The 133,001-nt window shown below is 39.8% G+C and overlaps 1 protein-coding gene, 1 non-coding gene and 2 pseudogenes across 3 annotated transcripts; 1 reads left to right on the top strand and 3 right to left on the bottom strand.

The window, feature by feature from the left end:
- Positions 1-69,813: 69,813 nt before the first annotated feature.
- LOC115836809 lies at positions 69,814-69,949 on the bottom strand. The gene has a single exon (XR_004031819.1). It is a non-coding gene; the product is annotated as a U8 small nucleolar RNA (small nucleolar RNA).
- Positions 69,950-70,763: 814 nt separating this feature from the next.
- On the top strand, positions 70,764-84,060 carry LOC100604844 (aldo-keto reductase family 1 member C3 homolog). Of its 2 annotated transcripts, XM_003257592.4 has the most exons (9): positions 70,764-70,916; positions 72,947-73,114; positions 73,969-74,085; positions 75,325-75,402; positions 75,851-75,973; positions 78,575-78,684; positions 78,958-79,123; positions 81,968-82,050; positions 83,835-84,060. In XM_003257592.4, the coding sequence occupies exons 1-9, from the start codon at positions 70,833-70,835 to the stop codon at positions 83,875-83,877; spliced, it is 972 nt and encodes a 323-aa protein (XP_003257640.1). In that variant the 5' UTR covers positions 70,764-70,832; the 3' UTR covers positions 83,878-84,060. The 2 variants fall into 2 exon arrangements, with proteins under 2 accessions (XP_003257640.1, XP_030675220.1); XM_030819360.1 differs by lacking the exon at positions 73,969-74,085.
- A 7,425-nt stretch (positions 84,061-91,485) lies between these two features.
- On the bottom strand, positions 91,486-126,509 carry LOC100592989 (annotated as a pseudogene).
- LOC105738198 lies at positions 104,070-104,617 on the bottom strand (annotated as a pseudogene).
- Positions 126,510-133,001: the final 6,492 nt, after the last annotated feature.

Below are 133,001 nucleotides of genomic sequence, written 5' to 3'. Positions count from 1 at the left end.
AGTTTTGTAGATAGGCAAGAGATATCATTTCTAACATTATTCTCCAGTATAAAGGAAAACATACTTGACAGTTATGTCCCAAATTAGGTAAAAGAAGATTGACATTGGATGTCCCCAGGGGCTCATAATTTCTACCTGTAGTAGCATAAATGCCCTCTGTGTTCTGTAGATGCAGAACTACCCTCCCTTACACAGACTCCTCATTGGTACAGCCCAATTACATCCACTTTCCTAAGCATATGGACCCCCTATCTCTGTCAATCCCACCCCCAGTGATTCACTGAGGGAGCAGTTCCAGCCCTGGGTCCCCAGACGATGTAAGGTGTTGAAAACCCCACCTTCCCATAGACGGCCAAGAGCAGGGCATGGACATATTTGATTAGTACCGAGGAAATGTGAGAATAGTGAAACTTTGCTGTGACTGTATTCTTGTGTATTAGTCCATTCTCACACTGCTATAAAGAACTAAAGAACTACCAGAGACTGGGTAATTTACAAAGAAAAGAGGTTTAATTGACTCACAGTTCCACAGGCTGTACAGAAAGCATGGCTATGGAGGCCTCAGGAAACTTACAATTACGGAGGAAGCAAAGGGGAAGCAAGCACATATTCACATTGCTGGCAGGAGAGAGAGAGAGAGAGAAAGAAGTTGGAGGTGCTACACACTTTCAAACAACTAGATCTCATGAGAACCGTATGATGAGAACAGCAAGAGAGAAGTCAGCCTCCCTGATTCAATCACCTCCCACCAGGCCCCTTCCCCAACAGTGGGAACTGCAATTTCACATGTAATTTGGGTGGGGACACAGAGCCAAACCATATCACTCTGCCCCAGCCCCTTCCAAATCTCACATTCTTTTCACATTTCCAAAGACAATTATGCCTCCCTAACAGTCCCCCAAAGTCTTAACTTATTACAACATTAGCTCAAAAGTCCAATTCTAAAGTCTCATCTGAGACAAGGCAAGTCCCTTCCAACTATGAGTCATAAAATAAAAAATAAGTTAGTTACTTTCTAGATACAATGGGGGTAGGAGTATTGGGTAAATGCTTCTGTTCCAAAATGGAGAAATTGGCCCAAACAACGGGGCTACAGGTCCCATAGAAGTCCAAAACCCAGAAAGGCAGTCAATAAATTTCAAAGCTCCGAAATAATCTTTATTGACTCCATGTCTCATATCAAGGCCACATTATGCAAGAGGTGGGCTCCCAAGACCTTGAGCAGCTCTACCCCTGTGGCTCTGCCCAGTAAAGCCTCCATAGGTGATTTCACTGGCTGACATTGAGTGTCTGCAGCTTTTCCAGGCACACAGTACAAACTTTCAGTGGATATACCATTCTGGGGTCTGGAGGATGGTGGCCCTCTTCTCATAGCTCCACAAGGCAGTGCCCCAGTGGAAATTCTGTGTGGGAGCTCAAACCCCACATTCCCCCTCCACACTGTCCTAGAAGAAGTTCTCCATGAGTGTTCCACCCTCGCAGCAGGCTTCTGCCTGGACATCCATGCATTTTTATACATTCTCTGAAATCTAGGCAGAGGATCCCAAGCCTCAAGTCTTGGTCTCTGAGCAGCCACAGGCTTAAAACTACATGGAAGCCACCACACATTGGGGCTAGCATCCTCTAAAACAATATCTCAAGATGTATCTGAGGCCCTTTTAGCCATGGCTGGGGCTGAAGTGGCTGGTATGCAGGGTGCCATGTCCCAAGGCTTCACAGAGCAGTAGGGCCCTGGGCTTGGCCCATGAAATTATTTTTCTCTCCTAAACCTCCAGGTCTTTGATAGAAGGGGCTACCTTGAAGGTCTCTGAAATACCTTGGAGGCATTTTTCCCATTGTCTTGGCTATTAACATTTGACTCTTCTTTACTTATGCAAATTTCTGCAAGCAGCTTGAATTCTTCCTCAGAAAATAAGATTTTCTTTTCTCCTACATGGCCAAGCTCAAGTTATTCAAACATTTATCTTCTGCTTCCCTTTTAAATATGAGTTCCAGTTTCAGATAATCTCTCTGGACATGCACATGAAAATATGCTGTTAGAGGCAGCCAGGCCACATCTTGCTTGCTTTGATGCTTAGAAATTTCTTCCATTAGATACCCTAAATCATCTTGCTCAAGGTCAAAGTGCCACAGATCTGTAGGGTAGGAACACAATGATGCCAATCTTTTTGCTAAAGCACAGGAAGAGTGACCTTTACTCCAGTTCCCAAAAAGGTTCTCATCTCCATCTGAGAACTCCTCAGCCTGGACTTCATTGTGCATATCCCTATCAGCATTTTCTTCACAACCATTCAAGTCTCTAGAAAGTCAAAACCCTCCTTCGTCTTTCCATCTTCTTCTGATCCCTCTAAACTCTTCCAATCTCACCTACTACCCAGTTCCAAAGTTGCTTTGACATTTTCAGGTATCTTTATATCAATGTCTCACTATTTGGTACCAATTTTCTGTATTATTTTATTCTCCCACTGCTATAAAGAACTACCTGAGACTGGGTAATTTACAAAGAAAAGAGGTTTAATTGACTCACAGTTCTGCAGGATGTACAGGAGGCATGGCAGGGGAGGCCTCAGGAAACTTACCATCATGAAGTAAGGTGAAGGGGAAGCAAGCATGTCTCCACTTGGCTGGCAGGAAAGGGAGAGGGAGAGAGAGAGAAAGAGAGAGACAGAGAGAGAGAGAGAAGGTGGAGGTGCTACACACTTTCAAACAACCAGATCTTATGAGAATTCTATTATGACAACAGTAAGAGGAAAGTCAGTCCCCATGATTCAATCACCTCCCACTAGGCCCCTCCTTCAACACTGAGAATTACAATTTGCCATGATATTTCGGTGGAGACACAGAGCCAAACCATATCATTTGGTATTCCAGAATTTCTGCCTTGCTGTTGCCACCCTCACCTCTGGTGCTTCCTCTTAGTAATTTTTTCTCCTCTGACCCCACCCTGCTCTATGGTTATAAATCCCCTCTTGTCTTAGTTGGAGTCAGAGTTGAGCTTCAAGGGAACCAAAACATTTTGCACTAAAATACATTTATTTGACACATTTCAAGACAGATATTCAGAAGGGCAGGAAATATGAGAAGAGCCGAAAAGCTGTTTTTAGTGGGAAAGACTTGCATCTGTAGAGAAAATTTGCATTGCTACAGCTGTGCTTTCTCTGAGAATCTCCCTTGGATAGAAGAAAGATTAACTGAGAATCTGATACCTTTAAAGGTCTAAAGAAAAACATTTCCCAGCTGTTCTCTCTGAGGGCTGCTTCCTGGGAGATTTCATCTAAATAACGAGACCTCCTTTGCTAGCCAGGCTTGTTCTTCTCTCCATCCCATAACCTGTGTTCCACTATATGCAATTTTGCAAAGATTTAAGTGCAATGGTGCGATCACAGTGCCCTGCAACCTTGACCTCCCGGGTTCAAACAATCCTTCTACTTCAGCTTCCCAAGTAGCTGAGACTACAGACAGGTGCCACTACACTCAGCTAATTTTTAAAATTTTTCCTTTTAGCAGAGACAAGTTCTTGTGGTGTGTTCCAGGTTGGTCTGAGCTGAAGAGATCCTCCTGGCTCAGCCTTCCAAAGTGCTGGAATTACTGGTATGAGCCACCACCCCTGGCCATCTGGCTGTTTTTCCTGCATTCTGCCTATAATTATTTTTTAGGGTCTTTTTCCACATGTCTCATGTTCAGAGTCTCTAAGGCACATGGTGTAGCTGAGCTGATTCACCCCTGTCCTGTATAGAGCACCATGTGGGGGAAAGTTCCTGGTCTGCTATGCCATCACCCAGCCAAAGGAGGGCTGCCTTTGCTCTGGTTTCACATTCCTGTTTTAAACAGGCATGCCTAGAATTACTCGGCTACGTTGTGACCTTAATGAAATATCTAGTTTGTGAAGTCACATAATTTGCTTTTCATAAAACTAGAATCTCTTTGAGTTTGGGAGTGTCACATCCCATTAGGGTCCCTCTTTTAGCACCTCACTAAGATTATTAAAATTAATTAAAATTTTTGGATGAACTAGAAAGTTTGCAGAAACCTCTAGCCATTTTGCTGGTTCAACAGGATAACCTTTTTTCCACTAAAGAATATTAGTGTTAGTTTAGTGATGAGGTTAATATTCCCCATTTTTTCCACCTCCCCTCTCCCAACCCAAAATGTGTTGGGCTGAGTGTTAAAGACCAAAGACGGATCACTTGGACAAAGGGTTCCTTGTATCCCCACAAGTCCTAGGTGTTTTTCTCTCATTGAGAGAAAAGGGCCTGTATTGATGCCTGGATATGGGATTTTATACCTTCTTGGCATCCAGGGTTATACAATCAATAAACAGAGATGGTATAGAAAAATCCCTTAAAAATGATGGGTAATGCCAAGACTACAGGTTTTTCTTTCCTCCTGTCACTTGTTACAATGATTTTCAAGTGGAAACTTGAGTTCTGCATTTCTCAATTTTTCTTGACTCTCAAACTAGCTGAACACTTCATTCTTCCTTCTTAAGAGATTGGCACCAAATCACTTTGTCCCGTTTGGGAAATGCAATGTTTCTCCTCTGGGCGCATTTTTGAAGACCAAGGCAAAAACATTAAAGTCCATTTTTATTGTCTGTGTGGGTAAAACATTTGATTTTACTGAACATGCTCCATAGTTACATGGCAGGATGTTTTGATTGGCATAAAAACTAACCAGACTTCTAAATGCAAAGTAGGTCACCGGAAGAGTACAGGACTCTTTGTGAGTTGTTTTTCTCTCCAGTCCAGTATTTTCCTCAACATGTTTTCTAAATAACATAGGAATTTCATTTTGGAATAAGCAAGTCATTTAAATTTATTCATAGGTATAGAAGGGATCCATAAATGTTAAGAACATACATGGTTTCAACCGTATACCTTTGCTTTATGGGATAATGTAGTCAGTGGAAAACGTTTTCTGTTGAAGCAAGTGACTGTTTGCCTCATTATTAAATAAGAGAAGAGCAGCTTGAGATGGCCAGTTTGCAATGAAGTGTGGAGCAGACCCATTTGCTTTCATGTGTCAGATATGCCTGCTCTACCCCACCCCTCATTAAGGCACTCACATTCACCAGGTATGATCATCTAAAAGGGATTTGATAGTGTTATCTCCAATCTCCTTCTCTGGAAAATATTGCTGACTCACAGTGACTAGAGGACTTGGGTGGCATTTTAAACCTGCCAATCACCAGCCTGGATCATTGCACCTGGTCTTAGTTGCACTGGTCTTTTACTTTAGTGCCAGGTGGTTGGAAAGAGGCCCATGAAATAGAGCTGCTCATTTTTAAATTATCCCTTTTGTTGAAGCTTTTGTTTAGGAAGCAGGAGTGGGGCCACCGGCTGAGGAACTCATGGTACACTCTTTGTTTTAAAGATGTGTTACACAGGGTGAAGGAAAGCAAAATATGCCATGCAAAATGTACTTTTTTGGCATATTTTTATATGGCTATTCAGAGGGGTCACAATTCAGAGAGGCTGCCGACACACAGAAAGAGCTGAAAAGCTTTCTTCTCTCGCAGAGATGTGTAAGTGCTGAGGAAATGTACATTAGTGAAGTGAACAGAGGGTAAAAGCCTTTCTCTGAGGACCCCTTTATATGACTTATTGGATCAAGGAAAGATTAACTTCCAGGAAAAACAGACTAAGATGCTGACACTTCAAAGGTCTGATGGAGAAGCTTCTCCACAGGCCGCCACCTACCCTCCTGAGGGCAGCTTGGGGAGCCCCTGAGAAGATCACATCTATGTGGGGACAGCCTTGGCTCACCATGTGCGCCTCTTCCACTCCCCCATTACCTGAGACTCCACCTTCCCCAGAGACCCCAAGCCCCTGTTCTCTCCATAGCCTCAGGATGTGATGAAACCCTCCATCAACAGGAACGCCCTGGAGTCTCTTATTTGCAGGAATCTGCTGTCCATGTTCATGTATACACATTTGCATGTCTTTTTATATTAACCTTTCTCCTGTCAGTTTGTTTTATACACTCAAATTATCAAAACTTCAGAAGGGAGAGGGAAAAAAATGCCCTTTGTCCCTACATGGGTATCTGTGTTTCCCCTACAAAGCAGAAAAGGTGAAGGAAAGTAATAAAACCCAGTCCTAGAAGTAGCGAACATGGCCCTGACAATGGCAATGAAGGAATAGTGCATGGCCTAAGATTGGTCTCCCCATGACTGAGGACCATCAGGGCCAAGTCTCTTGTCTTTCCTTCCTCCCTTCCCTTCACCCCCAACTGCACACAGCCAGACACAGGACACAGTTTGGTAAGAGCATCTGATTAGGGAGGGTAACTGGGAAACTGTACATGAGAATGTGCATGAGTGAGTGTGAATATGTTAAGAATTGAGGGGAGGAAAACCTATCCTTCTGCCAGTCTATTTACTTATCTACTACGTTTTTAAATGTTAAGACTCCTGAGAGCCTGCTGTTGGGTGTGTAGTGTGATCCTCTGGAAGGAAGTTGAGGAAGACGCTCTCTGTGCCTCACTTTCTCCTTGGGGTTACAGGAGCTTTCTCATAGACACCTGACAGGGGGATCTTCTGTCTAGGACCCCGCATATTTGTGCCCATTGTGCGGTAACTGATCAACACACAGAAATAGTGGCTGTTGCAGCAGAAAAGGGGGTTAATAATTGAATGGCAGACAAACAAGGAAGTAGGAGGAAACTTCTAATTCACTGCCCCGAGGAGTTTTAGACTGGGATTTTCAAGGGAATTTTGGCAGGCATGGAGCTGAGGAGCAGGGTGGGGTGCTGACTGGCCGGGGTGTGGGCTATGAAAGCCTAAGGATGTGGTAACTGCATTGTGGGGCTGAGTCAGTTCCTCAGAGGGGCCTGTAGATTGGATGGCATCTGTGGAACTGTTATAATGCATGATGCAGAAAATATCTCGAGTGGAAAACGAGAGATTTCCTACTGTCGGAGATGTTACCTATGAGGTTAGGACCTTGTGATATGGGCTATATGACTCCAAAGAGTAAGCAGTTATATGGAAGTGGGCTACAGGGCAAGTTGGTTAATGCATGCTATGCTTTCTTTCAGAGCTTATGCTTTTGCTAAAAACCTAGACATTTACTTTCATTAATTTGATGAAGGTGCTGTCACCTCCTCCAGTGAACACACTCATTCTGAGGGACAGCTGGGTTGCAATGGCCATCAATCAACGTTGTCACAATGCTTGCATTGATGGAAAGCTTTCCTTCATCTGAATGAAAACATTCCTCCATAGTAAGCACTAGCTCATGAGAGTCTCCAGGAAACACTCAGTGTACACAAGAAACACGTTTTGTGGTTAACAACAAAATCCTTTACCTTACTCAGTGGAAGGCTGTTGATCTCAGCACATCTTTCAGCCTGGGCACCACCCAGCAGTTTCTTAGAACTTACTTAAAAGCATCCAACTAAGCATAATTCTGAATATCGCTCACTAATCCTGACTCTGCTTCCTTCGCAGCTATGAAATCAATAACAGAAATACTCCTGTTTCACTAATTTTTGTATTTTGTTTTTAGTACAGATGGGGTTTCACCATATTGGATAGGCTAGTCTTGAACTCCTGACCTCAGATGATCCACCCACCTCGGCCTCTCAAAGTGTTGGGATTACAGGTGTGAGCCAACATGCCCAGCATGAAATACGCTTTCTTATAATTCTTGAATACTCCACTTAGAGGCCATTGCAAAACATTTCCTGACACTCTTTCTTCCCCATCTTCCAGGATTGCATGTGTCCTGTTTTCTTGGGTGCCATGCTGTATTATAATTGCCATTTGCAGTCTCACCTTTTGTTGGCTTCAAGCTGCAAAAGTTGTAGTGATTTTTGTGTAGACAGGCAGAACTTAGCTAGTGCCTCAGCTTGGATCCTCAGCGGGCTGCAGTGAAGGCATAATACAAAAGCAGGGTCTCCCAGAAGTCTCAGTGGGGAATTACCTGCTTCCAAGGTCATGGGTGACTGGCAGAATCCAGTGCCTTCTGGGCTACTGGAGTGAAGGCCTCAGTTTCTAGCTGGCTGATGGCCATAAGCCACACTCAGTTCCTCTCAAAGTGGGCGAGTCCACAAGGCAATTCATCTTATCAATGTTTGGCCAAATACAGGTTGGGCAGAACACAATAACAATAACGAAACACCACTTAGAGATCTTAATAAGCAGAAGTTCCTTATTACTTGAGACTGAACTTTTACTAATGTTGTTCTTTGACCTGCATAGTAGAAGCAATATAAATGAAGGGCACACGGGAAAGGGTGGCCAACATTATCCAGGGGGTCATAAAAGGACTCCTGAAACATGTGTGGCTGGATCGGGTGTATTTACGATAAGTAAGATATCAGAAACCTGCTGGAAACAAGGTGCAAGCTGAGCAGGCTGTCCTAGAAAGAGGAAATAGCTGGAAAAAAGCAAGAACACAGAGATTGTATTCATGATTTCGGACCAGGTTTTTTGTGCCAAGAAGATTCAAGGAAACAAGGCAAAGACAGTCACAAAATGAAATGAGGCCTTGATAGAGGAGAATTTCATTATAATGAAGGTAGAAATGGGTGCTTCCAAGGAATCTCATTACATGTGTCCCTGGGACCAGGCATCTAGCTTTTTCAAGGAATTTTCAATAAGCCATTTGTGATGGGATTTGTGATAAAATGGATGGTGTGAGACTTAACTGAGGTCTTCTTGTAGAATCAGTGTCTAGAAGTTACCAATCTAATGATCATTTTGTATCCTGTAAAGTAAGTCCTATATCCTTATCAAAGACAGATTGGAATGTTTAATACTTCAACTTAAGTGTCAAGAGTGAACAATGCCTAGAAGATAATTCAAACTCCTCTCTCAGCATACCATTTCTGTATGTTCCTGTAAGATACACCTGCACAGATAGGAAGGAATTGAAAAAAAGGCAATAGATTAATTCCAGCTTCATTTGGAATCACTGGCAGTTGTAATATGAGCTCTTCCTACATTGAAGTTGGTGGAAATAAAGAACGTGAGAGCCTTGTTTTCTACTGGGATCTCACAGAGGAAAAGGAGGAAAGACAGATTAGCTGGGGCTGATGACAGATCTGAAGCAAAGCCATCCTGTGAGGCTGAATGGTGAACACTTCATGCGGGTGCTGGGATTTGGCACTTATGCTCCTGAAAATGCAAGTGGACCCCAGAGTCTGAAGGGTCCTAGATCAGCTGTCCTTGCAGGGTGGTCAGCACAGCTGGTCACATGCATGAGAGTGGCTCTTGGGCTTCTGCTTCTGCACCCAGCTGCTCTCACTGTGATATGTCCTGGATCTGGCTGCAGTGTTCCTCCCTCTCAGAGCTTCCACAGAGATTCTGCTGCTGCTGAGCAGGGCACAGGCTTGCATAACCCCCAGCATGAGACACGAGCGCATTGACTTTCGTTGCTTCTAGGCTGAGAAGTCAGGCACACAGGGGGCACTCAATAAATGCCTGTGGCATCAATGTGAAAAAACGTACTTGAGAATGAAGGATAAAAAGAATCATAAATGATCTGTAGGTCTCAGCTGGTTGGAAACTAGGAAGGTTGGGTGTATGGACTCATTTATTACTGTTAGCCAAAAATAGATGCTGTAATGTGTATGTGTGTGTGCCTGTGTGTATATGTGTGTGTGTGTACTAGTGTGTATGCATATGCAAGTGTGTGACTGTGTGTGTATGGGTGTGTACCCGTGTGCATGCATCCATGTACATTGTGTACCTGTGTGTATGTGTGTGTGTGCCCTAGGATTGTTGGAATGGTAAATGAGCATCATACCTAGGAATACAGATAACCACGGAGGGGAAATATCTCTACCATGAGAATTACAAAACACTGCTCAAAGGAAATCAGAGATGACACAAACAAACGGAAAACCATTCCATGCTCATGGATAAGAAGAATTAATATTGTTAAAATGGCCATACTGCCCAAAGCAATTTACAGACTTAATGCTATTCCCATCTAACTATCAATGACATTCTTCACAGAACTAGAAAAAAACACTATGTTAAAATTTACAAGGAACCAAAAAAGACTCTAACAGCCAAGGCAGAACAAATGTGGAGGCATTAAATTACCCAACTTCAAACTATATTGAAAAGCTACAGTAACGAAAACAGCATGACACTTGTACAAAAACAGACACAAGGATCAATGGAACAGAATAGAGAGCCCAGAAGGAATGCTGCACAACTACAATCATCTGATTTCTGACAATTAATAAAATCAAGCACTGGGGAGGTGACTCTCTATTCAAGTGATTGGTACCTGGGTGACAAAATAATCTCTACACCAAACCCCCATGACATGCAATTTACAAACCTGCACATGAATCCTAAACCTAAGACAAAAGATAAAAAAAGACTGCAATTCAGTATTGATGGACAGTAAGGCAATGTAACTACTGTCTTTACCGATTTCAGGTGTTTCTATCTATTGGGAGACTGCCTTTCTCTGGCACCCATTGCAACCAATTATTATTTTAGAGAGACAGGTTAACGACTGCTTGACCATCACCTGATGGTCACCTGATATTCCTGGGGAGGGCCACTCTCATGCCCTGCTCATGTCTGACTCACTACCTACTCTAACATTCCCCCTCAATAGTCCAAGACCCAGTTCTTGGGGAAAATGGACAAAGGTCAGGCATCTATAACTGCTTCCTACTGACAGAGGAGTGGTGAAAGTTGTCCTGTGGGTTTTGGCCTCTTGATAACTGTCAGGGCAGAGTGGCTCTGTGGGTTGGTGAAATTGCTATCCAGGTAGGTCCAAGAGAAACACAAACAGGATTTTTCCTTTGTTGTGTTCTACTGATGGGCAGCCTAGTGGTCTTCTATAGAAGGGTGACTCCTGAGTATTTAGAAGATGGTATCCTCACCGAGGATAATTTGGAGCTTGAAGGTCCATCTCTCTAGTATCTTCTGAGCTGCAGCCAGAGATCACTGGTTGGTTCAAGGAATAGGCAGGGTTAGTCTAAATTGCAGATAAAAATACAAAGACTACTGTTGAGACTAGAATCTAATAACAGGTGTACCACAGTTCTTGAAACATCATTTTTCTCTCTACAGTCCTCATTTTTATTACAAATAAATCATGATAGGACTCATTTGTTTGCAAAATAAGCTTTAGCCTTATTATACTTGGCACATAGCAAGAATAACTATTTGCCATTTAGGCTCCTTTTTAAATTGGCTTTTATGAAACTTTGTTCCATAAGGAATCTCAGATAAGACTTTTTAAAGCCTTAAACCCAGCCATGGGTGTGTGCTATCAAATACCTGCATGATTTGGCTAAATTCTTCTCCTCTTGAGGTCCCAAGACAATTTGAAGCTCCAGGGCCCTTGAGAAAGTGACATTCTTCATTTTCTGTGGGTCACAAACTGTGTAAGTGGACTGTCTAGACATGGCATGAGGCCAGTTTTCCAAAGAAGCTATTTTTGGCTCTATAAGTCAAGTTTGCTTCCTTAAAGGAAAACACATCATTCCAGTCAAAACCTTGGTAAAATAAGCAGTTTCTCCAATTGTGTCCTGTTGAAAAAAAAATGAATTCTTATCACATTTATGCAAATAACTATATTGCCTTATGTTAGGAACACTCAAAAATAGTCTCCAAATTCTGAATAAATCAGGTAGAGAAACAAATATGCTCTAAATTTCTTTACAGGAGTGTACATTACTCTATTGTTAAAAGCTGTAAATAAGCTTGAAAGAAAAGTTTTCTTGATTCTGAAAAAGAAAACACAGGATCAGCAACATTTTAAGCAAAAATTAAAAAACATATTTTTTGGTCCTTTATTAGTTCAATTTATGCAATTAATTCCTGTTTTGCTCAATATTTATTATCACATTAGCTTTCCAGGAGGGTCTTGGAAGTTTTTTCCTCTCCATCTTAACATCAAAATCTTAAAAGCTATCACAAAACTGCATTCAAGAGCACAGAATCCTAGAGCTGATGATAAAACCACATTTAATGAGGACCAAAACAAGAAAACAATTGTTTGTGGATGACAAAAAGTCTTAGGGCAGCCACAGTCAAGGACACAATTGGCAAGGAAATTGACTTACCTCTCTGGCACACAATAAGTTTACATAACAATTATAATTATAACTGGTAATATAAACTAACTAATAACAGAATTATAGGAATTTCACATAATTTTTGAACACACACAAATAGGACATTTATACAAATATTTCCAAAGCAAGCAAAAAATTTCCTTTGCATTAGTATACTTTTAATGTTAAACCCAATCCTTAATAACATCTTACAGACAAATCTACTTAATCTTATTCATTTTGACCATAGGGTAAGATTCTCTAGCCTCTAGCTCCATCCATGTTCCTGACGAGGTTATGATATCATTCTTTCTCACAGCTACATAGTATTCCGTGATATATATGTACGATATTTTCTTTATCCAGTCTGCCATTTATGGGCACTTAGATTGATTCCATGTCTTTGCTATTGTGAATGGTGCTGCAATGAACACAGGTGTGCATGTGTCCTTATGATAGAATGATTTATATTCCTTTGGGTACATACCCAGTAATGGACTTGCCAGGTTAAATGGTAGTTCTGCAAAACTTTCTCTAAAAATAAAATTTAGGGGACTAATTTAAGGGATCCATTTTTTGCCACCAATTATTCGCTTTTTGAGTTCTGCTTCTGAAGTTCATCCATGTTGCTGCAGAAAAACATGATTTCATTCTTTTTTGGCTGAATTATATTCCAGTTTTTCATACACCACATTTTCTTTATCCAATCATCCATTGATAGACAGTTTGATTCAGTTGATTTGATTGTTTACCCAAAAGTTATTGAGGGGCCTGTCGTTTCATCTCTATGTACTTGTGTAATTTTTCCAGTTCCTCTTGGTATTTATTTTATTCCACTATGGTCTGAGAAGATAGTTGACATAATTTTGATTTTTTAAAATTTATTGGCCAAGCACGGTGGCTCACACCTGTAATCCCAGCATTTTGGGAGGCTGAGGGGGGTGGATCACAAAGTCAGGAGATTGAGACTATCCTGGCTAACATGGTGAAACCCTGTCTCTACTAAAAATACAAAAAATTAGCTGGGCATGATGGCGGGTGCCTGTGGTACTGGCTACTTGGGAGGCTGAGGCAGGAGATTGGCATGAACCCAGGAGGCAGAGCTCACAGTGAGCTGAGATCGCACCACTGCACTCCAGCCTGGGCAGCAGAGCAAGACTCCTTCTCAAAAACTAAAAATAAAAAAAAATTTATTGAGACTTGCGTTGTGGTGAAGTATACAGTTAATTTTGGAAAATATTCCATGTGCAGATAACAAGAGTGTATACTCTGTGGTTTCTGGATAGAATGTTCTGCAAATATTAGGTCCATTTGGTCTGTGGTCTAGTTTGTGTCCAGAGTTTCTTAGCTGATTCTCTGCCTTGATGTTCTCTCAGGTAATATCAGTGGGTGCTGAAGTGCTATACTATGATTGTACTGCTATGAATCTGCTTTCTTTGGTCTAGTAGTGTTTGTTTTATGTATCTGGGTGCTCCAGTGTTAGCTACATACAACTTTAAATAATTAGGTCTTTTTTTGTGTTGAACCTTTTATCATTGTAAAATGCATTTTATTTGTCCGTTTTTACTGTTGTTCTTTTATGGTCTGTTTTATCTAATACAAGAATGGCTACTCCTGCTCGTTTTTGTTTTTTGGTATTTTTTTTCTATTTGTGTGATATATCCATTTCCACCCCTCTTCTTTGAGTCTGTAGATGCCTTTAGTCAGTTGGTGGGTTTCTCCTAGGCTGTGTATGGTTGAATCTTGCTTTTTTAAGCAGTGTGGCACTCTGCATCTTTCAGTGGAGCATTTTGGCCATTTACATTTAAGGGTAATATTGGTATGTGAAGTTCTGTTTCTGTCCTAGTGTTGTCTCCTAGTTGTCTTTGAGTTTCAACTGTGTAATTACTTTGTAGGATCTGTGAGATTTGTACTAATGTGCCCTTTTATGATTATGTATATTGTCCCCTAATTTCCATGTTTAGAATTTCTTTCAGCATTTCTTCTAGGACTGGTCTAGTGGTAATAAATTCCCTTAGTAATTGTTTGTCTGGAAAAGACTATTCCTGGATCATTTTGGAAGTTTAGCTTAGCAGCATATAAAATACTTGGCTGCCTTTTGTTCCTTAAGGGGATGAATATAGGCCTATAGTGAATTCTGGCCTGTAGGGTTTCTGCTGAGAATTCAATTTTAGTCTGATGGGATTTCCTTTATAGGTGATTAGGTGTTTCTCTCTTGCAACTCTTAGAATTTTTTTCTTTACGTTGACTTCAAATAGTCTGATGACTGTATGCTGTGGTGAAGTTCACCTTGAAATGTATTTTCCATGAATTCTCTAATCTTCTTGCATCTGAATGTCTAAATGCTTCCCAATACCAGGGAAGGTTTTCTGAAGTATATCCTCCAAAACGTTTTCCATACTTCTTACTTCTTTTTCTTCTCACTCTGGAATACTTATATTTCTTAGGGGTGGTCACTTTACAAAATCCCCTAATTCTCAAAGACTTTGTTGATTTTTTAAAATTAATTTTTGTATATTTATGTCTGACTGAGTTAATTTGAAAGACTTGTCTTCCAGCTCTAAAATTCTTCCTTCCTCTTGGTCTAGCCTATTGTTAAAGCTTTCAACTGTATTTCACAATTCCTTCAATGAATTTTTTATTTCCAGAAGTTCTGATTTTTTTTTTTAATGTCAATATATTCTTTCATATTCTGAATTTTTTTTCTGATTTCTGTGTGTTAGTTTTAAGCTTTCTGTTTGGTCTCATTGAGTTTCTATAACTCAATATTTTGAATTCTTTGTCTGATAGTTCAAAATTTCAATTAAATTAGGATCTATTGTTGGAGAGTTAATGTGATCCTTTGAGGGTGTTAAACAGTCTGTTTTTTCATACTTTCAGAGTTATTTCCTGTTTTTTTTCCTCAACTGGATAAACTATTTTACCCTGTTATGCTTTGAATTTGCTTTTGTTTGGATGACAAGCTTATCAAGGAGCTTATCTTATTCCCTAGTGCAGCGGGCTTGCATCAGCAGATGTCTTTTTGTGTTAAGTGATTCAACTTCCAGGCCAGTAGGTGGTTCTATGGGTAAGAACTGGCTATGGCTGATACAGATGTGTATATATTTGATCCTTGTTAACTGAGAGAAGCTATCTGTGTAATAAGACAATGATCTGACCTGTGGAAGGCCCAGACATCTAATCTTCCTGCTTAGCCAAGGAGAATGCCCACCTACAGGTTACACAATGGCAGACACAAGCACAAGCAGGAGGGAGAAGGTTCAGTGGGCAGATATCAAGTTCCTAGAGGTATGCCTAAGCATGAAGTTGGGAAAACTCTGCTCTTTGCTCATTTTAAAAGAGGCTATTTGGGTTGTCATTGTTGTTGTTTAGTTGAGTTGAGTTGAGTTTCGTATAATTTTTTTTTTCTTTTGAGATGGAGTCTTGCTCTGTCACCCAGGCTGGAGTGCAGTGGCATAATCTCGGCTCACTGCAGCCTCCACTTCCTGGGTACAAGCAATTCTCATGCCTCAGCCCCCCAAGTACCTGGGATTGTAGGCATGAGCTACCTCTCCTGGCTAATTTTTGTATTTTTAGTAGAGATGGGGTCTCACTATGTTGGCCAGCTTGATCTTGAACTCCTGACATCAGATGATCCACAAACTTCAGCCTCCCAAAGTGCTGGGATTACAGGTGTGAGCCACCATGCCCAGACATAAATATTTGATATTAGTTTTCTTCTGGATTTACAGTTTGTAAATATTTTCTTCCATTTTGTAGGTTGTCTGTTCACCCTTTTGATTATTTCTTTTGATTTACAGAAGCTTATTTGTTTAATGAAGCATCACATGTCTGTTTTTATTCTCTTGTTTGTATTCTTGAGGTCATACTCTTGAATTATTTCCCTAAATTTAGTTATAATTTTTCCCCAAAGAATTTTCCTTACATTTTCTTATAGCACTTTATAGTTTCAGTTCTTACATTTAAAACTTTATTTTGAGTTGTTTTAAAACCTTGCAAAGCAATTTGGAAATATAGGCAACATTGGAAAGGTCTAACTTTTTTGAAAAACATCAATTTCTTATTATGATTTTAGGGGTCAGGATTGTAATCTCATCAACATGTGTTTTACTGTAAAAGGTTTGTTATGTCACTTATGTTAATTTCCTTGCCCTTGACACGTGGTTACAGTGGGAAGAGAGCTGCTCTGACCCAGTCCTAGCCAATGCCACATAAAAGGGACCATGCTAGGGGCTTCTAGGAATGATTCCTCACTTCTAGAAAGACATTTTTAAAATGAGGTGGGCTTTCTTCTGCAAGTAGCTATTGTCCTGCTGCAGTGTGAGTTCTAAATTTGCTTCAGCAGCCTGCAGCCAGCCCGAAGATAATATCAATACACAGAAGAAGAAGAGTCAGGAGAAGATGACAGAAGTTCTGGACTCCAAGGGACAACACTCAGAGCTTGCCTTCCCTCAGACTTCTTGTGGTGATGGTAACAGATTTCTATTAAATTTATACTAATTATAAATTGTTTTCTTGACCTGGTTTTATGCTAACCAAAACAACCATAAAAGTTAGTAATTTTCTCTTTAAAGTATCCCCTCATTTTATCCCAATCCAGGATTAGTCAGAATACATGAAAACTGCTGAGTCATCCTGACAGCATGAACCCCAGTGGATTGTAGGGGTTGACTACAGTATTGAGAAATATTAAAATAACAAAAACTGCAGAAGAGGCAGGGATCTCAAAAAGTGCTCAGTGGAACCACCACTTATTGTGAGTCAACATTCAGGACACAGTTGTCTCTTCAGACAGAGTTCACGCTATGAAAACACTATGAGCAAGGTGGGTTTTACTTAAAATTTCATTGGTTGTAAATTTTATCCAGTGTTATAATTAAAATTTCTTACATATTCCCTTAGGCATCTCTGGCTTTTTCCCAAAATTTCCTCCCGGGGTATCAATAGTGCCTCCTTCTCCTCCAAAGTGTACCTGTTCTTCCAATTCCCTCCTGCACAGCTTCTGCTGCTCAGCTGTTTCCACAACAATGCAAACTGACTGTTAGCCTCCATAGCTCCTCTGCTCAACAGCCATGCCCTCACCCACAAACCTCTGTGAAGTTCAAGTATACCCCTTATTGTTCACATAGAAACCCCTCAACCCAGAGAATTGAGTCAACAAAACAGGAAACCTCCTCAGGACAAACACTGCTGCCAATATAAATTTTTATTTATTTATTTTAAAATTTATTTTATTTTCAATGTGAGTGTTGGCTCCCATCTCCCTGTCCTCATGTTCCTTTCATAAGACAGAATTTCTGTGGTCTCCTGAGGTCAGATTTTTTCACCAGATTGTATACTAGCTGTGGAAAGTTTGAATTCTTATCAAATCCACAAACCTATGCCAGTCAGACAGAAGCCCCCATGTGCTAACTGCCTTGTCCTTTGAGCCTTGGGAAGTGACAGGAGACACACCTGGTCACTGGAGGAAATTGTGAGTAGAGAGAGACAAACAGATGAGGAGAGTTTTAAGCCTGAGCCCTTTGTGATACATGAGTGGTTGAGGCTTGGCACTTTTCACCTAGAATTCAGGGGACGTATCAGAAATCCTGAATGTCTAGACAGGAACCTGCTGAAAGGCTGGAGCCCCCACACAGAGCTTCTATTTAGGCAATGTTGAGTAGAAATATGTGGTTGGAGCCCTGCAGAGTGTCCCCATGGGTGCACTGCATAGTGAAGTGGTGGGAGCAAGGCTTCACCTCTCAACATTCCAGAATTATAAATCTACTGGCAGCTTGCAACTTCAGCCAGGAAAAGCCACAGACCTTAAACTCCAAACTGTGAGAGCAGCCACCTCAAGAATTTTAAGTGTTCTGTCACTACATATGTTGATTATATGTTCATAATGATAAAAATCTGCTGTTGAAGCCTTCTAGTGAGTTTTTCAATTCAGTTACATTTTTCAGATCCAAAATTTTTTTAAAAAATAATTTCTGTATCAGTGATCATATTGTCATTTTTATATGTTTTTTTGGATTTCTGACAGTTTTTCTCCACATTTTTCATTAGCAATTTTAGTATACTTATTATAATTGTGTAAGTCTTCTACTAATTTCAATGTCTGTAGCTCTTCAGGAATGATTTCAGCCAATTGATATTCTTTCTTATAATATACTATATTTTTCTATTTCTTTGTATGCCTTGTTATTTTATTTAATTGGGTATTTGTTGGGAGAAAAGCTGAGTGTTGGGAGAGACGCTGAGGCAGGGCTTGCATTTCTGCTAGACTTGCTGGCTCCTTGCTTCTAGCACTCCCGTGATTTCAAGCAGCCATTTGTTTCTTATTCACTTGATACACTGTTTCCTTTCAACCCCCACATCCTCACCACCTGTTTGTTTGAGCGCCAATAAGTAGCATGGGCTCCCAGAGCTCTGGGCCTTTGCAGCCTCCACACTGGCGATGGCTCCCTGGTCCTGCTTTCTCTCTCAAACTGGCTTTTTCTCATTCCTTTGACTCCGCCAGACTTCATCACCCCCATGACCTGGTGTTTTGTCTGATCACCCCAACATTCCTGGCTGCCCAATGTGGGGCAACGAAGACCCCTGTGAAGGAATGCTAGAGCATGTGAATGCAGAGGACACATCGTCAAAGGACACCCAAGGACGTCTCAAAGAAGCTCGGCAGGAAAGCTGAGCACTGGGAAGAACCAAGGTAACAATGAGACAAAGTGAAAGCAGACATTCTGCTTATTTAAATTTCTTAAGGCATTTATTACAAAGAGGGGGAGTGAAAGTTAGTACTCAGAATTTGTTATCACTCTTTAGTACAGTAATGCAGTTTTGCCCATGGTTTCCTGAACAAGGGACTATGGAGTTAGATGAATGGGAGAGAATTGGAAGAGATTTTTAAAAGTCGTATAAAGAGGGAGCAGAAATTCCAGTTTCTGTTTGGTTAATGTGGGCACCAATAAAGGCAGCTCTTGAGCCATTTCAAACAGATAATGGGGCAGATTCAGATGAGGAAGAGGAAAATGAGTGTAAAAAACTGACTTCAGATTCTGAGTGTGAGGAACAGCTACCAGAGGAGATTAAAGAAAAGAAAGGAAAATGAAAAAAAGTATGTTTTACTAGCCCGTCAGCTCCACCTGCTGAATTAAGTGAATGGTCACCTCCTCTCTCTCCCCTTAATGGGGGAGAAAATAAATTAGCTGAAAAACTTACTGCTCCTGTATTTGCAACATTAAAAGCTGGAGCAATTGGTCATGCTATACAAAATTCTATTCAAAAAGCTAGAGCCAAGGGAGTCCATGAAGCATGGCAATTTCCTGTTACTATGATCCAGCAGGGAGGACAGACTATAGCTAATTGGGCCACTTTTCCTTCTAAGTTACTAAAGGAATTTAAGCAAGCCCTTAGTCAATACGGGCCAAACTCTCCTTTTGTGCAAACTTTATTTTTAAAATATGGCTCTTGATAATAGATTAAGATCATATGATTAGGATACTTTGACAAAATCTGTTCTCACTCTGTCTCAGTATTTACAGTATAAAACCTGGTGGGCTAATGAAGTTCAAACTCAGGCAAGGGAAAACACATAAGCACAGCCACCTGTGCCTGTTTCCTTTGAACAGTTAATGGGAGTTGGCCCTAATTGGGGTCAATTAGAGAATCAAGCAGTAATGGAGGATGTTGCCATTGTTCAGCTGCACTTTGTGTGCTTACAGGCATGGGAAAGGATAAATGTTACAGGGGAAAAATATCCTTCTTTCAGTTCTGTCTGACAAGGACCTAAAGAACCATATATTGATTTTACTGCTCAGCTCCAAGAGACTGTGTAAAAGGCCATAACTGATAAAATGGCCCAGGATGTTGTAATACAGCTTCTTCCATATGATAATACTAATGCAGAGTGTCAACTGCTATTATAGACCCCTGAGAGGGAAGGCTCATTTAGCTGAATATATTAAGGCTTGTGATGGCATTGGAGGTAACTTACATAAGGCTAATCTTTTAGCTCAGGTTATGGCTGGATTAAGAGTAGGAAAGAATATGCCCCACTTCTCAGGCTCTTGCTTTAATTGTGGGCAATTTGGACACACAAGAAAGGAATGTAGAAAAGGAAATCAAAAGGCAAAAACTACTACCATCAATCAACAGAAAAGTCCCAGTATACATCCCCAGTGTAATGCAATCACTGGGCGAGTCAGTGTCATTCTAAATTTAGCAAAGATGGACGATCTCTTTCAGGAAACAGGAAGAGGGGGGCCCCTTCTTGAGCCCATCAACAAACTGAGGCATACCCAGCACAGCCAGTGCCCTTACAAATGTACAACAATTATCCCCCGCCTCAGCAGGCAGTGCAGCCACAGACCTCTACAGCACAATTCCCATCTCCTTACTTCCTAGGGAGCCACCAAAGAAGGTCCCCATGGGGGTTAGGAGACCCTTACCCTCAGGAACAGTTAGTCTATTACTTGGAAAGTCTAAATTTAAAAGGTGTCACTGTGCATGTGGGAATAATTGCCTCTGATTATACCAGAGAAATTCAATTAGTTATTAGTTCTTCGGTGGTCTGCCTCCCAGGAGAAAGAATTGCTCAGTTGTTGCTGTTACCTTACATAAAACCAGGAAGCAGCACAGTGAAAAGAACGGGAGGCTTTGGTAATACTAATCCAGCAGGAAAGGCTGTGTATTGGGTTAATCAAGTGTCTGAAAAAAGACCTATTTGCACAGTAACTATTCAGGGAAAATATTTTGAAGGACTAGTAGATATTGGAGCTGATGTCTCTATTATTGCTATAAATCAATGGCCCAGGCACTGGCCTAAGCAAAATGCATCCATTGGTATTGTTGGAGTAGGAGCTGCCTCAGAAGCTTTTCAAAGTTCCTTGATTTTATCATGTCAAGGGCTGGATGGTCAGGAAGGGAAAATTCAGCCTATCATTACACCTATTCCTCTCAATTTATGGGGTAGAGACTGCAACAATGGAATGCTGAAATATCTATTCCTACAGATCAATATAGTAATAATAGTAGACAAATGATGAAAAATACAGGATATCACCTGGGAAAAGGACTAGGAAAAAATAAAATAAAAAAAAAGGCCCATCAGAACCTTTATAATTACAAGGGCAAACAGATCGGATCGGATTGGGATGTCATTTTTAGGAGCAGCCATTGTTGAGCCTCCAACTCCCATTCCTGTTGTTTGGCTAACTGCCAAACGGTTTGGGTGGCGCAATGGCCACTGAAATAGGAAAACCTGGAGGCTTTAAAACAACTGGTGCAGGAACAATTGCAAAAGGGACATACAGAGCCTATTTTCTCCCCTTGGAATTCTCCTGTATTTGTCATTAAGAAAAAATCAGGGAAATGGAGAATGTTAACAGATTAAGGGCTGTTAATGCTGTGATTCAACCCATGACTATACTTCTCACAATGTCCCTTAAGCACCTGACCCTATACCCACTGGTTATTCCTTGGTTATATTAGTAATACAACAAAGAGTAACATTAAAAGCTAATGATTAATAATGTTTATACTGATTGATAATATCCATGATCATCTCTGTATCTATATTATAACTATTGTTATTCTAACTATTATACTGAAACAGTTTGTGCCTTCATTCTCTTGCCTCGGCACCTGGGTAATCCTTCGCCCACATCTCCCCCCTTTTTATTGATTAGGATTGTCATTGCCATCATTGCTTGTCGCTGTCAAGTTTTTCATTGGACTCCGTGGAGATGCCTGCAGACTAAAAGCAAACAACATAAACACACCAATATTAGTAATGCCGATAACAAAAGTGAACCTCCAATGGGTTTGATCCACTTGAAAGGATTTAGATCAGATAGTCCTTCTGTAATTCTTTCAAATATGTCAGAACCAGGAATGGTAGTTAAGTGAGCCTGGGAAGCCTCAAAAATGTGCTCCTTCAGTGTTGAAATGTCTGGGGTTAAATTATCATCCCAGGCTTTTAGATGCCTTTGGACTTTTCCCAACTATGTTGATCTTCCTTGTAAGCATAAGCTGTTATTCAATAATCAGAAGTATTCCAAACACATTGTCGTTGCAGTCAGTGGTCTAAATTCATCATTCTGTCTCCCAACCAGATGACACTCTGGCGGAGATCATTAATTTGGCCAGTTTTTGATCAGTCTGAGCCTGAGAATTCCAAAGTCTGGTGGAATTTTTTTGGCATGTTTCCGCATAATGAGTGGTGTGGACCAAGTTAGGAATGGCTACTCCAGCAGTAGCCGCAGTTGTAGTAACAGCAATTAAACCTGCAATCACGGCAATGAGAATAAAAATGAATCTCCTAGTTCTTTCAAGGGTCCCTTTAAGGACTTCATTGATTATATGAACAGAAGGAGAAGATTCCCAGAGGCGGTGTAAAGAAACTGGTATCCATACCCCTTCCCTGGCCGTGACCAGGAGAACACTTGTTTTTGGATCAAAGGTAGCATCAATGCACATAAACAATTTGCAATTATTGCATTCAATAGTTTGACTATCAGGGGTGAGAATTATGTTTCCAACCAATAACATATATGGTGGTTTAACACAGCTCCTAATGGGTACCACCCTCTCAGACATTAAAGAGTCTTATACATGTTTGTTTTGGTATTTGTAAGAATTTTTTGATAAGCTACATTCCATAATCTGATTCCAGACATGGCTGCAGCCAACCTCCACAATTCAGGATGTTCCGGGGTAACTATAAGATGAATCACTTTTGGTTTTGGAGGAATGATGCCCTGGTCCAACCATTTGAAAGGGTAAGGAGACACCCATTCCCTTTTTTTGTAGGACTGCCAGCCTTTCTCTTCATAATCTATTACATAGTTAAACTCAGAACATTGGGTATTTTGGCCAGAGCAATCTCGCCAATAATACCCTTTTGGGGCCCAGTCAATGACAACACCTGTGATCGGACTCCGTAGCACTACTGCTTTTGAGGCATTGCAATCACTCCATAGAATGTTTTGAATTATTAAAGGTCCCTTTATAGGGTATTTTAAACAGTCTGGCAATCCTTGTGTTTTATTATGCTTTACTGTCACAGGAATTCTCTGTTCCTCAAATGAATTTATGTTAACGTTCAGAACCTGAATAGAATTACTACAGAAAACATTATGCACCTGATAAGAATCATTACTGGATGCCGGTACAGTCCACATCCAATTTTGATTAAAGAATGCCAAACAACCAGGTGCAAATCCTGTGCACAGTGGTGGAAATTTATATCCAATGGACACATTAAAAGGCATTCCTTCTTCCTCTGGTTGAGCCGGAAGTCTGTCATCATTAGGGACTGGCATGAATGCACTGTCATTAGTATAAACTTCCACTGAGGAATCCATCCATGAAACAGATCGAATAAGAAGGGAAATGGGACATATGACCAATAGGTGTAATTTTGAGTTGCTGCAGCCCTGGGTATACTTACCACTGCCCTGGGTATACTTACCACCATAAAGGCAGCCAAGATAATATTACCCATATTTTTTGGAATCCCTTTGTCCTGTAGGTGTCTCTCAACCTCTTCGGACATTACTTTTATCTGACCCCACATCAGCAGGGTGGAATTTTAGCATTGGGAGTTATAGGGCGAGGCTGTGAGACGAAGTTGAGATTATAAATTGTATTAGTCAGGTGACGAGCCTTGTACTTTGATTTCTGGCGGCTCTTCACCTTTTGTTTCTGATGGTTCTTCAGGGCTGGAGTCATGGTACAATTTCAGCTGACGGGAGAGAACCCAAACAAGTTGTTGGTCCTTTCCTGGGGAGACACAAGCAAAACCCCTACCCCATGTTATTACAGTGCCTAATTCCCATTTGTTAGTTTTTCTGTCCTTCCACCATACTCACTTGCCTTTTTGTGGGTCAAATTTATTACCAGTAAAGTGTTGTTCTGCTGCCATGAAAGGTTGGTTCGTAGCCAAATTTAAAAATTTTCATGTGAACAGAGCTAAATGTATCTGCTCATGGGGAGTACTGACATCCCCTTTCTTTTTGTTATCTTGTTTGCGAAGCTGGTCCTTGAGAGATTTATTAGCTCATTCCACCAGAGCCTGTCCTTGAGAATTATAGGGAATTCCAGTAGTGTGAGTAATGCCCCATGCTTGAGTGAACTTTCTAAAGGCAATGCTGGTATAGCTGGAACCATTATCAGTTTTAAGATTAGCGGGGCAGCCCTTAACTGAGAAACAAGAAAGCGTATATCATTTAACATGAGCAGTACTTTCTCCTGTTTGGCATGTAGCCCAGATGAAATGGGAAAAGGTGTCAACTGTTACATGTATGAAAGAAAGTCTCCCAAAAGCTGGAAAGCGGGTCATGTCCATTTCCAGAGTGTGTTGGGGGAAAAGCCTCTAGGATTAACTCTGGAAGGAAGTGGTTGTAGGATTAACTCTGGAAGGAAGTGGTTGTAAAATTAACACTTGGCAAGAGGGACAGTGCTGTACTATGGTTTTTGCCCGTTTCCATGTGGGAGGGAACTTGCTTCTGAGTCCTACAGCATTGGCATGAGTTAGGGCATGAAAATTTTGCACGTCCATAAAAACGGATGCGTCTAAAGCGTCTGCTCTGGCATTTGCAGCCGAAAGAGGTCCTGGAAGAGACGTATGGGCTTGAATATGAGTAATGTAAAAGGGGGCAGAGCATGCTCAGAGAATTGTCTGAAACTTTGGAAAAGTGAAAGCAAACTTTCATCGGGCAAAAATTTAACCGTTTCTATGTTGCGGGCAACATGCACGAGGTATGCAGAATCGGAAACAATGTTGACAGGCTCAGGAAAATCCTCAAGGACAGCCATAACAGTGATAAGTTCAGCTCGCTGTACAGAAACAGGTCCTGTGTTAAGAACGCGTTCCCATGGTCCTGTGTATGCAGCACGGCCATTAGAGGAAGCATCAGTAAAAACAGTAATGGCTCCAGTTAATGGAGTACTTCTAGTAATATTAGGTAAAATCCAGGAAGTGAGTTTCAGGAACTGGAACAATTTTACATTAGGGTAATGATTGTCAATTACATCAGGGAAACCGGCCAAATTTACTTGCCAAGTAACACAATTTGTAAACGCTTGTCAGACTAGTTGATGGTTTAAGGGAACAATAATTTTTTGAGATTCCTGTCCTGAAAGTCGTAAAAGATGGGAATGGGCTTGTCCAATAAGGGTAGAAATTTAGTCAAGGTGAATAGTAAGTGTCCTTAGAGAGCTATGGGGAAGAAAACACCATTCAATTATATCGTGTTCCTGAGTGATGATCCCTGTTGGAGAGTGTTCAGTGGGAAAAATTAAAATAATAAAAGGTAATTTGGGATTGAATCTAGTGACCTGAGACCGTTGAACGGTTTGTTCAATCAATCATAACTCAGACTCAGCCTCAGGTGTAGGAAACCTTTTACTGTGTAAATCTGGATCCCCACATAATGTGGCAAAAAGGTTAGACATAGCATATGTAGGGATGCCCAAAGAAGGGCAAATCCAATTAATATCCCCAAGTAGCTTTTGAAAGTCATTTAAAGTTTTTAAGACATCTCTCCTAAGCTGAACTTTTTGTGGTTTAATCACCTTGTCTTCCAACTGCATGCCTAAATGTTGAAAATGAGAGGAAGTTTGAATTTTTTCTGATGCAATAGTCAAACCTGCTTCTGAAATGGCCTGTTGAATCACAGAAAAGCAGGAAATCAAAATGGCATGTGTGGGTGCTGTGCAGAGGATATCGTCCATGTAGTGAAAATGTAACATTGGGGAAACTGATCCCTGACAGGTTGAAGCACGCACCCCACAAAATACTGACAAATAGTGGGACTATTAAGGATGCCTTGTGGTAGGACTTTCCAATAGTAGTGTGTAGCCGGAGCAACATTGTTAAGGGAAGGGACCATAAAAGCAAACTTTTCAAAGTCCTGAGAGGCCAGTGGAGTGTTAAAAAAGTAATCTTTAAGATCTATGATGATTAGAGGCCAATACTCAGTGAGCATAGAGGGGGAGGGTAAGCCAGATTGTAACATCTCCAGAGGTTGAAATACAGCATTAACTGCCCTGAGATCAGTGAGCATTCTCTGTTTTCCAGATTTCTTTTGGATAACAAAGACAAGTGAATTCCATGGAGAGAAAGATTCCTCAATGTGTCCCAATTCTAACTGTTCCAGGACTAAATTATGGAGAGCCTCCAGCTTATTTTTTGGGAGTGGCCACTGATCCACCCAAACTGGCTTCTGAGTTTTCCAAGTTAAAGGGGTGGGATCTGGAGGCTTGACAGTGACTGCTTCTAAAAAGAAGAACCAAGCCCTTTGGAGTCAAATTTATAGGAAGGTTGAATAGGCTCAGTAATACCTTGAGCCGACTTTCCCAGACCGGTGTCTCGAACATATCCCATTTTTGTCATAATGGGTTTACTTTGCTCACTGTAGGCAGCATACAGAAATGAAATTTGTGCACCTCATTGTTATAAAAGATCTCTTCCCCAGATATTAACTGGAATAGGTGTAATTAGAGGGTGAATAGTACCAGTCTGTCCCTCTGGGCCAGTACAATGTAAAATAGTGGAACTTTCATAAACCTCAGTGGCCTGGCCAACTCCCACCAACCCGGTGGATGTGAGTTCTTTGGGCCAGTAATGAGGCCATTGGTGTAAAGCAATAAAGGAAACATCAGCACCCATATCAGTCATTCCCATGAATTTCTTTCTCTGTATATGCACAGAACAAACAGGTCAGGTGTCAGAAATTTTATTAGCCCAGTAAGCCACTTTACCCTGATTATCTGTACTCCTAAAACCTCCAGTTCTTTTATGAGAACTGGATGAGTGGAATGTACAGCAGAAGAAGTTGAGCAATTCTATCTCCTGCTGAAGCTTGGCAAGGAACTGCAGAACTAACAATAATGTGTATTTCCCCAGAGTAATCAATTACACCAGTATGTACCTGAACACCTTTTAAATTTAAGCTTGAGCAACCAAGCAATAAACCAACAGCCAGGTGGCAAGGGCCCAAAAACACCCGTGGGAACAGCTATTGGTGGCTCTCCAGGCAAAAGGGAAATGTCTAATACAGCAGAGATCTACTGCTGCAGATCCTGTGGTGACGGAGAACAAGCATTGAACTGAGATCCTTGTTGGGGTTTTGACATCTATGCTTGTGGCATGAATGGTTGAAGTGGAAACTGAGTGGTTGGATCAATTGGTTGGGCTGGGGATGCCGTCATCTGGCTGGAAGGCCAAGGCTGGGAGTTGGGGAATGCCTCATTGTTTGGAGGAGCCTGGGGCTGGCCCCTCTTACCGTTTCCCTGGTTTTGAGGTGGCTGTAAAGGGTTGCCATTAATGTCGAATTTCGAGTGGCAGTGAGCTGTCCAGTGATTGCCCTTATGGCATCTTGGGCGTGGTGTGGATGGTGGGGTTCACAGTTGTGTGGCCTTTTGGGGTTGGTGTTGTACAGAGTGGTGGTCTGAACGTGAGGACATTTTTTCCTGGTAAGTCCAGATTGGCCACAGTGATAATAATTACCAGGAAATTGTCCAAGCATTCTAATGCTGGCCATAGCCTGAGCCGTGACCATAGGAGTATGTAAAATTCCACCAACACTCTCACATGCTTTAATATAGGATGTGATTAAATCACCTCCTGGTGGGATTTTACCTTTTACAGAGTGAGTAGCAGCCTGACAATCTGGATTTGCTTGTTCATAAGCCATGAGTTCCACAACCAAATGTTGGCCATTTAGATCAGGAATAGATTTTTCTGCCACGTCCTGAAGATGGGCAATGAAGTCAGGGTATGCTTCGTTTTGCATTTGTCTAATGGCTGTAAAGGAGGGACATCTAGTGCCATCATCCTGAATCTTACCCCAAGCATCCAGGCAGCATTTTCGGAGTTGCTCAATGACTTCATCATTCAATATCGTTTGGTTTCTAATTGCAGCCTACTGCCCCATTCCCAGTAACTGGTCGGCTGCAACATTAACAGGAGGATTAGAGCCCTGATTAAGGTGGACTAGATCCTGGGCAGCATCAACCCACCATGTCCTAAATTGTAAATATTGTGATGTAGATAAGACAGATTTTGCTAGAATTTCCCAGTCATAAGGCACCAAGCATTTATCTTCTGCTAAGTATTTTCAGGCGGAACGGATGGAAGGAGAATTGGTACCATATTGTTTAAACGACTCTTTGAAATCTTTAAGGAATTTGAAAGAAAAACTTTCCCAAGTAGCAGGTCATGAGTGGACCTGACCAGGGTGCAAAGGATCAGGTTGCACCACAGCCTGAATGGAAGGTATGCCAGGAACTGGCTCTGCTGGGACCTCAGGCCCTTGGTGCACTGGCTGAGGACATTGATCATTGAGCTGTGGGTCTGGAGAGGCAGTGGGATCAGCCACCTGCTGATCTGCTGAACTTGGTCAGCAGGCGGTGGCTGATCCAGCACAGCCAGAGCAGGGGCAGCTGGAAGGGGTGGGGAGGGGGGCAGCAGGTATAGGAGATTGTAGAATAACAGGAAACTGCCATACCTCGGGATCCCCATATTCCCTTGCCTGAGAAATGGCCCTCATAAGAGGGGTGTCATTATCAGGAATGTATGTAACCTATTGCTTATGGGTAGCAACAGCAGTCGTGACTGGACCAGCAGCAGAAAAGAAATTGGGGTTTTGAATAGAGGAGAAGTTGAGAGCCTTCAAGCCAGGCTGACACACAGTTGCCTGCTTTGCAGGCCTTTCAGGGGCCTGAGCTCCAGGCTGGCGCATGGACTGCAGGGCCTGAGCTCCAGGCTGGCGCATGGACTGCAGGGCCTGAGCTCCAGGCTGGCGCATGGACTGCAGGGCCTGAGCTCCAGGCTGGCGCATGGACTGCAGGGCCTGAGCTCCAGGCTGGCACATGGACTGCAGGGCCTGAGCTCCAGGCTGGCGCATGGACTGCAGGGCCTGAGCTCCAGGCTGGCGCATGGACTGCAGGGCCTGAGCTCCAGGCTGGTGCATGGAATGCAGGTTAGGCTTCTGTGGAGCCTGATGCATAAAAGGAAAGGCAGAATTGAGTGAAGAGATAGCGTCAAGGGCCTCATTACTGGGCCACACAGGGATAGAGTTGACAGCCTCATAACCAGGCTGAACAGATGGACAGATGGATGGTTGAGAGCCCTACAGCAGGGCTGAGACAGTACAGGAGGTTCCGGCCGCAACGGCTGCTGATAGTACATTTCAGAGGGATTTTTTGGATCTGGGGGAAGGAGATCCTTCATAAGGTCCTCCATAAAGCAATACTGAGGGTGTGATAGGCGCGGTAGGCTGTGGTGTATTTGGTGGTGCCAAAGGATTATCAGAGTGGAGATCCGTTTCTAAAATGACGGCCTCAAGTTGTGCGGTGTCCTCTGGAGAGAGGACTGAGGATTTCCTCAGCCTCTTCGGAGGAGAGGAAAGGTAGAGTACCCTCCATTCCCTCCTCCTGTGGCTGCAAGGATTCTAAGATGGAGCAAACAGAGGACCAAACTGTCCAAATGGCCGCGGGATAACATGTCCCTCTCTATGAACGATTTTAAACTGTCGGCTCACCTCATCCCAATCTTTAAGTTCTAGAGTTCCCTCAGTTGGAAACCAAGGGCAAATGATAGGTGACGACCTCAAAGATTTCAATTAACTTGTCAGAGGAAACTGAAATTCCTCCTTCTTTAAGAAAGGTTTTTATGAAGTTAAATAGGCCAAGTACTTTGTACTGGCTTGTCCCATGGTGTCCCTGAGATACTCTGAGTGCCCAAGCTTACCACCAAGCTTAACGACAACAATCCTCAGGAATCTGTCTTAGAAAGTCCTCTTCTGAGTCCCGCACTCAAAGCGTAACTTCATACAGCGAGGGAGAAACCCACGCAGGAGAACCAGATATAAGGTTCAGCCCTACGGGCTTTGCCAGTGTTCTCCCCATGTGCAGAGATGAGAGATTGTAAGAAATAAAGACACAAGACAAAAGAGATAAAGAGAAAACAGCTGGGCCCAGGGGACCACTACCACCAAGACGTGGAGACCAGTAGTGGCCCTGAATGGCTAGGAGCGCAGATATTTACTGCATACAAGAAAAAGAGTAAGGGTAAGTGTAAGGAGGGTGAGTCGTACAAGTGATTGATAAGGTCAAGCAAGTCATGTGATCATGGGACAGGGGGCCCTTCCCTTTTAGGTAGCCAAAGCAGAGAGGCAAGGCAGCATACATCAGTGTTTTCTTCTATGCACTTATAAGAAAGATCAAAGACTTTAAGACTTTCACTATTTCTTCTACCACTATCTTCTACAAACTTCAAAGAGGAACCAGGAGTACAGGAGGAACATGAAAGTTGACAAGGAGCATGACCATTGAAGCACAGCACCACAGGGAGGGGTTTATGCCTCTGGACGACTGTGGGCAGGGCTGGATACACAAGAAGCTGATGGAGCAGAGTGTTCCCTGATTCCTCCAAGGAAAGGAGACTCCCTTTCACGGTCTGCTAAGTAACGGGTGCCTTCCCAGGCACTGACGTTACAGCTTGACCAAGGAGCCCTCAAGCTGCCTTTATGCAGGTGTGACAGAAGGCTCACCTCTTGCCTTCTAGGTCACTTCTCACAATGTCCCTTCAGCACCTGACCCTATGCCCACTGGTTATTCCTTGGTTATATTAGTAATACAATAAAGAGTAATATTAAAAGCTAATGATTAATAATGCTTATAGTAATGATTGATAATGTCTGTGATCATCTCTACATTTAATTTTTATTATAACTATTCTTATTCTAGCTATTTTCTGTATTATACTGAAACAGTTTGGGCCTTCAATCTCTTGCCTTGGCACCTGGGTAATCCTTCGCCCACATATAGTCACCCTGAATCTCTCTACTAAGACACTGCATACATAAATACATATACTTTAGTGAATTTTAGACAGATTCTTAAGGTTTCCATGTGTCAACTCTTAGCTTCTTAATCCACTATCTTGCTGAAATCATTCTCTGAAAATTTTTATGAGTTTATAATATTACATTATGTCAATATATAATTATTTCTCTTTTTTTATTTTTTTTATTATTATACTTTAAGTTTTAGGGTACATGTGCACAATGTGCAGGTTTGTTACATATGTATCCATGTGCCATATTGGTTTGCTGCCCCCATTAACTTGTCCTTTAGCATTAGGTATATCTCCTAATGCTGTCCCTCCCCCCTCCCCCCACCCCAAAACAGTCCCCGGAGTGTGATGGTCCCCCTCCTGTGTCCATGTGTTCTCATTGTTCAATTCCCACCTATGAGTGAGAACATGCAGTGTTTGGTTTTTTGTCCTTGCAATAGTTTACTGAGAATGATGGTTTCCAGTTTCATCCATGTCCCTACAAAGGACATGAACTCATCATTTTTTATGGCTACATAGTATTCCATGGTGTATATGTGCCACATTTTCATAATCCAGTCTATCGTTGTGGGACATTTGGGTTGGTTCCAAGTCTTTGCTATTGTGAATAGTGCCGCAATAAACATACGTATGCATGTGTCTTTATAGCAGCATGATTTATAGTCCTTAGGGTATATACCCAGTAATGGGATGGCTGGGTCAAATGGTATTTCTAGTTCTAGATCCCTGAGGAATCGCCACACTGACTTCCACAATGGTTGAACTAGTTTACAGTCCCAACAACAGTGTAAAAGTGTTCCTATTTCTCCACATCCTCTCCAGAACCTGTTGTTTCCTGAATTTTTAATGATGGCCATTCTAACTGGTGTGAGATGGTTTCTCATTGTGGTTTTGATTTGCATTTCTCTGATAGCCAGTGATGATGAGCATTTTTTCATGTGCTTTTTGGCTGCATAAATGTCTTCTTTTGAGAAGTGTCTGTTCGTGTCCTTTGCCCACTTTTTGATGGGGTTGTTTGTTTTTTTCTTGTAAATTTGTTTGAGGTCATTGTAGATACTGGATATTAGCCCTTTGTCAGATGAGTAGGTTGGGAAAATTTTCTCCCATTCTGTAGGTTGCCTGTTCACTCTGATGGTAGTTTGTTTTGCTGTGCAGAAGCTCTTTAGTTTTATTAGATCCCATTTGTCAGTTTTGGCTTTTGTTGCCATTGCTTTTGGTGTTTTAGACATGAAGCCCTTGCCCATGCCTATGTCCTGAATGGTATTGCCTAGGTTTTCTTCTAGGGTTTTTATGGTTTTAGGTCTCACATGTAAGTCTTTAATCCATCTTGAATTAATTTTTGTATAAGGTGTAAGGAAGGGATCCAGTTTCAGCTTTCTACATATGGCTAGCCAGTTTTCCCAGCACCATTTATTAAATAGGGAATCCTTTTCCCATTTCTTGCTTTTGTCAGGTTTGTCAAGGATCAGATAGTTGTAGATATGTGGCATTATTTCTGAGGGCTCTGTTCTGTTCCATTGATCTATGTCTCTGTTGTGGTACCAGTACCATGCTGTTTTGGTTACTGTAGCCTTGTAGTATACTTCGAAGTCAGGTAGCATGATGCCTCCAGCTTTGTTCTTTTGGCTTAGGATTGACTTTGTGATGCGGCCTCTTTTTTGGTTCCATATGAACTTTAAAGTAGTTTTTTCCAATTCTGTGAAGAAAGTCATTGGTAGCTTGATGGGGATGCCATTGAATCTGTAAATTACCTTGGACAGTATGGCCATTTTCATGATATTGATTCTTCCAACCCATGAGCATGGAATGTTCTTCCATTTGTTTGTATCCTCTTTGATTTCATTGAGCAGTGGTTTGTAGTTCTCCTTGAAGAGGTCCTTCACATCCCTTGTAAGTTGGATTCCTAGGTATTTTATTCTCTTTGAAGCAATTGTGAATGGGAATTCACTCATGATTTGGCTGTCTGTCTGTGATTGGTGTACAAGATTGCTTGTGATTTTTGTACATTAATTTTGTATCCTGAGACTTTGCTGAAGTTGCTTATCAGCTTAAGGAGATTTTGGGCTGAGACAATGGGGTTTTCTAGATATACAATCATATCATCTGCAAACAGGGACAATTTGACTTCCTCTTTTCCTAATTGAATACCCTTTATTTCCTTCTCCTGCCTGATTGCCCTGGCCAGAACTTCCAGCACTATGTTGAATAGGAGTGGTGAAAGAGGGCATCCCTGTCTTGTGCCAGTTTTCAAAGGGAATACTTCCAGTTTTTTCCCATTCAGTATGGTATTGGCTGTGGGTTTGTCATAGATAGCTCTTATTATTTTGAGATACGTCCTATCAATACCTAATTTATTGAGAGTTTTTAGCATGAAGCCATTGTTGAGTTTTGTCAAAGGCCTTTTCTGCATCTATTGAGATAATCATGTGGTTTTTGTTTGGTTCTGTTTATATGCTGGATTACATTTATTGATTTGCATATGTTGAACCAGGCTTGCATCCCAGGGATGAAGCCCACTTGATTATGGTGGATAAGCTTTTTGATGTGCTGCTGGATTTGGTTTGCCAGTATTTTATTGAGGATTTTTGCATCAGTGTTCTTCAAGGATATTGGTCTGAAATTCTATTTTTTGGTTGTGTCTCTGCCAGGCTTTGGTATCAGGATGATGCTGGCCTCATAAAATGTGTTAGGAAGGATTCCCTCTTTTTGTATTGATTGGAATAGTTTCAGAAGGAATGGTACCAGTTCTTCCTTGTACCTCTGGTAGAATTCGGCTGTGAATCCATCAGGTCCTGGACTCTTTTTGGTTGGTAAGCTATTGATTATTGCCACAATTTCAGAGCCTCTTATTGGTCTATTCAGAGATTCAACTTCTTCCTGGTTCAGTCTTGGGAGGGTGTATTTGTCGAGGAATTTATCCATTACTTCTAGATTTTCTAGTTTATTTGCATAGAGGTGTTTTTAGTATTCTCTGATGGTAGATTGTATTTCTGTGGGATTGGTGGTGATATCCCCTTTATCATTTTTTATTGCATCTATTTGATTCTTCTCTCTTTTCTTCATTATTAGTCTTGCTAGAAGTCTATCAATTTTGTTGATCTTTTCAAAAAACCAGCTCCTGGATTCATTATTTTTTGAAGGGTTTTTTGTGTCTTTATTTCCTTCAGTTCTGCTCTGATTTTAGTTATTTCTTGCCTTCTGCTAGCTTTTGAATGTGTTTGCTTTTGCTTTTCTAGTTCTTTTAATTGTGATGTTAGGGTGTCAATTTTGGATCTTTCCTGTTTTCTCTTGTGGGCATTTAGTGCTATAAATTTCCCTCTACACACTGCCTTGAATGTGTCCCAGAGATTCTGGTATGTTGTGTCTTTGTTCTCGTTGGTTTCAAAGAACATCTTTATTTCTGCCTTCATTTCTTTATGTACCCAGTAGTCATTCAGGAGCAGGTTGTTCAGTTTCCATGTAGTTGAGCGGTTTTGAGTGAGTTTCTTGATCCTGAGTTCTAGTTTGATTGCACTGTGGTCTGAGAGACAAGTTTGTTATAATTTCTGTTCTTTTGCATTTGCTGAGGAGAGCTTTACTTCCAACTATGTGGTCAATTTTGGAACAGGTACGGTGTGGTGCTGAAAAAAATGTATATTCTGTTAATTTGGGGTGGAGAGTTCTGTAGATGTCTATTAGGTTCACTTGGTGCAGAGCTGAGTTCAATTCCTGGGTATCCTTGTTAACTTTCTGTCTTGTTGATCTGTCTAATGTTGACAGTGGGGTGTTAAAGTCTCCCATTATTATTGTGTGGGAGTCTAAGTCTCTTTGTAGGTCACTCAGGACTTGCTTTATGAATCTGGGTGCTCCTGTATTGGGTGCATATATATTTAGGATAGTTAGCTCTTCTTGTTGAATTGATCCCTTTACCATTATGTAATGGCCTTCTTTGTCTCTTTTGATCTTTGTTGGTTTGAAGTCTATTTTATCAGAGACTAGGATTGCAACCCCTGCCTTTTTTTGTTTTCCATTTGCTTGGTAGATCTTCCTCCATCCTTTTATTTTGAGTCTGTGTGTGTCTGCACATGAGATGGGTTTCCTGAATACAGCACACTGATGGGTCTTGACTCCTAATCCAGTTTGCCAGTCTGTGTCTTTTAATTGGAGCATTTAGTCCATTTACATTTAAAGTTAATATTGTTATGTGTGAATTTGATCCTGTCATTATGATCATAGCTGGTTATTTTGCTCATTAGTTGATGCATTTTCTTCTTAGCCTCGATGGTCTTTACAATTTGGCCTGTTTTTGCAGTGGCTGGTACCGTTTGTTCCTTTCCATGTTTAGTGCTTCCTTCAGGAGCTCTTTTAGGGCAGGCCTGGTGGTGACAAAATCACTCAGCGTTTGCTTGTCTGTAAAGTATTTTATTTCTCCTTCACTTATGAAGCTTAGTTTGGCTGGATATGAAATTCTGGGTTGAAAATTCTTTTCTTTAAGAATGTTGAATATCGGCCCCCACTCTCTTCTGGCTTGTAGAGTTTCTGCAGAGAGATCAGCTGTTAGTCTGATGGGCTTCCCTTTGTGGGTAACCCGACCTTTCTCTCTGGCTGCCCTTAACATTTTTTCCTTCATTTCAACTTTGGTGAAACTGACAATTATGTGTCTTGGAGTTGCCCTTCTCGAGGAGTATCTTTGTGGCATTCTCTGTATTTCCTGAATCTGAATGTTGGCCTGCCTTGCTAGATTGGGGAAGTTCTCCTGGATAATATCTTGCAGAGTGTTTTCCAACTTGGTTCCATTCTCCCCATCACTTTCAGTTACACCAATCAAAAGTAGGTTTGGTCTTTTCACATAGTCCCATATTTCTTGGAGGCTTTGTTCATTTCTTTTTATTCTTTTTTCTCTAAACTTCTCTTCTCACTTCATTTCATTCATTTCGTCTTCCATCGCTGATACCCTTTCTTCCAGTTGATCGCATCGGCTACCGAGGCTTCTGCAATCTTCACATATTTCTTGAAACTTGGCTTTCAGCTCCATCAGCTCCTTTAAGCCCTTCTCTGCATTGGTTATCTTAGTTATACATTCATCTATTTTTTTTTCAAAGTTTTTAACTTCTTTGCCATTGGTTTGAATTTCCTCCCATAGCTTGGAGTAGCTTGATCATCTGAAGCCTTCTTCTCTCAACTCATCAAGGTCATTCTCCGTCCAGCTTTGTTCCATTGCTGGTGAGGAACTGCGCTCTTTGGAGGAGGAGAAATGCCCTGCTTTTTAGAATTTCCAGTTTTTCTGCTATGTTTTATCCCCATCTTTGTGGTTTTATCTACTTTTGGTCTTTGATGATGGTGATGTACAGATGGGTTTTTGGTGTGGGTGTCCTTTCTGTTCGTTAGTTTTCCTTCTACCAGACAGGACCCTCAGCTGCAGGTCTGTTGGAGTTTGCTAGAGGTCCACTCCAGACCCTGTTTTGCTGGGTGTCCACAGCGGTGGCTGCAGAACAGCGGATGTTTGTGAACCGCAAATGCTGCTGCCTGATCGTTCCTCTGGAAGTTTTGTCTCAGAGGAGTACCTGGCCGAGTGAGGTGTCAGTCCACCCCTACTGGGGGATGCCTCCCAGTTAGGCTGCTCGGGGGTCAGGGACCCACTTTAGGAGGCAGTCTGCCAGTTCTCAGATCTCCAGTTGCATGCTGGGAGAACCACTACTCTCTTCAATGCTGTCAGACAGGGACATTTAGGTCTGCAGAGGTTCCTGCTGTCTTTTTGTTTGTCTGTGCCCTGCCCCCAGAGGTGGAGCCTACAGAGGCAGGCAGTCGTCCTTGAGCTGTAGTGGGCTTCACCCAGTTTGAGCTTCCCGGCTGCTTTGTTTACCTAAGCAAGCCTGGGCAATGGTGGGCGCCCTTCCCCCAGCCTCACTGCTGCCTTGCAGTTTGATCTCAGACTGCTGTGCTAACAATCATCGAGACTCTGTGGGTGTAGGACCCTCGGAGCCAGGTGCAGGACACTATCTCCTGGTGTGCCATTTTCCAAGCCCATTGGAAAAGCACAGTATTAGGGAGGGAGTGACCCGATATTCCAGGTGCCCTCTGTTACCCCTTTCTCTGACTAGGAAAGGGAACTCCCTGACCCCTTGCACTTCCCAAGTGAGGCAGTGCCTCGCCCTGCTTCGGGTCATGAACGGCGCGCTGCACCAACTGTCCTGCACCCACTGTTTTGCACTCCCTAGTGAGATGAACCCGGTACCTCAGATGGATATGCAGAAATCACCCATCTTCTGCATCACTCACGCTGGGAGCTGTAGACCGGAGCTGTTCCTATTCGGCCATCTTGGCTCCACCCCCCATTTCTCTTTTTTTGTTTCATCAAAAAGCAAATGGAAGCAATCAGGGCATTGCAAAATAACTCAAAGATATTGGTCATGCATGACGCAGACAACAATCATGTTTTAATCTGCCTTCTAAAGGCAGAAACAAGTAATTTCTAGTTTTTCTTTATGAATAATGTTTAGCCAGAGCATAAATTATATAAAATAGTTATCAGTTTTTTGGTTTGTTACTTTACAATAGCCTCTATTAAAACTGGCTGGAAGAAAAAAAGGCACTGTTTGCATATTGCAAATGATGTCCAAAGTCCAAAGGCTGTTAATAATCAATACTCCTATAATCAGATTTTTTTATTTGCACCCTATTCAGAATTATATCTTTATCAGTACTGTACCTTCATCAGCAATGAATATTTTTCTTACAATGTGAAAAAGAAAGAATCAATTTGCTGAGGAAAAAAGCAAAAACACCATTTTTGGGGGGTTTTAACTTTCATTTTTATTGAGGGTAATCTTTTTGAAGAACTTAGTCATTTTTAAAAATTATGTGTGTGTGCTCTACATCTCCATGTTAGTGTCTAATGGACATTCACCCTTAGCATGGCTCAAACAAACCGTGTCAACAACTGCCTCCTGTTCCACCTCAACTTTCTTATTTTAACTAATAACTATTTCACATCTCATAAGGTTGATTGATGTAATTACCAAGAAAAGAGTGACATTTCTTCAAAACTTATAGGTCAAGTGTGTAACTCCTAAGAAAAATTGCAAATGTCAAATTTCTTTAGCATGCGTAACATGTTTTTCCAGATGTGAAATAATCATTAGGGCAGTCATTTGTAAATACTAAATCTGCTACAGGCTTATTCCAGCCAGTTCTTTACTTAGTCCTCTATTTCCACCAAACTCTTAGTAAAAAAAAAAAAAAAAAAAAACAGAAAACAAAAACCTTGTAATTTCTCAAAGTTCAACACTTGGTTTTCAGGAACACTTGGGAATGTAACAAAATTGTATAGGGACCTCCAATCCCTGATTCATCATTTTTTTCTCTACAAGAAATGCTGAAGCGAATAATTCAGGATGAAGGAAAGGAAATAGATAGTAACTAACAGCCATTTAGACCTATAAAGATGTCCTGGTCAATGTGAATACATGGTAAGACATGAAAACATGTATTTTTGAAATTTTGGAATTGTACTCTATTTTTCTTCAAGATTTAAAATACGAATGTATACAAATAAGTATAATTCTAAGTTAATATGTACACAATGTAGAAAGCTGTAATTAGTAACAAAACCATGTGAAGTGGAGTAAAAACCTGGGGAAAGGGAGAGGTTTTATATAAAATTTAACCTACATTGGCATTGATTCAAAGTAAATTGCTATGATTTTATTAAATCGTATGTCATCCCCACAGCAATCACAGAGAATAACTGTAGAATATACTCCACAGGAAATGAGAAAGGAATACCAATGTCATTTTAAAAAATCACATAACCTTACAAAATTGTAGTAAAGGTGAATATGAAGGACAAAAAGCTATAGAGAGTGGGAAACATTGAAAATGGCACAAGTAGCCGGGAGCAGTGGTTCATGCCTGTTATCCCAGCATTTTGGGAGGCTGAGGCAGGCAGATCACTTGAGGCCAGGGATTTGAGGCCAACATGGTGGAACCCCATCTCTACTAAAAACACAAAATTAAGCCAGGTGTAGTGGTGCAAGCCTGTAACCCCAGCTACTCAGAAGCCCCGGAGGCAGAGGTTGCAGTGAGCCAAGACTGCACCACTGCAATCCACCCTGGAGGACAGAGGTAGTCTCTGTCTCAGCAAAAAAAAAAAAGCACAAGTAACTCTTTCCCTGTCAAAAATGACAGCCATGTGTCGTGTAATGCCTGGGCTATCTTCTGAGAAAGGCTCTGTGAGGCAGCTCCATCACTGTGGGGACATGAAAGCATGAAGAGAAAATTCTCTCAATGTCATTGCCTCGCCAACTATGTTTATGTCACATTCTAAATGCTTTGCTGTCATTTCAGGAATGTTTACAGCATCTTCATCAGAAGTGGAATCTATTTCACCAAACCAGTTTCTTTGCTCATCCATAAAAGTAGCTTCTCATTTGGTAAAATTATATCATGAGATTGCAACCATTCAGTAATATTCAAGCTCCAATTTTAACTATAGTTCTCTTACTGTTTCCACCACATCTGCAGTTATTTTTCTCCACTGAAGTCTTGAATTCCTCAAAGTCATCCATGAGGGTACTAGTACATAAACAGGCCCATGGACTAAGGGAACCATAGAGAAGTCCCAGAAATAATGCTGCACACCTGCAGTCATTCAATGAGTGATGCTGTGATAACTAGCTAGCCATGTGCAGAAGATTGAAACTGGAAAGCCTTCCTTACACTATATTAAAAAATCAACTCAAAATATATTAAAACCTTAAGTTTTAAACCTAAAACTATGAAAAAAACTTGAAGATAACCCAGGAAATACCATTCTGAAATAGGCCCTGGCAAAGATTTCATAATGAAGGCACCGAAAGCAATTGCAAGAAAAACAGAAAAGACAAGTGAGACCTGATAAACTAAACAGCTTCTACACAGCAAAAGACACTATCAACAGAATAAACAGACAACCTAAAGAATGGAAGAAAATTCCCACACACTATGCATCTGATGAAGGTCCAATATCCAGAATCTACAAGAAACTTAAACAAAATAACAAGCAAAAAGAAAAACAAACAACTCCATTAAAAAGTGGAGAAAATACGTGAAGAGATGCTTTTTAAAAGAAGACATACTTGTGGCAAACAAGCATATAAAAAAATGCTCAACATCACTGATCATTAGAGAAATGTAAATCAAAACCACAATGAGAAACCATCTCATACCAGTCAGAATGGCTATTACTAAAAAGTCAAAAAATAACAGATGCTGCTAAGGTTCTAACGAAAAGAGAACACTTATACACTGCTCGTGTATTAGTTCAACCATTGTAGAAAGCAGTGTGATGATTTCTCAAAGAACTTAAAACAAAATTACTATTCAACCCAGCAATCCCATTATTGGGCATATAGCTAAACGAATATAAATCATTCTGTCATAAAGACACGTGCATGCATATGTTCATTGTAACACTGTTCACAATAGCATAGTCATGGAATCAAATTAAATGCCTGTCAACACCAGACTGGATAAATCTTTACATTCTCACAAAATTTATATACCACATTTTAACCTCCAAGATGACGATATTAGGAGGTTGGTACTTAGGAGTTGATTGTGTTACTGGAAGAGGGTGTCCAGGTTCTTGGCTTCTTGAACAAAGAATTGGACAAAATGCACAAAAAAAGCAAGGAAAGAATGAAGCAGCAAAAGGAAATATTCAAAATGAAAGTACGCTTCACAGTGTGGGAGTGGGCATGAGCATAGGGCCCCATTACAGAATTTGTGAGGGCTTAAATACACTCTAGGTTTCCATTGGTTACTTGCTGTATGCCCTATGTAAATGAAGAAGACAAAGTAAAGTTACAAAGTCACTTAGCGTACACCCTATGGAAAGGATATTTCCTGTCATAGCTGAAGTGTTCATTGGCCTTATGTTCCCTGCCTCCAGGCATTATTTTCTTGACTCATATCCCCACTGAGAGACGTGATCCTCATAAATCTTTATGGGAGGCAGAGGGACAGCTGGTCTTTCTTCTGTAGCTGCTTCATGCTGGCTTGGGGTGTAGTCCCTACCTATTGAGGATCACAGAACTCTCACTCTGTCTAGTGGAGACAGGGTATCTCCTTGATAGCCAGGGGGTGGTGTCTTTACCTGGAATTGGCTGGAGCCTTTGTTGCATGATCATCTGAAGCTAGATGGCCTCTAGGTGAGAGGAAATGAATTTTGTTAAAACATTTAATGGGAACTTCAGGGATGGATACCTATGCTGTCGATAATGTTTGTTATAGAGATTTGCAGGAGACAAACAAAATTTTGTCTGTGGTGTGTTCTAGGATCTGTGTGTTTCCTTAAAGTCTTAGAACCATCTACTCCATTTTGGTTTGATTTGGTCTTTTGAGGCTTAGTGCATGAGCCCAGTCCAAAACAATGGCCTCCTATAATTTTGTTTAAAAAATTTCCCCTTTTTGATCAGGTTCTCACTTAGGTGAGAATGTGACCAAAACTTAGGGTCTTAGTGCCACTCTCAGTTACCATCATTTTGGGTTTCCCATCTCAGCATGTCATTGAGAGGTTACAGTGTCCTCATGGTTGCACATTTCTTTCAGCTCTTGTCATTCCAGTCGAAGAGAGACCATATGACATCCTAGTGATGGTTGCATATAAGCATTTAAAACCCTTGAGAGAATATAGCGCACCAAGGAGACTATTATTATGACTATTGGGAGGATAATACCTAGAGTTTGGAGTATGGTCCTCATCCAAGGTCCCCATAAGCCAAACCTCCTAAAACAGAATAGATTAAAGAATGAACTAAAGAGTCTACTCACTTAACTTAGCAGTCTCATCTCCACTGAATTTCCATAATCTTCATTTAATGTATTTTTCCGTAGGTCATAAGTGCCAGTTGCAGCATAGATACTTTTCTGTTCATCCAATTCTATTATAACTTTCACAAAAGAATTTAAAGTCTGTTACAAATGATGCCCTTCTAGGAGAGTGAAGGCCTCCTGGAAATGTTCTCTTTAACCCATGATGTGGATTAAGAGGAGTGAATCAATGTTTGTTTGTTTGTTTTTGAATGATTATTAGGCAACATATGTACCATTAAACTTTCTTACGTACATTGGGCCTTTGCCCTTTATCTACCAAAGTATAAGTTTATACGTTTATAAGGCTGGCTGCAAATTCCTTAACAAAGTATACCCCATAAGTGCACATAACGGATCCCTTTTCCATTTCTATTGTTCAGAGAGGCATAAGCAAGAAAAAATAAAAATAATAATTTCATGACAGTAGAAGTGTTAATCTGTTAACTTGGGAAAAGATATTCACATCAAGGATGCCATCTTCATTTTGGGAGAAATTTCCCTGGTTAGTTTTACCTTAAGGGCTCCAATGAGTGTACAATTCCAGGAATGTGGAGGGACCTTTCTCAGTTGTGAGATTATGTACCCAAAGTTCAAGGTCCCAAAGTTTTGTTGTAGCGCGGATGGCAAGATCTGCTGTTCTCAGAAGATCCAAACAATTGAAAGCTTTTTTTACCTGGTGAGAATATACTGTAGCATAATAATCTACCCTTATAACATCAGCCCTCTTTCATGGGAAAGCTTTTATACAACCAGAAAACATGCATTGAAAATAACAATTGAATGACATCCTTTTATAAAATGTCTAAATGGCACGCCAGGTGACCGAATGTACCTGAAGCTTTGTTTTCCCAGGAATATGGGGCCAAACAATAGTTATAAACTATCTTAGTAATGTGTAAGTTACCACACCAATGTATTCAAATTGGATTATTTTATCTTTTCCATGGTGAGTCATGGAATGCAGAACTTTTAATAATAAATGCTTTAAGGACTCAGGAAGGACAATGTGGCCATCCTGGTTCTCCATGAGTCTAAACTTGATTAACATTAGACTTATATCCTCTTGAATACCAGTTGATTCTCCAAATTAGGTGCATTGTACTGATAGCTGATGAGTTACCATGGGTGATTTGACTCAGACCATGGAGTTTATTTGAATTGTATATTTAAACAATTTTAGTATTAGCTTGTTTAACATGAAAATCTGACAAAGTATTTTCTTGGTATTTAATTTTTTTGTTCTACTTGGATTAGTAGCTTTATACAAGAAAATTTGGTTATTTCTATGGTTTATAGTAACATAATAATCATAATTACAGTTGATGGCATATAATTAGATATTTGAATTTTAGAAATTCCATATAATCTTGGAACATACATTAGCATTATTCACAAAATATAATCTAAAGAAGATTGAACATCATTTTGGTGATCCCATATACCTAAACATGTTAAATAATCCTGTTTATCTCTTTTCTGGATGTTTTCAGGGGCCATCTGATCCATCAAAAAGCTAGGCATTAGAAAAGACAATTTTGAAACTGAAGTTTGATTTTGGAATTCCAGATTGCCCTAAATTACTTATTTTGCCAAAATGATGACTCAGAAATTTTAAAGCAGAAAAAATCCTTTATAACCTTTTACCAAAAAAAAAAACAAAACAAATTTTACTATTCTTACACATCTTGCATATAAAACTGTTTCTAGTAATCTTAATTACATGTTAATGGTGACTCCCAGCAATTTTAATTGTAATGTAAAACTTGCTAAGTTGTGTTCTGATAAGATTAGGCTGTTTCCAGCATGGTTAGGGGCACAGCCAACTCCCCATGGAGAGCGGGTGGCAGGGACTTGGGGATGTTCAGGCAGGCAGAGGGGAGAAGAGGCAAGACCACAGGGAATTCTGGGAGCCTCCCAAGAAGGCCTCTTTCATCCCAGAAGCCCCCAGGGCCATCCCAAGTGGGCTGTCCTCAGGCCTTACCTAGCTGGAAAGCAGACAAGTTAAACAAATTTCAAACACCAAAGAAGCAGTTTATGACCTTAAAGCATTTAGCAAACCTAATATTTGAACATAACTTAGACCACATGTTTACATTTTCAAGACAACTGTATTTTACCAATAATCTTTAAAACTGTTTATTTCCTAAAGATTACTCAAGTCACATGAACTAAATAAAAAGCATTACATTTTTCACTTTTCTGACAAAATATTTGATTTAAGCTCTTATATTATTAAACCAATTAATTTAAAACTTTACAGAAGGGACAAATGATGACTTTAACCTTTCATGTAACCAGTTTGCACAGAGCGAAAGAGACCAGAGACTAACTGGTAAGAAATATTCTTTTGCAAGCATGTCTGGTTTCTGGGTTCTTTCTCCCTGAGTGGCCCTAGGGACCCTACTTAACTGTATGCAGACAAACATATTGCCATGAATTAAGAATATTCACAAATAGTTTACACATTTTGAAGAAATTAGGCAGAGAGAGAAATAGAATTCAAATTCTATTTATGAAAGTATACTCAACATGCTTAAAGTGTCTAGAAGCCTAAAATCCAAAAAGTTAGAATTTGATAACTCCTGAATTACACAGAATTATTCTTTTTCTCACTAATAACAATCTTTTCTGGCACATTTTGTCTACAGAATTATGTGTTAACTAGAACTCTTATCCTTATAACCTAAAACTTAAGTGAAACCCTAAAAAGCAAGAATTCCTGGCCAGGCATGGTGGCTCATGCCTGTAATTCCAGCACTTTGAGAGGCCAAGACAGGTGGATTACTTGAGGTCAGATGTTCAAGATGAACCTGGCCAACATGGTGAAACCCCCGTCTACTAAAAATACAAAAATTAGCCCAGCATGGTGGCAGGCACCTGTAGTCCCAACTGCTTGGGAGGCTGAGGCATGAGAATCACTTAAACCCAGGAGGCAGAGGTTGTGGTGAGCTGAGATCACACCATTGCACTCCAGCCTGGGCAATAAGAGTGAAACTCTGTCTCAAAAAAAAAAAAAAAAAGCCCTTCCCCCTTCTGGGCAGGGCAAATAGTCCTATTCATTTGTAGGCCTTCAGGCAATACCAGGGAGTGACTCTAGCCAATTGCCCTCAATTTTCAAGGAGCTACTAGAAAGCAGTTGTTGAAAGGCTGAAAATGAAAGAAAGGAAAAAAGAGAAGACCTGAGTCCCTTAAGCAAACTGGGTGGTGGCAGTTAGGTGCCTTCACGTGGACACCCTTAGTTTTCACTGGCCATAGCCAGAATCCTGCAGTTTTCTCTGTGTTTAGGCACTGCCCACCAAGGATCCCAAGTTGGAAAGGAGAAAAGAGAGAGAGAGATTCCCCTGTATGAAACAGAAAGGAAAGGAGAAAAATAAATCCTAAACTTTGGGCCTACCTTCTCCTGGAATCTCTCCTGGCTGGCTCAGCAAAATGTTACCAGTGGAGGGTGTCCATGTTCTCACCATCTTGAACAAAGAATTCGACAAAACGCACAAACAAAGCAAAGAAATAATGAAGCAACAAAAGTAGATATTTATTGAAAATAAAAGTCCACTCCACATTGTGGAAGTGGGCCTGAGCATAGTGGCTCAAGGGCCTTGTTACAGAATTTGTGGGGGTTTAAATACTCTCTAGGGATTTTCACTGGTTACCTGGTATACACATTATGTAAATGAAGAGGGTGAAGTGAGGTTATAAAGTCATTTACCTGGAATATGCCCTGTGGAAAGGATATTTCCTGTCATAGCTGAAGTGTGAATTGGCCTTACGTTCCCTGTCTCCAGACCCTATTTTTCTGCCTCAATTGGATCTTGAGTGTGGAACCATAATAAATGGGATTAGTGTCCTTGTTAAAGAGATTCAAGAGAGAGTGCTTGTCCCTTTTGTGACATAAGGATAGAAAGAGGACAGCTATCTATGAGTCAGGAAGCAGGCCTTACTAGACACTAAATTTGTCTGCACTTGATCTTGAGCTTCTAGCCTCCAGATCTGTGAGAAATCCAGGCTTGATATTTATAACTAACCAGTCTGCAGTCTTTTGTTATAGCAGCTGTCATGAACTAAGACAGCCTGTTAGAAGGAGGCATAGACTTAACCAGTGTTTTGGGGGTATTTTAGGAGCCCTGACAGGTGATCTTCATGTCTGCTTTGCCTCTATTGGGTGGTATTGATGGGGTGAAGTGGATTGTCCCAGCTACTCTGGAAACATTTCTTTTTGCTGCCTCACAATGGATTTCCACTTATTTACAGAGAATTATATGGCTATATCTTACTGTGCTTTATGTTGCTATAACAAAGTAACTATAACTGGCTGGTTTTTACACAATAGAGGTATATTTGGCTAATGGCTCCAGAGGCTGGAAATTCCAAGGCCATAGTGATCTCATTGGATGAGAGCCTTCCTGCTGTGGTGCTCCATGGTGCAAAGCAGGAGAGTAAGAGATCAGGAGCAAGAGAATAAAAAAGCAAGGGAGATTAGTGGCAGAGACTCTCCCTGCTCTCATGGGCTCTGTCTATTCCCTCTCTACATAATGAGAGTAAAATCCAAAGAGCATGAGGACCGAATCAAATATGAGAAAGACTCCCTAAAGGCGTGTCGGTGCTGGTAACATCTGTTTTTCACAACTCAGTGACTAAGGCACAGACAACCCCACACAGTGGCACGATTCTCTTCTTGAACAGACTTTCCCCAGGCTCCTCTGAGTCTCTTTTTAAATAGGCCTTACCTTGGTCTGTAAGGATCTGAACACATCCGAACATAATTTCTAACAGTTCAAGGCTACATCGATAGATAACCAAGCCCTGTTAAAGAGCCAGCCTGAGAAAACTCATGGCTTCCAAAAGAATTCAGTATTTGTTCCAGCAATGTCTGAAGAAATGCCTGTCTCCCAGCCTCATAGATGGCAGGAGTTCAACTTCCCTTAGTTCCAGTTAGCAAACCCAGAGGGACTAATCACATGGCCCAAGCAGCCCCTTCCTACTTTTTGTAATTTTCCACTTGGCTGATTCCACTCAGTCTCTGCTCAGCCTTTCCCTTCTCCCTCATTTTCCCTTTAAAATGCTGAGTCACCTTGCATAGATCATAGTTCAGTTCAGTTCACGCTGGACCTCTACTGCAGTGTTATGTCACCAATAAAACCTGTCCTCACCATGTTAATCAGTACCCAAATTTCTTTGTCTTTGACTTTAACTTTAGCAGAATTTGTTTTTTCTGGCCTTATGATTTAATAGCTACAGACAGGTGGGAATGAAGACCAGCCTATGTGGCACTTATCTCTGGGTGCTAGTACTATTGAGCAGCAATTTAAGTATTAGGGATTTACAAATGTGTTTAATTTATTGCCAAACCCTGGCATAAGTCAAAATAAATGCTTATGTTTAATCACTAAAATACGAGGTAATGATCTACCTCAGGAAGCAGAGTATGTGACTGCAATTATAATCTTTAAAGCCTTCTGTTTAGAAAGCATGCTTGCTTGAACTTCAAGTTTCTAGGCAAATGTAAGGGTCATTTGTAAAAGCTGAGTTTTTCCTGTTGCCAATAAGGATAGAGACATTTTCTTCTATGCTCATTTCTTAGACTATTTTTTTTACAATTATAATAAAAATTATCAAGTGGTATTGAAGGCTCAGTAAGTACTTTGTAAGGTAGAGGAAAAGAAGGATTAATTTAGGGGCAATGAAAAGCAGTGATATGGTGGCAATTTAGGCAGTTGAACAAGTGCATAGCACGTATGGAATTCCAGTGTTTTTTTTTAATTTTTTTTAATTATTACTATTATTATACTTTAAGTTTTAGGGTACATGTGCACAATGTGCAGGTTTGTTACATATGTATACATGTGCCATGTTGGTGTGCTGCACCCATTAACTCGTCATTGAGCATTAGGTATATCTCCTAATGCTGTCCCTCCCCCCTCCTCTGACCCCACAACAGTCCCCAGAGCGTGATGTTCCCCTTCCTGTGTCCATATGTTCTCCTTGTTCAATTCCCACCTATGAGTGAGAACATGCGGTGTTTGGTTTTTTGTCCTTGCGATAGATTACTGAGAATGATGGTTTCCAGTTTCATCCATGTCCCTACAAAGGACATGAACTCATCATTTTTTATGGCTGCATAGTATTCCATGGTGTATATGTGCCACATTTTCTTAATCCAGTCTATCATTGTTGGACATTTGGGTTGGTTCCAAGTCTTTGCTATTGTGAATAGTGCCACAAAGAACATACGTGTGCATGTGTCTTTATAGCAGCATGATTTATAGTCCTTTGGGTATATACCCAGTAATGGGATGGCTGGGTCAAATGGTATTTCTAGTTCTAGATCCCTGAAGAATCACCACACAGACTTCCACAATGGTTGAACTAGTTTACAGTCCCAACAACAGTGTAAAAGTGTTTCTATTTCTCCACATCCTCTCCAGCACCTGTTGTTTCCTGACTTTTTAATGATGGCCATTCTAACTGGTGTGAGATGGTATCTCATTGCGGTTTTGATTTGCATTTTTCTGATGGCCAGTGATGAGCATTTTTTCATGTTTTTTTTGGCTGCATAAATGTCTTCTTTTGAGAAGTGTCTGTTCATGTCCTTAGCCCACTTTTTGATGGGGTTTTTTTATTGTAAATTTGTTTGAGTTCATTGTAGATTCTGCATATTAGCCCTTTGTCAGATGAGTAGGTTGCAAAAATTTTCTCCCATTCTGTAGGTTGCCTGTTCACTCTGATGGTAGTTTCTTTTGCTGTGCAGAAGCTCTTTAGTTTAATTAGATCCCATTTGTCAATTTTGGCTTTTGTTGCCATTGCTTTTGGTGTTTTAGACATGAAGTCCTTGCCCATGCCTATGTCCTGAATGGTATTGCCTAGGTTTTCTTCTAGGGTTTTTATGGTTTTAGATCTAACATGTAAGTCTTTAATCCATCTTGAATTAATTTTTGTATAAAGTGTAAGGAAGGGATCCAGTTTCAGCTTTCTACATATGGCTAGCCAGTTTTCCCAGCACCATTTATTAAATAGGGAATCCTTTTCCCATTGCTTGTTTTTGTCAGGTTTGTCAAAGATCAGATAGCTGTAGATATGCGGCATTATTTGTGAGGGCTCTGTTCTGTTCCATTGATCTATATCTCTCTTGTGGTACCAGTACCATGCTGTTTTGGTTACTGTAGCCTTGTAGTATAGTTTGAAGTCAGGTAGCGTGATGCCTACAGCTTTGTTCTTTTGGCTTAGGATTGACTTGGTGATGCGGGCTCTTTTTTGGTTCCATATGAACTTTAAAGTAGTTTTTTCCATATCTGTGAAGAAAGTCATTGGTAGATTGATGGGGATGGCATTGAATCTATAAATTACCTTGGGCAGTATGGCCATTTTCACAATACTGATTCTTCCAACCCATGAGCATGGAATGTTCTTCCATTTGTTTGTATCCTCTTTGATTTCATTGAGCAGTGGTTTCTAGTTCTCCTTGAAGAGGTCCTTCACATCCCTTGTAAGTTGGATTCCTAGGTATTTTATTCTCTTTGAAGCAATTGTGAATGGGAATTCACTCATGATTTGGCTCTCTGTTTGTCTGTGATTGGTGTACAAAAATGCTTGTGATTTTTGTACATTGATTTTGTATCCTGAGACTTTGCTGAAGTTGCTTATCAGCTTAAGGAGATTTGGGGCTGAGACAATGGGGTTTTCTAGATATACAATCATATCATCTGCAAACAGGGACAATTTGACTTCCTCTTTTCCTAATTGAATGCCCTTTATTTCCTTCTCCTGCCTGATTGCCCTGGCCAGAACTTCCAGCACTATGTTGAATAGGAGTGGTGAGAGAGGGCATCCCTGTCTTGTGCCAGTTTTCAAAGGGAATACTTCCAGTTTTTGCCCATTCAGTGTGATATTGGCTGTGGGTTTGTCATAGATAGCTCTTATTATTTTGAGATACGTCACATCAATACCTAATTTATTGAGAGTTTTTAGCATGAAGCGATGTTGAATTTTGTCAAAGGCCTTTTCTGCATCTATTGAGATAATCATGTGGTTTTTGTCTTTGGTTCTGCTTATATGCTGGATTACATTTATTGATTTGCGTATGTTGAAGCAGCCTTGCATCCCAGGGATGAAGCCCACTTGATCATGGTGGATAAGCTTTTTGATGTGCTGCTGGATTTGGTTTGCCAGTATTTTATTGAGGATTTTTGCATCATTGTTCATCAAGGTTATTGGTCTGAAATTCTGTTTTTTGGTTGTGTCTCTGCCAGGCTTTGGTATCAGGATGATGCTGGCCTCATAAAATGTGTTAGGGAGGATTCCCTCTTTTTCTATCGATGGAATAGTTTCAGAAGTGATGGTACCAGTTCCTTCTTGTACCTCTGGTAGAATTCGGCTGTGAATCCATCAGGTCCTGGACTCTTTTTGGCTGGTAAGCTATTGATTATTGCCACAATTTCAGAGCCTGTTATTGGTCTATTCAGAGATTCAACTTCTTCCTGATTTAGTCTTGGGAGGGTGTATTTGTCAAGGAATGTATCTGTTTCTTCTAGATTTTCTAGTTTATTTGCATAGAGGTGTTTGTAATATTCTCTGATGGTAGATTGTATTTCTGTGGAATCGGTGGTCATATCCCCTTTATCATTTTTTATTGCATCTATTTGATTCTTCTCTCTTTTCTTCTTTATTAGTCTTGCTAGCGGTCTGTCAATTTTGTTGATCTCTTCAAAAAACCAGCTCCTGGATTCATTAATTTTTTGAAGGGTTTTTTGTGTCTTTATTTCCTTCAGTTCTGCTCTGATTTTAGTTATTTCTTGCCTTCTGCTAGCTTTTGAATGTGTTTGCTCTTGCTTTTATAGTGCTTTTAATTGTGATGTTAGGGTGTCAATTTTGGATCTTTCCTGCTTTCTCTTGTGGGCATTTAGTGCTATAAATTTCCCTCTACACACTGCTTTGAATGTGTCCCAGAGATTCTGGTATGTTGTGTCTTTGTTCTCATTGGTTTCAAAGAACATCTTTATTTCTGCCTTCATTTCGTTACGTACCCAGTAGTCATTCAGGAGCAGGTTGTTCAGTTTCCATGTAGTTGAGTAGTTTTGAGTGAGTTTCTTAATCCTGAGTTCTAGTTTGATTGCACTGTGGTCTGAGAGACAGTTTATTATAATTTCTATTCTTTTACATTTGCTGAGGAGTGCTTTACTTCCAACTATGTGGTCAATTTTGGAGTAGGTGTGGTGTGGTGCTGAAAAAAATGTATATTCTGTTGATTTGGGGTGGAGAGTTCTGTAGATGTCTATTAGGTCTGCTTGGTGCAGCGCTGAGTTCAATTCCTGGGTATCCTTGTTAACTTTCTGTCTCATTGATCTGTCTAATGTTGACAGTGGGGTGTTAAAATCTCCCATTATTATTGTGTTGGAGTCTAAGTCTCTTTGTAGGTCACTCAGGACTTGCTTTATGAATCTGGGTGCTCCTGTGTTGGGTTCATATATATTTAGGATAGTTAGCTCTTCTTGTTGAATTGATCCCTTTACCATTATGTAATGGCCTTCTTTGTCTCTTTTGATCTTTGTTGGTTTAAAGTCTATTTTATCAGAGACTACGATTCCAACCCCTGCCTTTTTTTGTTTTCCATTTGCTTGGTAGATCTTCCTCCATCCCTTTATTTTGAGTCTATGTGTGTCTCTGCACATGAGCTGGGTTTCCTGAATACAGCACACTGATGGGTCTTGACTCCTTATCCAATTTGCCAGTTTGTGTCTTTTAATTGGAGCATTTAGTCCATTTACATTTAAAGTTAATATTGTTATGTGTGAATTTGATCCTGTCATTATGATGTTAGCTGGTTATTTTGCTCGTTAGTTGATGCAGTTTCTTCCTAGCCTTGATGGTCTTTACAATTTGGCATGTTTTTGCAGTGGCTGGTACAAGTTGTTCTTTTCCATGTTTAGTGCTTCCTTCAGGAGCTCTTTTAGGGCAGGCCTGGTGGTGACAAAATCACTCAGCATTTGCTTGTCTGTAAAGTATTTTATTTCTCCTCCACTTATGAAGCTTAGTTTGGCTGGATATGAAATTCCGGGTTGAAAATTCTTTAAGAATGTTGTATATTGGCCCCCACTCTCTTCTGGCTTGTAGAGTTTCTGCTGAGAGATCCACTGTTAGTCTTATGGGCTTCCCTTTGTGAGTAACCCAACCTTTCTCTCTGGCTGCCCTTAACATTTTTCCTTCATTTCAACTTTGGTGAATCTGACAATTATGTGTCTTGGAGTTGTTCTTCTCGAGGAGTATTTTTGTGGCGTTCTATGTATTTCCTGAATCTGAATGTTGGCCTGCCTTGCTAGATTGGGGAAGTTTTCCTGGATAATATCTTGCAGAGTGTTTTCCAACTTGGTTCCATTCTCCCCATCAGTTTCAGGTACACTAATCAGACGTAGGCTTGGTCTTTTCACATAGTCCCATATTTCTTGGAGGCTGTGTTTCTTTTTATTCTTTTTTGTCAAAACTTCCCTTCTCACTTCATTTCATTCATTTCATCTTCCATCGCTGATACCCTTTCTTCCAGTTGATCACATCGGCTACCGAGGCTTCTGCAGTCTTCACGTATTTCTTGAAACTTGGCTTTCAGCTCCATCAGCTCCTTTAAGCCCTTCTCTGCATTGGTTATCTTAGTTATACATTCATCTATTTTCTTTTCAAAGTTTTTAACTTCTTTGCCATTGGTTTGAATTTCCTCCCGTAGCTTGGAGTAGTTTGATCGTCTGAAGCCTTCTTCTCTCAACTCATCAAAGTCATTCTCCGTCCAGCTTTGTTCTGTTGCTGGTGAGGAACTGCGTTCCTTTGGAGAAGGAGAGGTGATCTGCTTTTTAGAGTTTCCAATTTTTCTGCTCTGTTTTCTCCCCATCTTTGTAGGTTTTTCTACTTTTGTCTTTGATGATGGTGATGTACAGATGGGTTTTTGGTGTGGGTGTCCTTTCTGTTTGTTAGTTTTCCTTCTAACAGACAGGGCCCTCAGCTGCAGGTCTGTTGCAGTTTGCTAGAGGTCCACTCCAGACCCTGTTTTGCTGGGTGTCAGCAGCAGTGGCTGCAGAACAGTGGATTTTCATGAGACCACAAATTCAGCTGTCTCATCGTTCCTCTGGAAGTTTTGTCTCAGAGGAGTACCTGGCAGAGTGAGGTGTCAGTCTGTCCCTACTGGGGGGTGCCTCCCAGTTAGGCTGCTCAGGGGTCAGGGACCCACTTGAGGCAGTCTGCCCATTCTCAGATCTCCAGCTGCATGCTGGGAGAACCACTACTCTCTTCAAAGCTGTCAGACAGGACAGCAGAGGTTCCTGCTGTCTTTTTGTTTGTCTGTGCCCTGCCCCAGAGGTGGAGCCTACAGAGGCAGGCAGGCCTCCTTGAGCTGTGGTGGGCTCCACCCAGTTCGAGCTTCCTGGCTGCTTTGTTTACCTAAGCAAGCCTGGGCAATGGCGGGTGCCCCTCCTCCAGCCTCGCTGCCACCTTGCAGCTTGATCTCAGACTGCTGTGCTAGCAATCAGTGAGACTCCATGGGCGTAGGAACCTTTGAGCCAGGTGCAGGACACAATCTCCTGGTGTGCCGTTTTCCAAGCCCATTGGAAAAGTGCAGTATTAGGGTGGGAGTGACCCGATTTTCCAGGTGCTGTCTGTTACCCCTTTCTTTGACTAGGAAAGGGAACTCCCTGACCCCTTGTGCTTCCCGAGTGAGGCAATGCCTCGCCCTGCTTCGGCTCACACACAGTGTGCGCACCGACTGTCATACACCCACTGTTTGGCATTCCCTAGTGAGATGAACCCGGTACCTCAGATGGAAATGCAGAAATCACCTGTCTTCTGCGTCGCTCATGCTGGGAGCTGTAGATCAGAGCTATTCCTATTCCTACTTAGACTATTTTCTTAATAAAAAAATTGTATTTGTAAACTCTTCCTTAGTCCCTTTATTATGCATGTCAATTTTTTGAAAAGCTGACTAAGCCCCTTGCCAGAATTGCAACCTGCCAGTGTTGTGTTAAGGGTAAGAGAGACAACTCTTTGGAAACGAAAATATCAAGAAAGATAACTTCCTATCTCCGTGGGCCCCTTGCTCCAAGCTACAACTGCCTGCTTGTCACAAAGAATGTTAATTTTCCTTGGGATAAAGGTAACTGTCTAGCACAGAAGGATACCCCAATTGCCAGGTGAATTTAGGATGGAGAATGTTATAAAATGTTACGAAAAGAATGTTTGAAAGAATGTTATAAAAAATGGTGGTGTTGGCCGGGCGCGGTGGCTCACGCTTGTAATCCCAGCACTTTGGGAGGCCGAGGCGGGCGAATCATGAGGTCAGGAGATCGAGACCACAGTGAAACCCCGTCTCTACTAAAAATACAAAAAAAATTAGCTGGGCGTGGTGGCGGGCGCCTGTAGTCCCAGCTACTCAGAGAGGCTGAGGCAGGAGAATGGCGTGAACCCGGGAGGCGGAGCTTGCAGTGAGCCGAGATTGCGCCACTGCACTCCAGCCTGGGCGACAGAGCGAGACTCTGTCTCAAAAAAAAAAAAAAAAAAAAAAAAAATGGTGGTGTTAGGCCTTATTACATGAAGACCAGTTATCATTTATCTCAAGAAGATGCATGTAAGGATTGTATTTCTTGGCTATATAAAGGGGTGAGATTTCTTTCTGTCTTTGTAATCTCTTTAGCATATTACCCATGATGCACATTGCAGCCTGGTTTAATGCTTTTTAATATTTATTTATTTATTTATTTTTGAGACAGAGTCTTGCTCTTTCACCCAGGCTAGAGTATAGTGGCACAATCTTGGCTCACTGCAACCTCCGCTTCCCGAATTCAAGTGATTCACCTGCCTTAGCCTCTCAAGATGCTGGGATTACAGGCATGCACCACCACACCCAGCTAATTTTTGTATTCTCAGTAGAGACGGGGTTTCACATGTTGGCCAGGCTGGTCTCGAACTCTTGACCTCATGATCCACCTGCCTCAGCCTCCCAAATTGCTGGGATTACAGGCCTGAGCCACCGCACCCAGTCCTAATGCTTTTTTAATAAGAAAATTATTTTCTTTATTTTCTACTTTATAGAGAGGAGTTTTGTAGAATGGCAGGAGATTTCATTTTTAACATTATTCTCCAATATAAAGGAGAACAGACTTGACAGTTGTTGTCCCAAATTAGGTAAAAGATTGAGATTGGAGATCCCCATAGGCCCATAATTTCTACCTTTGGTAACATAATGGAAGACATAGAACAACCCTCTCCTACACAGACTCCTCAATGGGACAGCCCAATTACATCCACTGTCCTGAGCACATGGACCCCCTTTCTCTCTCAGTCTTACCCACGTGACTCAGTGAGCAGCTCCAGCCCACATCACAGAACCATATGAAGAATTGAAAACCCCACTTTCTCAAGAGGACCAAGGGCAGAGCATGGACATATTTGATTAATACCAAGGAGACATGAGAAAAATGAACACATTGCCAGGATTGTATTTTGGTATTCCAGAGTTCCTGCCTTGCTGCTATCAAGAACATCACCCTCACCTCAGGTGCTTCTTGTTGGTAATTCTTCCTCCTTGACCTCACCCTGTTCTGTGGTTGTAAATCCCCACATGTCTTGGTTGAAGGCAGAGTTGAGCTTGAAGGAAACCAAAATATTTCACTCTTGGGAAAGGAAGATAAATCTTAGGGCCCCAAAATCACTAAGCTAAAGAAAAAAGTCAAGCTGGGAACTGCTCAGCACAAACTTGCCTCCCATTCTATTCAAAGTCACCCCTCTGCTCACCGAGATAATTATATATTTGATTGCCTCCTTTACAGAGGCTAACCAGAAACTCAAAAGAATGCAACCATTTATCTCTTATCTATCTATGACCTGGAAGCCCCCTCCCCACTTCAAGTTGCCCCACCTTTCCGGACTGAACCAATGTTCATCATACATATGTTGATTGATGTATCATGTCTCCCTAAAATGGATGATACCAAGCTGTGCCCTGACCAAGTTGGACACGTTCTCAGGACCTCCTGAGGGTGTGTCATGGCCATTTGTCCTCAACCTTGGCAAAATAAACTCTCTATATTAACTGAGACCTCTCAGATTTTGGGGGGTACATACTCTAAAAGAAAGAATTTTGACAAATTTCAAGATGGCCATTCAAAAGGGCAGGAAATACAAGAACAGCTGAAAACTGTCTCTTATGAGAGAGGCTTGCACCGGTAGAGAAACTCTGCTTGGATGCAGCCAGGCTTTCTCTGAGGCTTTCCCTTGGATTTAGGAAAGATTAACTGATGGTCTGACATCTTTAAAGGTCTGAAGAAAACATTTTCCATCTCTTCTCTTAAGTGCTGTTATCTATGAGGTTTCATTGACATAATGTGCAAGAAAATTAAATTTTGGGACCCCAAACTCTTTTAGCCAAAGAGAAAATTCTAACCAGGAACTGGGTCACAAAAACCTGCCTCCCTCTTCTGGTTCCTAAATAAGATGGCTACAGGATGAAAGGCTACCCACCTCCCCCGTATTTTGTCCACAAGGAAATTCCTGGTGAGCTGTTGAAACTTCACCATGGTGATGCAAATCCATAGCTTATCTTTACAGTTGCGGTCACCCCACAGACACAAATGCATTTCTGATTGTTCCCCTCCCCCATTTTGTCTGTGTTATCTTATGTAAAATGCAGATTCCCCATATTTTTCCTCTGCCCCCTGTTGTTGATGTGAGAACTGTGTGCTTCTCAATATCCTGCCCTTTCCCCTTTAAATTTGGAGCCCTCAAAATCATCTTCAGAGAAAGGCATAGACCTGTCTCCTGGGTGCATCCTCAACTTTGGCAAATAAATCTCCTAAAATTACTGAGACCTGTCTCATCATTCTTTGGTTGACAATAACAAGACCTCTGCTAGCCAGACCTCCTCTTTTCTCCCTCCCATAACCTGTGTTGTCACTACAATCTGTTTTGCCAAGATTTAAGCCCCTCTCTCATTTTTTCCATAAACTTAGATGGTTTACACGTTGCTCTGTGGTTCTCCCCTACACATGGTCATAAGTTTGTGTGCCTTTTCTCTTTCTAATCTGCCTTTTGTTAGGTGAATTTTTAGTGAACTTCAGAAGGTAGAGAAAATTTTTTCCCTCGGCCTCCACCAGCATGATCACTCTCCCACAGAAAGACCCAAATGAAGTGGCCTCTACATCTAACGCCATGGCCCCCCTTGAGTGAAGTATTTCTCATTATGTTTTAGGAAATGTCATAAATAAGTTTTTTTTTTTTTTCTTAACACCCTGTTGGACCATAAAGGATTGATCTACTGGTAGACACTTACTCTCAATCAGAGCTTTTCCCAAGGGAATTTGTCATGTGGAAAAAAGCTCAAGGAATGGCCAGGCATTGTGGCTCATGCCTGTAATCCCAGCACTTTGGGAGACCGAGGCGGGCGAATCACCTGAGGTTGGGAGTTCGAGACCAGCCTGACCAACATGGAGAAACCCTGTCTCTACTAAAAATACAAAATTAGCCGGGCGTGGTGGCACGTGCCTGTAATCCCACCTACTCGGGAGACTGAGGCAGGAGAATCGCTTGAACCCAGGAGGTAGAGGTTGCGGTGAGCCAAGATCATGCCATTGCACTCTAGCCTGGGCAATAAGAGTGAAACTCCATCTCAAAAAAAAAAAAAAAAAAAGTAAAGGAATATGGGAGTCATGGAGGCTTGGATGTATTACTGGGGGGCTCTAGAGAGATGGAGGAGCCACGGGTTGCTGGGGCTAAGATAGCCTGAGCTGCACTGGTTTCTGAGCTATTCAAATCACAGTTGTTTCACCCTTTTCTTTATTTTTGGAGTCACCCAGGATCCTTTTAGCAACCACCTTTCACTTGCATTTGAGCCTGTTTTTACTGTTGCAAACACACAAAACACACTTAAATAAGATGCTGTAACAGTAGTTCTCAAATCACAGCAACAACTCTAGTAGTTGTATCCTAGGAAATTAAAATTCTGTGTTACCTACTTGCTATGGTTTGATGTGTTCTCCAAAGTCCATGTGTTGGAAACTTAATCCTCAATGCAATAGTGTTGAGAAGTGGGACCTTTAAGTGATAATTAGGTCATGAGGGATTTGCCCCATGCATGAATTATTGCTATTATCTCAGAGGCGAGTTAGTTATCAGGGGTTGAAATCCTGATAAGGAGATGAGTTTGTTCTGTCTGTCTGTCTCTCTCTCTCTCTCGACTCCAGAATTGTAAAAAGCCAATCTCTGTTCTGTATAAATTACCCAGTCTCAGGTATTCCATTATATTAGCAGGAAATGGACTAAGACACTACTTTATAAAATTTTGCAATTTCCAATATTCAGCTTTTCCTTGATCCGGCATCATCTACATTTTTCTTTGCTTGTTACTGATGGTGAAATTTTCCTGTTGTCTCTCACTTATGGCTTACACTATCACATGCTCTCTACTAATTCATGCCTTCTATTTCCTTCTGTTGCTCTTTGGTAAGCATCTCTTTTCATGTGTCTCATTTTTAGGCTAATACATATCGTAAAACTCAGTTGATTCCTCACTATCATGCATAGAGCTCTGTTCGGGGGAAGTTCTCCCTCCTGACCTGCTACGCCAATACCCAGCCAAAGGAGCGCCGCCTTTGCTTTATTTGCACACTCCTGTTTTACACAGTCATGCCCAGAATTGTGTGGCTACTTGGCGCATGTAATGAAAAATCTGGTTTTTGAAGTCATGCATAAAATTAAAATCTCTTTGTATTTGGTTGTCTCACATCCACTGTGGTCCCTGTTTCAGCACCTCATTGGGATTATTAAATTCATTAAATTCTTTACATGAACTTGAATTGTTCATAGAAATCTCTAGCCATTTCCCTGGTTAAACAGGATATTCTTTTTTTTTTCACTAAAGAACATTCGTGGTGGTTTAGTGATGAGGTTAATATTCCCCTCTTTTCCACCTCCACATTGGAAAAACCACGTTGGACTGAGTTTTGAGGAGCAAAGAACTAATCACGTGACAAAAGGGGCCTTGTATCCCCACAAGCCCTGGGTATTTTTCTGTCATAGAGAGAAGAGGGTCTGTATGGATACCTGAAAATGTGATTTTATATATTCCTGGCATCCAGGGGAGAAAAGTCAATAAGCAAAGAAGCTACAGTTATCTCCCCAGAAATTAATGGGTTATGTCAAGACTATAGGTTTTCATTTCCTTCTGTTGCTTGTTAGAATGATGTTCTTGTGGGAAACTGGAGTTCCACAATTCCCATTTCTTCTTGACTCCCTACCCTAGCTAAGTACTTTATTCTTAAGAGACTGGCACCAAGTCACTTTGTCCTATTATGGAAATGCAAGATTTGTCTTTTGGATGGATTTCTGAAGACAATGGGTAAAACATTAAAGTTGATTTAATTGCTTGCCTGTCTGGGCAAGGAGTTTGGTTTTTGCTGAACATTCCCCTTACTAAAATGGCAGGATGGTTTTGATTGCCATTGAAACTAACCAAACATTTAATCTTTTTCCCTTTAGAGAAAAAAGAAAAAAAAAAGGTGCAGCTCACCGCCAGTGCTCATTTAGTTTTACATTAACATGTTCTTTGAGGCTGAAGCAAATCTGACCGATTTTCAATGTAAAAATAACATATAAAAACTGTTCTCGGAGTTATTTCTAAACAGAACTAAGATCAGAATTGTTTGAATCATCAGAAACGTCTCTTTTGAAAAATCGATTCATCAAATGAATCTTCAGCCAACTACTGTTGAAGAAGGATGTGAATATCACAGGTAAGAATTCTACATTTTCTAAGATGTAACATTGTCAGTGATCTAAAAATATAATTACTATATTTTGTGAATGGAAATACCATTACAAAAACAGAAAGCTACAAAAGGAATGATGTCTTTTGTTTCCAAAGTCAACATACTAGAGTGATTCAAAAATAATAATAAGTCAGGTGCGGTGGCTCATGCCTTCAATCCCAACACTTTGGGCGGCTGAGGCGGGTGGATCACTTGAGGTTGGGAGTTCAAGACCAGCCTGGCCAACCTCGTCTGGCCAGTGAATGGTGGTGAAACCTCGTCTCTACCGAAAATACAAAAATTAGCCAGGTATGGTGGCATGTGCCTGTAGTCCCCGCTACTTGGGAGGCTGAGGCAGGTAGAATCACTTGAACCTGGGAGGCGGACGTTGCAGTGAACTGATGTTGCGCCACTGCACTCCAGCCTGGGCAACAGAGCAAGAATCTGTCTCAAATAATAATAACCATAATCATAATCATAAAAGCGAGATATTTCGTGGCAAAGTTTTCTCAGGGTAAACTGCCGCCATAAGTGCCACTGGTGAGTATTCTCGGGTCAAATGGAAAAAGGGTTAAATGCAAGGCAGGTCATCAGCAAAGTACAGTACCTGTTTGTGAGTTGATTTTCTCTCCAGTCCAACATATCCCGCAATATGATTTTTAAATAGAATAGGGATCTCACTGGGGGATATGCAAGTAATTTAAATTTGTTCACACATATAGGCAAGGCCCAGAGAGATTAAGAGCACATGTGGTTTAAATGCTGTTATCTCTGCTTTGTGAATAGCGTGGTAAGTTGAAAATATTTGCCATTGAAGCAAAGGACTATTTGCCTCAAGGTTAAATAAGACAAGAAGAGCTTCAGATGTCTGGTCTGCAGTGATGAGTAGAACAGGCCCTTCTGCTGTCGGGTGCAGACATTTCTCCTCTACCTTCTTTAAGGCATTAAAATTCACTAGACGTGTTCATCTAAAGGTGTCTCAATAGTGTTAACTCCAGTCTCCTTGTGAGTCTTGCTGACTCACCATGACTAGAGGACTTCGATGGCATGCTAGACCTTCCAGTCACTAGCCTGGATCATTGTACTTGTTCTGAGCTGCACAGGTGTTTTACTTTTGTGCCAGGTGGTTGGAAATGGGCACATAAAATGGAGCCATTTGTTTTAAAATCATTTCGTTTATTGATGCTCTTGGCCAGTGTATCTGAGGGTGGCATCTGCCTTCCCAGGAGGCAAGAGTGGGGCCCCCAGCTGAGGAGCTCATGGTGCTCTCTTAGCTTTCAAGACTTGTCATACAGGGTGCAGTAAAACAAAATGTGCCACTCAAAATGTACTTTTTTGGTATATTTTGATCTTGCTGTTAAGAGGGGCTACAGTTCAGAGAGGCTGCAGACACGGAAATAGCCCTGAAAAGCTTTCTTCTCTGGCAGAGATTTGCAAGTGCTGAGGAAATATACGTTAGTGAAGTGAACAGAGGATAAAAGCCTTTCTCTGAGGCCCTCACCTATCTGCCTAATTGGATCAAGGAAAGATTAACCCCCAGGAAAACCAGACTAAGATCCTGACGCTTTAAAGGTCTGACTGAGAAACTTCTCCATAGGCCACCGTCTATCTTCCTGAGGGCAGCTTGGGGAGCCCCTGAGAGACTCACATCTGTGTGGGGATAGCCTTTGCTCGCAATGCGTACCTCTCCCTCTCCCCCATTACCTGAGACCCCACCTCCCCGAGAGACCCCAAGCCCCTATTCTCTCTGTAGCCTCAGGATGTGATGAAATCTTCAATCATCTGGTCCTGCTTAGAGTCTCATATTTGCTGCTCCATGTACATGTATATAAATTTATATGCATTTTATGTTAATTATTCCATTGTCAGTGTGTCTTATGTAATCAAGTCACCAAAACTTCAGAAGAGCAAGGAGAGAAAATTCTCTTTGCACCTGCAGGGGTATCTGCATGGTATGCAAACCAGAAAAATTAAAGGGAAATAATGAATCAGAGTCAGGGAATTAGCAAACATGACCTGGACAGTGGCAATGAAGGAGTTGTGCATGGCCTCTGTACTGGTATTTACGTAACTGAGGTCCATCAGTGCCAAGATCTTTGTCTTTTTTCTTCCCTTTCCTCTCACTGCACGTGTCTGGACATAGGCCAAGGTTTAGTAAGAGCATCTGGTTAAGATGCGGAGATGGGAAACACTGTGTGGGAATGTGAATGAGTGTGTGTGAAAATGTTAACAATTGTGTTGAGAAAAAAATCTTTCCTTGTGCAAGTATACTTACTTGCACAATGATCACCTTTAGTTTTGTAATTATAAGATTTCTCAGAACCTGGCTGGGTGCGGTGGCTAATGTCTGTAATCCCAGCACACTGGAAGGCTAAGGCAAGTGGATTGCTTGAGGCCAGGAGTTCATGACCAGCCTGGCCAACATGGTGAAACACCATCTTTAATAAAAATACAAAAATTAGCTGGGCATGGTGGCATGCACCTGTAGTCCCAGCTACTCATGGGGCTAAGGCAGAAGAATCGTTTGAACCCAGGAGGTGCAGGTTGCAGTAAGCTGAGATTGTACCACTGCACCGCTCCAGCCTGGGTGACAGAGTGAGACCGTCTCAAACAAACAAACAAACAAAAAAGGGATTTCACAGAGCCTGCCATTGAATGTATAGTGTTTAGGAAGGATGGAAGGATCTTAAGGAAGCCACCATCTGTGTCTCACTTTCTTCTTAGTGTTAGATGAACTTTCTCATTGACACCTGACAGGAAGAGCCTCTCTATTGGAACACCATGTTTGTGCTCACTGTGTAGTAACAAACCAACACACCAAAATAACGGGAGTTGCCACTGACAAAGAGTTGAATAATCAAATGACGGCCAAAGGAGGAGGTAGGATGCAACCTCAAATTCACTGCCCCAAGGAGTTTTAGAATGGGGTTTTCAAGGGACTTCTGGCAGAGAGGGCTGAGGAGTGGGGGGTTGCTGATTAGTTAGGGTGTGGGGGGGATGAAAACATAAAGATATAGTAAGTGCATTCTAGGATCGAATCAGTTCCTTAAAGTGGGTATTTACACAGGATGGCATCAGTGGATCTGTTGGAATGCAGGATCTGGAAAATGTGGAAAACTTGAAACTTCTTCACATTACAGAAGTTATCTATAGAAGTTAGGGCCTTGTAATACAGGCTATAAGCTGTAAGCAGCTATAAGAAAGCGGCCTGTGGGCCAAGCTGGTTAATGTTTAACTACCCTTCTACGATTTTGCTAAAAATCTAGACATTCCTTCAGTTTTATTGATTCTATAAGGATGGTGTCACTGTCATTAAACACATTTGTTCCGAGGGACAGTTGGGCTGCAGTGGCCATTGACTTATGTGGCCAAAATGCTTGCATTGACCAAAAACTTTCTTTCACATGAATAAAAATATTCCTCCAAAATAAGAACTTGATTTTGAGAGTCTCTGAAAAACAATCATTGTATGTAAGAAACATATTTTGTGGTTAATGACAACATAATTTTACTTTACTCAGGGAAGGCTGTTTCTCTCAGTACATCGTTCAACTTTGGCACCAGCCAACATTCTCAGGACTCACATAAAGCCAACCAACTAAGCAAAATCCTGAATATTGTTCACTAATCCTGATTCTGCCTCCTTTCTAGGTGTGAATTCAAAGGCAGAATTACTCCCCATTTTCTTCCCTCTCCTGTGTCTCTCCCCTGAGGCTTCTCTGCAAAGCATCACTGCCCAGCTTAGCGTCTGTCCTGGGCACTGGTAATAATGTGGTACCATTCATCCTCTCCTAGCATTCGATCATTCATCAGGAGCCCTCAGTTCCATGGGGAAGAGGACAGAAGAAGAAACCAGTGAGATCCCGATTTCTTGATTCTTTCTGTCAGTATTTTTTCTAATATCTCCAAGTTGCAAGAGAGAAGTAGAAGCTACATGGCATTCACCCTAAACCTACTTGCATGATGCATTCTGTTTGTCTTAGAAGGATCATTATACTTTATCATAAAAGGAAAAAACATTCTCCATTCTATCAATTCTCTGGATGGTTCTGACTTAAATAGAGGGAGTTTTACTGTCTAGGTTGAGCTTCTGCTCCTTGGTCCACTCCTCTTGAAACTTCACTGAGGTTGTTTATTAAATCTGGGAGTCTTTTTGAGGAACCTTTAGGGTTTTCTAGGTATACAATCCTGTCATCAGCAAACAAAAATAATCTGACTTCTTATTTTTACTACTTAAATGCCTTTTATTTATTTTCTTTACCTGATTGCCATGAATAGTACTTCCAAGTTTGTGTTGAATATGAGTGGTGGAGTGGACATCCTTGTCTTGTTCCAGTTCTTAAGGGAAAGGTTTTCAGGTTTTCTCCATGCAATATGACATTGGCTGTTAATTTGTCCTAGATGTCCCTTATTATTTTGAGTCATGTTCCCTTGATGTCTAGTTTACTGTTTTTATAATAAAGTTTTTATGTTGCATTTTGTCAAAACTCGGCATCTGTTGGGATGATCATTTTTTTTTGCTTTTAATCATGTTTATATGGTGAATTGTGGTGTAATCATGTTCAGTGATTTGTGTATGTTTAATCATCCTTGCATCCCTGGAACAAAATCTAGTTGGTCATGATGAATTATCTTTCTGATGTGCTATTGGATTTAGTTTGCTAGTATTTTGTTAAGAATATTTGTGACCATGTTTTTTAAGGGTATGTTCCTGTAGTTTTATTTTTCTGTTCTGTCCTTGCCTGATTTTGGTATCAGGATGATACTAGTTCAGTAGAACAATTAGGGAGGAATGCCTCCTCAATTTTTTTAAAATCGATTCCATAAAATTGGTACCAGCTCTTCTTTGCATGTTTGGCAGAATTGGGCTGTGAATCCCTCTGGTCTCATGCTATTTTTCACTAGAAAATTTTTAATTACTGATTTGATTTAATTACTGAGTATTTTTCATTACTCATTATGGGTCTGCTCTGGCTTTCTGTTTCTTCCTGATTCAATGTTGGGAGGTTGTATGTTTCCAGGAATTTATCTATTTTCTCTATATTTTCCAGTTTGTGCACATAGAAATGTTTACAGGAGTCACTGATACTCTCTTGTATTTCTCTGATATCAGTTTTAATGTTACCTTTATCATTTCTTTTTTTTTTTTTTTGAGACTCACTGTGTTGCCCAGGCTGGAGTGCAGTGGGGCAATCTCAGTTCACTGAAACCTTCACCTCCCAGGTTCAAGCGATTCTTGTGCCTCAGCCTTCCAAGTAGCTGGGGTTACAGGCACACACCACCATGCCTGGCTACTGTTTTTTGTATTTTTAGTAGAGATGGGGTTTCACCATGTTGGCCAGGCTAGTCTCGAACTCTTCACCTCAAGTGACCCTGCCTCAGCCTCCCAAAGTGCTGAGATTGCAGGCATAAGCCACTGTGCCCAGCTCACTCTTATCATTTCTGTATTGTATGTTTTTGAATAGCCTCTCTTTTTTTTTCTTTGTTAGCTAGCTGACTATCAATTTTGTTTATCCTTTCAAAGAACCAAATTTTTGTCTCATTGATCCTTTATACCTATTTTTTTCTTGTTTCAATTTCATTTAGTTATGTTATGACCATTCTTATTTCTTTTCTTCTACTAGCTTTGGGTTTGGTTTGCTCTTATTTTTCTAGTTCCTTAGAAGTGACTTTAGGTGGTGAGTTCGAGGTCTTTCTATCTTTTATCTCTTAGCACTGCTTTCCTATATCCCAGAGATTTTGGTATGTTGTGTGTCTATTTTCATTCATTTCAAAAAATCTTTTGAATTCTGAATTTCATTCTTTACCCAAAAGTTGTTCAGGGACACGTTGTTTAATTTTTCATGCACTTGTATAGCTCTGAGAGTTCCTCTTGATACTGATGTCTAATTTTATTCAACTGCGGTCTGAAAAAATACTTGAAATGATTTTGATTTTTTTAAGTTTATTGAGACTTACTTTATAACCAAGCATGTGGTCTATTTTGGAGAATGGTTCATGTGCAGATGAGAAAAATATGTATTCTGACTTTTAGGTTTTCTGCTGTTAAATCTGTTTAGTGTAACAGGATTTTCTTTAGAGGTGATTTGTAGCTTCTCTGTAGCCGCTTTTAAAATTTATTCTTTCTTGTTGACCTTGGGTGGTCTGGTGACTATATGCCTTGTTGATGTACATTTGGCATAGTATCTTTCAGGTATTCTCTGAATTTTTTGAATCTCAATTTCTAAATGTCTATCAGGATAAAGAAAATATTTCTGCATTGTTTCTTCTACTATGTTTTTCAAACTTCTTATTTCTCTTCATCTTCCTTAGAAATGCTTATTAGTTGTAGATTTGATGGCTTTATATAATCCCATATTTCTCAAAGGCTTTGTTCATTTATAACAATTATTTACTTTTTTAAATTTCTGACTGGATTAATTTGAAAGACTAGTCTTCAAGGTATGAAATACTGTCTTCTGCTGGTCTAGTCTACTCTCAAGGTTTTAAACTGTATTTTAAAATTCCTTCAGTGAATTTTTTGTTTTCAAATTTTTGGTTTTTTCCCAAAATATGTATCTCTTTTTTTCTTTCCTTGATTGCTTTTGTAGTTTCTTTGTTTGTTTTTGACCTTATCATGGATCTTATTGAGCTTTCTTATAATCCATACTTTGAATTCTATAACTGACATTTCTCAATTTTATTTTGATTAGAGTCTATTGCTGGAGACTTAGTGTAATTTTTTGATGGTACCACAACATTCAGATTTTTTATGGTGCAAGAATTCTTGTAATGGATTTTTTTCTCATTTGGAGAAGCTGAGAGTTCTTGGCTTTGAATTTACATTCATTCCAATGGAATTCTTTTCTCTATCTTTTGCTTTATACCTCTGCCCTTGAGGGTGTGATTGTAGAGTATCATGAGTAGTGTATTTTGGCTTTGCTTCGATAGCCCTATGGCACTTTTGTTGGTAGGTTTTACATTGAGTTGTGCAGTTCAATTCACAGGCCAGTAGAGGGTACTTATGGGTAAGAGCCAGCTGTGCCAAAGCAGATGGGTATATACTTGATCTTTGTTTACTGTGTGGGGCTTTCCGTTGTTTCAAGTGATGGGATGGACCGTAGAATGATCAGTGCCCTGAGCTTCCTGTTCAGTGTGTGACAGAGATATAGCTGGGTAGAGCTGAAGTAGCTTAATTACCTGCAAATACCCCAGTGAGGAGCACAGGCACCAGCCCAAAGAGAGGTTACCAGAGAAACTTCTGTTGTAAAGCATGAAGGTCTCTGTGGGGGTTAGGAAACTGCACTGATCCACAACCTGGGTAGTCAGTAACACAATCTGTTTCCCTAATACATCCCTGTCTTTGGCCTTGTGACTCTCAGTTCAGATGCACACTGCTGTCTATCTTCAGGCCACAGTGTAGCTGAGAGCCATAAAAAAAAAAAAACAAAACAAAAAAAAAAACTACTGTCCCATAGCTATCTAAGGAAATGATATTGGGGCAGAACCTCTTCACCCAGTTCAATATAGACAGCTTTGTGGCTCTCCTGTAGTGTGATGTGGTAATGCTGCTTCTTCATGGAGATAGAAGGAGGGGCTCCACCTTTCAGCACTTCTGTGTTGGTATCAGCTGGTTGGGTCAGCCCAGTCTCAGGACCCCAGGGAAGTGATCACATGCCAGCATTGTTATACTGGGTTGGGCAATTTTCCAATTTCCAATTTCACATTTCCCAGGCCCCTACATGGTGATGGAATGGCATGTATGAGGAAAGAAGACTGATGAGTGGCGATGAAATTACAAGAGAAAGTCAGAGACTGTTCTGTCCTAGAAGCTAGATGAAAAAATTGTTTTAAGAAGAAAAGAGTCAAATCCTATTAATAGGACAAGTAAGATGGAGTCTCGGCATTGACCATTGGGATTGACTATTGACCTTTACAAAGTCAAGAATGTTTGGATAGCATGATGGAGGCAAGAGTCAGAATAGTGTGCATTCAATAAAGTGTAGGATGAGAGTAATTAGATACAGAGTGTAGAACATGTTCAAATAATGGGCTGTAAATGGGACCAGACAATTGAGCAACCACCAAAGAAGAAAATGGAGTAAAATGACGGTTATTTTTGTGATGACAGCAAAAACAGCATGCATGTGTGCTCTTAGGAGGAACTTAGCAGAGAGAAAAAAACTGGTGATACAGGAGAGAGAGAGAGAAAGAGAATTGCTGAAATTACATTCAAATTAGTTTTCTCTTCCTGCTGTAACGAATTACCACAAATGTTATGGCTTGAAACTCCACAAATTAATTTTTTCAAAGTTCTGGAGACTAGAATTCCAAAATCTGGTTCAATGGGCTAATGTCAACGTGGCCACAGGCCTAAACATGTATTTTTCAGAACATATCTCTAATGTTAGGTAATATATGACTGCAATTACTTTGTCATTTTTTAATTTATGTCTTTAGCTTTTTGTCCTTCATATCCTCATATCCTCAATTAACAATGTTGTTGTGTATGATTTTTAATAATATTTGTATTCCTTTCTCAATTGCCCTTTTGTTCTGTAGTTATTTTCTTTGTAGTTACTCTTGGGATGATACACAGCACCCTATAGTTATAACGATCTACTTTGAAAGCAATGCCAATTTAACGGCAATCCTATACAAAACTTCTTCCACAGCTTCATTTCCACTTCACATTATTGATTTCATGAATTACAAATTTATACATTGTGTACATGTTAACATAGATTTATGCTTACTTGTACACATTTGTATTTTAAATCTTGAAATGTAGAATAAAACCAAACTTTCAACAATACATATTTTCACATTTTGCCATATGTATACCTTTACTAAGGGGCTTCATACTTCTATATGGTTTTAGGTTACTGTCTAAAATGCTTTTATTTTAAGCTGAATTAGTCCCTTTACCATTTCTTGCAAAGCAGAACTAATGGCAATGGACTCTTGCAGCTTTTATCTCACATTGTCTTAATAACTTTCTAATTAAAAAAATAATTTTTGCCAAACATAGATTTCTTGGTTGGCAGTTTTATTTTTACCACATTAAGTGTATTACCTATTATGTCCTTCAAATTGTCTAATAAAAAAATCTGTTGATCATCTTGAGTAGAATTTATTGTTCTGTACATAATACAGAGTTATGTTTCTCCTCCTGCTTTTAAGATAGTCTATTTGTCGTTGGCTTTTAGAGTTTGATTTTAATGTATGTGGGCCTTGGTCTCTTTATCTGAACTCCAATTCTTTAAGTTGCTCACATATTTAGATTCATGTCTGTTGCCAGTTTGAGAACTTTTTGATAATTGTTTCCACCACATAATCTCTCCACCCCCATGGGCTCGTGTTTCTCCTTCTCAGAATCCAGTGCTGTGTATACTACTTGGCTTGATGGTGTCCTACAAGCCCTTTAGGGTCTGTTCACATCTCTTTACTCTTTTTTTTTTTTTTTTTTTTTTTTTTACCTTAGATCAATGATGTAAAATATCTTATCCCTAAACACGTAGACTATATCTTCATTCTGCTCAAATTGCTGTTGAAATCTTGTGAGATTTTCAATTCAGTTGTATCGTTCAGCATCAAAATTTGTTTGGCTTATTTTGTATAATTTCTACATCACTGTTGGTATACTCATTTTTCCATATATGCTTTTCCCGATTTCCTGTAGTTCTATTTCCATATTTTTAATTGGAAATTTTAGCATATTTAAGATAGTTGATTTAAAACCTTTCTCTACTAATTTCAGTGCTCATGATTCTTCAAAAATAATTTCTGTCAATTCGTTTTCTTTGTTATAAGGGACTGTGTTTTCCTGCTGCTTTTTATACGTTGTTATTTGAGCATTTCAAAAAATAGACATTTTTCTCACTCTATATAGATTTGTTCTGTGTCATGACGATTATCAACTAATATGCTTGGTATGTTCTTAGTTTTAGCATAAGCCCAACGTAAAACCCTAAGGCCTTATCAGCTCTTTTCTGAACATGCATCTACCTGGAGTGTGTGTGCCCATTATTAGTTCCTCAAATACCTACTGGCTTTTGAATAGCTTACTATTCCAGCTTCCCTTCAATGGGTTAGATGAACTATTGCACGTCTCTTCCTTAATCTCTTGCCCTTGGCATCATGCTACATTTCTATTCAGCACCCCCATAAATAAATAAGTTTATTTTAGTCAATTTCAGATCACTTCTGGATGTGTCTATGAGACAAGTAGGGGCCTTTTGATCCACCATGTTGCTGAAATCACTCTGTAAAAGCTTTCAATGATTGTATATTATATTGTATCGATGTATAATAAACTTATTTCTCAATTTACTTTTTGGTTATTGTTTGAGGAAAAGTAAATAGAAGCAATCAGGGCATTGCAAGTTCTGACAACTCCAAGATGCTGATAATGTATTGTGCAAACTACATTCATCGTGTTCGAATCTGCCCTCCAAAGGAAGGAACAAGTGAAAACTATCCCACATTAGAATTATTCATCCATTTATATGTAATTAGTTTCCAGTTTTTCCTTATAAATAATGTTTAACAAGATGACAAATTATATAAAATGGTTATCAGATTTTTGGCTAGTTACTTCTTGATAGTCTCTAATAAGCCTGGTTGAAGAACAAATACTATTAAGGCACTGCTTGCATATATTAAATGATGTCCAAACTCCAAAAACTGTTAATAATTAACACTCCAATAAAAACATCAGAATTTCTTTTTTATTTGCACCCTCATCAGGATTACAGCTTCAGGACTGCACCTTCATCAGAAATGAATCTTTCTCTTACAATGCAAAGAAAGAAAAATCAAAATAAATTTTCTGATAGAAAATGTAAAAAGTCAAATATTTTGACAGTTTTAACTTTAATTTTTTATTGAGGGCCAACTATTTGAAAAATTCTCGTTAGTCATTCCTTTAAATTATGTGTATGTGAGAGAAAGATGTAAGATGGTTATTTCAAATGATGCAGTATAAAGAAGGGGCATTATCATGGCAGAAACAAAAAAATATATTTGTAGCTGGAGGTTTTTATAGTCTAACATACGGTTGCTATTTGTTCTACAAATCTTTTTGAATAATATACAGAGAGATTTTGAATCGAAAATAATACTTCAGATACAAATTAATGAGTTTATTATAACCATATATTATAATAATTTACTTAGGAATTCTCTTTGATAAGAAACAAATTAACTGGATGCAATTTGCTCCACAGACCATGTAAGACTGCCTATGTACCTCCTCCTACATGCCATTGGTTAACCATTAGTCCATTTGCAAGGGGGCGTTTCCTGCCCATTGTTTTTATAATCTCTAAGGGGAAGAAGAAGCAAACATTTGCCAGTCAGACAAGTGACAGGGAATGGATTCTAAACACCAGTGTGTGAAGCTAAATGATGGCCACTTCATGCCTGTATTGGGATTTGGCACCTATGCACCTCCAGAGGTAAGAATAATTTCTTTTAGTTTTGAGATTTCTTCTTTTTTTTATTTAAGTTTTAGGGTACATGTGCACAACGTGCAGGTTCGTTACATATGTATACATGAGATTCCAAAAGAATAAACCTAGTAGAAGTGAAACCCATCTTGGGTTGCAAGGTTCGTGTTCCTACCTTACTCTGGAAGACTCACTGGTCTCGGTTTCCTAGGCTAGAAGAAAAAAAGTAGTCAATCCTTGTTCTGCACTGAGGTCCGTTCCTATGGTCACGTACTGCTTATTTTTAGTTTGTGCACTGTTTCTTTCTTCTGTTCATGTCTAGTTCCCAGCTTGGTAGAATATGTAAAACTCGGCAGAATATGTAAAACTCAGCATTGAAGAACTGTCGGTCAGCTCCCTCTGGTGGAGATTAATTGCAATAGGAGTGACTTCTCTGTTTCTACAACTGAAGAAATCTTTCCAAGAACATACGATCCAGAGAAATATTTATAGCAAAAATTACTGGATATGGTGCAGAAAACTGTTGGCAGAGTATCACTGTTCTGATGGGCGGCAGTGAGCGCCACCCAGTATTACTGGACCTGGACTAGACTTTCCACTGTACTACTTTCACTTTTATAAAGAACTTCCTGAAAGTTCTTTCCACTGTGCTACTTTCACTTTTAAAAAGAACTTCCTGAAAGAAAAAAATATAACCTCATTTTAAGTAAAATCTAGAACCTAACAAATGAAAGTCTAAATTCTTAGTCCTTTTTTGTATGCATCATATTTGTATCAAAGTGGTAGGAGTGGTCTTCTGACACAAAAATGAACAAAATGGGGACCTCATTTTCTAGATGGAACTACTTCTACACTGGAAGAAAACTTGTATTCCACGACTGTCCTCAGACTACTAACTGTGTGAATAGGGACTAATTATTGAAATTTGAGTCTCACTTTATCCATAAGTTGTGATGATCTACAAGGATACATTTTCTAGACCACTGACAAAAGTGGTTTAATTTTTAATATAAATTGGCATGGGAAGGAAGTGAAAATAACGACACCACTGAAGCGCCAGCCTTGGTAAACCTTTGAGTGTTGGCACACTAAAGACTGCTCTCAAAAAAAAAATTTAAAAAAAAAAAAGACTGTTCTCAAGAGATGGCGGTGAGACTGGTATCTAGTTCCTTGTAATTTCAATGAAAAAAGAAAGCTTCTTAAATACATATAAAAATGAAAAACAGTTTATTTATATTTTTGTCATTAAAAAATACCTTTCAAATCTTTATCCAAATTTGGTCAATAAGTCAGTAATTTTAAATTTCACTGGAATTCTCTTCCCTGAAAGAGATAGCCTTATTTTTTATGGCAGAAATGTACCTTACTAAATCCTTACAGATTTCGTGAATTTTTAATGTATAAATCGATATCCTCAGAGTGTATGTCTTTACTCCTAGTGTTCAGTTCTGTTGTGTAGCCAGAATGGCTGTGCAGAAAAGACTTAACATAATAGACTACTATTCACAGATGCATTATTTCCCACATGAACCCTAGTTGGGTCGATATAACTAGCACCCAGTCAAAATCTCAAGAACTGAGACACCAAAGAACATCTCTTGTAGACAGCATTTCCCAAATATGATGTTGGAGGAAGTCTGGGTGAGCATTCTGTGTGATATCACTGGGAGAGAACTCATATGAGCTTGCACCATTTCCCTTCTATACGCCATGTGATTTTTACCATGTATAATATCACTGTATTAAAAATAATTAGGACTATTTCAGTCCTGTTAACTTTTACAACAAATCGCTGAATCTGAGGGTGTTGTTTGGTACCTCCATAACAGTGATCAACCAGAGATTGCCTGGGACTGAAGGTGTTTCTGGGATGCTCAACCTTTATTACTAACCAGGAAAGACCCAGGTAAACTGAGATGGGATTTTCACCCCACATACAGACAGGAGCAAAAGCTGATTCTTGTAAAAGTCAATGCTTGTGCCTGAACTACCTCTCAGCCACACTGATCACCAGATACTACCTTTGGTTGCTCCTCCAGGTTCCGAGAAGTAAAGCTTTGGAGGTCACAAAATTAGCAATAGAAGCCGGGTTCCGCCATATTGATTCTGCTCATTTATACAATAATGAGGAGCAGGTTGGACTGGCCATCCGAAGCAAGATTGCAGATGGCAGTGTGAAGAGAGAAGACATATTCTACACTTCAAAGGTACTATCCCTATGATGAGCTTGTGTGCACATATACTTAATGGGATTGTGTGAAGATGACAATTCTATGACTGGATCAGTAGTTGTGGGTGAATTTTGCTTCTGGGTTCAAATTTATTCACACATATTCACATTAAAACTGAAATCAAAATCAAGGAAAGATGATCACTTTTCATTTTGGCTGTGTTCCAATTTATGATCTGAACATCCCTTTACTTTTTTGAGCTTCAGCTGAGATCAGTGTGATTTGACATGTGCTACAGAATCACAGAGAACAATAATCATGTTATGGTTTTTCTTATCTCCTGGGTGATTTTCTAAGATTTCTTATTATTCTCTCAATTGCTATCTTTATCAGTGAGATAGAAGACAATATAAGAAAGCTCTGGGAGTATTAAATAATAGATACTTAAATTGTCCTAAATTGTGTCCAGCATAGTGAGCATGTTCAAAACTTGTTTTACCCCCCTTTTATGTTGCTTTAGTTTCTAAGCAACATAAATAGCTATTCTTAAGCATTGGGTTGAATGGATAGAAGAATTAGACTGTTAAAATGAGTTGTAAACTCTACTGAAGATAATTCAGGTAACATCATAGTTATTACTTAATACAAATTTTTACATTTTAAGAATTTACTCCTATCATTCAGTAGATGTACAAACTACACATCCAACATATAATAAAGTTCATAAGGATAGGTCAGAGCCAAAGGAATCATGAGAAGGAAGAGAATATGTTTGCCAGTGGTCATAAATTTTGAAGCAGTAGGAAAATATCTAAATATTAGATGGCACAAACTAATAAGATTTGCTCAAGCATTCATTCAAAATCACCTCCATTCTTTAACCTCTGCAGCTTTGGTCCACTTTTCATCGACCAGAGTTGGTCCGACCAGCCTTGGAAAACTCGCTGAAAAAAGCTCAATTGGACTATGTTGACCTCTATCTTATTCATTCTCCAATGTCTCTAAAGGTATACAGTTTGTATGAGCATAAAATTGTGCTTCTGCTGTCATTATAAACATTGTTTATATGGATAGTTGAACAGAGCTTTTTCTTAGGAGGATGTAGGGATTATCACACAGAAGAAGAACTGTAAGTGTAACACCTAATTTCCTTTCTTTCGAGTAAATTTTGAATCCTACTTCTCTAATGCACACCTACAAGAGAAGAGAGTACAGCAACCTCAAAGCCTCTTCCTCAAAAACTTGAGGAAACTACAATAGTCTCTTTCAAGGCACTGTCTTAGTTGTGGCTTTTGAGTCCATCTCTTGGGATGTTCCCAGACACAGAGTTTCACGCAGTTGTGGTGCCCAATAAAATTGCTGCACATGTGATGCACAATGAGTTTCCACCATCTCTCCCCATTTCAAGCTGAAGCAGATTTGGTGGAAGCCACTATGCATGGTTCTTAAATCAGAAACCCTTAATGTGGACTTGCAAAGCTTTATTATTCTGCTGCCTCCTCTTTCACAATAGAGTTTGAAGCTGTATTTAGCCAGGAATTACGGTGTGATTTAAAGTTACAGGAAACTACTCAGGCTAGTTAATGCAAAAGAGTTTACTGAGTTATATAAAATGGGAAGTCAAAGACATGGCTACATTTAAGGATATGAAATAGTCTACAAAAATGTATCATTTGTCTATTCTTATCTCTAAACTCCAACACTTTTTTTATTATTGTTGACCCAAACTTTTTCATTGGTGGCGATTATGGCTTTGGAGCAGTTCAAGGCTCATGGTCATCACCATAAGACAGCTCCTCTGGGTCTCCCAACTTCTGCTGACCCTGTGTGATTCACAGTCCTGCCCATAGACTATCAATTCTTCAGGCGGTCTGATAATCCCACCGTGTACAAGAGTACAATCCATTATTTTTGGATATCAAGGTATTTCCAAATCAAAGAGAGGTACTTCAATAGAGGAAATTATAAAGGCAGAATAAAGTGACATAAGTCAACTATGAAACTTGATTAAGGCCTAGAAAATGGTCCTTTTCCATACATATAATATTTGTAAGAGATAAGAGGAAGCCTGTCTCCTGAATACATTCCTTACATCTTCATATGTAAAACACTTAGCACACATCACTTTCTGGAGCATTGTACCACCTGTCTCATGGAGGATTAGTGTCCTTAAAGGTATCTGGGATCACAGCTATGGGTGGAGAAATTGATTTGTGACATCATTAAAATGACTGCTTCTATTTCAGCCAGGTGAGGAACTTTCACCAAGAGATGAAAATGGAAAAGTAATATTTGACATAGTGGATCTCTGTACCACCTGGGAGGTGAGTGCTTGGCGGAGAGGACACAGAGAAGGATGACAAAAAGAGAAAAATCTGTTTCCCAGGTTCAATAGGAAAGAATGGAATATGCACCATTAGATCTAGAAATTCAGAAACTTTACAAGAGTAGTTTTGGTGAGATGAAGGGAAAAACACGAGAGGAATGTTTAGAGAGTGGGGCACAAGACTTGGGGGCAAGGAGGACAGGAATCCCTTTCCTTGCCTGTGCATTAATCTATCCAGTTTCCTAAGGAAGAGATAGAAATTCTTACTCTTGCTGCCTCTATCTTCTTCCCCTGTTTGCTGTTTGAATTTTTCTCTTCTTGACAATCACTGCTAGCTATGTTCATTGTCATATTTTGAAAGTTGTTGCTCTCACAGTTCTGTCTTGCATTTGTCATGATTTGCAGCCAACTGCACAAATAATTCCTCACAACCCCTTTCTCCCCAGGCCATGGAGAAGTGTAAGGATGCAGGATTGGCCAAGTCCATCGGGGTGTCCAACTTCAACCGCAGGCAGCTGGAGATGATCCTCAACAAGCCAGGACTCAAGTACAAGCCCGTCTGCAACCAGGTGAGCTCCCTTGGCCTCCTCTCCTTTCGGTTCTTCATGCCCCTCTTCCTGTCCTATTGCCAAATATGTGTTTTGTCCCACTTATCTTTGTGAAGCAGAAGATTCTAGAGAGCAAAGCTTCTGTCGAGAAAGGCATGAAGATTTATTTGTACCCTGCTTGGAAAAGTATTAGGGAAAAATTGGGATGAGGTTAATGTTGAATCGTGTGTAATATTTAGGGGAGGTCCATTTGATCAGGGAGGCCTGGAATCATCAATTAGAACTCAAGGAAAGGTGGACTTACCTCTAAGCTATGAAAGATGACCAGAGAATGCATGAGTGAAGGTGATTTGGAGGGAATGGTGTATAGATATGAAGCCATGAAAAGATGAAATGAGCTGTACATAAACAGAGTTAGAATAAGAGAAGAGAGGTACTAGGGGTTTACATGGAATTTGGATGTCTGAATGCCTCTTGATATTTCAACAATTCTTGACCAGGGACATAGATATACTAAAAATTAGCTGCAGACTATGAAAGTCATCCATGTCAGAAAGAGAAAAATTAGGCCGGGTGCAGTGCCTTATGCCTGTAATCCCAGCACTTTGGGAGGCCGAGGCAGGTGGATCACCTGAGGTTGGGAGTTCGAGACCAGCCTGACCAACATGGAGAAACCCCATCTCCACTAAAAATACAAAAAATTAGCTGGGTGTGGTGGCACACGCCTGTAATCCCAGCTACTTGGGAGGCTGAGGCAGGAGAATCGCTTGAACCCAGGAGGCAGAGACTGTGATGACCCGAGGTTGCGCCATTGCACTCCAGCCTGGGCAACAAGAGTGAAACTCCATCTCAAAAAAAAAAAAAAAGAAAAATTACCTGTTTATGGAGATAACTGTTCACAGTGGATGAAATCAACACTGAGGAACTTTAGCAGAACATAGACCTGACCTATCACTGCCCATGTCTTAGTCTGCTACTTCTCTTTGGGGTCTGTCATCCAATCAGTTGTTTAAACACATCTATTCTATGCATGGTTTTTTCATAGCTTAGGGATAAGTCCTTTTTTTTCCCCTGAGTTATTGTTAATGATTCCAGGCCTCCTTGATCAAATTGACTTCCCCTAAATGTCACAAAAAAATTCAAAATTAAAGTCACTCTACCTTTTTACTAATTTACACTTTTTTATTCTTACTTTTATGCAACTTAGAGCCAATGAGTAAAGATCTACAATTGAAATATGAAGTGTATAAAATCTGTGAATTTGGCGTAATGATACAGTTCCATCATATTCAAATAGAAACATTAAGAAAATTAATGCAGTTTTAATATTCTTTCAATTTTTATTATGATTTTCAAACTTTCAGAAAATTTGATAAAAATAATACATGATTCAACATTACCATTTATATTCAAAATTGTTAACACTTTGCCACACTGCCAAATATTTATGGCAAATATTTATGTGGGTATATCTGCATAAATACATATAATATTTTCAAAACCTCTTCAAAATAAATTGGAAAGATGACAATTCACCTCTACAGACCTAAATAAAGTATGTCACAGAAATGAAGATATTCTTCCAGTTACAGTATAATTATTGTATCTAAGAAAACTAACTGCAATGCCCTCATGTCGTTTAACATCCAATCTGTATTTGAATTTCCCATTGTTTAATGGAAATGTCATTTATAGCACTCCCTTTTAAAACAGAATGGAAACAAGTTGTGAGCTGATCTGTTTTTTATAATCATATGTTTTCCATTCAGCAATTACTAATAATCCACTGGGTGATAATTCTCAACAGAAGAAGTCATATTCCATGACAAATTTTCACATATGATTGTGTATACATCACTGATACTTTTGTATTTTATGGTTATTATTGTATTTATTATTTTTTGGAGTTTTTAGATAATCATGAAAAAAAATCCTTCACCAAATCAAAATGAAGAACAAATATTCCTCAAAGACAAAGTAAAATTGAATACTTTCCTCTAAATATCAATTTCCTGAGAAAGAGATTACCATAATAACCACCAATGGTGGAGGCAAATTATTTTGTTCTTGCTTGCTCTCTGATTATCTCACTCATTACTATGGACTTGGACATTTTTCCTTAAGATTTTTAATTAATTTTATTAATTTTTGTTAGTGCTCATTCTTACCCAATGGGCAGATTTTTTTCTTGATGCTGAAATCTATCCAAACATCACCAGTGACACTTCTTTGAAAGTAGTGCTTTTGTCTTTCAGACTTGCCCTCACGAGTCCTTGACCAAATTCTTGCTTTCTGGCACAATCTGATACAAAAGGCTCTAAGAATCTTACTGTATCCCAGATATGGAATTTGTTACATCTCCTTCTAGTTATCAAAGGTCTTTGGAAGCCAGGATCTGATTCACAGATGAGCTTCTGTTCAGAAATGGCATTTCCATTTGTACTTTTAGAAGATAGAGATATAAAATTTATTTCTATGAAAAAGATTATTACTTGACAATAATATCCTCACCTCAAATATAATGCTATACTGATTATTATTCAGCTTCTTTACTTTCATCTTTTTTATATTAACATAATTATTTCATATAAGTTGATGCTTCTCTCTTTTGGTCAACTGCAGGTAGAATGTCATCCATATTTCAACCGGAGTAAATTGCTAGATTTCTGCAAGTCGAAAGATATTGTTCTAGTTGCCTATAGTGCTCTGGGATCTCAACGAGACAAACGATGGTAATAAAAACAATGAGACCTTTACATAAACCTCCATTCTGCAGAAAAGTTTTTAGTCAGAGCATCCTCAGTTTCCTGTAGTTAAGTCTCAAGTGGCTCATGGAGAGGAAAGAGAATTGCATTTCTGATGTGATCTCGGATGCTGATGGTGATGCTTGGGGGCCTCGCTTGAGAAGCTCTGGTGCAGAGTGGGCGCCTTAGTCTGTTTAGGGAGCCACCTAACAAACTGTATCCCCAGCCTCCGGGCTTCAGCATTTCTGCCTTTCCTTCCAGGGTGGACCCGAACTCCCCGGTTCTCTTGGAGGACCCCGTCCTTTGTGCCTTGGCAAAAAAGCACAAGCGGACCCCAGCCCTGATTGCCCTGCGCTACCAGCTGCAGCGTGGGGTTGTGGTCCTGGCCAAGAGCTACAATGAGCAGCGGATCAGAGAGAATGTCCAGGTGAGGAGCGGGGCTGTGGGCCTCAGGGCCCCTGCAGTGTCCTTCACACGTGTGCTTCTTGTAAGGCTCTCAGGACAGCCTTAGGCCAGCTCCATTTCCCTGTATTTCTCATATGAACGCTTTGCTTGCATCCTGAGGGTTTCTTCTGCTCTACCACGGGAGAGGCAGCACAGGTGGAGAGAATTAGGATGGGACCAAAAATGGAGATTTTTTTGTTTCAGCATTAAGTTGACAATCTACTCTGCATCCCTGCACCAGGAACATCATTTTTTCATGTTCTTTGTGTTTTTTGAGACAGAGTCTCACTCTCTCTCCCAGGTGGGATGATTCTCCTGCCTCAGCCTCCTGAGTAGCTGGGATTACAGGCGCCTACCACCACGCCCGGCTAATTTTTGTGATTTTTAGTAGAGTGTGTTTTGCCATGTTGGCCAGGCTAGTTCCAAACTCCTGACCTCAGGCGACCCACCTGCCGTGGCCTCCCAAAGTGGTATTACAGTTGTGAGCCACTGCTCCTGGCCTCCTCTTCATCCTCAGAAATGAGGACTAGCATTAGGTGTTCTTTAGTCTATTTCTTTGTACACTCAGTTAAAATTTCACATATTTATTCACTTAGAGTTTTCTGTTTGTGTACTGCCTAAGTCTTTGACTCTTAGTTGCTTGTCTTTAAATATAGGAGACCATAATTATACTATTAAATAGTTGTTAAACAAAATCACCCTCAACATAGGGGTTTAAGATGAAAACCACTGATTTACTCAGGATTCTCTGGTTAGAAAATTAACATGGCCTCAGCCTGAACTTAGTCAAGTTCTGTTCTTGGCTGGGCTCTCTCATGTCGAGATAGCTCTCCTTCAAGATGTCAATGGGACATTTGTCTGGGTGCCATTTTCTCCTCCATATAGTTCATCCTCCAGCCATCCAGCCCAGACTTCACCTCAGCACATGGCATGACCCCAAGGCAGTGAGTGGACACATGCAAAGCCCTTTCATGTCTAGGCTCAGGGCTGCCACGCCATTGCTTGTGGCAAGGCAAATATTACCCACTAATGCAAGTTACAGGACAGGCCAGACTCAAGGGATGGGTAAATAGACACCACCACTTATTGGAAGGAGCTAGAAATTCATATAACCAAGCAAGTGGATACAGGGACATGTGAGTGTTGGAGGGAATGTTTCTTATTAATCTATCTCATATATATGACTGATTAATATATGTTGGGTTAATATATATGATAGATTGATACATATAGTTTAATAAGATATATATATGATAGATTACACATATGTACATATATATTCTGGGTATTAATCGTTTAGAGATTTAGATGTATTATTGAAGTACCACCTCCCAAATTGCATCTGTGCTGTGATTTTCTCTGTAGTTATGTTTTTATGAACAAAAGTTGCTACTTTTCATGTAGTTAAATTATTCATGCCTCTTTCCTGTGGTTGATGAGTGGCATGTCATGGGAACATGACAATCTTTTAATATGTTATCTTGAAAAACTGGTAATTATCTTTACTTACAAATTAGTTGTAAATTCAAATGAATTTCTTTTTTAATACTAAGTAAAAAAAAATCCAAATATGCACATGGAATTTCTAAATTGATATCAAAATGTCCCAGCAACAATTATTGAAAAGCGTTCACATTTGCTCACATATCTTGATTTTTTTACCTCTACCATAGATGAAACATTCACAAATAATATTCTTGCCTCTCTTTCGTCTTCAATTGATTTATTTACTTTTATGTGCTGTCTAAATAATGAAAGGTCTTGCTACCAGAATGGTACACCTTTTATTCTAACTCTTTATTTTGATTATTCTTGACTGACTATTCTGTTATATGAAATTTTGAAACATCAACATCCATGAAAGAGTACATATTTTAGTCTTTGGTTGATATTGTAATGAAACTGCAGTTCACTGTGAAGAGAACTTTTTGACAATATTGAGACTTTCAACCCATGATGAATTTCCAACTATTTAAATGGCCTTTTAATAGATATTTCATTAAAAACCATATGTATTTTTAAATATTTATCCATATAATGCTGAAAATTATTAGAATCTCTTGATAATGTTTTCCTTTTTGTTTTGTGGATTTTCTAATGTGTAGAAATGTTAAAAGAAAAATGTAATGAACACCTTTTACCTAGACTCATTAATTGTTAACTTGTTAATGTTTTTTATTCTGTCTCATTCTCTGTATCACTATTACAGAGTGATTTATTCAATTTATAGATGTATTCAATTCCATGTATTAGCAATTAGTGGCATCATCTTGATATTTAAAGTCTCTCAAATGTATAAAGTCTCTCAAATTTAGTGAGATACACTTCAAGCCTGTATCTGTTTCCTTTAAACATGAAATTGTTAGTATTTAGACAATTCTTGCCTTGAATTATGTTGAAAACAAATGTTGTTTGCATTATACCTGTTTATTAAAGAGATACAGAGATTCAACAATATCTATCGAACTTACTATATAATCTTCTGTTATTGAAAAATTTGCCTCTAGATTCTTGTGGGTCTTCTAGGTACATGACCCTATCATGTGGGCACAATGGCAGCTCTGTTTCTTCTCCATTTTCTGTTGAAATTTTCTCTTTGTCTGCAGAGTTGTGCAGTTTCAATACATAATATCTAGGAATGGATTTCTGCTTATTTTTCATGTAATATTCACTGACCACCTGAGTGTTTAGAGATGACTTCTATAACTGTTCAAAACTTACCAATATCTTAAGTATTGTCTCTGCACCCTACTGTCTAATATACTTGGGGGTTCACAATTGGCAATTATGCAATCTGAAAATAATAAGTTTTTTATTTCTGTGATAGGTTTTTGAATTCCAGTTGACTGCAGAGGACATGAAAGCCATAGATGGCCTAAACAGAAATCTCCACTATTTTAACACTGATAGGTAAGTTTCCTTTGTAAATGGGTGACCTAATTTATTTTTGGAGAAGGAATGTAAGATGGGTGTTGAGAGTGACCTCCATACCAGAGGGACAGAGGCCAATGTGAGTCAGAGGTGAGACAGGAAGTTTCCAGAACTCTCCTGCTGGATTCACTCCAGAGCTCTGTTCTCTGGCAGGGTGAGTGGGCGGGGATCAGCATGGGTCAACCTGTGCCTCTGCTCTCCTGACTCCATGGAACTTTTCAGAGCAGCCAACATCATTGCCAAGTCTGCACCTTCCATGTAGGCCTGGTGTTTCTACCACTCGACATGCTGTGGATACTGCCCATGTGACCTCATTAGATGTTTCCAAATCTGTGCTTATATCACATTGTCCCAAACCTGCTCAGCTGCTTATCAAATCAAAAACATTTCCATCAACTTTGTGGTCCAGGTGCCAATTCCCACCTCCTTCATATGGAATTGCTTGCTAGATCCTGTCAATTCAGGATCTTTTATTATTTCAAATGTTTTTCCTCCTCCTCATTGCTTGTTTGTTCACGCCCCAAACTCTGCTTTTGCCTCCAGAAAGGCTTCCTTAGTGGAGTGAATAGGAGCACTTGTCCTTGATTTCCTGCAATATGGAGATCTCAAGGCAGAGAATTAAAAAACAATTAAAATCAAAGAAAGAGTTTGAGCGTGGAGGCAGAAGCTCCATTGTTGTATATAATTTGTAGCTGATAGAAGATCTTTACTATTCCTTCATGGTCTAAGGTTGTAGGATTCATAGACAGTCATTCATGTAATGAGGGAAAAGCAGGAAGTTATGGCCGGGCGCAGTGGCTTATGCCTATAATCCCAGCACTTTGGGAGGCCGAGGTGGGCAGATTGGCCGAGGTCAGGAGTTCGAGACCAGCCTGGCCAACATGGTGAAACCCTGTCTCTACTAAAAATATAAAAATTAGCCAGGCATGGTGACACTTACCTGTAATCCCAGCTACTTGGAAGGCTGAAGCAGGAGAATCACTTGAACCCAGGAGGCAGAAGATGCAGCAGTGAGCTGAGGTCACACCACTGCACTCCAGCCTGAGTGACCGAGTGAGGCTCCATCTCAAAAAAAGAAAAAAAAGCAGGAAGTTATGTAACTGCTGGCAGTGGAGATTTTAACAAGTGATAGGGTGAGATAGTGTGTGAAAAAGCATAAGTACGGTGGCCCTTCATAAGTGCTTAAAAATTGGTAGGTATCATTGTTAATTTTTTTTAGTTTCAAGGAAAATAATAAAAAAGGAAACCATGTAAAAAAAAAGGAAGAGTAGCAAGCATCAGTAATTCTTATCAATTAAAAATGTAATAAGCTGGTGTTTATCTGTTCCTTTATATTTCATGTTATTTCTATATAAGAATTTTTAATGCATTGGAGCTCCTTGGATATTAGACCCTATATCATATACAGCAATTTACATTTCTGAATCTTACAAAATATATTGCATACAGTAGGCGGTAGCAGGTAATAAGTAAAAAAAGAAAGTATAATCAGAGTATCTCTTTGCTGACAGATGTACAGGAATATGCTTGAATATTAGTGTGTTTTATGTGTTAACTTCCTTATTAAGGGAATATGATTGAATAATTTATTATTTCAAAATTACATATATTATGAAGCCATGTCCATAAAGGTAAGAAAGGCAGATTCTACAACTAGTCGGACAACTTAACATTCACACTAATGACAGCTTCATTGAAATCACTTTACTACTCCCCTAGTAATGGAATCATTGCATTCATATTATACATTATTCTCTTTTCAGTCTTGCTAGCCACCCTAATTATCCATATTCAGATGAATATTAACATGGAGGGCTTTGCCTGATGTCTACCAGAAGCCCTGTGTGTGGATGGTGATGCAGAGGACGTCTCTATGACGGTGACCGGACACATCACCTCTACTTAAATCTGTCCTGCTGAGCGACTTCAGTCAACTAGAGCTAAGTCCATAGGCCAGAAAGACAATAAATTTTTATCATTTTGAAATAATTGAATGTTTTCTCAAAGATTCTTTACCTACTCTCTTCTGTTTAATGTGTGTGTTCTGGCTCAATAGGGCCCAAAACTGATTTGCCTATGTTAGGAGTGGGAGTGGGGGAATAATAATCACTTATAGACATACTGTAGTGGGACTGCAGTAGAGTTTTCAGCCTCTAGAGAAGGAGCAGGTGACAGGTGTGGATCAGTTAGTGCCTCTCTAGCTCTTTTAGGAAGAACACACACAGCATGAACTCTGGAAGGTGAGTGATATTGACAGGATGACCAGCAATCCACAGGCTCCCTACAGCAGCGCAAGGGTCAGAGCTCCTGGAGCCGGGGGAGGAGGCATCCCTGTGCGAGGGGTGGTCAGGGCACCCACCAAGGAGAAATAATTGAAAGAAGCTATAGGGGAGGTTAGGAGAAGGGAGTCAAGCACATCTCTACTTGGAAAATATTGGCACTTTTTTTGATAATCATAGTTGTAAATAAAACATTGAACAATGTTTTTAAAAACCCCAGAGCTGAGAGTCCAGCCTTGACCCCTCTATGTGTGCCCTGTAACACCAGTGACCTTGGGGGCGCTGTGGTGGGGCAGGACATCAAAGAAACAATGAACTATATATGCATATATGTATACATATATTTGTATATAATATACAAATATAAATTTGTTATAATTTTTGTTTTATACATAAAATAAGGTACACTATCAAATATGAAACACAAAATGTCCCAAAGTCATTATATATTACTGCCAAATTAATATTAAAATGATAGGTAATACATCTAATCCAAATTTCAAAAATCTCAAACATCTTTTGAAAGAAAACGTGGAAAATAACATGATGCTTTTAAACTTTGGTAACTTTTAGGACCACTTCTTACAATGACGTAATTATTTTGCAGTTTTTAGGGGTATAAATTTCATCAGCTAATCATGAGGATGCAAATTTTTATTTCAGATGACTCTTTTTGAAAACTTGGGACAATGTCATGGCCTGCTGGTTAAGGCATTTTGAGAAGAACAGTGGTTTTTGACCTGGGCACACTTTCTAACACATTCATTCTCAACTGTTCTTATGCTGTTGGCCACCTTAACCCCATCAAAGAGGCTTTCTCAAGCCATGTCTCTCAGCTGATAAGCATCCCCTCAAGTTTCATAGTAACCACAATCTTTTCTTAAATTATTTGTTCGTGAAAATTGGAAAAGGCCATATGCTTTGGAGTTCCCTATGCCAATTTTTGGGTGATTTTCTGTCTATTGTCATTCCATTGATAATCTTACATATTTTCTGGCTTTACATACTACTTATAGACCGAGAAACACCCAAACGGTGTCTCTAGCTCTGCTTTTTCCCCCAGACTCCTGAATGGAACATTAAATTATCTACTCTACATCCCTACATTACTGTCTAACATTCACCCTTGGCATGCCTCAAATAAAATTGATGTAACCCACTGTCATCCTGTTCCAAATCAACTTTTTTACTCTAATGATTATTTCACATCTAATAAAGTTGATTTACATAGTTATTAAAGAAAGATTGATTTTTTCAACTTAGTAGTCAAGTGTATAAGGCCAAAGGAAAATTTTTAATTTCTTTAGCATGCATAACATTTCTTTCTTTAAGATGTGAAATAATTATTAGGGTGGTTATTTATAAATATTAAATTTGCTAGAGGCTTATTCCAATTCTTCACCCTCCATTTCCACTTCTTATTTTTAAAAGAAAGTTTCTCAGAATTTCATAAAGTTCAATGGCGGGCTTCAGGAACCCTTGGAATGTAACAAAATTCTACAGAAACTACCAATCCTGTTTTCTCTACAAGAAATGCTGGAGGGAATGCTTCAGTTGAATAAAAGGAAGTAGACAGTAACTCAAAGCCATATAGAGTATAAACACTTCTAGTCTATGTAAATAAATATATGGCAAAATATGAAAATATGTATTTTTGAAATTTTGGTTTGTATTCTATTTTTCTTCAGAATTTAAAACAGAAATAAGTATGATTATATGTTAATATGTACACAATATATAATGTCCTAAAGAGTGACAAAAATAATATGAAGTGGGAAAAAAACCTGGGAAAATGAGAGTTTTTATATGAAATGGAAGTTAAATTGATGTTGATTCAATGTAAATTGTTATAACTCTATGAAGTTGTATGTCATCCAGACAGCAACTACAAAGATGATAACTGTAGAATATACTCAAGAGGAAATGAGAAGGGAATCCACATGTCATTTAAAAAATTACACAATCTCACAAAATAGCGATGATGGATATGAAGGACGAAAGCTATAGACATGGAGAAAAAAATTAAAAATGGCAAAAGTAACTTTTTTCCTGTCACTAATGACAGTCATGTGTCATGTAATGCCTGGGCTATCTTCTTGAGAAGGGCTTTGTTGGGTAACTTTGTCACTGTTCGGACATCATAGTGTCTAGATAATTCAAACCTTGTCATGATCTTATCAGTGACCTTTATGTCATATTCTAAATCCTTTGTTTTCATTTCAACATTCTTGATAGCATCTTCATCAGAAGTGAAATCCATTTCACCAAACCACTTTCTTTGTTCATCCATAAAAAGCAACTTCTCATTTGTGAAAATTATATGAGACTGCAACCACTCAGTAATAGTCAATCTTCAATTCTAGTTCTAGTTCTCTTGCTATTTTCACCACATCTGCAATTACTTTCCCCACTGAAGTCCTGAATTCCCCAAAGTCATCCATCTATGAGGGCTAGAATCAACATCTTCCAAACTCCTGTTCAAGTGTGTATTTTGCCCTCCTTTCATGAGTCATGAATGTTCTTAGTAGCATCTAGAATAGTGTATTAGGGTTCTCCAGAGGGACAGCACTAGTGGAATATATATATTATATATAAAAGGGAGTTTACTAAGTATGAACTCACGTGATCACAAGGTCCCACAACAGGCCATCTGTAGGCTGAGGAGCAAAGAGAGCCAGCCCAAGTTCCAAAACTGAAGAATTTGGAGTATGATGTTCAAGGGAAGGAAGCATCTAGCACAGGAGAAAGATATAGACTGTGAGGCTAGGCCAATCTCTCATGTTTTTCTGCCTGCTTATATTCTAGCCATGCTGACAGCTGATTAGATTCTGCCCACCCAGATTAAGGGTGGGTCTGCCTTTTCTAGCCCACAGACTCAAATGTTAATCTCTTTTGGCCGCACCCTCAGAAACACACCCAGGATCAACACTGTATTCTTCAATCCAATGAAGTTGGCACTCAGAACTAACCATCCCAAGTCTACCCTTTGTTAACTTGAACCCATACACATCTCCTGAGATCATACATAGTATTCAGATAAATACAATAATAAGGTCATAATTATGCCTAACATAATACAACTATCCTTCCTACAACTGGAAATGCACCAATCCCCACCCCAAATACTATTACATAAAGTAAACAATACTTAAATGCTGATGTGAAGTCAATAAATCTTATGTCACATGATAAGGAAATAAAATGATTTCTTTTAGTACAAGTATATATATGCACAAATATGGTTTTAACAAAAGGAGGAAATATTCATGACAATTACAGTCCTCTTTTCTGCAGCTGGTCACATGGTCATAGCCAGTATTGATGACTACCTTCTTCTACTACCCATTATGTATACCTTTGTATACCTGATATACAAGCACCTCAGCAGGTCATGTTTCTTTCCTGGTGGAGTGACCCAAACCTTCATTTTTGAAGGGTCTGGGTCACTTATAGTCCTGCTGGATTGGGCTGTTGTAGTTTCCCATTGACCTTAATCACACAGCATGGTAATACTAAGCGATGCCCTAATGCATACTCTTCGTTACCTCTGTTGTGAAGTAGTAGACTGATTTCATCTTGGCAGCCCACGTCAGTCACCCCAGCCAACACTGTAACTCCCTTCTTTCCCTGTTGACTTAAAGGTAGGAGGAACCCAAAGTGTCCAGATGACTATCTTAACTTTTAGTTTACTGGAATTGTCATTGTGTCTCCTGGTGGCAGCGTTCTTCCCTCTAGAACTAAGATCTCTAGGCCAGCAGAAAGTGATGTCATGGGAACAGGAAGCAAAAATTTTGTTAGTGGATCACTAGGGGTTATGCTGAGTGGTGCCACTTCCACCCCTTGATTTCTGGACCATGAATCCTGGCTATGAGAGAAACAGTACTAATACATTGGATACTGATTCAGGGCATACACAGCCTTCTGGAGAACTTTGCCCCATCCCTGCAAAGCACTGTCACCAACTTTCTAATCATGCTTCTTCCAAGTCCCTGACCATCCAGCCAAAATATTAGCTACGGGCCATGAATCACTATATAATCACATATCTGGTCATTTCTCCTTCCATGCAAAGTGCACAACCAGGTGCACTGCTTGAAGTTCTGCCCACTGGGAAGATTTCCCTTCACTGCTGTCCTTCAGGGATGTCCTACAAAGGGGCTGTAGTGCTGCAGCTATCCACTTTTGGGTGGCCCCTGCATATCATGCAGAACCATCTGTGAATGACTTACAAATATAGTAATTCTTGATCACTGGAAATGTTAAATCCTGGAACACGTAGCATTCCTATGCGTGATGTTAACATCATTTTCCAACACTTGATGGCCAAAGATTCATTTGATGAATCCAATCTCCCCAAAATAGATGATTCTGATGATTCATATAATTCTGATGTTAGTTCTCTTTAGAAATAACTCCAAGAACAGTTTTTATATTTTTACATTGAAAATAAGTCAGATTTGCTTCAGCCCCAAAAAGTGTGTTTATGTAAAATTAAATGAGCACTGGCAGTGAGCTTTTTTTTTTTTTTAAACAGAAAAAGGGTTAAAAGGTGCTTCCTAAACACGAGTCTACAAAATAGCCACATTTAATTCACCGCTTAACCACTTTTAAATGTTAGTTTCCTGAGCCAAAATGAGGATTCAGGAGCAAACAATGAGGTAACGGACTTCAGCTGCCCTCAGAGAACAAGACTATTTGTACATTTGGCTCCAGGGTGGTTTTCAACTATAGGAGATACTGGTTCATGGAGATATGGGAAGAAACATATCCACCCTCAATCGAGGATTCCTGAAGCAAGCCAGGACCTGGGGTAGGATTGATACCCTCCAGATTGTCTCCAATTTGGAAAGCTTTGTCACAAATGGTATGTCTGTGATTACCAGGTATTAAAATCACCCACTCAGGACATGCTGGTTCTAGGTGTGTAGAGAAATTAGAAACTGTCTTAGTCCATTGTGTTGCTATAAAGGAATACCTAAAGCTGAGTATTTATAAAGAACAGGTTTATTAGCTCACAGTCTGGTGGCTGTACAAGAAGCATAGCATTGGCATCTCTTAGGCCTTTGGTGAGGGCTTCAGGCTGCTTCCACTCATGGCAGAAAGGAAAGGAGAGCCAGCATGTTCTGAGTTCACAGAGTGAGAGAGGAAAGTAAGGTGCCAGGCTCTTTTTAACAAGCAGCTATGAAAAAAGTAATAAAGCCAGAATTCACTTGTTACTGCAGGGAGAGGACCAAGCCATTCATGAGAGATCTGCCCCCATGACCATAATGACTTCACTAGGCCCCACCTCCTACATTGAAAATTCAGCATATGGTTAGGAGGGTCAAATATGCCAACCATAGCATTCTGCCCCTGATCCATAACCTCACGTTATTCTTACATGCAAAATGTAGCCATTTCATCCCAATAGTTCCCAAGAGTTGTGACTTGGTCTAGCACCAACTTAAAATTCCAAAGTATAAAAATTCATATCAGACTCAAGTCAACTTCCTGCCAGTTATCAGCCTATGAAGTCAAAAACAAGTTATTTACTTTCAAAGTACAACCATGTTATCCATTGTGGGTAAACATTCCTTTTTCAAAAGGGAAGTTAACCAAAAAAAGGCAGGGGTAGGGACAGGGGAAACAGGACTCATGGAAATCAGAATTCCAGCAAAGCAGACATTAAACTTAAAGCTTCAAGGTAATTTCTGTTGACTTTATGTCTTGTACAACCTGTGTGTCTAGATTCTTCTTGGCCTAAGTAGCATTCTTTCCTTCTGGCTGTGGGGCAGGGCCTTCTGTGAAATGGGAGTCTTAGGACCTAGAGTCCAACAAGATAGGTCAGATAATTATTTTTATGGCCATAATTTACACAGAAAGGTGGAGGGAAAGTTAGAGTAGTATCTTTAGTTTTTATGGCTGGCTTTGGGAAAAAATGGATTCTGATTCCTATGACCTACCTTGGGGAAGAAAGATTCTAGTTTCTGTAGCTAGTTTAGAGGAAAAGAGGATTGAGATATAAGAGGGCGAGAGAATCTCAGAAAAAAACTTTTGCTTCTGAAGCCTTTATGTGGGGCATTGTTTGCTGAGTCCTGGCATTAATAGAATTGTATGTTGGTTCTCTTATTAATCTTCCTTTCATCAATTGATTTTTAGTGAAACATCAGAGAGCAAAAGGGAAGTTTTCCCTTGGCCCCTATAGCTGCCATTTGACTGGAGGGATATATTTTGTTTTCTTTCTATTACTGGACAGTAAACATGCCTTCCATTTCCTTGGAGAAAAATACTATCTCTATATGCCAACACTGTTCACTCTATAAATTTCTTTAAAGAAAAAAAGGGTGGAATGCAGGGAAGTCAGTGCCCCCTACTTATCAAATGTGTAGAAATGTGAAAGACCTTGCAGAATGGTCTCCCAATAGGCATATACCAATTTTGATCAATTACACACTCCTTACAGGGTTTGTTTCATTCATAATCTACATCCTCTACCAGACTATAAACTCAAGGCATTTACATTTTTATTTCATTTTTGCCTACTTTATTTATTGACAAAACAATGTTTGGCACACAATGAATATTCAATAAAGTTTTGCTAGATGAATAAATGAATGAATGGCACAATATGCAAGAACTAACACCATGCCAGAACGTGGGTAGATGATTAAGAACCTTAATAAATTAATGAGATGCACTGCTTTAAAATCAGTAAAATATAGTTTTGAAATTTTTGAATAATATTTGATAGCTTGGAAAAATACTTGTTCTGTTATATATAAAAGTACATAATTTACATGTAGAAGATGATTTCATGATTGTAAAAATGCACAAAACAAGCATAAATATTTGCATAGGAAAATTATGAAGAAAAATATGCCAAATGTAAAGTATTCTGGAATGGAAGAATTACACATTATTTTTGTTCTCTATCTTTTCTATTTTCTAAATATTTGTTATTTATGCACACTTTTTAATAATTAGAAAAACAAACATCCTCATATTCAAATCTTTGTTATTTCATAAAGTGAAGAAGTGAAAGGCAGGCAAACAGAAACTATAAACTCTGCTTTCTAATCCCCTCACCAAATACAGAGATCCTCTCCAAGATGCGTAAAAGGAAGAAATTCTGCTAGTATCGCTCAATAGCTCATGGTCAATATTCTTCAGAAAATGGATAACAAGGGTGATTAGCAGCATTGAAATAGAAAAAAGAATATTAATTTATAATTCTTTTCCCACTCTGTGAATGCAAGTGTTTTTCTGAAGGTACAGTGAGGGTTTGCTAGCATCCCATAACATGGATCTCTAATATCCAGACATGCAAAAAGTTGTTGGGAACAGGCCCCCAAATCTGGCCATAGACAGGCCCCAAAACTGGCCATAAACAAATCTCTGCAGCACTGTGACATGCTCATGATGGCTATGACACCCACACTGAAGTTTGTTGGTTTACCGGAATGAGGGCAAGGAACAGCTGGCCCACCCAGGGCAGAAAACCACTTAAGGCATTCTTAAACCACAAACAATAGCGAGCAATCTGTGACGTAAGGACATGTTCCTGCTGCAGATAACTAGCCAGAGCCCATCCCTTTGTTTCCCATTTTAGTTAATCTATAATCTATAGAAACAATGCTTATCACTGGCTTGCTGTTGATAAATATGTGGGTAAAACTCTGTTTGTGGCTCTCAGCTCTGAAGGCTGTCAGCCCCAATTCCCACTCCGTACTCTATATTTCTGTGTGTGTGTCTTTAATTCCTGTAGTGCCGCTGGGTTAGGGTCTCCACGACCAAGCTGGTCTCAGCAAAAAGTGATTACCGTCTGATTAATTGTAAGAATTCTTGTTATTCAGTAATAGTAGTATTATTTGTTTTCCTTTTCCTGTGTTCTTTCTTTTCATTTTTATAATTTGTCCTTTCCAATTGAGTGTCAATAATGAGCACCTTTTCAGCAGTTAGTGTGCCAGGAGCTGTGATATTGAATAGGGTCACAGAGATGAGTAAGACAAGGCTAAACACTCTCATGAGGGAGACCACAGATTTCTACTTAAAGCCTTTCAGTATATAAAAGTCACTTCCCACATTTTTGTTCATTCAAAAATGTCTTCTCTCAGAATCCTGGTATGGTTTCACAAAAAGAAGAGAAACTGTTCACATACTTTTGGGGGGGACTGAATCTTTATTCTCATAACTAAAATTTTTTCCCTATTTCTGAAATAGTCATATTTTTATTTTATTTTAGTTTTTGGTAATTATTCTACCAGTTTGGAGTGTAGTAGTGGAAAATACGATGCTATTACATTGCTAAGCAGCAAAATGAGCATATATTTCCAAGCCATGCTAATTACAATATTATATATTATATATGTAATGTATAAGTAATAAAATGAATCAAGGGATTATAAATAGAATTTTAAGTTAATATGCTCTAAAACAATCCAGGTATTTTTTTTTTAAGTGCAGCATAAAAAGACGCAGAGGTTTTTCTTTCTTTGATTTTTGCATATAAAATCCCTATCGGGTGCAAACACTCATAAAAAATTTCATTTTTTCCCTATTTCTACACTCCCCTCCAAACTTCTTTGTGTTTGATTTCTCTTCTTTTTCCTCAATCCTGAGATCCTGCCACAGTTGATCCAATGGAATGTCATATTTGTGAACAAACCAAAGTCAAGGGATGTTGGGTTCCCCAGAGATGGGATTCAGATGGACAAAGATGACACTGGAGTAAGAGTCTTGCCTTGAGGATCCAGAGAAACTCCAGAGGATCTTATCTTGGTAGAGGCCATAGGGGACACCTCAGTCACTAGCACTGGGAGTCTATTAATTTCTTAATTCGTTTATCATTCAGGTTGGTGAGATTTATATAGCTGAGCAAATGAGAGTTGTGACAGGCAAAGAAAGCCAAGGAAGACATAAATTTGGGAGATATAAGTGGTGTCCTAAAAAGGTAATGCCACATTAAGAAGAAATGCCACTGGACTCTTAGGGGAGGACATGGAAGCAGAGCCCACTGTGACTTCCCTAGGACCTATGCACATTTACCTACCTGGGCCCATCTCCATAAAAATATTAAAATTATGTCTTATGTTGCCTTGGTGGAGACACGAAGATGGACCAGGTTTGAGTCATTATTACATATTTGTTATTATCATATTAATTTTTCTTTTTTTTAGCATAAATTAAGACAGCTCTGTGCCTTCTAGTCTAAAGGGTAAGAGGGTGTAGGACCCAGGTACAGGTAGTAAAGGCATCAAAAACAGTGGATTCACAATGGTGCAGACATAGGCAGTGTTACTTACAGATCGACATTCCTGTTGGGTCAGAAATTAAGCCCTGGAGGAAACCTGTGGTCTGAGGGCTACAATGAATCTCCTGTTTCACCCCATACCTGAATTCAGGCCTGTCTTCCTGAGGTAGGAAAGATGTGTCCCTCTGTTTCTGTGTGTCCTGCAGAAAATGGTCTGTGAAAAAATATGCAAGCATCACTTACAATTGTAACTTAGCATGTCGGAGATTTCCATTGAGGCCATCAATGGCTTTTATGTCCTCTGGAGTCAACTCAAGGTCAAAAACCTGAAAGGCAGGCAATACTCACATTAACCTTTCCCAGGACAGCACCTTCTACCTGGGAATCCAAGGACTTCACAAGGGGCAAAGGCAAGGATGGCATTAGGGGAGGCATTTCTATCCTCATTGGCTTCCAGGTGCACCTGGCCTGGGACCTCTTCCACCTGAGCTCTGCCTCTTCTCCATCCCACCCCTCTTCTACTCTGCACCACTTCTCAAAAGAAAGATGTGCACTCATCAATCTAAAATATTTCTAGAAAATTGCTTAAGACAGAAAAAGGAAATCACTTGTTTTAAAATGGAAAAGAAAGTGTAGACACAATACATGCCACCTGAACTTGACTACACTTGGTCAGGCTCTTGTTTCCCCACTTCCTAGGGAACTTGATCCAGCCTTAGACTGAGCAAGCCTTGAAACATGGAACAATCCCATTCAAGAAACGAACCTAGACTTAAGTAAGAGAAATTTATTCAAAGGGTAGAACTCTGAGCATAACATCTATGTATCTCAAAGATTAGTCAGAACACATTTTTTATAACGACAAGCAAACACAGCTGCAAATAGACAGTATTCAGGGGTCATGAGGTGAGCAAGTAGAACAGTTGATCAGGAAACGCTTTTTCTGGGGCAAATGTATTAGTATAATTATGGTCTTCTACACATAGAAAAAGACAAGCAACCTAATAAAAATACCTAACGACTTCAACACGCACTACTATGAAGAAAACTCTAAGAGAATATATGAAATTTATACTAAGTAAACAAGCAAATGAAAAAAATCAGCAATGATTTGGAGACTAGAGAACACCTAATCCCACTCCTCATTTCAGAAAATCAAGAAAAGCAGATGTTCCTAGCACAGGGATGCGTAATAAATTGCCAACTTAATGTTGAAACCCAAATCTCTGGTTTTGGTCCCATCCTAATTCTCTCCACCCATGCTGCCTCTTCTGTGGTAGAGTAGAAAACCTTTAGGATGCACACAAAGCATTTGTGCATAGGAAACGCCCAGGAAATGGACTTAGTCCAACAGTATCCTGCTCTCGCCTTACAAGAAGCACATGTGTGAAGGACACGATGCAGGAGTCCTAATGCCCACCCAACTCCTCATCTGCATGTTCTCTCTGATCTGCTGTTCATTGGAGCTCTTGACCAGGACCACAGCCCCAGACTGCAGCTGGTAGCACAGGGCAATCAGGGCTGGGGTCACTTGGGCTTTTTTGCCATGACACAAAGAAATGGGTCCTCCAAAAGAACTGGTGAGTTCTGGTCCACCCTGGAAGGAAACACAGAAATGCTGAAGCCCTGAGGCTGGATTCAGTTTGTTAGGTGGCTCCCTAAACAGACTAAGGTGTTCATTCTGCACCAGAGCATCTCAAATGAGGCCCCTGAACAGCAGCAGCAGCATCACCTGGGATCTCGTCAGAAATGCAAATTCTCACCTTATCTTGACTCACTGAGAGTGAACTCCAGGAAAGAGAGTACCATATAATTAAAATACTTCATCAAAATGGCATTTTAGGTAAACTTCCTGATGCTCTTATCACCATAGTTCATGTCGTTGGGTTCCCAGAGCACTATGGGCAACCAGAACAATGTCTTTTGACTTGTGGAAATCCAGCAGTTTGCTTTGTTGAGGTAAGGATGACATTCCACCTGCAGATGACAAAGATAGAAAAACATCAGATAATATGAAACCGTTATGTTAATATAAAAAGATTACAGATTAAAGTAAAAAAAAGGTGAATAAATATGTGTAGCATCAAATTTGAACTGACAATCTCACTGTCAAGTAATTATCTTTTCCATCAAAATAAATTTTATATTGCTGTTTCCTAAAAGTATACATAGAAATGTCATTTCTGAGCACATGCAACTCCATGGACCAGATCCAGTATCTAATTACCTTTGACCACTAGAGGGGCACGCAGCCAATTCCAGCTCTGGGATAGGGTAGGATTCTGAGCTTTGGACATCAAATTGTGCCAGAAAGTAAAAATTTCTTCAAAGACTCATGAGGCCAGGTTTAAAATGCAAAAGAAGTAGTTTTATAGGAATATTACTGGTAATGTTTGTACAGATTTGAACATCAAAAACAATAAGTAAAATCAATCATAAATTATAGCAAAAACAATTCATGGGTTCATAATCATGAGTGATTAAAAGAGAGAGCAAAAATATTTGCCTCCACTGAAGGTGATTATTGCAGTAATTTCTTTCTAGGATAGAATAATTAAAGGGAAAGAGTTAAGCTTTTAGCATTTCTGAGAGGAATAACTATTTCTTTTCTTGGTGAGGGATTTTTTTTCATAATAAAATGTAATAACATTTTATTAGTAGTTAAAATTGAAAGTAACAAAAATAGTAGTTAAAATTGAAAGTAATTACTTTAAAGCCCCAAGGAAAGAACAAATACAATAATAAAATAGTAATACAATACAAAAAATTAAAACATCATTGCTATATACTCAATCATTATGTGGAAATATGTTGTGGGATATAACTTCCCCTCTTGATAATTATCATCCAGCAGATTACTAGTAATTGCAAAGGGGAAAACACATCTCTATGAAGATTAGATCTGGCCACCATTAACCAAGTGATCAAAATTAGCATGACTAATTGTGGGGCAATCTGTCATTTCATGCTGGCTACTGTGGTGTAATTTCAGGGATACAGCAAGGTAGAGACAGTTTATCTCCAAAAATGTTTAACCTCGATGACATAAAGCATTCAAGTATAACTTCTAATTTATAGAAAAGTACCTTTGAAAACATTAAAAAAAAAGTTAACTGATCAAAGTACGGTAAGATGAAAGTCACAATTGGATTTTTTTTCATGATACATATTTATTTACCACTTATTTAACATCTCTCATTGTTTTATAATTTTCTCTGTAGAAGTTGTACACATCTTTTATTAGATATACTTTTAGTACTTAATATCTTTTTATATTATATGGTATCTTTAATTTTTTTCATCTGCTGTTTATAGTTAAAAATAAGAGTTATAAAAGACCATTCAAGGAAACAATGGTAAATCTCAATACAGACGGGGTATTAAATAATCTGAGGTCATTATTGGTACTTCCTTAGATATAACAGCTGTACTGTTACTGGGAGAATATCTTCATTCCTATGCTAGCTTTGAAAGATCTGTAGAGGTGAATTGTGATCACTACAGTTAACTTTGAAGAAATTCTACAAATACTACATGCAGGCATATATATTCACATATGTATGCCTATATATTTATCAGGTTGGTGGCAAAGTGTCAATAATTTTGGATATAGATGGTAACATGGATGTCCTATATTATCCCTTCAAATTTCTCACAAGTTTGAAAATTGTCATAATAGAGGAAATTAATATTAAAACCACATTAATTCCTTAACTTTTTAATTGAAAATCATGACTTTGTATTATTATATTACCAAATACATACATTTTAAATACTACATGTTTCATCTGTAGACCTGTACTCATTGACTCTAAGTTGTAAAAAAGTAAGTCAGAAAACAGGACCATAGCGGGGTGGAGCCAAGATGGCCAAATAGCAAGAGCTCTGGTCTACAGCTCCCAGCATGAGCCATGCAGAAGACTGGTGATTTCTGCATTTCCATCTGAGGTACCAGGTTCCTCTCACTAGGGAGTGCCAGACAGTGGGTGCAGTGCACGGTGCACGAGCCAGAGCAGGGAAAGGCATTGCCTCACTCGGGAAGCACAAGGGGTCAGGGAGTTCCCTTTCCTAGTCAAAGAAAGGGGTGACAGACAGCACCTGGAAAATTGGGTCACTCCCACCCTAATACTGGGCTTTTCCGATGGGCTTAAAAAACGGCACACCAGGAGGTTATATCCCACACCTGGCTTGGAGGGTCCTACGCCCACGGAGTCGCACTGATTGCTAGCACAGCAGTCTGAGATCAAACTGCAAGGCAGCAGCGAGGCTGCAGGAGGGGCACCTGCCATTGCCCAGGCTTGCTCAGGTAAACAAAGCAGCCAGGAAGCTCGAACTGGGTGGAGCCCACCACAGCCCAAGGAGGCCTGCCTGCCTCTGTAGGCTCCACCTCTGGGGGCAGGGCACAGACAAAAAGACAGCAGTAACATCTGCAGAATTAAATGTCCCTGTCTGACAGCTTTAAGAAAGTAGTGGTTCTCCCAGCACACAGTTGGAGATCTGAGAACAGGCAGACTGCCTCCTCAAGTGGGTCCCTGACCCCCAAGCAGCCTAACTGGGAGGCAACCCCCAGTAGGGGCAGACTGACACCGCACACGGCCGGGTACTCCTCTGAGACAAAACTTCCAGAGGAACGATCAGGTAGCAGTATCTGTGGTTCATGAAAATCCACTGTTCTGCAGCCACCACTGCTGACACCCAGGCAAACAGGGTCTGGAGTGGACCTCTAGCAAACTCCAATAGACCTGCAGTGGAGGGTCCTGTCTGTTAGAAGGAAAACTAACAAACAGAAAGGACATCCACACCAAAAACCCATCTGTACATCACCATCATCAAAGACCAAAAGTAGATAAAACCAAAAGATGGGGAAAAAACAGAGCAGAAAAACTGGAAACTCTAAAAAGCAGAAAGCCTCTCCTCCTCCAAAGGAATGCAGTTCCTCACCAGCAACAGAACAAAGCTGGATGGAGAATGACTTTGACGAGTTGAGAGAAGAAGGCTTCAGACAATCAAACTACTCTGAGCTACAGGAGGAAATTCAAACCAATGGCAAAGAAATTAAAAACTTTGAAAAAAAAATTAGACAAATGTATAACTAGAATAACCAATACAGAGAAGTGCATAAAGGAGCTGATGGAGCTGAAAGCCATGATGCGAGAACTACGTGAAGAATGCAGAAGCCTCAGGAGCTGATGCAATCAACTGGAAGAAAGGGTATCAGTGATGGAAGATGAAATGAATGAAGTGAGAAGGGAAGTTTAGAGAAAAAAGAATAAAAAGAAATGAACAAAGCCTCCAAGAAATATGGGACTATGTGAAAAGACCAAATCTACGTCTGATTGGTGTACCTGAAAGTGACGGGGAGAATGGAACCAAGTTGGAAAACACTCTGCAGGATACTATCCAGGAGAGCTTCCCCAATCTAGCAAGGCAGGCCAACATTCAGATTCAGGAAATACAGAGAACGCCACAAAGATACTCCTCGAGAAGGGCAACTCCAAGACACATAATTGTCAGATTCACCAAAGTTGAAATGAAGGAAAAAATGTTAAAAGCAGCCAGAGAGAAAGGTCGGGTTACCCACAAAGGGAAGCCCATCAGACTAACAGCTGATCTCTCTGCAGAAACTCTACAAGCCAGAAGAGAGTGGGGGTCAATATTCAACATTCTTAAAGAAAAGAATTTTCAACCCAGACTTTCATATCCAGCCAAACTAAGCTTCATAAGTGAAGGAGAAATAAAATACTTTACAGACAAGCAAATGCTGAGAGATTTTGTCACCACCAGGCCTGCCCTAAAAGAGGTCCTGAAGGAGGCACTAAACATGGAAAGGAACAACTGGTACCAGCCACTGCAAAATCAAGCCAAATTGTAAAGACCATCAAGGCTAGGAAGAAACTGCATCAACTAATGAGCAAAATAACCAGCTAACATCATCATGACAGGATCAAATTCACACATAACAATATTAACTTTAAATGTAAATGGACTAAATGCTCCAATTAAAACACACAGACTGGCAAAGTGGATAAGGAGTCAAGACCCATCAGTGTGCTGTACTCAGGAAACCCATCCCACGTGCAGAGACACAATAGGCTCAAAATAAAAGGATGGAGGAAGACCTACCAAGCAAATGGAAAACAAAAAAAGGCAGGGGTTGCAATCTTAGTCTCTGATAAAACAGACTTTAAACCAACCAAGATCAAAAGAGACAAAGAAGGCCATTACATAATGGTAAAGGGATCAATTCAACAAGAAGAGCTAACTATCCTAAATATATATGCACCCAATACAGGGGCAGCCAGATTCATAAAGCAAGTCATGAGTGAGCTACAAAGAGACTTAGACTCCCACACAATAATAATGGGAGACTTTAACACCCCACTGTCATTAGACAGATCAATGACACAGAAAGTTAACAAGGATACCCAGGAATTGAACTCAGCTCTGCACCAAGCAGACCGAATAGACATCTACAGAACTCTCCACCCCAAATCAACAGAATATACATTTTTTTCAGTACCACACCACACCTATTCCAAAACTGACCACATAGTTGGAAGTAAAGCACTCCTCAGCAAATGTAAAAGAACAGAAATTATAACAAACTCTCAGACCACAGTGCAATCAAACTAGAGCTCAGGACTAAGAAACTCACTCAAAACTGCTCAACTACATGGAAACTGAACAAGCTCCTCCTGAATGACTACTGGGTACATAACGAAATGAAGGCAGAAATAAAGATGTTCTTTGAAACCAACAAGAACAAAGACACAACATACCAGAATCTCTGGAACACATTCAAAGCAGTGTGTCAAGGGAAATTTACAGCACTAAATGCCCACAAGAGAAAGCAGGAAAGATCCAAAATTGACACCCTAACATCACAATTAAAAGAACTAGAAAAGCAAGAGCAAACACATTCAAAAGCTAGCAGACAGCAAGAAATAACTAAAATCAGAGGAGAACTGAAGGAAATAGAGACACAAAAAACCCTTCAAAAAATTAATGAATCCAGGAGCTGGTTTTCTGAAAAGATCAACAAAATTGATAGACCGCTAGCAAGACTAATAAAGAAGAAAAGAGAGAAGAATCAAATAGATGCAATAAAAAATGATAAAGGGGATACCACCACCGATCCCACAGAAATACAAACTACCATCAGAGAATACTACAAACACCTCTACGCAAATAAACTAGAAAATCTAGAAGAAATGAATAAATTCCTTGACACATACACCCTCCCGAGACTAAACCAAGAAGAAGTTGAATCTCTGAATAGACCAATAACAGGCTCTGAAATTGTGGCAATAATCAATAGCTTACCAACCAAAAAGAGTCCAGGACCAGATGGATTCACAGCCGAACTCTACCAGAGGTACAAGGAAGAACTGGTACCATTCCTTCTGAAACTATTCCAATCAATAGAAAAAGAGTGAATCCTCCCTAACTCATTTTATGAGGCCAGCATCATCCTGATACCAAAGCCTGGCAGAGACATAACCAAAAAAGAGAATTTTAGACCAATATCCTTGATGAACATTGATGCAAAAATCCTCAATAAAATCCTGGCAAACCAAATCCAGCAGCACATCAAAAGGCTTATCCACAATGATCAAGTAGGCTTCATCCCTGGGATGCAAGGCTGGTTCAACATATGCAAATCAATAAATGTAATCCAGCATATAAACAGAATCAAAGACGAAAACCACATGATTATCTCAATAGATGCAGAAAAGGCCTTTGACAAAATTCAACAAAGCTTCATGCTAAAAACTCAATAAATTAGGCATTGATGGGATGTATCTCAAAATAATAAGAGCTATCTATGACAAACCCACAGCCAATATCATACTGAAGGGGCAAAAACTGGAAGCATTCCCTTTGAAAACTGGCAAAAGACAGGGATGCCCTTTGTCACCACTCCTATTCAACATGGTGTTGGAAGTTCTGGCCAGGGCAATCAGGCAGGAGAAGGAAATAAAGGGTATTCAATTAGGAAAAGAGGAAGTCAAATTGTCCCTGTTTGCAGATGACATGATTGTATATCTAGAAAACCCCATCGTCTCAGCCCAAAATCTCCTTAAGTTGATAAGCAACTTCAGCAAAGTCTCAGGATACAAAATCAATGTACAAAAATCACACGCATTCTTATACACCAATAACAGACAAACAGAGAGCCAAATCATGGGTGCACTCCATTCACAATTGCTTCAAAGAGAATAAAATACCTAGGAATCCAGCTTACAAGGGACGTGAAGGACCTCTTCAAGGAGAACTACAAACCACTGCTCAATGAAATCAAAGAGGATACAAACAAATGGAAGAACATTCCCTGCTCATGGGTTGGAAGAATCAATATCGTGAAAATGGCCTTACAGCCCAAGGTAATTTACAGATTCAATGCCATCCCCATCAAGCTACCAATGACTTTCTTCACAGAATTGGAAAAAACTACTTTAAAGTTCACATGGAACCAAAAAAGAGCCCCCATTGCCAAGTCAATCCTAAGCCAAAAGAACAAAGCTGGAGGCATCATGCTACGTGACTTCAAACTATACTACAAGGCTACAGTAAGCAAAACAGCATGGTACTGGTACCAAAACAGAGATATAGATCAATGGAACAGAACAGAGCCCTCAGAAATAATGCCGCATATCTACAACTATCTGATCTTTGACAAACCTGACAAAAACAAGCAATGGGGAAAGGATTCCCTATTTAATAAATGGTGCTGGGAAAATTGGCTAGCCATATGTAGAAACCTGAAACTGGATCCCTTCCTTACACCTTATACAAAAATTAATTCAAGATGGATTAAAGACCTACATGTTAGACCTAAAACCATAAAAACCCTAGAAGGAAACCTAGGCAATACCATTCAGGGCATAGGCATGGGCAAGGACTTCATGTCTAAAACACCAAAAGCATTGGCAACAAAAGCCAAAATTGACAAATGGGATCTAATTAAACAAAGAGCTTCTGCACAGCAAAAGAAACCACCATCAGAGTGAACAGGCAACCTAAAAAATGGGAGAAAATTTTCGCAACCTACTCATCTTACAAAGGGCTAATATCCAGAATCTACAATGAACTCAAACAAATTTACAAGAAAAAAACAAACGACCCCATCAAAAAGTGGGCGAAGGACATGACCAGACACTTCTCAAAAGAAGACATTTATGCAGCCAACAAACACATGAAAAAATGCTCATCATCACTGGCCATCAGAGAAATGCATATCAAAATCACAATGAGATACCATCTCACACCAGTTAGAATGGCCATCATTAAAAAGTCAGGAAACAACAGGTGCTGGAGAGGACGTGGAGAAATAGCAACACCTTTACACTGTTGGTGGGACTGTAAACTAGTTCAACCATTGTGGAAGTCAGTGTGGCGATTCTTCAGGGATCTAGAACTAGAAATACTATTTGACCCAGCCATCCCATTACTGGGTATATACCCAGGGGACAATAAATCATGCTGCTATAAAGACACATGCACATGTATGTTTATTGCGGCACTATTCACAACAGCAAAGACTTGGAACCAACCCAAATGTCCAACAATGATAGACTGGATTACGAAAATGTGGCACATATACACCATGGAATACTATGCAGCCATAAAAAATGATGAGTTCATGACCTTTGTAGGGACATGGATGAAACTGGAAATCATCATTCTCAGTAAACTATCGCAAGGACAAAAAACCAAACACCGCATGCTCTTACTAATAGGTGGGAATTGAACAATGAGAACACATGGACACAGGAAGGGGAACATCACACTCCAGGGACTGTTGTGCGGTGGGGGGAGGGGGGAGGGATAGCATTAGGAGATATACCTAATGCTAAATGACGAGTTAATGGGTGCAGCACACCAACATGGCACATGGATACATATGTAACAAACCTGCACATTATTCACATGTACCCTAAAACTTAATGTATAATAATAATAAAAAAGAAAAAAATAATAAAAAAGAAAACAGAACCATACACAGAAGAGATATGTCTAAGCAGTTGATTTGATGACAGAAAGCAAAGAGGAGCATTTGAATAAGACGTGGGCAGTCACAACGTGAGCTCAATGTTCTGTTAAGTTTTCCTCAGTGTTGGTTTCATCCACCAAAACCAGTTATCTCCATAAACAGGTAACTTCCTTTTTGTCACTCTTTAAAGTTTTATTTCACAAGCTTAACGTCAAATTTCCACAGTTGTATTCTGGTCAATTTACTATACTTGCTTGACTTCCCAAAATGATTGTACAAAATATTTGTGGGCTAGGGAGAAGAGATGACTTCAAGCATCACTGCATTTACACATCTCCCACAAACCCACAGAGCTGGGCATCTGATTCTTCAACAAGACGAAGTGTTAGTAGCACCCAGGAGGGCACACAGGAAAACTAGGCAGTAGACACTCTTCCTTTTGTCAAAATCAGACCAGAAAAAAATCTATTCCACATATATAGAAAAAGTATCATATTCATCTTCTCTTTTTCTATTACTGCAACATTTTTCTTCTTTTAAGCATCATATCATGGAGTTTCTCAACTCCTTCATTTCATGTCCTATGATTGCACAGGTAGGCTGCAAATGCCAAGCAGTTGATGGGCTCAGTTCAGCCATTGCTAACAATTTCTCAATTTCTGAGAGAGACAGGTTCTTCAAGTCTTGTTTCTTAGCACCTGTAAGTACAGGGACATCTTGATTTTCTTATATCCCAGTTATTTTACAAAGTTCAGCTTTGGATTCTTCTCTTCTTTCAACATCAACAGAGTCTACAAGAAACATAATGCCATCTGTGCATCTGGTATATGACTTCTACAGTGTCCCTAATTTCTCCTGACCACCTACATCCCAGAAGTAAAAAGTGACTGTTTTAGAATTTTCCAAGGTTATTGTAATTATCTTAGTGTTAAAGCCTTTGGTAGGTATGATATTTACAAATTTATTGGATAGCAGTCTGAATAAGACAGTTGTTTTTCCAGAACAGTTCAAATGCCAAATAACAATGTGGAAGTGTTGCAGGAATCAGGAGGATAAGAGAGACCTCGGAGTAAAGCAGGAGGATCCTTATTGAGTGCACTCAAACCCAGCAGACTTAACATCTGAAAAACTGGGCCCAGAACAAAGACACCATTTGACTTTTATACACACTTCAAAAAGAGGGTGTGCTAGCTTGAAGCAGGCTTACACTGCCATGAAAGCAGGGATACAAAGGCAGGACAAAGACAGTTAATCAAATTGTAACAGGTTCATAACTCAGGATTACACATGACCATTGCTATGCAAACAAGGTGTCTGTTGTCTAGGTTTTGCTCAAAAGAGCCTTGCACTGGTTTATCTCATAACCTTCACTATGGTGTCCAGACAGCTGTAGTTCAGGCCTGCTCAGGCTTCTCATGACCTTTGCTGTACTTCTTAAATAAAACAGAATACTTGAAGTTACCAGTTATGGAGAACAAGAATCTATAAACTCATACCATAAGACAAAGGAAAATTTGTTTTTCTTCTCCCTTTGTTGAGGGAGTGCTGGGAGAGTCTCCAGAGAACATTGCTTTGTGTCCTAGCTTCTTAGATAGTATTATCAAGATTATTCCTGGGTCTGGGCTGTACCTGTTGCTACCACTGGGACAAGTCAGCCTAACACAGGAAATCTTATTTCTCTTTTTTTAATTTAATTTTTTATGTCTTTAATTTCCCACCTCATTCCCCTCTTTGATGCCTCCTATAAATGAAATTTAATAGAAGGCATCACTATTACTTAGTTCTTCATGACAAGTTAGCTATTCTCTGTTTGGTATGGGTTGATACTTGGTTAGGGTCATTAGTTGAGTGGAGATGGTTATGTTAACCATGGCTTTTATGGTTGATTGGATGCTTCTGATGAGGAGGGGTAAGAGGCAAGGGAGTATTAAGCAACCTCTTAATGTAGCCAACACTACCCCTAATGTTTTAAAACCACCAAAGGATGAAAACCACCCTCTGAAGAGGGAATCTGGAGACCATTTGGGTTTCCAGGTCTGAACTGGGACATGAGCTAACTTCCACATCCTTGCACTTATTTCCATGATGGCTTTCTTGTTATTATTAATTTCTAGGCAGCAATTAGTTAGATTGAACTTTTCACATACTCTTTCCTGGGCTAGGAGGTAGTCCAAGGCTAATCTGTTTTGGTAAATGGCAGTTCTCATTTTTGTGGCTTGCTGTGCCAGCAAGTTTATTACATTTGTTGTCTCATTAGTGATGATTTCAAGTACCGCCTGCAACCTTATGATGCAATTAAGCATGGAAATAGGGGTATGGTACCCCCATAACATATCTTGTGCCCAGGTACCCATAGTATGTGTGGTACGATCAAGTCTTAACTACTGTGTTTCTTATCCATGTAGTGTGCATGCAGTGAGGGCCCTTCTATGGGCCCTTCTTCTTCTAGCATAGATATGGGGATCATCAAAAGTAAAGCAAAGAGTAGCATTCTTGTACCCAGCATGGGCAGAAGAGATGTTTTCCCAGAGGAGGGAGTTGACCAAAGTGACAGAACAACAAAAGTAAAATTAATAATATAAGAAAGATTATTGGGCCTAAGATTTCTGGCCACATTTACTCATCTGATGATGACTGACTCTTCAAGATTCGGCCCTGCATAGACTAGTCATCTTCCGGGGTGACTAGAGCAGGGCTTGCTGTTTCCTCAAGCTTCCACCATGCATAGACTGGTCAGCCTCTGGAGTGACCAGAGCAGGGCTGTTGTTGTCTCTACTGGCAATGTGGTCTCGTCGCAGGATCAGCCTGATTGGATGGTCTGGGTCCTGCTGGCCTGGTCCACTGGTCCTGGGCTGCCAGTTTCAGCTGACTGTGGTGGATCCAAGGCATGATACCTACAACTTTAATAGCAGTGGGAGTGGACAAGATTACAGTAAGGGGCACATCTCATATGGGTCCCAGAGTAGTTGGATTCCATTTCTTAACCTAAACAAAGTCCTCAGGTTTGAAAGGATGTACTGGGTCAGTTAGACTTACAGGCATTCGTTCTTGCACCCAGCCATGCACTTTCTGCATGGCCATCCCTAAAGCCTACATTTGCCTCCTTAAAGTTAGTTCTCCTAGCTCACAGACATCACCTTTAAACTGACTTATGATTGGGGGTGGCCAGCCAAACAAGATCTCATAGGGTGAATACCCAGTTTGTTTTGTGGGGGTGCGCCTGACTCGGAGGAGGACCATGGGCAAGACCTGATGCTACCTCAGGTGAGTTTCCTGACAAAATTTCTTCAACAGCTGCTTGAGCATCCAGTTCATGTGCTCCATTTTCCTGAGCTCTGTGTCCAGTAGGCTGTGTGTAACTTGCATTTTATTTTTAATAGCCAACTTAAGTCCTGAACTATTTCAGCCACAAATGCTGGTCCATTGTCTGATTCTAGAGTCAGGGGTAGTCCAAATCTGAGAATAATGTCTCTTAACAACACCTTTGTTATCTCTCGTGCCTTCTCTATCCAGGTGGGGGAGGTCTTGACCCACCCTGAAAAGGTGCAGACAAGCACAAATATGTACTGATATCCGCCTGCTCGGGGCAATTCATTGAAGTCCATAAGCAGATTTTCATAGGGCATGGCTCCTGTTTCCTGAATTCCCGGGGGCCAGGTAGGCCCTTGTCAAGGATTGTTCTGAGCACAACTTAAACACTGTTCATAAACAGCTTGTGTAATAGCAGTGAAATGACCCCCTAATAATATCTTTAGTGCTATTTTTCCCACGTGAGTTCCCTGGTGGAACCGTTTTACAAATCTGGGGGCCACCATTTCGGGTATGGCTAGCCTCCCATCAGAGAAGTTCTACCATCCTCTTTCAATGTAGCTCCTATTTTCTTGGGCAAACCCAGCCTTTTCATTTGGAGTGTAGCTTGGGGTCTCCAGGAGGAGAATCTCCTGGAGGAGAGGCATAGCTAAGTCTTCCTCTTTAGAAGGTGGAGTCACCATTGCAGCCCACTTTGCCTCTTTGTCTGCCTGTTTCTTCTTGCCTCTGATGTTCCTGCCCTCTGGTGCCCCATACGGTGCATTACAGCCACCTGCTTCAGGGCCCACACAGCATCTAAGAGCTGTAGAATTTCTTCCTTGTACTTTATTTCTTTCCCTTCTGCAGTCAAAAATCCTCTTTCTTTGTAAATAGACCCATGAACATGCAAAATGGCAAAAGCATATTTAGAGTCTGTGTAAATATTTGCCTTTTGGTCTTTGGCTAGCCAGAGAGCCCTTATCAGAGCTATTAGCTCTGCTTTCTGAGCAGAAGTTCCTGTAGGCAAAGACTGCACCTCTACTACTGAGTCCAAAGTCACCACTGCATACCCAGCTTAGTGGACTCCCTCTAGTATGAAACTGCTTCCATTAGTAAAATACTCAATGTCCAGGTCCCCCAGGGGCCAGTCTGTCAAATCTCTCTGGCTTGAGAACACTTCATCTATCACATCCACACAGCAATGAAGGGGGCTTCCTGGCACTGACTCGATGGGGAGCAAGGTAGCCGGGTTTAGGGTATTCACAGTCTCTAAAGTTATGCAGGGATTTTCACATAAGAGTGCTTGGTATTGAGTCATCCTTGGATTTGATAACCAATGGTGCGCCTTTTTTGTCCATCAAAGTTATAATGGAGTGTGGTACCCGGATTGTCAGTTGCTGTCCCAAAGTCTGTTCATTAACTTCTTGTGCCAGCAAAGTAGGGGCAACTAGTGCCTTAAAACAAGGAGGCCATCCAAGTGCCACAGAATCCAATTGCCTGGATGAGTATGCCACCAGGTGATGCCATGACCCAATGGCTTGAGTTAGAACTCTTATGGCCATTCCATTTTGCTCATGGACATACAAAAAGAAAGGCTTAGTTAGATCTGGCAGCCCTAAAGCTGGAGCCTGAGTCAAGGCTCCTTTGATTTCTTTAAAGGCCTTCACCTGGTCAGCCTCCCAGAGGAGAGGGATCCTTCTCTCCCCCCTTTGTGTCTTCATATAATGGCTTAGCCATGAGAGAGAAATTTGGGATCCAGATGCAGCAGAACCTTGCTGCTCCTAGGAACTCTCTTATCTGATGCCAGGTGGTTAGAGTAGGAAGTACACAAACAGCCTGCTTTCATTCACTACTGAGCCATCTTTCCCCTTGGATTATATAGAAGCCCAAATACTGGACACTTTCAAGCAAATTTGAGCCTTTCTCCTTGACACTTTATATCCTGCCTTTCACAGCACATGCAGAAGGTCTTGGGTTCCTCTCGGGTGCAGTAGCCCTCAGCCAGCAGCTTTCTCATACCATGGCTAGCCCTGACCATTCTTTTTATTATAATTATCTGGACATTCATCCTTTCAGTGTCCTCTCCTTTGCACCATGCACATTGATCTTTTTCTAGCCTTGGCCAGCTCTCAAATCCCTGTCCAGACTGGCTACCTCCATGACCACATTCACACCCACATCTGCATCCCCTTGCAAAGCCAGCTTCCCTTCCCATGAGGGCTGCTGCTAGCAAATCAGCCTTTTCCTTAGCCTCTGTTCAGCCTCCTTCTTTGCCTCCTCATCTCAGTTAACATACACCTTGGTAGCCACTTTAATAAGTTGAGTATCATTCATACCTACGGAGCTTCTCACTTCTGAAATTTTTTGCCTGATAGCTCCATAAGCCTGCCCTAGAAATGTCCATGCACTGATTTCCAGCAGCCTCAGGGTTAAACAGAGTGTACAACTGAAATGCTTTACAAATTCTTTCATAAAACTGGCTGGGACTCTCATCTGCACCCTGGAGCACCTCTGAGATTTTTATTTATTATTATATATTATTTTTAATAGAAACATTTTTAAAGCTTTTTTTGTTACATATGTATCCAAGTGCCATGTTGTTTTGATGCACCCATTAACTTGTCATTTAGCATTAGGTACATCTCCTAATGCTGTCCCTCCCCCCTCCCCCCACCCCACAACAGTCCCCAGAGTGTGATGTTCCCCTTCCTGTGTCCATGAGTTCTCATTGTTCAATTCCCACCTATGAGTGAGAACATACAGTATTTGGGTTTTTGTCCTTGCGATAGTTTACTGAGAATGATGTTTTCCAGTTTCATCCATGTCCCTACAAAGGACATGAACTCATCATTTTTTATGGCTGTGTAGTATTCCATGGTGTATACGTGCCACATTTTCTTAATCCAGTCTACCATTGTTGGACATTTGGGTTGGTTCCAACTCTTTGCTATTGTGGATAGTGCCACAATAAACATACGTGTGCACGTGTCTTTATAGCAGCATGATTTATACTCCTTTGGGTATATACCCAGTAATGGGATGGCTGGGTCAAATAGTATTTCTAGTTCTAGATCCCTGAGGAATCACCACACTGACTTCCACAATGGTTGAACTAGTTTACAGTCCCACCAACAGTGTAAAAGTGTTCCTATTTCTCCACATCCTCTCCAGCACCTGTTGTTTCCTGACTTTTTAATGATGGCCATTCTAACGGAGATTTTTCTTATATTGATTGCCTTTCTCCTGCCTTCCCTTAAACCTTGCAGGAGTGCCTCCCGGTATCTCTGCAGCTGCTGTAGTTGGGCTGCCTCATTTGGGTCCCAGTGAGGGTCCTCTTGTTTCCCTGAGAGGCATTTCCATAACTAAGGTGTGGTAAGAGCTGAGATGGCCTGGTTGACTTTCTGAGCTTTTTACCTTAATTTCCTGGAGTTTTGATTCCTCTCTCTTGGGTGAGACTGGGGGCATGTACCTGTTTGGACTTGACTCCTCAGGGGCAGTTGGCCTTGGTAAAGGAGGTAGATTGGAATGTAGGGAGGATGGGGTCTCTCTTCCCTCCAGTGGTTCTTGCAAAACTGGTTTTTCCTGTGGCTTTCCTTTTGTCTCTATGTTTGCCAGTGAAGCTTTCACTTTTGGCTGGGCTCACACTACAATCTCCTGTGACTTTCCTTTTAACTCTGTGTTTACCAGTGAAGCTTTCACCTTGTCTTTTAGACAAGTGTCTTGTAGAAAAGGTGTCTTTTCACCTTGTCTTTAGACCTGCCAGCACAGCTGATTTCTCTTGGCTTGAGCTGTGAGCATTTTGCAATCCCTAGCGAGCTGCTAGGGAATCCTGCATCCAGCCATGAGTCTCTGAATGCCCTGACTGTCCTCCAACCCCGGTCACCACCTTAAACACACAGCGTATTGTTTTCCTATCTATAGTACCTTTGGCTGGCCAGCTGACACCAAAAGAGGGCCATTCTAATTCACAGAGTTTTCAACCTTTGGGGGGTCAGTTTAATTCCATAATCCCCTGCAAAACCTTTCCTAACGTTCTTTAACATACATCCTAAGGGGTGGGTTTCGACGATTTTCCTCTCACTTCCCCCCAGTAATGATGCAACACATTCACTCTTCTTTTCACTTCAGACCGATTGGACCTCGTTAGTCTTACACTTTGCACAAAGCATACGATCTCTACTAAGAGACCTGTGTCCCCCTACATGTCAATCCTCACACTGGTTCCTCCTGGAACCATCTCTTTCACAGGTACTCACACACTTCCCCACTCCCAGTTCCCTTCCTGGCTGGGGCAGTGAGCTACTCTCACTGCCTCCAGTTTCCTCCTGAACTGACTTAGCAAGCCACTCTCACATCCTGTGTTGGTTGGGGGTATGAGTTTCACCCAAATTGGTGAGCCACTCTTGCCAGCCCCAGCCTCTCTGAGTCAGATTAGTAGTCACTCCCCAGGAGGTGATCAGGCTCCCCTTCCATCCTTATGGGACAGGTCTTGCCTTGGGCCCCAAAACCTTACCGCTGTTTTGAAGGAAGCATGCCATTCCTGGAGTCATCCTGCAACTCCTCTGTGTTCACTTGCCCTGTGAGGGGAGGAGCAATGGGGCACGGGAGAGCCGCTCCTTTCTCTGGGCTTAAGTTCTCCCAGCAGCACCTGAAGTTATGGGTGTCCCATGGTCAGGGACCCCAGACCACCCACAGGCAAAGGAGACAGCCAACCTGTCATCTCCACCTCCTGGCTGGCCCTCCAGAAACACTGCAGGAATCAGGAGGACAAGAGAGACCTCAGGGTAAAGCAGGAGGATCTTGATTGAGTGCACTTCCAGACCCAGTGGATTTAACATCAGAAAAACTGGGCCCAGAACAAAGACACCACTTCAAAAAGGGGGTGCACTAGCTTGAAGCAGGCTTACACTGCCATGAAAGCAGGAATACAAAGGCAGGACAAAGACAGTTAATCAAATTGTAACAGGTTCATAACTTAGGATTACACATGACCATTGCTATGCAAACTAGATGTCAGTTATCTAGGTTTTGCTCAAAAGAGCCTTGCACTAGTTTATCTCATAACCTTCACTATGGTGCCCAGACAGCTGTAGTTCAGGCCTGCTCAAGCTTCTCATGACCTTTGCTGTACTTCTTAGATAAAACAGAATACTTGAAGTTACTAGTTATGGGGAACAACAATCTATAAACTCATACCATAAGACAAAGGAAAGTTTGTTTTTTTTCTCCCTATGTTGAGAGAATGCTGAGAGAGTCTCCAGAGCACATTCCTTTGTGTTCCAGCTTCTTAGATAGTATTATCAAGACTATTCCTGGGTCTGGGCTGTGCCTGTTGCTGCCTCTGGGACAAATCAGCCTAATACAGGAAAGGTTATTTCTCTTTTTTAAATTTTATTTTCTTTATTTCTTTAATTTCCCACCTCATAAGGACTAAAATGAATGCAGGCTGGACAGGAAGTAGTTTAGGCTGATAGTCCATTCCCCATTTTCAGCTGCAAGTAAGTGTCCCAAATTGAAATGCTTTTTTTTTTTGTGCTTTAGAACCTGTCTTCCTTAGTGATCCAGCTGTAAGTCTCCTGTTTTGGAGTCTGGGTCTAAATGAGGCAACATTGGCAGGCTTTTCTACACAAGGCAGAGGTAGGGGTAGAACCCCACTTCCTTTCAATTTATCTCTCAAAGCAGCTCTCATAAATGGGTAACTTCCTCTCCCTAACCTGAATGACTTTCATTGTTTCCAGTTAATTTTTAGTACCTGCTCAAGAACTGTGAAAGCAAAGATACCAAGAAAAAGTATTCAAATATCTAAACCCCATTTAAACCCATAGTACCTAACTTCTCTCATTCTCACTCTCCTTATTTACTGCTCACGCCATTTTTTCATGCCTTCTATCGTTATACACATTTTTCTCCATCTTGACCTATCCACTCTCTGATGGTGTTTCATAGCTTTGAGATAAGTCCACCTTCTCCCTGAGTTCTGATTAACCATTTCAGTCCTCCTTGATAAAAATTTATGTCCCAAAATATTACACACAATTCAGCATGAAGGTCTCTGCACCTTTTTCACTAAGACTTCTCCAAGGAGAGGTACAATTAAGGGTACTCCATGTTCTTCCAGACAGAAGCTTTGCTTTCTAGAATCTTTTGTTTCACAAAAGTAAGTAAAACAAAACAAATGGAAACCAGGCAGTAGGACAGGAAGATGGGCATTGAGAAGAGAAAGGAGAGGAGGCTGAGGCCCCTCACCTGGTTGCAGACAAGCTTGTACTTGAGTCCTGGCTTGTTGAGGATCATCTCCAGCTGCCTGCAGTTGAAGTTTCACACCCCGATGGACGTGGCCAATCCTGCATCCCTACACTTCTCCATGACCTGGGGAGAAAGGGGTTGTGAGGAATTATTTGTGCAGTTGGCTGCAGATTATGATAAATGCAAGACAGAACTGTTAAAGCAACAACTTTTAAGAGATGACAATGAAAATAGCAGTGATTGTCAAGAAGACAAAAATTAAAATGGATAACAGAAGAGGATAGTGACCACAGGAGGAAGAATTTCTGTATCCTCTTTAGGAAGCTGGAGAGATAAATGCACATGGAGGGCGAGGAATACCTGTCCTCCTTGTCCCCAGTTTATCTCCTTCATTTCTCTCTATTCTATTTCAGTCATGTGTTCTTCCTTACCATTCAGCAAAACTTCCTTTGTTAAGCTCCTTAATTTCTAGATCCAGTAGTGCATATTCCATTCTCAGACATGGAAGCTGGGAAACAGGTTTCCCCCTCTTGTCTTCCTTTTCTGTACTCTGTCCTCCAAGCACTCACCTCCCATGTGGCACAGAGATCCCCTCTGCCTAATATTATTTTTGCATTTTAATCTTTTGGCATTAGCTTCTCACCTGGCTGAAGTAGAAGCAGTCATTTTAATTATGTCACAATTTAACTTCTCCACCCATAGCCATGTTCCCAGGTATAATTTAGGATACTAGTCCTCCATGAAGAAGGTGGCCCAATGTTCTGGAAAGTGATGTGAGCAAAGTGTTTCACATACGGAGTTTTAAGGAATGTCTTTAGGAGACAGGCTTCCCTTAATCTCCTACTTCTATTATATGTATTAATAAATAACCATTTTACAGGTCTAATGGGGTTTCACAGGTGACTTTTGCCTGCTCCCATCATTTTCTCTGGGGTAACGTCTCTCATTGACTGGAAAAGCCTTGATATCCAGCAATATAGAATTGTACTCTAGACCCTGGAAATACAATAAGAGCTCCTTATCCCCCTGAAGACTTGATAGTCCATGGGCAGGATCATAAACTAAACATGGTCAAATGGAAGTTCTTTTCAATATTAATTTGAAAGTTGTAAGACTGAAAGAGGCTTTCATATGTTAATCACCACAAGCCTTGAGCTGCCTCTAAACTATCATTGCCAACAATGAAAAAGGCTGGGATAAAAATCCAGAAAACCTCTTGGAGTTCACAGATAATTATGGAGAAAAGGTCACATTTTTAGAGTCTATGTCAAATCTTTAAATGTATTCATAATAAACTAGACTGGGTTTTTTTCTATAAATTTAAAAGTTATACACAACCGAAATTCATGACTAAGCAAAGCTACAAACTCCATTGTGAAACAGGCCTTAGTGAAAAAGGCAAGGATTCTCAGGTCCTATTATGGTTTCCTTTTTAAGACTCACCCAGAGTGAATTCCACCAAATCTACTTCAGCTTAAAATGAGGAGAGATGATGGAAACTCACTGTGCACCACATGTGCAGCAGTTTTTTGGAGTACCACAGCTGCATGGATCTCTGTATCTGTGAACATCCTAAGAGATGGACTCAGGAACCCCAATTAAGACAGAGCCTTGAAGGTGGCTACTGTTACTTTCTCGAGTTTTTGAGGCAGAGGCTTTGAGGTTGATGCATTGTCTTCTATTGTCATCATACATTAGAGAAGGAAGGTTTCACTATTTATTCAATAAAACAGGGGTTAAGCATTATACTTAGGACTCTTCTCTCATGTAATAATACCTACATCCTCTTAAGAAGAAGCTTAATTGAACCATTAATGTAAAGGATGGTCATGCTGACAACAGAAGAGAAAGAAGTTTGATCTCACAAACTGCCAATCTTGAGAGCCATTGGGAAATGAATAAGATAAAGGCCAACATAGTCCAGTTGAAGTTTTTTCAGTGAGCTTTCCAAGGCTGGTTGGACCAACTCTGGTCAATGGAAAGTCCACCAAAGCTGCAGGGTAAAAGTAAAGAATTGTGTTGAATAAAAATATGACCCAGTTTTATTAGTTTGCCCCACCTAGTATTTAGACATTTTTCCACTGCTTCAAAACTGATGACTGCTATCAAAAAATATTCGCTTTCTTGTTGTATTTTATTTTGATATGACCTATCCATGTAAATACTACTATCTATTGCATAAATAGTACAATTGCTGAACAATGGAATTAAAATTTTCAATAAGTGAAAATTGATATCAATAGTTATGCTCATTATCTGAATTGTGTTTGATAGAATTTATAAAACACTTGAATTGTCTAATTTTCTCATCCATTGAACCCAATGGACAATAATAATTATTCCTGTTGTTTAGAAATTAAAGAGAATAACATTTTTAACATGATGACATTTATGGAACTCCATTCAAGATACTTTAGTTATACGTTGTTTAATACTCATAGGGCTCCATTATTTTGTACTTTACCCCCTCACACTCTGGTGAAAGGGACAATTGAGATTCAGAATAATAAGATATTAAGGAAAGTCATCCAGGACATAACAAAAACTAATATGATTATAGTTCTCTATGATTTTATAGCCTATGTAAAATCATCCTGATCAGACTTTTTTCCCCAAGATTGTGGATCAGAGGCAGTGTTATCATGTCCCTCCCACTTGGAAGGACAGAATAATGTGTAGATATTCACACTGTGAACTTTTTTCCAAGAAGCAATGCAGGAACTTAATAGAAAAACTGAAAGAATTCACAGACCCTTTGAAAGAAGTGGCAGGCTGCAGCCTACACTGTAAGACAGATGAAAAACTGTAAGTGCCCAGAGTGTGAGAAGAGGAGAAACTGCCTCCAGAATACCCTTTCCCACCAGGGAATCTGAAAATTTAGACCATGGGGAAAGCCTTATCCTACCGAGACCTGGAACTGATGTAGGGAGAGGTGAGAAATAAAGTAGAAGCTGCGGTGACAAATGCCACAAAGGCGTTCCCAATCTCCAGCATGGACTGAAGGAGGCCATTTCTTATTTTATCTCACAGGGGACCTCGGTGAAGTCAGCCAACTAGTTCAGGCAGGGGTCGCAGATTGAAAGAAGCTCCCAACTGGCTAAAAACCGGGGGGCAAGAAAGAAGTGTGCCGCAGACACATATGCCAAAGACTTGTGCCCGGCCTTGCAGTTGGATGAAGAGGGGCATAGCTTGAAAGCCATAGTTGCTATCTCTACAGGAAAACTTTTGGCCCAGGGCAGTTCTGAGTTCTGAGCACAGGCTACTTGGAACTTAGTCCAGTGCTCTTAGCACCTTCACTCAGCAGCCTGGGCAACAGAGCGCTGTGGAACTGAGATCTGCCTTGCCAACTGTATGGGATCTCAGTGAGGCTTACTGCCACCTGCTACTCCCCACTCCCTGTGTGAATGCTTCTATGCAGCAGAGTTATACTCTCCTCTGCAACATTACCCTATTGGCCTAAGAACCATCTCCTTGCCCTCAGAGCAGCTGCAGCTAGCCCCACTCCAGGAGAGTCAGAGTGCAGACCTGCCTAACACTGACCCAACCTGGTTATGCCCCTCCACCCACCCTGGTAGCTTAACACAAAGGACATAAACTTTTGGGAACTCTGTGACCCTGCCCATCACCTGAGAAACCAGAATACCTCCTAGGGCAACATAAGGCAAGCTCAAATCTCACAACCGGTGCTCTTTTGCAAGAGCTGGAGGCCAACGAACACAGTTCATTACAGCATCCCTAGGTAGAATAACATTGCACACAGGAAGAAGAAAACTTGTTTGTAATCTCAGCTGTCCCCGTTGCCTGCAACTACTTGACTAACAAGAAGTCCTGAGTCTGGCCCTGAGACATGTTCACTACTATTATATCCAGCATTTGAGAAAGCCAACACAAAATGGCTATCTGTAACCAAGGAATCTCACAGAGTCTATGTCCCTTCCCTGACACCATCATGAGAGCTGGTGCTGGTATCCACTGCTGGGAGACATGAAGACAGGTCACATCACAGGATCCCTTGCCAATATTCCCCAGCACTAGCCCAGAGTTGAGCAACCCCACTGGGTGGCTAGACCCAGAAGAGCAATAGCAATCTATCACTGTAGTGTGGCTCTCAGGATCTTCTACTCCTAGTGTAATGGAAAGAGCATCACATCAAGACAACATCCTGTAGGACAAAAATATCCAGATAGCAGGACTTGAGTTCCAGATCTTTACACTGGTGGGAAGTTTCTTTCAGCAGAGACAAAATTTCAGTGCTAGATTTAGTAGGGAAAGTCTAAACCTCTACCACCAACAGTCAAGTGGCCTTGGTGCTCATGAAGGGTCTTGGAGAAGGGGTCTTCTTTCCCCCCTTGTCCATCAATGCAGACATAGCTAGGGCTTCTCCTAAAGAAGCTCTGCATGGGTACACCTATACACAGCTTTCCTGGACCACTTCAGAATGACTGCATCCCCACAGGAGGAGCACTCCTCAGGTTCAGGCTTGCATGAGAGGCAGTCACAATTTCTCCCAACTTGGAACATCAACATTTCTATAGATGAAAAGAGGTACCTGTCTGATCTCAAGATTCTGAACACTGGGACAAGAGTGAGGCTGGGAAGTGCATAGCTTTCCTGTCAACCTGGTATGGGAGCTGAGGTAGCTTCCACCCTTTACGTTGATAAAGAGAGTGAATCCAATTGAGAGCTCTCCCAACCACATTGGGTACTTCATTTATCCACCTGCTTTAACTACAAATGGTTCCCATCCAGAGATACCACCTCTACTGGTCTGGGGTGGTATCCCTGGGCAGGGGTTACTCAATAAATAAAATAAACTTGATAAATAAAATACTGGGAAAAAATTGAATAAATAAAAAAGTGCACACAACAGGAGAATAAGATAAGCTTCAAGACACTGCTGCCATTCCAATCCTATAGGAGACAGTGAACTTGCCCACACACTGAGTATATAGCTACTACAACCAGCATCTGAGGAAGCCGTGATACAAAGACCCTCTATAACCAAGGAATTCATGTAAGTCTTCACACCTAATAGCACTAAGAACCCAATTAGGCTATTATAAACTATAAACATTAAAGTCAGATCCTTAAAAGGGAAAAAAGAAATTAAAGAAAAACAGGGAAATCAAAAATAAATTCAAGAACAATTAGAAGAAATAGTCTATCAAAATGAGAAGACATCAGAAAAGTAATTATGGTAATATGACAAAACAAGATTTTGTCACCCCAAAACCCTGGGGTCACACAAATCACCTCAAAAAGATCACACTAGCTCCCTGGCAATAAATCCAAACAAAGATAAAATATTTAAAATACCAGATAATGAATTCAGAAGGTTCATTATTAAGCTACTCAACAAGATATCACAGAAAGGTGCAAAACAACCTAAAAAATTTAAAAAAAAATTCAGGATATAAATGAAAAATTTTCCAGAGAGATAGATATCACAAAGAAAAACCAATCAGAACTTCTGGAAATGAAAGGCACATTTAGGGAAATACAAAATGCAGTGGAAAGTTTCAACAATAGACTAAAACAAGTAAAGGAAAGAATTTCAGAGCTCAAAGACGAGGCTTTTGAATTAACCTAATCAGACAATGATAAAGAAAAAAGGATCAGGCTGGACGGGTGGCTCACACCTGTAATCCCAGCACTTTGGGAGGCCGAGCTGGGTGAATCACTTGAGGTCAGGAGTTCAAGATCAGCCTGGCCAACATGGTGAAACCCAGTCTCTACTAAAAATACAAAAATTAGCCTGGTATGGTGGCATGTGCCTGTAATCCCAGCTACTCAGGAGCCTGAGGCAGGAGAATCGCTTTAACCTGGGAGGCGGAGGTTGCAGCAGTGAGCCAAGATCACGCACCTGTACTCCAGCAGCCTGGGCAACAAAGCAAGACTCTGTCAAAAAAAAAAAGAAATGAACAAATTATCCAAGAAATATGAGATTATGTAAAACAGCCAAACCTAAGAATAACTGGTGTTCCTGAGGGAGAAGAGAAGTCTGAAAGTTTGGAAAACTTACCTGAGAGAATAATTGAGAAAAACTTCCCTGGCCGGCTAGAGATTTAGATATCCAAATAGAAGAAGCTCAAAGAACTCCTTGGAAATTCATTGCAAAAATATTACCACCAAGTCACATAGTCATGAGTCTATCTAAAGTCAACATGAAGGTAATAATTCTAAGAGAGGTGAGAAGAAAGCATCAGGTAACATAAAGAAAAATCTATCAGACTAACAGGAGACTTCTCAGCAGAAACCTCACAAACTAGAAGGGATTGAGGTCCTATCTTTAGCCTTCTTAAACAAAATAACTGTCAGCCAGAAATTTTGTATCCAGAAAAACTACATTTCACAAATGAAGGAGAAATACAATCATTTTTAGAAAAACAAATGATGAAGGAATTTGACATTATCAAACCAGTTCTACAAGGCATGATATAAGGAGTTCTAAATCTTCAAACAAAAGATTGTTATACACCACAATGGAACCTCCTGAAAGCATGAAACTCACAAATCCTATAAAATGATAACACAACAACAGCAACCAAAAGTATTTAGGTAACAACTGAAATGATGAAAAGAACAGTACCTCACATCTCAATATTAACATTGAACATAAATGGCCTAAATGCTCCACTTAGAAGATACAGAATGGCAGAATGGATAATAAATCAAAAACCAAATACCTACTATCTTCAAGAGACTCACCTAACACATAAAGATTTGGATAAGCTCAAGTTAAAAAGGTGGGAAAAGAGATTCCATGCAAATGGAAACCAAAAGTATGCAGGAGTTGCTACTCTTATATCAGACAAAACAGACTTTAAAGCAACAGCAGTTAAAAAAAAGACAAAGAAATCATTATATAATGATAAAAGAATCAATCCAGCAAGAACATATTACAATCTTAAATTTATATGCACCTAATACTGGAGCTCCCAGATTTATAAAACTATTAATAGCAGACTTAATAAATGAGATAGCAACACAATAATAGTGAGGGACTCAATACTCCACTGTACAGCGCTAGTCAGATAATCAAGGCAGAAAGTAAATAGGAAACAATGGATTTAACATACTATAGAAAAAAATTTACTAAACAGATGTTTACAGAACATTCTACCCACCAACTGTGGAATATACATTCTTCTCATCAGCACATGGAACATTGTCCAAGATAGACCATATGATAGGCCACAAGTCTCAATAAACTTGAGAAAATCCAAATTATATCAAGTATCTTCTCAGAACACAGTGTAATAAAACTAGAAAGTGACTCTGAAAGGGACCTTCAAAACTATACAAAATACATGGAAATTAAATAGTCTACTCTTGAATGATTTTGGGTTAACAATAAAATCAAAATGGCAATTAAGTAATTTTTTGAAATAAATAATAGTGACACAAATTAGGAAAACTTCTGGAATATGGGAAAAGCAGTGCTAAGAGGCAAGTTCATATCATTAAATGCCTACATCAAAAAGTCTGAAAGAGCACAAATTGACAACCTAATATCACACCTCAATGTACTAGAGAAACAGGAACTAACTAAACCCAAAGATATCAGAAGAAAAGAAATAATATCAGAGCAGAACTAAATGAAATTGAAACAAAACACCCCCACAAAAGATCAATGAAAGATAAAGCTGGTTCTTTGAAAAGATGAACAAACTTGATAGACCATTAGTGAGATTAACCAAGAAAAGAAGAGAGAAGATCCAAATAAGCTCAATTAGAAACGAAACTGGACACATTACAAATTATATCACAGAAATACAAAAAATCATTCAAGACAACTAAGAACACCTTTATGTGCACAAACTATAAAATCTAGAGTAAATGGATAAATTCCTGGAAACATACAACCTTCTTAGATTAGATCAGGAAGAAATAGAAACCCAGAACAGACCAATAACAAGCACCAAGAATGAATCAGTAATAAAAAATTGCCAACAAAAAAAGCCAAGGATCAGAAGGATTCACAGCAGAATTCTACTTGACATTCAAAAAGAAATTGGTACAAATCCTACTGAAAATATTCAAAAAGATAGAGAGAGTGGGAACTCTGCCCAAATTATTCTATGAAGCCAGTATCACCCTAATATCAAAACCAGGAAAGGACATAACAAAAATAGAAAACTATAGACCAATATCCCTGGTGAACATAGATTTAAAAAAATCCTCAAGAAAATATTAGCTAACCAAATGCATCAGCATTTCAAAAAGATAATACATCATGATCAAGTGGGTTCCATCCCAAGGGTGCAGGGATGGTATAACATAGGCAAGTCAATAAATATGATATATAACACAAAGAGAATTAAAAAAGAAAAACCATATGGTTATCTCAATAGATGCAATAAAAGCAATTGATAAAATCCGCCATCGCTTTATGATTAAAACCCTCAACAAACTAGACATAAAAGGGACTTGCCTGAAAATAATAAAAGCCATATATGACAAACCCACAGCCAATATCATACTGAATGGAGAAAAGTTTAAAACATTCCCCTGAGAACTGGATCAAGACAAGGATGCCCAATTTTACCACTTCTATTAATATTGAACTTAATCCTGGAGGTCCTAGCCAGAGAAATCAGGAAAGAAAAAGTAAGAAAGGGCACTGAAATTTGAATAGAGGAAGTTAAAGTATTGCTGTTTGCCAATAATATAATCATACCTACAAAACCCTAAAGACTCATCCAAAAGTCTCCTAGATTTGATAAACAAATTCAGTAAAGTATCAGGTTACAAAATCAATGTACAGAAATTGATTTCTGCCATAAACCAACAACAGCCATGCTGAGAGTCAAATTAAGAAATCAAGCCCTTTACAACAGCTGTAAATAAAATAAAATAAAATCCCTAGGAATATACTTAATCAAAGAGATGAAACATCTCTACAAGAAAAACTGTAAAACACTGCTAAAAGAAATGATACATAAGACAAACAAATGGAAAAACATCCTATGCTTATGGATAGAAAGAATCAATACTCTGAAAATGGCCATATTCTAAACTCATATGGAACCACAAAAGAGCCACAATAACCAAAGCAATACTAAGCAAAAAGAAGAAATCTGGAGGCAGTACATTACCAGACTTTGAATTGTACTACAAAGCTGTAGTTAGGAAAGAAGCATAATATTAATATAAAAATAGGCATTTAGATAAATGAAACAAAATAGAGAACCCAGAAATGAAGTCAAATACTGATCTTTGATAAAGCAAACAAAAATATAAATTGGGGAAAAGACTCTATTCAATAAATGGTGCTGGGATAACTGGTAAGCCACATGTAGAACAATGAAACTGGATACCATCTCTCCTTATACACAAATCAACTCAAGATGGATCAAAAACTTAAGTCTAAGACCTGAAACCATAAACATTCCAGAAGATAACATTGGAAAACTCTTCCTTACGTTGTCTTCGACAAAGAATTTATCTCTAAGACCCCCAAAAGCAAATGCACAAAAAACAAAAATAAGTAAACGGGACCTAATTAAACTGAAATAATTCTGCACAGCAAAAGAAATAATCATGAGAGTAAAGAGACAACCTACAGAATGAGAGAAAATTTTTGCAAACTACGCTTCCAGCAAAGGACTATTGTCCAGAATCTACAAGGAACTCAAACAAGTCAGCAAGATAAAAACAAATAATCCCATGCAAAAGTGGGCTAATGACATGAGAAGACATTTCTCAAAAGTAGATACACAAACAGCCAACAAACATATGAAAAAAGGTTCAACATTACTAATAATCAGGGAAGCGCAAATTAAAACCACAGTGAGATACCACCTTACTCCTGCAAGAATGGTTATAATTTAAAAGTAAAAAAAAAAAAAAAAAACAGTAAAAGTTGGCATGAAGGTAGTGAAAAGAGAACACTTTTACATTGCTGGTGGGAATGTAAATGAGTAAAACTCCTATGGAAAACAGTATGGAGACTCCTCAAAGAACTCAAAAGTAGATCTGCCATTTGATCCATCAATCCCGCTACTGGCATCTATCAAAAAGAAAATAAGCTTGCATGAAAAAGACACATGCACACACGTGTATAGCAGTGCAATTCACAATTTCAAAAATATAAAGCCAACCTAAGTGTCCATTGACCAATGCATGAATAATGAAAATGTGTTATATATACATCATAGAATGGTGTATATGTAAAAAGGATTGAAATAATGTCTTTTGTAGCAACTTGGATGGAGATTAAGGCCATTATTCTAAGTAATTCAGGAATGGAAAACCAAACACTGTACCTTCTCACTTATAAGTGGGAACTAAGCTATGAGGATGTGAAGACATACAGATGATATAATGGACTTTCAGGACTCAGTGTTGGGGGAGGTTGGGAGTAAGGTGAGGGATAAAAGCCTATATATTGAGTACAGTGTCCACTGATCGCCTGATGGGCTCGCTTAAATCTCGGAATCATCACTATAGAATTCATTCATGTAACTAAAATCCACTTGTACCACAAAAGCCACTGAAATTAAAAAATTAGTGCATAAAAATATTTTACTGATCTGAGCTGCAGCTCAAAAAAGTAAAGTGATTTTCAAGTAACAAATTTGAACACAACAATGAGAAAGACATCATCATTTGCCGCCTTTTATTTTAGTTTTAATACATGAATATGTGTCAATAAATTGGAACCAATAAGCACAATTCACCCACCTACAGATCCAGTTACAGAATCGTCATCTCCACACTATCACATTAAATACATGTGTATGCATGCTTATCATAGGCACAGTACCTTTGAAGTGTAGAATATGTCTTCTCTCTTCACACTGCCATCTGCTGTCTTGCTTGGGGTGGCCAGTCCAACTTTCTCCTCATTATTGTACAAATGAGCAGAATCAATATGACAGAAACCAGCTTCTATTGCTAATTTTGTAACCTCCACAACTCTATTCCTAGGAAACTGGAGGAGCAATGAAAAGTAGTATTTGGTGATCAATGTGCACAACAGGTAGTTCAGACACAAACAATGACCTTCACAAAAATCACGTTATTCTTGCATCTTGGGTTAGTTCTATATATGGGGTGATAGATAAATCCATCCCAATTTGCTTTAGTCTTTCCTGCTTAGTAATAAATGTTGGGTATCCCTGGACCTCTTCAATCCCAGGTAATTCCTGGTTGATCACTAGCATGGAGTTTCCCAAGAACAATCTCAGATTCAGACATTTGTTGGACAAATTCACAAGACTCAAATTACAGTTATAAATATAGTCTTTATTATTACTATTATTATTTGAGACAGAGTCTCACTCTGTCACCCAGGCTGGAGTACAGTGGCACAGTCTCAGCTCACTGAAAACTCTGCCCCTCCCCCACTTCATCTCGGGCTGAAACAATCCTCTCACCTCCGTCTCCCCAAATAGCTAGGACCACTGATGGGCGCCATTATGCCGGTTAAATTTTTGTATTTTTGGTAGGTATGGGGTTTACCTATGTTGCCCAGGCTCAAGCTCCCAAACTCAAGGGATCCACCTGCCTCTGCTGCCCAAAGTGCTGGGATTACAGGCATGAGCCACTGCAAGAAGCCTCCTAATTATTTTTAATATAGTGAAATTAACACATGGAAGAAGGCACATGGAAGGAGCTACAGGAAGAATACAGTGCACATTCCTATGATTCCTCTCTCAGTGATATTGCACAAAACACACTGACTTCCTCCAGCATCACATTTTGAGAATATAGGGGAAATGTTGTCTACAAGGGATGCTATTTGGACACTTCATTCCCAAGATTTTAACTGGGTGCTGATTACATTGACCCAGTCTGTGTACCACACACACATCTCCCACTCTTGTAAACAAAGCAGATATGTAGAAACCCCACACTTTGTACAAGCAGTTAATTATAGACAGCACCCTTATTAGTTAGGAAATGGTGAGAAATTCTGGCCTCCAACTTTGAAAACAGGTACATCTACGGGTGGCAGTCTATCATGTTCACTCCTTTCTACACAGCCATTAGTCATTCTGTGTGCATGACAGAACTAAATATGAGGAGTAAAGACATACACTCCAAGGATGTATATTTATACATAAGAAATTAACTACAACCTGTAAAAGATTAGTAAAGTATGCTTTAGTCTTAAAAAATAAGGACAACTTTTTTAGGAAAGATATAATTTCAGTAAAATTTAAAATTATTGACTTATCTACCAAATTTGGATAAAGATTTGAAAGGTACATTTTTTAAACAACAAAGCCATGAATAGAACAATTTTCTATTTTAATATGAGTATTTCAGAAGCTTTCTATTTCCAATGATATTAAAAGGAACTAGATGCCAGGTCTCACTGCCTTCCCCTGATACCAGCCCTGGTCTTCTCTTTGCTGTGGAGGCACTCAAGATTTACCAAGGCTAAAGCTTCCATGTTGTGCTTTTCCTTACTTCCCCTTCATGCCGATTTTCATTACAAAGTAAACCACTAGTGTTGATGGTCTTCAAGATGTCTCTCTGTAAATTCTTACAATGTACAGTTGAGAAAAGTGAGACAAATTTTATATGACTAGTCCTTATTCAAGCACTTAGTGGCCTTGGAATACACGTTTTCTTCCAGTATAGAAATAGTTCAGTCTAGCAAATAAAGTCTCCATTTTGCCTACTTTCATGTCAGGGGACAACCCATACCATTTTGATACAAATCTGACGCATATTAACATGGACGAAAAATTTAAAATTTCTCCTTCGATGTTCCAGTTTTTTCTTAAAGTTATTTTTCCTTTTAGATAATTTTCCTAGAGGTGAAAGTTGTACATGGGAAATTGTATTAAGTCCGAGACCAGTATTATTACTCTGTCATGCTCAAGGCCACACGGCAGCTCAGCAATACTCTGCGTAAGAGTTTTCATACACCCCATCTCCAGACACTGTTACCACAAAGATTTTGTTCGATCGTGCATACTTGGAAGAATAAACGATTTCTTCAATTATAGAAAGAAACGGAGAAACCATTACACTGCAGTCAATCTCCTACAAAAGGAAATGCCAGGCAGTGTTCTTCACTGTTGAGTTTTAAATATTCTGCAAAGCTGGGAACACCCATAAACAGAAGAAAAAAACAGTGCACAAAATAAAAGTAAGCAGTACATGACCATATGACCAGACCTCAATGCAGAACAAAGATTGACTACCTTCTCTCTTTGAACATGGAATAGCTCTGGCCTATTAAAACAGACCAGGTGAGTCACGCAGAGTAACACAGGAACACAAAGCTAAAACCCAAGTCATCTACTTATTCTAGCTTTGCTCTTTTAAATGCTCAACACTGAAAATATGATTATGTTACCTCTGGAGGTGCATAGGTGCCAGATCCTAATACAGGCATGAAATGACCATCATTTAGCTCCACACACTGATATTTGGGATCCATTGAATGTCATTCCTTTCGCTAAGCAGACACGGTTTCCTTCTTCAACATCCAGCATTTATATTCACAGGTTGTATAAACAATGGGCAGGCAATGCTACACTGCCCACTGTCTGGGGCTGACCAATGGCATGTAGGAAGAAGCAAGTGATGGTATATTACACAGGCTATGAAGAAAATTGAATCCAGTGCACTTGTTTTTTATCAAAGAGAATTCTTAAGTACATTTTAATATAGTTAGAATAAAATTATTATTTTCTTGCTAAAGTAAAATTTTCCATCTGGAATCTATCTATCTATCTATCTATCATGTATCATCTGTCTATCTATCTCGTAGATTCCTTCAATAGATTTATAGAATGATTTATTATCATATGTTAGACTATAAAACACCTCCAGCAACAAGTCTCATTTTTGTTCATGCTGTGATGATGTTTCATCTTTATGTCATATAAATGATCAATCATTTTACATCTTTCTCTCACACAACGCTATTTAAAGGAATGACTAGTAAGCATTTTTTTAACAAGCGACAATAAAAAAGTTAAACATTAAAACCAAAAGAAAATTTCTCCTTTTACCTTTCCATCAGCAAATATTTTGGGTTTTTTTTCTTTGCATTGTAGAAGGAATATTCATTCCTGATGAAAATGCAGTCTTGATGATATTGTAATCCTAACAAGGGTTCAAAGGAAAAAGAAAACGCAGAAATTATGACATGATGTTTATTGGAGTATTAATTATTAACAATGTTTGGTCTTTGGACATCATTTGCAATATGTAAACAGTGCCTTATAGTATTTGCATCTTTCATATAGTTTTATAAGAAACTATCAAAGGTAACTTTCCAAAAAACTGGTAACTATTTTACATAATTTGTGATCCTGTTAAATGTTATTCATAAAACTGGAATCTAATTACAAGAAATTGGTGAATAATCCTCACATGCCTTAATTTTTACTTGTGTCTCTCTTTGGAGGGCAAATTTGAACGTAATGATTGGACCAGACACGTTGGCTCACACCCATAATCCCAGCACTTTGGGAGGCTGAGGTGGGTGGATCACTTGAGATCCAGTGTTCAAGACCAGCCTGGCGAATATGACGAAACCTCATCTCTACCAAAAATACAAAAATTAGCCACGTGTGGTGGCAAATGCCTATAATTCCAGCTACTCAAGAGACTGAGGCAGGAGAATAAGTTGAACCCAGGAGGCAGAGGCTACAGTGAGCCAAGGTCGTGCCACTGTATTCCAGTTTGCATGACCCATGATTAACATCCCTGATGAATCCACACCAATATCTGTTGTTTTTTGACATTTTAAGAATAGTCATTCTCACTTGTGTAAAATGATATCTTAATGTGCTTTGCTATGTGTTTCATAAGTGTACATTAAATGTAAATGGCTTAAATTTCCACATCAAAGGGACGATTTGCAGAATTGGTTTTAAAAAATCCAGGATGCAACTATATGTTCTGAACCAGAAACTCTCTTTAGATGAGGACATAAATAGTGTGAACATGAAGGACAGAAATAAGTATTTTAAGAAAATAGTAACCAAAGAAAAGGTGTGATAGCTATACTAGGATCAGACAAAATCAAATTTAGTCAAAAACTCTGACAAGAGATAAACAAGATGTAAAACACAGGCATATTTTATAACTATTAAAAGTCAGATTCCAGACCACCAACATAAAGCAAATACCACAATAAAATGAATCACATAAATTTTTAAATTTCAACTGTATGTGAAAATTATGTTTACACTATTCTATATTAGGTAAACAATAGTATCTGTCTAAGGAAACAATATACATATCTTAATTTAAACATTTTTTGTTACAAAATGCTAACAATTATCTGAACCTTCAGCAGGATGTAATCTTTTGGCTGCTAGAAATTATTCCCTCACTGGGAGTCCATTCCAAGATAGCCAAATAGGAACAGCTCCTGTCTGCAGCTCCCAGTGTGATTGACACAGAAGACAGAGGTCAGCATCATCCTGATACCAAAGCCTGGTAGAGACACAACAAAAACAGAGAATTTTAGACCAATATCCCTGATGAGCATCAAGGCAAAAATCCTCAATAAAATACTGGCAAACTGAATCCAGCAGCACATCAAAAAGCTTATCCACCAAGATCAAGTTAGCTTCATCCCTGGGATGCAAGACTGGTTCAACATACACAAATCAATAAATGTAATCTATCACATAAACAGAACCAACAACAAAAACCACATGATTATCTCAATAGATGGGGAAAAGGCCTTCGACAAAATTCAACACCCCTTCATGCTAAAAACTCTCAATAAACTAGGTAATAAGAGCTATTTTTGAGAAACCCACAGCCAATATTATACTGAATGGGCAAAAACTGGAAGCATTCGCTTTGAAAACTGGCACAATATTGGGGGAACTTGCCCCCAGTATTTCAATATAGGTTCTTTCTATTTTCCATAAGTGTCAGCCAGCTGAGAAATAAAGAGAGACAGTATAAAGAGAGGAATTTTACAACTGGGCTGCCAGGGGTGACATCACATATCGGTAGGACCGTGATGCCTGCCTGAGCCTCAAAACCAGCAAATTTTTATTAAGGGTTTCAAAAGGGGAGGGGGTGTAAGAACAGGGAATAAGTACAAAGATCACATGCTTCAAAGGGCAAAAAGCAGAACTACTAATAAGGGTCTAACAAAGATCACATGCTTCTGAGGCAACAGGACAAAGGGCAAAAGCAGAACTACTGATAAGGGTCCAACAAAGATCACGTGCTTCTGAGGCAACAGGACAAAGGGCAAAAGCAAAACTACTGATAAGGGTCCAACAAAGATCACGTGCTTCTGAGGCAACAGGACAAAGGGCAAAAGCAGAACTACTGATAAGGGTCCAACAAAGATCACAAGGCAAAGGGCAAAAGCAGAACTACTGATAAAGATCTATGTTCAGCAATGCACGTATTGTCTTGATAAACATCTCACACAACAGGAAACGGTTCGAAAGCAGAGAATGGTCTGACCACAAATTTACCAGAGTAGAGTTTTTCCACACCCTAGTAAGCCTGAGGGTACTGCAGGAGACCAGGGTGTATCTCAGTCCTTATCTCAACCACATAAGAAAAACATTCCCAGAGTGGCCGTTTATAGACCTCACCCCAGGAAGGCATTCCTTTCTCAGGGTATTAATATTAATATTCCTTGCTAGGAAAAGAATTTAGTGATATCTTCCCTACTTGCATGTCCATTTATAGGCTCTCTGCAAGAAGAAAAATATGGCTCTTTTTACCTGACCCTGCAGGCAGTCAGACCTTATGGTTGTCTTCCCTTGTTCCCTAAAAATCACTGTTATTCTGTTCTTTTTCAAGGTGCACTGATTTCATATTGTTCAAACACACAAGTTTTACAATCAATGTGGACCCTTAACAGAATTATCACAGTGGTCTTGAGGTGATATATATCCTCAGTTTATGAAGATAACAGGATTAAGAGATTAAAGTAAAGACAGGCATAAGAAATTATAAAAGTATTATTTGGGAACTGATAAATGTCCATTAAATCTTCATAATTTATGTTCCTCTGCCACAGCTCCAGCCGATCCCTCCATTCAGTGTCCCTGACTTCCCACAACAGCACAAGACAGGGATGCCCTCTCTCACCACTCCTATTCAACATAGGAGCAAGATAAATCAGGCAAGAGAAAGAAATAAAGGGTATTCAATTAGGAAAAGAGGAAGTCAAATTGTCCCTGTTTGCAGATGACATGATTGTATATCTAGAAAACCCCATCGTCTCAGCCCAAAATCTCCTTAAGCTGATAAGAAACTTCAGCAAAGTCTCAGGATACAAAATCAATGTGCAAAAATAACAAGCATTCCTATACACCAATAACAGACAGAGAGCCAAATCATGAGTGAACTCCCATTTGCAATTGCTACAAAGAGAATAAAATACCTAGGAATCCAACTTACAAGGGATGTGAAGGACCTCTTCAAGGAGAACTGCTCAATGAAATAAAAGAGGACACAATGGAAGGACATTCCATGCTCATGGATAGGAAGAATCAATATCGTGAAAATGGCCATACTGCCCAAGGTAATTTATAGATTCAATGCCATCCCCATCAAACTACCAATGACTTTCTTCACAGAATTGGAAAAAACTACTTTAAAGTTCATATGGAACCAAAAAAGAGCCCGCATTGCCAAGACAATCCTAAGCAAAAAGAACAAAGCTGGAGGCATCACGTTACCTGACTTCAAACTATACTACAAGGCTACAGTAACCAAAACAGCATAGTACTGGTACCAAAACAGAGATATAAACCAATGGAACAGAACAGAGCCCTCAGAAATATCACCACGCCTCTACAACCATCTGATTTTTGATAAACTTGACAAAAACAGGAAATGGGGAAAGGATTCCCTATTTAATAAATGGTGCTGGGAAAACTGGCTAGCCATATGTAGAAAGCTGAAACTGGATCCATTCCTTATACCTTATACAAAAATTAATTCAAGATGGATTAAAGACTTAAATGTTAGACCTAAAACCATAAATACCATAGAAGAAAACCCAGGCAATACCATTCAGGACATAGGCATGGGCAAGGACCTCATGACTAAAACACCAAAAGCAATGGCAACAAAAGCCAAAATAGACAAATAGGATCTAATTAAACTAAAGAGCTTCTGCACAGCAAAAGAAACTACCATCAGAGTGAACAGGCAACCTACAGAATGGGAGAAAATTTTTGCCATCTACCCATCTCACAAAGGGCTAATATCCAGAATCTACAAAGAACTTAAACAAATTCACAAGAAAAAATCAAACAGCCTCATCAAGAAGTGGGCAAAGGATATGAACAGACACTTCTCAAAAGAAGACATCTATGCAGCCAACAGACACATGAAAAAATGCTCATCATCACTGGTCATCAGAGAAATGCAAATCAAAACCAAAATGAGATACCATCTCACACCAGTTAGAATGACGATCATTAAAAAGTCAGGAAACAACAGATGCTAGAGAGGATGTGGAGAAATAGGAATGTTTTTACACTGTTGGTGGGAGTGTAAACTAGTTCAACCACTGTTGAAGACAGTGTGGCGATTTCTCAAGGATCTAGAACTAGAAATACCATTTGACCCAGCGATCCCATTACTGGGTATATACCCAAAGGATTATAAATCATGCTACTATAAAGACACATGCACACATATGTTTACTGCGGCACTATTCACAATAGCAAAGACTTGGAACCAACCCAAATGTCCATCAATGATATACTGGATTAAGAAAATATGGCACATATACACCATGGAATACTATGCGGCCATAAAAAAGGATGAGTTCATGTCCTTTGTAGGGACATGAATGAAGCTGGAAACCATCATTCTGAGCAAACAATCTCAAGGACAGAAAACCAAACACCACGTGTTCTCACTCATACATGGGAACTGAACAATGAGAACACTTGGACACAGGGTGGGGAACATCACACACAAGGACCTGTTGTGGGGTGGGGGGGTTGGGGGAGGGATAGCATTAGGAGAAATACCTAATGTAAATGAGGAGTTAATGGGTGCTGCAAACCAACATGGCACATGTACACATATGCAACATACCTGCACATTATACACATGTACCCTAGAACTTAAAGTATAATTTAAAAAAAAAGAAAGAAAGAAAGAAATTATTCCCTCACTGTCGATTGCTGCTGACTGATCAGGGTCATGGTTGCTGAGTTCTGAAATGACTGTGGCAATTTCTTAAATAAAATACAACAATGAAATCTGCCTCATTGATAGACTTCTTTCATGAAAGATTTCTCTGTAGAAAGATTTCTCTGCTGTTTGACAGCTTACACAGTGTAGAACTTCTTTGAAAGTTGAAGTCAGTTCTCTGTAATCCAGCCACTGCTTTATCAACTATCTTTTCATAATATTTTAAATCCTTTGTTGTCATTGGAGCAATATTTACAGCATCTTCACCATCTCACAATGGTTAAGAAAAGAGTAGATTTCAACCCAAGAACAACTTTTTGTGCATTCATAAGAAGGAACTCTTAATCTCAAAGTTTTATCATGAGATTACAGCAATTCAGTCACGTATTAAGGCTCTACTTCTCATTCTACCTTTCTTGCTGTTATCATTACATCTTCAGTTACCAAAGCCTTAACCTTACCCTTAAAATCATCCATGAGAGTTGTAATTAACTTTTTCCAAACTTCTGTTCATGTGGATATTTTGACATTTTCTTATGAAATACAAATTTTCATGATGGCATTCAGAATGCTGAATTCTTCCAGAGGGCTTTCCATTTACTTTTCCTAGATTCATCAGAAGAATCATTATCTATAGCAGCTATAACTGATTGAAATGTATTTTATGAACAATAAGACTTGAAAGTTAAAATTACTCCTTTATCCATGTACTGAAGAATAAATGTTGTGAAAGCAGTCATAAAAACAAAAGTAATCTTTTGGTACCTCTGCATTAGAA

The sequence above is a fragment of the Nomascus leucogenys genome, chromosome 9, assembly GCF_006542625.1.
Source record: "Nomascus leucogenys isolate Asia chromosome 9, Asia_NLE_v1, whole genome shotgun sequence".
Lineage (NCBI taxonomy): Eukaryota > Metazoa > Chordata > Mammalia > Primates > Hylobatidae > Nomascus > Nomascus leucogenys.
This window is presented reverse-complemented; position numbering and strand designations above follow the sequence as displayed.

What these genes read in the sequence shown, in the direction of transcription:
- LOC100604844 (XM_003257592.4), top strand. Translation starts at nt 70,833, where the DNA reads ATGGATTCTAAACACCAGTGTGTGAAGCTAAATGATGGCCACTTCATG. An exon ending in GCACCTATGCACCTCCAGAG is followed by an intron (nt 70,917 to 72,946) that starts GTAAGAATAATT and finishes TTGCTCCTCCAG; the next exon opens with GTTCCGAGAAGTAAAGCTTT. An exon ending in ACATATTCTACACTTCAAAG is followed by an intron (nt 73,115 to 73,968) that starts GTACTATCCCTA and finishes TAACCTCTGCAG; the next exon opens with CTTTGGTCCACTTTTCATCG.